Source organism: Ornithorhynchus anatinus, chromosome 14, assembly GCF_004115215.2.
Source record: "Ornithorhynchus anatinus isolate Pmale09 chromosome 14, mOrnAna1.pri.v4, whole genome shotgun sequence".
Lineage (NCBI taxonomy): Eukaryota > Metazoa > Chordata > Mammalia > Monotremata > Ornithorhynchidae > Ornithorhynchus > Ornithorhynchus anatinus.
The window spans coordinates 39,055,632-39,199,810 of NC_041741.1; the positions used below are offsets into that span (position 1 = coordinate 39,055,632).

General features: G+C 44.2%; 2 protein-coding genes, 3 long non-coding RNA genes and 3 other non-coding genes across 9 annotated transcripts in view; 6 read left to right on the forward strand and 2 right to left on the reverse strand.

Moving 5' to 3' along the window:
• Positions 1–5,853: 5,853 nt before the first annotated feature.
• PAH (phenylalanine hydroxylase) lies at positions 5,854–49,722 on the reverse strand. 2 transcript variants are annotated; one of them, XM_029079226.2, is made up of 13 exons: positions 49,614–49,722; positions 46,020–46,127; positions 36,013–36,196; positions 26,405–26,493; positions 21,406–21,473; positions 17,865–18,061; positions 16,079–16,214; positions 15,003–15,072; positions 13,397–13,453; positions 12,130–12,225; positions 10,238–10,371; positions 8,329–8,444; positions 5,854–7,545 (listed from the first exon to the last, which is right to left on the reverse strand). In XM_029079226.2, exons 1-13 carry the CDS (start codon positions 49,653–49,655, stop codon positions 7,502–7,504), a joined length of 1,341 nt encoding a protein of 446 aa, XP_028935059.1. In that variant the 5' UTR covers positions 49,656–49,722; the 3' UTR covers positions 5,854–7,501. The 2 variants fall into 2 exon arrangements, with proteins under 2 accessions (XP_028935059.1, XP_028935060.1); XM_029079227.2 differs by lacking the exon at positions 49,614–49,722 and adding an exon at positions 49,298–49,500.
• LOC114816624 lies at positions 14,734–15,168 on the forward strand. Its single transcript, XR_003764427.1, has 2 exons — positions 14,734–14,879; positions 14,976–15,168. It is a non-coding gene; the product is annotated as an uncharacterized LOC114816624 (long non-coding RNA).
• On the reverse strand, positions 37,007–37,123 carry MIR1393 (microRNA mir-1393). Its single transcript, NR_034857.1, is given in 1 exon segment — positions 37,007–37,123. It is a non-coding gene; the product is annotated as a microRNA mir-1393 (primary transcript).
• On the forward strand, positions 44,047–44,184 carry LOC114816856. The gene has a single exon (XR_003764661.1). It is a non-coding gene; the product is annotated as a small nucleolar RNA SNORA7 (small nucleolar RNA).
• An 11,877-nt stretch (positions 49,723–61,599) lies between the features above and the next one.
• LOC114816712 lies at positions 61,600–62,254 on the forward strand. Its single transcript, XR_003764521.2, has 2 exons — positions 61,600–61,718; positions 62,107–62,254. It is a non-coding gene; the product is annotated as an uncharacterized LOC114816712 (long non-coding RNA).
• Positions 62,255–68,786: 6,532 nt separating this feature from the next.
• On the forward strand, positions 68,787–70,335 carry ASCL1 (achaete-scute family bHLH transcription factor 1). Its single transcript, XM_029079300.1, has 2 exons — positions 68,787–69,568; positions 69,849–70,335. The coding sequence occupies exon 1, from the start codon at positions 68,787–68,789 to the stop codon at positions 69,522–69,524; it is 738 nt and encodes a 245-aa protein (XP_028935133.1). The 3' UTR covers positions 69,525–69,568; positions 69,849–70,335.
• Positions 70,336–113,221: 42,886 nt separating this feature from the next.
• LOC114816802 lies at positions 113,222–113,355 on the forward strand. The gene has a single exon (XR_003764610.1). It is a non-coding gene; the product is annotated as a small nucleolar RNA SNORA7 (small nucleolar RNA).
• Positions 113,356–132,644: 19,289 nt separating this feature from the next.
• The window catches only part of LOC114816425, a 20,432-nt gene continuing 8,897 nt past the window's right edge, over positions 132,645–144,179 (forward strand). Inside the window, exons 1-3 of the long non-coding RNA XR_003764199.1 lie at positions 132,645–132,784; positions 133,534–133,582; positions 138,880–139,062. This is a non-coding gene — a long non-coding RNA (uncharacterized LOC114816425). The remainder of the gene's footprint in view (positions 132,785–133,533; positions 133,583–138,879; positions 139,063–144,179) is intronic.

Below are 144,179 nucleotides of genomic sequence, written 5' to 3' on the forward strand. Positions count from 1 at the left end.
CACAGAGAAGTTAAGTGACTTGCCCAAAGTCACACAGCTGACCAGGGCGGGGTCGGAATTGGAACCCATGACCTCTGCCTCCCAAACCCGTGCGCTTTCCACTGAGTCACGCTGCTGCTCTAGTTCAAACCTGACTAAACCTCCAGGCTTCCTCCTCCTCCTCTCCTTCCCCATGTCCCGATCTTGGTCAGGACTATGGAGGAGGAAGGAAGGTGGAGGGGAAGGCTGGAGGTTTTTGTCAGGCTGGGACACTGCTGGGCCTGGACTGGTCTCTGGGAAGAGGAAACGTTTCGGTTTTTTTTTCTTTTATTTTTCAGGAGCTGAAGTCTGATCTTTAAGAAGCCACCGAGAATGCTTGTGCATATGGGGATTGCATGTCCTGCATTAACGATTGCATCCATGCGCAGAACATGGGCGCTTAGGCTATGTGTGGGGCCCAGCCAGGTCGTAAAATGATCGTGTTTTGGAAACGGGAGTCTTCCGTCGACTGACACTTGGCCCTCCTGAAACGGGAGAATTAGCCGGTAATTACATCTAAAGCCCAGCCCAGCGTGTGCGGAAACAAATGCCAAATTCGCCTTTCGTGAGAAATGTTCATTTTTTGAGACCCGGACTTTCGTTGGTCTACCCGTCATCCTCTAAATGTGCTTAATCTGAGTTGGCAGGGAAAACAAAACTTTGATATGGATTAAGGAAAAGAGATGTTAGCTGTATGTTCAAATTAAGTAGCGGGAGGAGCCCACATGATCACATCTCCCGGAATTTTAAAAGGTTTTCTCCAGTTCAGGTTACCGTAGTTTCCGTTCTCTAGAGATGCTGTCTTAAAAGATTCGATATTTCACGAATAACGAGGGAGAAACAAATTTGTCCCTTCCCGATCTTTTAAAATGAGGCGTGATTGCATTCAGTTCAACTCGTCCCTTCTCCATCAACCACCACACCAAAGTAGAAAAGAAAAATGAAATGATGTTTGATGGTGGCTTCGGGGAATTTTGGTTCCGCTGGATATTTCTCTTAATGTGTGTTTTGTGCTCATCTGATTAGTTTAACTCAATCGAATCTACGTTTACTCACGTTTCCCCTTTTTATAGAGGTCGATTGTGTGGGTTCAGGGGAATGGGCGGGAATAGATAGGGAAAGGCTGGAAAACCGTTCTCTGATGCCACTTTGCTAAGTCTTTAATCTCCAGGTTGTGCGTGTGTGCTTGCGTGCCTGTATTTTATGTCAATAACTTTAGGTCTTGGGGAATCGGTTTGCGTCTTGACCCGCGATCGAGATTTGTTTTTTTGTTGTCGGTCTGAGTCTTAAAAAAAAAAAAATCAGTTCTTTCCGAAAAACAACAGATAGCATTTTAACTGTCTCTCCAGATTCCACTATAGACATAGCGGGCAGCTTGAGACCATTTTACTGGCGTAAATTGCCTCCCCAAATAAAGGAAGAAATAATTGTGGTATTTGTTTAGCGCTTACTATGTGCCAAGCACGGTACTAAGGACTGGGGTAAATACAAGACAGTAAAGTCAGGTACAGTTCAAGGGGAGGAAATCAAAATAGAAAATCGATGATAGTTGCTCTACATATAAACAATCTTTCCCAGAATCGTTTCCGATCATAATAATAATAATAATGGTATTTGTTAATCGCTTACTATGGGCCAAACCCTGTTCTGGGGTTGATACAAGGTCATCACGTTGTCCCACGTGGGGCTCACAGTCTTAATCCTCATTTTACAGATGAGGTAACTGAGACACAGAGAAGTGAGTTGGCTTGCCCAAGGTCACAGAGCAGACAAGTAGCGGAGTCAGGATTAGAACCCAAGTCTTCTGACTCCCAAGCCCTGGCTCTTTCCACTAAGCCACGAATCGGCCAACAAGTAGGTCTTTAATTCTTACATAGGTACCTGTACTTATCATATGACTAGAGAGCGCGCATATCCTAGACAATCGAATCACCCAGCTGAAGGAGGAATCCCGAATAGCCGATCGCATTGGTCCTTAATGACGAGACGATAAGCATTTCCAATAGTCTTTCTCAAATCCTTCCTTTCTCCAACTTTTTTCTTCTTTCCTTTTCCGACATTTCCTCCTCCCCCGTTTCCTTCTCAGGAAGAACTATCGAGGCGACAATTTCCCTCCCCGACCAGACCCCCTTCTTCGGCCTCCCCGAGATACTGGGTGGGGGAACCCGTTATTGGGCAGGGATGGTCTCTATCTGTTGCCGAATTGTCCATTCCAAGCGCTTAGTACAGTGCTCTGCACATAGTAAGCGCTCAATAAATACGATTGAATGAATCTGGGAGGCAACTGACGCTGACCCTGGTGCTGAAGCCTGCCTGCCGCCCTTGGCCACCGCTGAAGTCAACCACTCGGGGAATCGATCAGTTAGGGGAATGGATTGAGCGCTTACGGTGCGCAGAGCACTGTACTAGACGCTAGTGGAAGTACGATACAGCGGAGTTGGTAGCGGCCAAATTACAGGAGCCCGTTCGGGCAGGGATGGTCTCTATTTGTGGCTGAATTGTACTTTCCAAGAGCTTAGGACAGCTCTCTGCCCACAGGAAGCGCTCAATAAATACGACTGAATGAGGGATACCGACATTAAACTAGGTTAAGGAACGGGGAAATAGTAAGACTATAAGAATATATACTTAAGGAAGCCACATCAACCATCAGCCTCCTCTCTCGGGCCTCTAAACCCCTACAAGGAGGGGGTCGCTCGTTAAGGGGGCTCCTTTCGGCTGCTGATCTCCCCCACTGTGCTGTGAAGGTGTTCGGAGTTGGACCTTGCTCTTTTCGCCTTATGCGGGCCCAAGACCAAGGATCAAGCAAGAGAGGACCCAAGGTCATTCATTCATTCATTCAATAGTATTTATTGAGCGCTTACTATGTGCAGAGCACTGTACTAAGCGCTTGGAATGTACAAGTCGGCAACAGATAGAGTCGGTCCCTGCCGTTTGACGGGCTCACAGTCTAATCGGGGGACAGGGTCACCACCCCTGGCCTGGCTTGCAGCAGAAACGATCGCCCGGGTAATCTGGTTGCTGTCGAGAGGCAGCCTGAGGTAGTGGAAAGGTCATGGGTTCTCATCCCGGTTCTGCCTCTTGTCTGCTGTGTGACCTTGGGCAAGTCACTTTACTTCTCTGGCCCTCGGTCACCTCATCTGTGAAATGGGGATTGCGACTCTGAGTCCCTCACGGGACAGGGCCTCTGTCCAACCCGAGCAGCTTGGCTCAGTGGAAAGAGCACGGGCTTGGGAGTCAGAGGTCATGGGTTCTAATTCCGGTTCCGCCGCTTGTCAGCTGTGTGACTTTTTGGGCAAGTCACTTCACTTCTCCGGGACTCAGTTACCTCATCTGTAAAATGGGGATGAAGACTGTGAGCCCCACGTGGGACAACCTGATCACCTAGTATCCCCTCCAGCGCTTAGAACAGTACTTTGCACATAGTAAGCGCTTAACAAATACCAACATTATTATTATTGTATCTACTCCAGCGCTTAGTACAGTGTCAGGCATATAGTAAGCGCTTAAAAATACCGCCATTATTACCATTATGTCTGTCCGGCGGCTGTTCGGAAAGGTATTTGTGAGGGGTCCCAGTCCCTGAAGGTCTCGGTGAGAAACCTTCTCCAGGACTCTGCGGGGGGAAAACCTGTTGGGATAGGAACCAAAGCAAGGGTATTACTTATTCATTCAATAGTATTTATTGAACGCTTACTGTGTGCAGAGCACTGTACTAAGCGCTTGGAATGTACAATTTTCTTTCCCCTCACCGTTACCTGTTCAGCTGAGCCCACTGCGAATACATCACGGCACCTCCTTTCCCCCTCGCGCCCCTGGAGCAGAAAAGATGATTTATCCCCCAGTTAGAGGTGGTTTTAGCTTCGGGAGGTTTGAACGTGCGTCTGGAGGGGCGAAGTAGGGAAGGGGGAAGGCGGAGAGGGGCTGGGGAGGTGGGATGGAGAGCGGGGAGAGGGGGGAGATTGCCCCCAAAAGAAGCAGAGAGGCTCAGTGGCAAGAGCCCGGGCTTGGGAGTCAGATGACGTGGGTTCTAATCCCGGCTCCGCCACTTGACTGCTGCGTGACCTCGGGCAAGCCGCTTCACCTCTCTGTGCCTCAGTTTCCTCACCCATAAAATGGGGATTCAGACTGTGAGCCCCACGTGGGGCAACCTGATTACCTTGTATTTACCCCAGCCCTTAGAACAGTGCTCGGTACATAGTACAGTGCTCTGGACACAGTAAGCGCTCAACAAATACGCTTGAATGAATTAATAAGTCCTTAACAAATACCATCATTATTATTATTATTATTATTAGGATTAAAATTAAAATTATTGAGAGCTACATGGAAAACTGTCGAGTTATTTTTTGCAGAGAAATCTGGTCGAAACCCAACGGTCTCTACATCTCGGCCCCGCGTTATCTAGGGAGCGGGGGCTTTTTCTAGGAAGAGGAAGGCCTCGGTGGGCGGCCTTCACTTCCACTTTTCTTTACGAAGCCAGAACAACCGGAGCAAGAAACGACGCGAAACAGAAAGATCTGGAGGAAGGAAAGGTAAACGTACCTGGGTTTTTTCTAGAAAAAAAAAAAAGATCCATAACTTCCACTCGAACCTCCAAGATTCAAGTCATAATCTCGGTTAAGGCACCACCCGCCTCTTCGGGGCCCAAATAAAACCCGAGGAATTTGCTTTCTTCCTAGATGAATATGTGTCCATCCTTCCCGGGAAAATTTGTTGGGGGAAAGGGGGGGGGGGGGGGAGTCTTTGCTTTCCGGAGGTTTGGTGATCGGTGAGGATCAGAGAGAAGAGGTGGAGGCGTCCCTTATCCCGTTCCTTCTCCGGAGTCACCAGTACAACCCGCCAAAGATTGGCCCAACCCTTTTCCCAAGGGTTCTGAAAAGTCATCAATCCAACAATGCCATGGGTTGAGCTCATTTCAGTATTGACGGAGCTCCTTCTGGGTGCCCAGGACGGTACTAAACGGTTGGGAGAGAACCACGGAGTAGGGAGACACTATCCCAGTCCTTAAGGAGTTCACAAAAATGGCAAGACCAATTAAGTAAATTAATTACTTAATTTACTTAATTAATGTAGAACAGCCTTCATGTGTTTCAAATCATATGAAGCCACCGCTTCTCAGTATTATAATAAATGCATGATATTAAATAACTGTAGCCATGCCCTGGATTAAAATAAGAAACACTTCTAATAATGTTGGTATTTGTTAAGCGCTTACTATGTGCCGAGCACTGTTCTAAGCACTGGGGTAGACATAGGGGAACCAGGTTGTCCCACGTGAGGCTCACAGTCTTAATCCCCATTTTACAGATGAGGGAACTGAGGCACAGAGAAGTTAAGTGACTTGCCCACAGTCACACAGCCGACAAGTGGCAGAGCTGGGATTCGAACTCATGAGCCCTGACTCCAAAGCCCGTGCTCTTTCCACTGAGCCACGCTGCTTCTCTAGCATGTTACTGTCTGTGTCCTTACACTCTATTTGAAAGAGATGGGCAGAGCAGCAGTTTCCATAACTTTTCATTACTCTTGTCGCTCTTTAATTCATTTTTTCACCAGAGTTGAAAGCATTACACTGGAAAAAAAATGTGAGGGTGAGGGAAGATCCTCCTTTACATCGCCTCCTTTTCCCACTTTTTATAAACTGATTTAGCCTTTCTCAAGTCACAGTTGTCAAATAACATTACTACCTCCACTGCTTTTCAGGGAGGAAAGTCATTACTGGATGTCAACACATTAAAAAAAGAGATAGAATTGGTAAACATCATTTCTAGCATCTTCTTTCCTAAAATTATTAGCTTTAAAAGGAACATGATAATTATTGCAAGTCAAAGAAAATTGAAGTTCTACTGAATTTTATTTTGTAAAATACTGCATATTGACCAAATGCACCTCATATGCCTCTCTGTGTATTTCAATTTAATTTTCCTTTAAAACAAAGCCAGGCAAATGTCTTAACTTGAAAAAAAAAATGGAAAATTTCCATTTGTCATTGAGTAGTGAGATCAAATATTGCTGAAATGCATGCATGTGTAATAATTCTCCTAACCACACATGTCTTTTGTTTGTAAAGAATGAAATAAATCATAGGCAACGCATCCCATATTCAGAATAACATACTCATAAGTCACTCATTTGATAAACAAGAAAAATGGATGACAGTGTCTTGGGAAAATGCAGAGAACTATTAGAACAGGCAGAGATATGATACCTAAACACAGAGAGCGGCCTGCCAAACAGAACAACAGAAGCATTCAGCCCACACAGTTCAGTTTTAGATGCACCTATTTTCTTCTTTGGAAAAAGACTAGCAACCAGAGGTAACTAACCTTCAAATTCAATTCTTTGAATATATTTTGAAGCTAAATCAAGAGATCATTTTTGCATTAAATGTTTCATTTTTACAATACTTAAAAAAGAGATCTTAAAGCTTAAATAATGAGACTTGTCTTATTTGTAACTATATCTTGGTGGGTTCAGCAATACTGAATCAGAGAGGAAAAAGATTAATTTTGTTCTTAATAAATGCCAAGGCAATGAGCCTCAAAATATGGATGCCAAATTGAATAACAACCTTCAAAGCTCTAACACCAGGCTATTTAATCCTTTCAAATCAAATGCTCCCAACCAACAATCTAAGATGAATATTACTACATTTGTTACGGGCTGGGCTTAGCCGTGGTTTTTCACCTAGAAGATATAGATTGGCAGGACTAAATTTCTTTGTCAAAAACAAATATTAAACTGATGCAAGAATATCATATTTTAAATCATATTGTATGAACTGGTAAGGGGTACATTTCTTTGCCAGAAACAAATGCTAGATGATTTTTTAATGGAATTTATTAGTGCTTACTATGTGCCAGGCACTGTATTAAGTGCTGGACAGATACAGGCTAATCAGTTTGGACAGTCAGTCCAGTCCATTGTCATTTAGACAATCAGTCAACCAGCTAATCAGTCCAAGTCCCACAAAGGGCTGAATACTAAAGGATATCCTAGTGGGCAGAAAGGCTTATAGAATCTCCAGAAGTGTCTGTCATCAAGTAATAGCTAAGGCACTGACAAAGGAATCTATTACCTTGAAACTACTGTGCCCACCTATTTCTAGTTGGAAATTTTGTTAAAATTTGATAAGATTTACAGTAAAGACCAAAAATTCAATTGAATCTAACATATAATGTTCATCATTCCTTCATGAGTTCATATTCCATCAATAGCAAAATAGTATATTGTTTGAATAATACAGGTCCTAAATTCAAATTAGAATTAAAGCCACCTTGTCAAATAAGTCAAAGCTAAAGTGAGAAAATAGAATTATATCTAATCAAAGTATATCCCCAAGCTCAGAAGGACAGTAATTTGTAGGGTTAATGCTAGACAGTTTACATGTAGGGATTAGATGAGAAAAATAAAGAGAATGCAATATTTTCCTGCAATCAATTTGGTATGTTACTTCTGGCAGATGAGGTTGCTGAATCGATCTTCATTTTATTTTCTGAAGGGCACCGCAGAGTATTCCAACTTCACCTACAAGATAAAGACAACAAAAACAGCATTGAACCTTTATCCTATGCTATTTTCCAGTGGAGTAAGGAGCCACATGGGGGAGGCAGCTTCCACAGATAGCCTGGAGTCCCAGCAAGGGCTTGGGATGTCCTGGGATGAATGAGCCTTTCTGCAAGAGTGACAATGTCTCAACGGCCCAATTGTCCAGAAGCTGCAGATTCCCTCCAGCCTGTGGCAGTGTGGAATGGGGGAGAGACATGACGCTTTCTCTCTGCCCAGGCTCAAGCCTGGTTTACTTTTCTCTATGCGGAACTGGGCTAGGTACATTCCGACCCCAGTCTTGGGACTGGGGGTTGAGTTTCATAGGCTTTCTTCTTCTCAGGGAGACAGGAAAAGGGATATTGGTTTTATTTGTGTGTGGTTTTTTTCCCAGAGAAGTGGTGAGAGATTACAAATTGCATCCACTGTATCCTACAGGGGAAAACCAAACCTGGGCGTCACTGAATGGGTTCTCAAAGGTTGACATTTCTTGATTACTGAGGAAATTCTCCAAACATGACTGTTTAGGGTAAGGCAGGGCAGGGCACTGTTCTTCAGGTGAAGTTGTTTTCAGTTAACTATTATGCAGATGCATTGTTTTCAGTTCAAGTCTCCAAAATAGTTTGTGGTTGGTATCCAGCAGAGGTGAGAAAGTGCATGCCCAGCCTCTTGGAGGAACCAATTAATCAAAGGTATTTATTCCCCATTTACTGTGTGCAAAGCACTGTATTAAGTGCTTACTGGCATAACACTGCAATCACTTACCACTGATGGAGTCGGCCAAAATTTTAAGCTGATCTGTATTGTCCAAGACCTCAATCCTCTGTGTGTACGGATCATAGCGCACGGAGAAAGGTCGAGGAATTGTTGAAGCAAAGTTTCTGAAGAAGGAAAAACAACTTTTGGTGAAGGAAAAATGTGTGGGGGAGAACTTAGATGTTAAAAAAAAATACTTTAAATAGAGACCTCTCTAAAACCCCGGAACACATCTGTATAATATTGTCCTGGATATTAGGACTCAAACCATACAGGGAAAGTCATTTTTGAAATGAAAAATTTCAAAGTTTACAGATAAGAGACAATCATCCATCTGATTCTGTGGAACTATTAAACTCCATCTTCATATGAATCCAGGGTAACCATGGGGGACTATAAGGGAAAATCTCTGGAACTGTACTAAAATGACAGAATCAGAAGTGTGAGTTGGCTACTAGGAAGTAATTCCTAACTAAGGAAGCTTTTAAACATGGGAGATAGAAATGTGGTTGGGATCAATTCCCTTCTGTTCTTGTATTTGCCCAGGTATCTGCTGAAGAAAGAATGCCACAAAATGATGTCTGTGACATAAAAAGGCAGGGAGCTCTTTGAGGAAGTTTCAGCTTAAAAAGAAGACACACCCATTGAAGTTTGTTCTTTACAAAATCACCAGGAGCTGACTTGTTACCAGCTCTAAATATCCTTAAAAGGAGCAGGACTATGGAATAACTGAGAGAGATCATATAGCTGTAGGAAGACCACAGAGAGAGCAAAATAGTGACTCCCAAAACAGAAACAGAAAAAGAGTGAAAAAAAAGTTAAAAAATATCTTTGAAGGGACTTGGGTTGGTCCATGGAATGGCTTTCCCTGAGATCATATGTGATCTGCATTGTTTGAGGCAGTTTAAGCTCCAAAAGGGGCTTGACAATATATTTGTTATTGGGAATTAGCCTGATTCAGGGAGACGTTACTTACTGCACAAAGGCATTCAGAAACAGATCATTTCAGACATGACCAGCAATGGATCTCCATCTCAAATGCTAATGTTTTAGCTGTGACTTCTGCTAAAGTTTGTAAATCCCCAAATGTTTGGGAAATAATGCATATTTACAAAGTGCCCTTCATCCAAAAAGGGTTCATTTCCTCTCCACTGGACATTGCTGAATGACTTGCCCATGGTTCCAAAGAGAGCTTGTGTCAGAAGTGAGGCCAAAACCCAATCCTCTTTTCATTTGACCTTTGTGCTTCCCAAGTTTAAAGTGCTAAAACTCAGGAGAGTTTGGTTCAAATAAAAATTGGAAGAATGAAGCTGTACGCTTAATGTGATCTGAGACAGGTAACCATTGACACAAGCATTGTTTGTGTCAAGCATACATAAAGAGAAATTTTGGAGAGGTCATGACCCTATTCTCTTTGATGATTAGACTCCCTGTTCCCGATTGGCCTAACATTAAAGCTGAAGGCCCTGCTCTCTTAGGAAGTTTATTCTGTTTAACCTCAACCATCCTCCAATCCAGCCTCACATTCTTGGGGTCACCCAAGCTTTCCAACTCTTTTTTAGTATTACTGCGTTCATATCTTACACGTTACTTTTATTGCATGTTTGTAGTAGTGTGATGCACTGTATTAAACCCTGGGGAAGTACAACTGAAGCGTAAGACACATTCTTTGCTCAGAGGGAACATACACTCTGTCTCATCTACGCCATGGGCTGTAAGTTCCTTGAGGGCACTGACTGTGTTTGTTCTTTAACATGCATCCATCTCAACCCCCTGAAATCATTTTCCTTTGTTCCTTGGGGAAATCAATAAATACCCATTGATGAAGATGACCCAAACTCAACTAGGGAGACAAACAAAACTGGTGAACAAGCTTAAAAATGTCAAATGACCAGTACTCTGGGGAGAGCAAACTTACCTCACTTTTTCCTTTGCATCTTTAAAGCTTTCAGCAACAAAATAAATGGGCTGGAATTCAGTGATGCCATATTTCTGGACTGATGTTTTTTCCAGGTCCAGTGGCAGAAGCTGAGGCTTTTCCGATAAACAATACTGACAGCCGCACAATCCGGTGTTTTCACAATTAAAGATGGGATTAGTAGGTAGAAAAAACAACTAAAAACAACTAGATGGCTTGTTTCTTTCCAGACCCATTCAGTCCCTTGCATCCTCCCCTTTTCTGGCAAGGGGAGGTGGGGAGGGAATCTTCCTTGGGTTCCATGAAGGAAATATTTTTTGTTTTGGGTTTTTGGTTTTTTTTTAACTTTCAGGCGTGTCATGTAACTTGAAGCAGCAGCCTGGGAAGTTGACCCAAGGGAGTGCAATAGTAACTGCTCACTGACATGGAGGGCAACTTCTGGGCCTGCCCTGCCCTCACCCTATCCCTTAAAATATAGTGTGGTCTAGTGGATAGAGCACAGGCCCGGGAGTCAGAAGGACCTGGGTTCTAATTCCACCTACACCACTTGTCAGCTGTGTGATTTTGGGCAAGTCGCTTTACATTTCTCCGCCTCAATTACCTCATCTATGAAAAGGGGATTAAGACTGTGAGCCCCATGTGGGACAGAGACTGCATTCAACCTGATTAACTTGCATCTATCCCAGCACTTAGTACGTGCCTGGCACATAGTAAGCACCTAACAAACATCAGAATTATTATTATCTCCTTCCAAGACTACACTCTGCAACTATACCAGCCAGGGCAGCAGTTCCGTGTTATTCTTATATAAAACACTTATATTCACCCCTGCGTTGGTGTGAGGTTTGGTTTCGGGGTGGCGAGTTGGTTTTGATATGGATCCAAATCAGTTGACCGATGGTGCTCACTGTGTGCAGAGCGTTGTACTAAGCACTTGGGAGAGTACAATAGGGAGAGTACAATAGGACCAAATCTGCAGATGGTCCAGACTGTCCAAGGGGCCCACTTTAATATAAGCATTGTGAGTGTAGGTGTGAAATCTAGAATGGGCACAGAGAAAAATGGCTGCACTAGCCATTGCTGTGGCTACAGGTATGCCATGGACCCTGAATCATGAGGAGCCTGAAATTCCGCTCCTCTAGCCACAGTGCCCTACTATCTCTTATTTTTATTTTGTGTGTGGTGTATTTATATTCATCTCTTATGCTGTTTTCATGTTTTATTGTTTCATTGCCCATGATGTGACTGCCTCCAGTCCTCTCCTTATGACTGGAGAGCCCCTCAAGGGACAAGGGGATTATGAGCCCCTCAAGGGACAAGGTCCATGTCTTATTCCCATTTGGATACTCTTTCCCAGCCCTTAGCATAAAGTACACACTTAATAAATACTATTACTACTACTATTATTTCCCTTACTTCCCTTTCTCCCCTGGCTCCAGCTTCTACAGGAAAACAGAGGTCACTATTGGGCGATATCAGACTGGGTAGCTCTCACAGGGTCTCCCACATTCCAGTTGTTCTAACACAACACTCTCCCCCAGTGGGTAGGGCCAGGCCACTTGCCCCTATCCCCCTGCTTCCTTTAGTAAAACCAAGATTTTTGGTAGCTGTGGGTGGGGAGGGGAAGACACAAAATGGCCACCAGCATTTTCAAAAACGAAAAGGGGCTTATTTTGGAAATTAGGACATAGATGTGTGCTTTTATCTGCCAAACCATTCCCAAATGGCACGAATTTCATAGTCATTATTAAAAGGAACTCAAACTACAGATCTAATGATGATCTAGGAGTCAAATTGTTTCACAGTATAATATCGTGTAAGAGAAGGGTCGCAATAACTGCCAAATCTACATTACACATGCAAAGATTTGATGAGGGATCTTGGGAACCTACCTGTAATTCACCAAATGAAGACAGAAGCCCGGCTCCGTAAGCTTTTATGGAGCCACCTTGTTTACAAAGCCCAAACTCCACAGTAAACCAGTAAATCTAAAATGAAAAGTGATTTTAAAGCACATTACCTAGCATAGCAAAACAAACTGTTTCAAGTTCCCCCTCCGCCCCCCAAGATGGAGAGGTGGGAGTTGGGACAGTTCCCAAAATCCACGAAGAATTTCTAGCCAATCAGAGCACAATCTGTTGGAAAAAAGCATCTTGAGTGTAAGGTCCTTCAGAGTACGGATAGACAGCAATGGCTCAGGAGTTAACTCAGGCTCGTCTTGATATAAGATGCATCTCTCGAGCAATCGAGCCCACTCTGTGGTTGGGTTCAGCACCACAGGTGTCATGGAACTAGCTTTACCCTCACAGATTTTTGGAAAGGAAGTGGCTGGCCCACCTTGACCTTTTGAGCTGGAAAAGGGCCAAAGGGAAAGCAAGATGGTGACTCCAACTCCTTTTCTTCTGCTGGCCGGACATGGCTCCTGCTGGTCTGGTCTGGTTTCCACTATCTTTGCTGGAAAGGAGGGCAAGCTGGAGCTGCTCTTGTTCCCCCTCTCCTAGTGGTGCCCGGGCAAGGGGCAATGACCAAAGTGGGCCAGCCAATCTGGGCAGAAAAAAAGAATGCACACACCCTTTCTGGTGGCTGGGTGTCATAAATAAGCACTGGCACAGGAGCAGTGAGGTGCGATTCAGGCAGGGAAGCTCTATTGCAGGGGGAAGAGTGGATTCTGTGCCAGCTCTGAGCACCCCCTTCCCCACAGGTACTAGAATCAATGATTCACTGCTCCCCACCCCAACACATACACACCTTTGTGTGTGTATGGGTCAAGTGTAGAGAGGTGGCAGTGACTTGAGAGAAAGAGGGATGGGAGAGTGGGAATTTGCAACTCTGCCTCCCATTCACCCCCTTCGCAAATAAAATGATCCAGGAATCATTTTCTTTCTCTCTCTTTCTCTCTTTTCTTCCCTACCTTTACCTTCATCGCCCTCCTTTTCCCTCTCACACTTTTTTTGAAATTGTCTGACTGGTTATTTGCATCCCACTGCTGAAAGTTTCCATTTTGTTTGGTTCTTCAATACAAATGTGCTGTAGACTTCTGGTGTAGAATCTGGAGCCCGGAACAATGACCTAGACTGGATCCACCTTGGGAACCTCCTACCAACAATCTGAGGTCATTACCCTAACAGATCTGAGGTTTGTGAAGTTTCAACACATTACCGTAGCGAGCTTCTCAATATATTCATCAGGGGCTCCCAAAGATGCAAGTCCAATTTCCTGCGTCGATTAAAACAACAAACAGGTTTACCAACACATGTGAGATTGTTTTCCAAGAAAGGAGCCCTGGAGGTTACAAAGAAAGCACCCTAAAGAGCTATGTAGGAAAATCCCAAACTGACGCTGTGGAGATTTAAAGTCTCTCTCATATGCTGCTTCTGAAGCTCTCCAATACAACCTTCAGGGCAGCCTGAACAGCAAGCGATGAAATTATTATTTTGTTAAATCTTAGTATTTGCAGAGCTATGAACTCAAAGGAATCCATTTGGGATGTCACCACACAATAGACCGGAAGGTCCTTAAAGGCCGGCACTTAAAAGGCACAGAATCTAATGCTATACTCGGGACCAAGGCCCATTCATCCATCTTGATGAGCGACTCCTTCAACATTAGTGCTAGGCTCTGCTCCCAGTGAATAAAGCTGAATGACAATGAAGAAAATAATTTCTGATTTCACATGACAGTTGCAATTTACATCTTTATTTTGGGTGAACTAATTCCCAACAATCTAAGTCACATCAATCCAACAGCCATCCTTAGCATCTTCTTTTAATGATATTTGTTAACCACTTATGTGCCAGGTACTCTACTAAGCACCAGGGTAGGTACAGGATAATTATGTTGGACACAGTCCCCCTCCCCCATGGAGCTCACAGTATTAATCCCTATTTTACAGACGAGGTAACTGAGGCACAGAGGAGTTAAATGACTTGCCCAAGGTCACACAGCAGGCAAGTGGAAGAGTTGGGATTCTTTCTCTGACTCCCAGGTCCATGTTATTTCCACTAGGCCATGCTGCTCCGCACACTTATAATTTATACCAACTCAGCACTTACGTATATGCTATATTCATTTGCCCATTCAATTATTTTCTCTTACTTTGCTCTGATAATTCTTCCTGGCAGATTTTCCCTACACCCTCTTTGTTCCTTTGTTTTTCCTCCTGTCCTGATTTCATGTAAATAATTTGGTATTTGTCAATCTTCCCCTATTCAATCGCAAGCTTCTTGTGGACAAGGAATGTGTGTTTTGCTTCTGTTGTACTTTCCCAAGTGCTTAGTACAATGTTTTGCAATCAGTAGGCACTAGATAAATACCACTCATTGAATGATTGAACCACTCTAAGAATGTAACTCAGTGTGATGCGCACCTGCTGCTCAATAGTCAGTCAATCCTATTTATTGAGTGCTTACTGTGTGTAGAGCACTATACTAAATGCTGAGGAGAGTACAACATAACAGTTTAACAGATATATTCCCTCCCCACAAAGAGCTTACAGTCTAGAGGGCCATGACTACAGGCAATTTCACACTTGTGTTTTCCCAGGAGATCCCAGGTTGCCCTCCATCTCCCTGCTTGGGCTGCTTGAAAGGATGAAAATCAATTCTTATGGCACCTGGTTTAACCCAGTGTCCATGAGCCAATGGTAAGTGAAATTCTACCTGAATGTAAACGTTGATTTTTCCCAAGCCCAAGGCTAACTACATGGGAAAAAATGATCCTAACACTATACATTCACTAGGTCTGGTAAAGGAATTCGCCTCCTTACCTGGGAAAACTGGGCAAAGCTCCGATCGGAAAACAGCGGCACGTGTCCAAGAAGCTCATGACAGATGTCCCTGAGAAAAACATGTAGCAGAGGAGTTTAGGATAAAGCGTGTGCATGAATCCTCTGCACACAGTAAGCACTCAATAAATAAGATTGAATGAATGAATGAGGAGGTATCCTGATTTCTTCCCTCAGAGGCTATTCCATACGGGCCACATAAAGTGAAGCTTTGGGTGGCTCATCCCCCTGCTACTAAAGAAAATGGAATTTGGGAGGGGAAAATATTATTATTATTATTACTACTGTATTTGTTTAGCACCTAATGTGTCAAGCATTATATTAAGTGCTGGGGTAGATACAAGCAAATCGGTTTGTACACAATTCCTGTCCCTCAAGGAGCTCGCAATCTTAATCCCCATTTTAGAGATGAGGTAACTGAGGCACAGAGAAGTGAAGTGACTTGCCCAAGGTCACATGGCAGAAAAGTGGCGGAGATGGGATTAGAACCCTACGTCCTTCTGACTCCCAGGCCCATGCTCGAATAGGTCATAGCAGGCTGCCTGGGGACGGGTAGATCGGCAAGGTGAATGTGCACGATGGATGGAGCTAAGGCCAGAGAAGTTTAGAGCTCCCATTGTGAAGCAACTATGGAGTCAGTGGAGCTATGACCATCCCTGTGGCCACCAAAATCCTCTCCTCAGCACTTCTGGTGCTTGGCCCAGATTCCACGCCCCCAGGCCCGTGAACGAGTGAGAATCACCAGTCACCAATATCAATGAGAAAGCCCCTTCTCTCTCACAAATTACTTTATACTTCCTGTGGCTTCTGCAAAACTGTCTCTACCTGGGGCTCATCCTGTCCCATGCGTTTTCACCCTTTAATTCCTAAAACCAAACTCTGAAAGTCTCTGAATCAGTCCAGCCCTACCTCCAACTCTATAGGCCAAAATAACCAGTTGCAAAACTGCTGGTTAAATAAGAAAAACTGATTTCAATGTATTGGTTCAATTATCTGGCTCCACCATGGAATGTCAGTTTGGGGGCAATAAGGCAAGTAATCTCCCATCAGATACTCACGGTTCAGGTGTGTACATCGGTTTGGATGCATGTCTGATGTACTGGGTACAGTGGAACACTCGAAATGCCAGCCCTCCCAAAAAATCCCGGGAAGAAAGAAGGCCGGCCACGGGTCGAATGCGAAACCCAGTACAGCCTGGAGTGGCAGGAAGGGGAAGAAATGAAAGTCAGAGCAGGAACCAGAAAGTTGTTAAAACTCTAGTGGTCCATTATAAGATCTCACAGACGCCTTCATTAGCTAAGTTAACTAGACATCTTAATCCTTAAAGTCCAGGAGACATAACACTGAGCTAGATAACCACTGGGGTTTCAGCCTACAACAGCTGGTTCCTGCCTCAGGAATGGTACTTCAGTGGTACTGATTTACCTCATGGAATAGCTCAGAAGTACAGAATTCCATCATTGTCCTCATTGCACGTGCTTATGCATTGTCTAGCAATCAATCATATATATTGAGTACTTACTGTGTGCAGAGCACTTTAATAGGCATTTGGGAGAGTATAATATAGCAATATAACAGAGTTGGTAGACACATTTCCTGCCCACAGTGAACTTAGTCTATCTGCTGCTATCAGTCAAACAATCATATTTATTGAGCACTTACTGTGTGCAGAGCACTGTACTAAGTGCTTGGGAGAGTACAATATAACAGAGTTGGTAGACAGGTACCCTGCCCATAATGAGTTTACAGTTTAGAGAATATGCAAGGAGCTTGAATCAGTGGGTTCTTTGTGGGATCATTAATCTGGAAGCCATTTCACCCTATTTCCCTCTTCTCTCTCTAAGTAATAACTGTGGCATTTATTAAGTACTCACTATATACCAAGCACTGGGGCAGATACAATAAATCAGATCAGACACAGGCCCCGTCCCACTCAGGGTTCAGAGTCTAAAGGAGAGGGAGAATAGGTATTCATTCATTAGTATTTATTGAGCGCTTACTATGTGCAGAGCACTGTACTAAGCACTTGGAATGTACAATTCGGCAACAGATAGAGACAATCCCTGCCCACTGACGGGTTTACAGTCTAATTTAATCTCGATTTTACATATAAGAAAAGTAAGGGACAGAGAAGTTAAGTGACTGGCCCAAGATCACATGGCAGGCAAGTGGTAGACCTGGGATTAGAACCCAAGTCTCCTGACTACCAGTACTACATTCTTTCCACTAAGCCATGGTATCATTCTCTTTTCACTCTCACTCCAGACTATGACAACTTTTTCCACCACTCTCCTTTGTTTCTGTCACCTCAAAGATAGTTAGAGGCTAACCCTAAAGAAAGAGAACAACATGTTAAATGTTTTTAAAAGTAGGGGTCAATCTACCTTCTTTATTTGATAAAAATGCTATATTCCATGAGTGTCTTTTTGCGATCCTGCCAATTTTTTTCTTATCTGTTAAGTTTGTTCAGAAAAGTGTCCATTTTAGAATGCAAGCCCCAGAAGTCGTGGGGCCCTTTTTTCCATTAATCTCTGGATCCAAGGTTTAATTTAATGTCTGGCACAGTGCTTTTCAATGGTGATGGATTTACCTCGAAACCACCAATTGGTCGTTACTTGAGCCAAGTGAAAAACCCCTCTGAATGGCAGCTGGAATATGTGTGCCTATTATAAAGGTTCAGATTAGCTACCTCGGCACTGCCTCCATCTTAGACTGTGAGCCCCATGTGGGACAGAAGCACTCCAATCTGATTATCTCATTCTACCCCAGAGTTTAGTACAATGCCTGGCACATAGGCACATAGTAAACAATTAACAAGTACCAAAAAAAAAAAATGCCACTTACTTTGGAGGAACTGCGAAACATCTTCCAGTTGTGGAATGTTGCCTTCTTGAAAACCACAGTACTTTTCCAGAAGAGGGAAAATGTGGTTGTGTTCATAACAGGCATGCGTTGTATATAATGATTTTAGGGTCCTGAACACTGTTCCCCATGTTTTCTTCTCCTCCTCTGTATATTCGATCCTCGGGATGGGTTGCCCACTGAAACACAGCAGATATACTTTGTAAGCAATAAACATAAGCAAACACATGATCATACTATCAATTTATGGTATCTATTGAACACTTATTATGTGTAGATCACTGCAATGAGTACTTGAGAATGTACAATATAACAGAGTTGGTAGATATGTTCCATGCCCACGAAAAGCTTACATTCTAGAGGGGGAGACATGCCTTAAAATAAATTACAAACATAAACATAAAGTGCTGTGGGGCTAAGGGTGGGATGAATATCAAGTGATTAAGGTACAGATCCAAGTGATGCAGAAGAGAGAGGGAGTAGGGGGGATGAGGACTTAGATAGGGAAGCCTCTTGGAGGAGATTTGATTCTAGTAAGGCTTTGAAAGTGGGGAGAGTTATGATCTGTCTTACCTGGAGGGGGAATTCCAGGTCAGAGGGAGAATGTGGGCAAGCGGTAAGTGATGAGATCGAGGTATAGTGAGTAAGTTGGAAAAGGAGCAAAAAGTGAAGTTTGGGTTGTATTAGCAAATCAGCGAGCCACCCTTTCCTTTCCACCCAAACGGCTATCTTACTGTTTTACAGGCTCTTGTAATATCCCGGCTAGATTACTGTGTCAGCCTTCTCTCTGATCTCCCTTCCTCCTCTCTCTCCCCGCTCCAGTCTATTCTTCACTCCACTGCCCGGCTCATCTTCCTGCAGAAATGCTCTGGGCATGTCACTCCCCTTCTTAAAAACCTCCAGTGGTTGCCTATCAACCTCCACACAAAAAAACTTCTCACTCTAGGCTTCAAGGCTCTCCATCACTTTGCCCCCTCCTATCTCTCCTCCCTTCTCTCTTTCCACTGCCCACCCCGCAGGCTCCGCTCCTCTACCGCCCACCTCCTCACCGTCCCCCGTTCTCGCCTATCCCGCCGTCGACCCTTGGGCCACGTCCTCCCGCGGTCCTGGAACGCCCTCCCTCCTCACCTCCGCCAAACTAATTCTCTTCCCCTCTTCAAAACCCTACTTAAAGCTCACCTCCTCCAACAGGCCTTCCCAGGTGGAGCTCCCCTTTTCCCCTCTGCTCCCTCTGCTCCCTCTCTACCCCCCCCCACCTCTCCTCAGCTAAGCCCTCTTTTCTTCCCTTTCCCTCTGCTCCTCTCCCTCTCCCTTCCCATCCCCTCAGCACTGTACTCGTCTGCTCAACTGTATATATTTTCATTACCCTATTTATTTTGTTAATGAGATGTACATCACCTTGATTCTGTTTATTTGCTATTGTTTTAATGAGATGTTCATCCCCTCGATTCTATTTATTGCTATTGTTCTTGTCTGTCCGTCTCCCCCGATTAGACTGTAAGCCCATCAAAGGGCAGGGACTGTCTCTATCTGTTACCGATTTGTACATTCCAAGCACTTAGTACAGTGCTGTGCACATAGTAAGCACTCAATAAATACTATTGAATGAGTAGGAGTAAAGTAGGAGTAGGAGAGCAATCGAGTGCTTTAAAATTGATGGTAAGAGGTTTCTGCTTGATGTGGTGATAGATGGGCAACTGTTGGAGTTGTTGGAAGAGTCGGGAGACATGCATGAACTGAACTTTTTTTAGATAAGTGATCTGGACATCAGAGTGAAGTAAGGACTGGAGTGGAGAGAGAAGAACACAGGGAGATCAGCCAGGAGGCTGATGCAATAGTCAGGGCTTGGATCAGCTTAGTGGCAGTTTGGATAGGGAGGAAAGGGTGGATATTAGCGATGTTGTGAAGGTAGAACTGACAGGAATTGGAAATTAAATATGTGGGCTGAATGAGAAAGAGAGATATTGCAGAATAATGCCAAGGTCATGGTTTTGTGAGACAGGGAGGATAGTGCTAGTCTCTGATGAGAAGACAAGGGGAGGTCAGGATTTGAGTAGGAAGATGAGTTCTCTTTTGGACATGCAAAATTTGAGTTGGCAGAACATCCAAGAAGAGATGTCCTGAAAGCTGGAGGAAATGGGAGGCTGCAGAGAAAGAAAGAGGTCAAGGCTGAACAAGTAGATTTGTGAATCATCTGTGTAGAAATGGTAGTTGAAGCCATGAGAGTGAGTTAATTCTCCAAAGGAGTGAGTATTGATTGCGAATAGTAGGAGACCCAAAACTGAGCCTTGAGGGACTCTCACAGTTAGAGGATGGGAGGCAGAGGAGAAGCCTGAGAAGGATATTGAGGAGGAACAGCCAGAGAGATAGGAGGAGACCCATGAGAGTACAGTGCCAGTGAATCCAGGAGAAGGGGGTTGTCTGCAATGACAAAGGCAGCTCAGAGGTAGAGGAGTCTTAGGATGCATAGAGGCCGTTGGATTTGGCAAGAAAGAGGAAAGGCAGTTTCCCGGGGTAAAGGGGGTGGAAGCCAAACTGGAGGGGGGCCAAGAAGAGAACTGGAGGAGAGGAAGTTGAGGCACCAGGTGTAGTCAGCTCTCTAAAGGAGTTTGGAGACGAATGTAGAAAGAAGATGGGGTGAAAACTGGAGGGAGCGATAAGGTTAAGGGAAGGGGTTTTTTTTAGGATGGGGATACATAAGCATGGTTGAATGCAGTAGGAAATAACAGTAATAATAATCATGGTATTTGTTAAGTGCTTGCTATGTACTAGGCACTGTACTAAGTGCTGGGGTAGATACTAAAATAAGTGTACCCGCTCTTTGAAATTTATGGCATGGCTTCCTATGGTTCGACTTGCTGCAGCTTGCTGAACTTCCGCATTTGTTCCTTGGAACAAATAGGCTTTTAATCTCCCTACCTCCCTGGTAACTTTTCCTGAACACCTGGCTCTATCTATTAAAAACACCCATCTTCAGAATTATTGTAAACTTAAAGATTCTAGTAATTTAGTCTCTGCTGTTCAAATTGGATTGAGAATAGAAAATATATACATATTTACTTTTCACATTTTCTTCATCTGAAATAATAACAATAACAACAATAATAATAATAAATATCCCTAAAATTGTTCAGTGCAGCTGGGTCATATGGGATAAAAGTAGAGCATTGCATGCTAGATTACACTGGGACCATAAGTGATTCATTATTTTAATAATGTGTCCAGCTCTTTCTTTAATGTAAATTATTCTTTCTCCCCCCTCTCCAGCGTTTAATGTGAAGAATACCAGAGGCTTCATTATTCAGTGCTTAGGTCTTTGTAGTAGCATGTGATAGTGCCGAGCAATTAGACAACAAAGCTCAGGATTCTTCATTTGAATGAGTGCCTGGGACTATTCTGTTGGTTTCACCATCAATTTTTGATAAATGCTATTAGCAGGAGAGTTAAAACAGGAAGAATTTCCCCTCTGAGTAAAAGAAAGATGCATTTAGATTTCTTTCCTATCAGAATAGGCTTTACTCACTGTCTGTAGTTGTAGGCAATATCAGCAAACTGCTTCCGTCTAGCCCGGTATACAGGATCTTTAAAACCCTGGAAACAAATCATTACATTGATTCTTTTCTTATTACAATATAATGAAAGTTTTGTTACAGTCAAGGGTAGTTTCTCTGGGGATGAAGGAAAGCTTTCGATAAAAGCAGAAGTCATTCTGGATTTCCAATCAGTGACTGCACAAGTGCCTAGATCATACAGCTTCTGGTTGTTTGTTGAAATCATATAAAGATGAAGGCCAGAGGTGAACTGATATTTCAGACTTTTTATTTTACAGTCTTTCTTGGAGACATTTAAGAGGTTAAAGATAACTGTGGTTTTTGTTGGTGCTTACTATGTGCCAAGCATTGTGCATAGGGTATATGCGATACGATCAGACTCCCTATTCCACAGCTGCTTATTTCCCCTAAGAAAAACAGTCTTTTGAACTGTGGGCAGAATTCATTATTGGAAAAAGAAAGACTAGGATAGTTCACACAGCTCCTAGAAGGAAAATGGCAGAGCGCCACATGGATGACAGCCTTGTACCCTGAAGGTCTCAAAGCATGAAGTGCAGATTCCCATCTCACTGTAATCGTGGCCGGCAGATTGAATGGATGGCTAATTGCTCATTAGTTAACAGTGTGGAATGGAGTATTAGTGTTGCTTTCAGTCAGCGAAGCTCAAAAAGGTGTATGCTCACTTAGCCAAGACATCCTAAGAGTTCTTTACTGGCAACCAGGTGAGCAGCATTTTCCAGCCCTTCAAGTTCAACCCTGGCTCCCAGAGGACCATGGACAGGCATGGCAGACGCTAAGTGAACTGAAAGCGCAAGAGAAACTGAAACCATGTAGATTGGAAGAAAGTGTTAAACCTGAAGGAAACCTGTGTGGGAGCTCAGTTATAGTCCCTGCCTTCAGGACTGTCCACCAACTCTCGTGTTCTATATGCTCCCACCCGCATAATACAGCACTCTGCACACAGCAAGCACTCAATAAATACCATCGATACACTGACTGATAGATGATCACCTTCTGATCCCTAGTGGGAGTCTCTCTTTAGGAGGAGCTGTGGTAAAATCAACAAAGCCGAAGAGGTCATTTTCAGGATTCCAAAAGCTGAAAGGGGTAAAGCTGCCTAGTATCAAAGGAGCAGGCTGAGTCTCTAGGAGGAAATGACTTGCTGAGAGAGTCAAACTTAAATGACCATTCATGATGAGAAGGATGAGAAGCAATATTCTTGGAAGGGTCAAAGCTTTCAAGGGGTACCGATCTTCTGGAAGACCTTCATTCAAAGCCACAGGTCATTTCACTGCACTGCTATGGGTAGTTAAAACATAACAGGTGTGTCGGTTGGCCGGGTGAAAGGTTTTCATTCTGTGCTATTTCCCCCAAATTGGGCTGCATAAGCCCCAATCACCTCAAAAAAATTGCATATTGAACCTTGTGCTTAAATCCACCTGTTGGTCATCTTTGTTTCTTGACACATACTTTGAGGAAGCGTAAGTGGGGATCACATGATGGTAAATTGATTGCATACTGATTTTATGTTTCTAAGTAAAAGAATTATGGTATTTATTAAGCAAGCACTGAACTAAGTACTAGGGAAGATTGGAGATAATCGGTTCGGACACAGTCCCCGTATCAAACAGAGATCACAGTCACAGAGGGAGGGAGGACAGGCATTTTATCTCCTTTTTAGAGATGATGCAGAAATTGAATTAATTCAGTATATTGATTATTGTGCAAATTGAGGCTTTCCAATCAGATCAATGGATCAGATATAATTTATTCATTTCAGGAGTTGATTTGGATTATCTTTGCATGTGTTTAAATTCCATGTTATTTCAGTTGATGTAAAAAATGAGGGGTGGCATTGAATCTGCTCACTATAGTACTATTGGCTTTTGATTTCCCGACAACCACACTGGATATCTTGAACCGCTGAATACAACATGTAATACATTTTGGATCAAATAGTAGTTGGTGAATGACTAATCACCCTGTCTCAGTTAAACTAATAGCAGCAATTTTAGTGGCACTGCATGTAATTTATTTATAATCACCCCATCTCAATTAAACTAATAGCAGCAATTTTTGTTGCCCTGCATATATCTGAGTATGTTTTGACATGAAAATAAGTTGTTGTTGAAAGAGGGAGGAGGGGGGTATTTCTGTGTGATGCGGAGTTATAAAAACACCTGAAGGCTGCATGCAATAATTATTGCAAACAAACTCACGGTTTCTATTATTTGGGAAGCTTAACAAAACAATACAGGTTTTTATCAAAGGAAAGAAAAGAAACCTGGCTGTTTTGCCAGGTTGAGGTACTGAATTTTTCTCATTATCTCCACATTTGTATTGGAGGCCTGCATTCTTATTCCACAAATTTTACTGAAACGTTTAAACAAGTGCTTTGAGTGCTCAGATGGTCTTCTAAACTCTGTGTGGGGCTGAAACCCATTAGGCCTTTCCCAAAAATCCCAGTCAGGTGTGTGAAGCAGTAAGAAAGCACTCAAGTGTAGTTTACAAGTCTCCCCACAGTAACTGTGCAGTCTAGGCTCAGGCTATTTTCAAATTACCACACATCTGGTTGTCAATTCTAATTTTAATATCCATTCTTGCCATCACACCTGATTCCTTATACCAAAACTAGACTGCAGGTAAAGGAGGGGCACAGCACCATGGGAAGTGGGCGGGGGGACAAGGAAGCTGAGGATCACCAAAATCTTTGGCAGGATCGCAACTGTTCCTGAGCCAGTTTGGAGCATGCTGTTTTAGAGGCAGTAGTAGAGTTATGCAGGGAGAAGATGAGCAGGAGAAACTGGCATGACACAATAGCAGCCTCCTATATATGCTGAAATTCCATTTTGGAGCCTGGGTCACCATGGAATAGAATTTAGTGAGGCAAACATTCAGTGACTTCACCGTCCCCCTGCCACGGCCCACCTTTCCCATCAAGGGACCAGGTTCTTCCCTGCCAGAAAACTGGGGATGATGAGAACACCTGGGTCTGTTCTAGGGAAGCTCTGGAGAACAAAATTGAACTCAGGGTATCTGGGGAGAGAAGCAAAAGGGAAGAGAGGAGGAGGAAAGGAGGAAAGGTAGGGTTCTGGGTGAACAGTTACTGACTTCTCTTCACAGAACAGACAAATGTTTGAAAGAAGACTAAGACCTTGTCTGTAATACCCTTTGTATATACTGGCACTTTTTATCTGGCTAAATTGAAATCATACTGGATTATCTATCCTAAACCTCAAATTAGGGTAAAGTTCTGGATTACTTATTCTTTGCTCCTATTACAACCACATTTTATTTCTAAGTGGGAGTACTTATCTTTAGCAAACTAGTGTTTGAGAATGGCATAAAGGTTTACTGTAAAAGCTAGGCTATAAATTGAATGTTATTGAAATTCAACAATTTCATTTCTTGACACTATGGGCTACTAGTATTAGAGTAAAATAATTCTGCCTGTTTGGGTCTTCCTTCTTTTCATGTTACTTCTTTTTAACATTTCAACTCACGAACAAATACTGAAACATTTGACTCTCAATTTTGAGGCCAATCTCTTTTCTCCTCATCCCTAAAAATGACTGGCTCTGAAACTCTGATATGAAATATAAGTGAAATCAGTTTAAAGTGCCAAACTGCAAGTGGGAGGAAGGAGGTCAAATTCAATGCACCAGAAAAATCAGAACAGAGGGTCCTTCTGGAAAGAACACTCCTGCTTGTCTCTGGTCTCTATTTACATTTTTCACGATATATCTGTTTCGCTCCATGATGTTGTTCGAGGGGGTTATGCTGATGTGGAGAAACAAGCTGCTAAGTTTGCTCTGTCCTTGGACGAATTTCCCAGGGCTTGGCTATGCCCCCAGGAACACCAAGAACCTGGCTCATCCTTTGGGGTTCAAATGTACCTGATTAATTTTATTTTTATAAGAAAACTCACTGCTCTGATCCAAGTACACTAGCTAGATTTTAAAAAGAAACACCATCTAATTTTATGACTAACCACATCTGTGGTTCTGCTAAGATAAGAGTAATAAGAGATCAAATTCAGGGTATAACTCCCTGCCTTCAATTCACATTCTCCCTCTCCCACTGCCTTGTGCAACCAGAGAGATGTTTCACAGAGAGAAATAGGGGTGGGAGGAGGAACAGCTGAACCAAGAGAATTGACCATGGTGAAAACGGGACTTTGAATTTGCTAAGCCTACCTTCCAAGAATGATGTTTTGGTAAATAGATGACAATGGAAATGGTTGGCTGTCAATCTGGGCTTCTAAAAGATACCAGCCTGCGTCACTGATATTTAACTCAGGGTCTAGTTGAGGCTTCAATTGAACCAGTTCTCATAAGCTCTTCCTATATAGGTCCACACTCATCACTCCAACCGAAACTATTCTCATCCAAATATGCAATCCAGTGCAATGGCCTAGTACATTTTCTCATGGTATTTCCTGCAAGGAAACATACCCTGGGAACAGATAACAGCTCTGCAGAGGATAAAAATGAGACCTCCTTGGGGAAAAGCCAGAACACACCCTGTGGTCTGATGAACCACTAGGGTTCCTCCAGGGAGACTCCCACTGATAAATGACTACTGCTCCAGCACACTAACAGCACCCTGGGGAACTTGAAAGCAGCTCATCTGTTTAAAAGATGATCTTTAACTCTCTGTCTTCCACAATTCTGTATCTGACTACAGGCTTCTAAGGAACAGAGTCACAGAGGGACAAAGCTTCCAGTCACCAGAAAATCTCTCCTACTTTCTTTCTTGAGTTGACCGACCAACCTGGTTGGCACTTGGGCAGAGAGCTCTGCAATATGCTCCAATTCTGAGTGGGAACCGTAGCAAATCAGCAAACCTGATTCTACTTGCCATTTGGTGAACTCCCTACGAGCAGGGAAGGGTGGATTTTATCAAGGATGGGGTTCCCGTTGACCATTTATAAGCAAAATATGCAACCCATTGTTAAAGCATCACACTTACTGGGTGGTCTGCATCCAGTTCAGCCCCATAGCTGAGAATCTGATTGGCAAATTTATCTAACTCTTGAATCGTTCTTGGGAACCATGGCACTAGAAAATAGAAAAGGAAACAACAGTTTTTATTTCTTCCAGCCACCTCTTAAAAATATTTGGCAGAGAGGAGTTGAGAGTAGGTCCCAGTTTAGAAAGACTGTCTACTCCGGCTACTTGAACAAGCAGAGATTAGGGGCAGCTGGCCAGGAATTAACACTTTAAGGGATCCCCTTAGCAACAACCCCCCTCAGTCTCTGGAGGCCCCCACCAGATCCATCCCAGCAGCTCTCCCCACTTTCATGCCTCCCCCAACATTCACCTCAGCCACTTTTCTGGGCTACCTGGCCCTCACTGTGAGAGGGGGAATGGCTTCAGGGGCAGGTCCACATGCCCTGTCCAACTTTTCCAGGGGAATCAATCAATCGGTTATTGAATGCTTTCTATGCACAGAGCACTAAGCACTTGGGAGAGTACAACACAACAGAATTAGCAGTCGTTCCCTGCCCCTCACAGATTAGAAGGTAGGGGTTTTTTTTCCAATAACTGTGCTACTATGGGATCCCAGCTGGTTGAAGTTTCCTCGAGGACCAGCAGCCGACTATCAACTCTGGGGTAGCGGGAGAGGCCAGGACAGAAATTCCACCCATCAGGGAGGTGAGAAGGCAGGAGTGGGTGAAGCAACAGTCTGGGGGATTCTAATGGCCTAGTTAAAGGGCAGCAATTCAGTTATTTGCCCTGCCCAACCTGTACAACTCGATTAGACTGCGAGCCCGTCAGTGGGCAGGGATTGTCTCTATCTGTTGCTGAATTATACATTCCAAGCACTTAGTACAGTGCTGTGCACATAGTAAGCACTCAATAAATACGATTGAATGAATGAATAATGATGATGGTATTTGTTAAGTGCTTACTATGTGCCAAGCACTGTTAGCAGGATCAATAAGTAGGACTGATTGCTTGACTAACTGATTGGTACCCATCCAGACTTCCACCACTGGGAAACACTTTGAGTAGATCAGAGATCACCAAGTACCACCTGGCACCTTGGCTCTGACATGCAGCAGAACCCTGATATGCAGCCTGAGACACTCCAGTGAATCGAGTCAGGTCCCTATTACATGAGGGTTCCATTTTTGCAGGATCTCTTGTTGAGGAAAATTTGTGTGGTGATACTCACCCCCTGTCCCGCGCACACCTGTTTTTTCCGACATGGCGCGACATTGCATCTAGACAGGTGAGTATGGTCAGAAGAACGGTCCCTAATTCCGCCCAGTGTTTTATCCCAAATGCATAGTGAAAACAAAGTCGGGCAGAAATGACCGTGCTCACTAACCTACTCAGTTTCTCTGCCCCTCGGTCTTACTGGTGAGAATGTGGTGGGAACAAGTCCCAGAGAGCTTGGCAGGGAATATGTCTACGTACTCGGTTATACTGTTCCAAGTGCTCCGTACAGTGCTTTGCAGTGCTTTGCACACAGTAAGCACTCAGTAAATACCACTGATTAATTGATTGAGAGATTCCCAGAAAGACCTTAACGTACTCTGCATAAAGTCAGCAGTAGGGACTTTTCCAGAGCCCACGCATTCATTGACCAGTAACCAGAGAGATCTGGGGATCCCCAAGGAAACGTCAAAAAATCACAAAATGGACACTGATCATCATCAGGACTTTTCCCAAACACTTTATGAAACGGTCCTGAACACAGAGATTCAAGGCAAGGAACTTGTGTAATAAATGCACCGGATGCTCTTTCACCTAAGAACGTAAATGATAAGGAGGGAAGAATAGAGTGGAAATTGATTTTTTTCTTTTAATGGAGGAACTTTCATTCTTCATCGACTTAGGTAAGTTGGACCCCAAACTAGGTTGCTATGCCGCAAAATGTCACTAGATGGCACAGAAACAGCACACCCACAATTACCGATTTTTAGAAGGCTTCGGTATCTTGGAAGAAAGGCTCCCATACTCAGTCCGGGCTCCCACAACGAAACCAAGGAGCAATTGTTGAAGAGGATCAAGAAGGGAGCAACTAAAATCATTAAAGGTCTGAGAAACCGATCCTGTGAGGAAAAGCTAAAAGGATGGGGTATTTAATTCTACGGTGCTCTCCCGATCATTTAGTTCAATGTTCCTTACACAGTGAGTGTTCTATAAATACCATTGACTGATTGCTTGATTGAATTGGGAAAAGAAAAGTTTGACGGGGCTGAGAACTGCCTTTGAAAATAAGAAGGATCCCTGTGAAGGAGAGGTATTGGTGTACAGTTTTGCTCTGATGTCCTGGAAGTCATCATCATCATCATCAATGAGGAGCAGCGTGGCTCAGTGGAAAGAGCACGGGCTTTGGAGTCAGGGCTCATGAGTTCGAATCCCAGCTCTGCCACTTGTCGGCTGTGTGACTGTGGGCAAGTCACTTAACTTCTCTGTGCCTCAGTTCCCTCATCTGTAAAATGGGGATGAAGACTGTGAGCCCCACCTGATTCCCCTGTGTCTACCCCAGCGCTTAGAACAGTGCTCGGCACATAGTAAGCGCTTAACAAATACCAACATTATTATTATTATTATCAATGGTATTTATTGAGGGCTTACTGGGTGCCGAGCACTGTACTAAGCACTTGAACCGGCATAAACCACAGACTTTCCTGAAAAGGTTAGGGGACAATGGATTATGTCAACAAGGGCCGTTGTGGAATCTATTTGGGGGGAATTTCTCAGGATGAGTGTGAAATTACCTCAGAAGACAACAGTCACGGGTGGGGGATAGGGAAGCTAAAGGAACTTTCTCCCTTTCTAACCCTAAGCTTGGATGAAATATCTTAATGGGGGAGAAGATATGAAATAAGATGTGAAAGTGCTTTCCTGATGACTGTGAATTACCTTTTATCCCAGAGCTCCTCCTGCACTTATGAAATCATGAAGATCAGATATTTCCTGACCACCTTTCTGACTCAACACATTTTCTACTTCTTTAAAAGCCTGCAGGCTCCAGGATCACCAATTCCTCGTATCTTATCCGTTTACCTTTAATTACTCCAGCGCTTAAAACTGATGGAGCTCTTAATAAAGACCATAACTAAGTGGGTGAGATTACACCAGAAAACCTAGGGGAGGATCACATAAAAGGATTGGCAGAATTGGATCAAGTTTAAGGAAAATATTTCCTTGACAAATAGAAGTCTGGGGGAGCATTTGGATTGAAAACACTTTAAAACACTCAATCACCTTGCCCCCTCCCATTTTACTTCACTGATTTCCTTCTACAACCCAGCAGGTTCACTTCACTCCTCTAATGCCAAACTACTCACAGTACCTCGCTTTCGTCTCTCTCACCGCTGACCCCTTGCCCATGTCCTGCTTCTGGCCTGGAACTTCCTCCCCCTTCATTTCCGACAGAAGATCACTCTTCTCACCTTCAAAGCCTTATTAAAATCACATCTCCTCCAAGGGGCCTTCCCCAACTAAGCCCTTGATTTTTCTACTCCCTGTCCCTTCTACATCACTTTCGCACTTGGATTTGTACCCTTCATTTAGGCCACACTCAGTCCCATAGCACTTACGTATACATCCGTAATGTATTTCAATATCTACCTCCCCCTCTAGACTGTAAACTCCTTTGTGGGCAGGGAACATGTCTACCAACTCTTATATTGTACTCTCCCAAACACGTAATACAGTGTTCCGCCCAAAACTCTCAATAAATGATTGACTGAATGGTGGACGAATTAGCAAAGAGTCTTGAGAATATAGTGCTTGTTTGCTACAACACGCATTCATTTCCACAGAAAAATGTAACGATTGTCATAGGAAAATGCCATGAAGGAATCAATCAAAATGCTTACCTTCTATCTCCCAAAGCCCAGAAATAAGTGTACCTTATCTGACCTTCTTATGTATTTACTACACAAGTTCATACCTAACATCTTCAGAAAATACTGATCTGGCACTAACGTTAATATAGAACTCTGCCAGTGGTGGTCTGTGTGATCTCGGGCAGGTTATTTAACTTCTCTGTACCTCAGTTGCCTTATCTGTAAAATGGGAATCAATAGTAGCATTAGTATACGCGAAGGAATGTATGAGAATAAAGGACGCCGCAATTGACACGAAAGCACTCAGAAAAATAAAGCACTGCTCAAACACTAATATGATTATTACTTATTAATTTTGTTATTACACCAGATACTGGCAGGAAAATATTCTTAAAAAAATTCTCAAACTCCCCATCTTCCCACTACTGTAAATGTGTTCTCTCACACAGATCTCAATAACCCCTGCATCTATGAAAAAAGTCAAATGGCATTACCCATTTAAAATACTCTGTTTGTCAAGGAGGGTCTCTGGCCTTGGCTCTGCAGACAGGCTGACTGCTTGCACTGCAGTTAATGAATTACCACGGTAGATGGGTTCAACACAGACTGAGGGAACAGAGTGGGCAGATCATTAATAAATATTGATTTGTTTCTAACTGAAACAGCAGCATTTATGAGTTTGCCCTGGACACCCAAGTTGTGGTCAAATTAACATGGGGTCAAGTGCTGAATGGGAGGCTGATCAGCTATTTATATGTGGGCGACCCAACGGAAGCACTGAGGAGCTGGTGCCCAGATTCTGCTTTCTGACCACTGGGATGGGGTCATGTATGGGTCTATTAAATTTAGAGGCGCTCAAGGCTCAGGTTGAGCCCATTCTAAACAGCCCCAAATGCTTTGGCCGGCCCCGGGGTTTAGTGAACAATGCCCCCATGTAACCTCAGCTTCCAGCCTGCCTCAGAAAAGCAATAAATCCTCCTTCCCTTTTGCCTGAAATAGAATAATATTTAATTCTCCCTCTTGTGGGCTCCTGGAGGTCTACCCAGAGGCAACGAGTTTCCAGATACATTAATGAAGGGATGCTCTGTGTCATTCTGATCAACTATTTTAACTCCACAAGTGAGAGTTCAGAACAATGAATGACTTCATAGGCCTGGCCTCACTGAAGGACACAATAAATGACCTCCAGACCAGAGACTTCATTTTCTTAGGAACTCCTAAATTGCTATTTCATTTTACTCCACAGACATGAGTGGAGCTGTGCGATGTGTTCCTGAGTTACACTGGGTCATATCCCTAGCTGGCGTGACGGAGACCGAGGCAGTGATGGAAAAAGTGAGAAAATGGGTGAGAGAGGCAATAGTGAGTCGAGTGATATTCGTTAAACACTCAATGTGCGCAATACATCATACTGAACAGTTGGGAAAGTTCAATAGATAGAAGAGAGGTTCTTCCTATTCACTAGGAACCTACACTCTAATGAGAAGTTTACACCTTTCATTCATTCATTCATTCATTCATTCAATCATAGCGTGGTGCAGTGATAGAGCATGGACCTGGGAGTCAGAAGGTTGTGGGTTCTAATCACAGCTCCACCACTTGTCTGCCGTGTGACCTTGGGCAAGACACTTCACTTCTCTGTTCCTCAGTTACCCCATCTGTAAAATGGGTATTCAAAGTGTGAGCCCTGTGTGGGATCGGGACTGTGTCTAACCCGATTTGCTTGTATTCACCCAGTCCTTAGTACAGTGCCTGGCACATAGTAAGCGCTTAAATACCATGATTATTATCATTATGATTATTACTGTAAGCAAAGCACTTTAAGTGCTTGAGAGGGTACAATACAACAAACTACGACCTATGTAGTCGCCGTGATTTGGGGTTTCCATTATGCTAAGAATAATTATGGTATTTCTTAAGTGCTTACTATGTGCCAGGCACTGTACTAAGTGCTGGAGAAAAGCCTACAGCACCCAGTAGTCGCAGACAGTCTCCCATCCAAGTACTAATCAGGCCTGACCGTGCTTAGCTTTTGAGATCAGATGAGAGTGGGCACGTTCAGGATGGTATGGCAGGAAACATGGTATGGCAAGCGCTTAGTACAGTGCTCTGCACATAGTAAGCGCTCAATAAATACTATTGAATGAAAGGAGACAAGCACACAGCCTGCTATATTTGCAAAACACTTTAAAGTTATGGCTTAGTTGTTTCTTAGAATAACCTAGGGAGCTGAAGTCAGCAGTTCCTCTTAAACCTCCCTAGCCTCAACCTCCCCATCAAACTTGGGGTATTTCCTGGGCACTCAGAGCATGAGAGGAAATGCCAATGTCGTTATGGCACCATTCTTGCCTGTATCAAGTAATAGTGACTATGGACATTCCTCGAGTAGGGTGATTTTGCGCTGGGGTTAGGCAGTAGAGCTCCAATCTTAGAAGCTCGGCCTCCTCAGTTATCTTCTTCACCCCCAGCTACTCCTTTGCCCTATCATTTCTTGAAATTCCAGCCTGCCCAGCAATGAAATGATTAATTGCTCCCAGACCTTCAGGGCAATAATGCTGAAACTGAAAAAAAAAAGGAAAAGTGGACAGTGAAGTGGGTGAAAGAGGAGAGAGGGGAGATGGGAGCTGATTTAGCTTTGGTTTTCTACAACAAATTGTTTCTCTGCAACATTAGTTTTGAGTTTGGCCAGCCTGAAAGGAACAAACAGAACCGTATGTTTCCTGAGAGAGAGAGAGAGAGAGAGAGAGAGAGAGAGAGAGTCTTTTTGATCCACACAGGACGTACAGTCTCATTATGCCTGGGCCAGCCTGACACCCTGCTGTGACACCTTTAATCACTGGAGCTTAGTGAAACCCACTCCAGCCATTTTCTCTCCGTAATTCAAAACAGAAAACCCTCTTCAAAAATTTGATGATCATAAATCTCTTTCCAGCCATATTCCTTTGTCTCCTTTTTTCTTGATCACCGCAATCTGTCTCCATGCAGGAATGTTTTCACCCTCTAAATGTAATGTCATGGAGAGGACTCAAAGGGGAAGGTAAAGGGATTAACCGATTTATTGATGGAAGATATTAATGCTCTTTCATGTTGTTTTGAGGAAGGATTTTAGAACATCAGGAAGGGGAAGAATAGACCCAAAGCATTCAAAGCCCCTCTCATCCAAAATCCTATTAAACTCACATTGGTTTCTCAAGGAGGAATTAGGCATTTATAAGGTTGGGATTTCTGTTTAACATGGCATTGTAATTAACATTCACTTAAGCTGTGTGCGGTGGGGAACTTTAGCAATTAAAAGCCTAAAACTTCCATTTTCATCCCCTACTTAGGCCCTTGAGCCATTTAATGAACAGGAATGAAGACTAGTTGAGCTTAATTTCCTTTAGGGGTTCAAATGATCCAGATCAACATGCTGGCCTGCTCCTGTCATCCATCCTTACTCCTTGATTTGAATGGAAATTTGGCCTGAGGTAGAATTCAAGAAAAGCAGCTCTTCAAAGCTAAATTGCAACAGTGGGCCTGAACTGTCAGCTGACTCCTCTCTTTCAAGACCTCCCAGCTTTGGAAAGTCATGGAGAGCTTCCCCAAAGAGAATAAAGGGTTTTAACTGTTCCCTATCTAGCTAGCAGTGGCCTACACCATAGCCCAAGGGCATCAACGTTCCTTGAGGCGGTGAAAAGAAATCTGTTTTCAATATCTGTTCAATTCCAAGCAGATGGTATGTTGCCTGTAAAATAATGTGGAGTAATTGGATGTTCTATCTCTGTTTAGGATCGGAAACCTTCCTGCTCACTTAATTTACATAACAGTTATAGAAGTGCCCAGAGAGACATACACAGTGGCTCTCTACTTGACTCCTTCCTCCGCAGCTAAAAGCTGGGCATGCGATTTAACGGCATGTTCAGTCTCTTTGGATTGCTTCAAATTCAGAATTTTCCATAATTTTTTGGACTGGGGGATTTAACATCAGTCAATGATATTTATTGAGCGCTCACTGTTTACAAAGCACTTTACTAAGCCCTTGGGAGAGTGCAATACAATAGGGTTAATAGACATGTTCCCTGCCCACAAGGAGCTCACAGTCTAGAAAGGGAGACAGACATTATTATACATAAGTTACAGATATTTATATAAGTGCCGTGGGTGAGCGTAGCATGAATATCGAGAGTCAAGTGTAGATCAATACCATGAAATCTGACTAGGTCAACATCAAAGCTTAAGGAAACAAAATAACTTAAAATATCCTTTTAAATGGAAGAGCAAACACATTTTGTACTTACTGGTTCACTTTCTCCTTGGTATTCTGATCAAGGAGAGGATTCTTCCCCACACCATTCCCTTTCTCTTCTCAAAATAGCTCCTCCTGGCAAATGTTCCTCCCTACTCTGCCTCTTTCCCCATATCAGCTGAGATATGGTCAACTACCTTGCTATCCTGTGGTGTTTGATTCTTGGGGTGAGGTGACAGAGGATACTGTCAATACAGTTAGGGAGGAAATCAATCAAGCAATCAATCGTATTTATTGAGCACATAGTGCATGCAGAGCATGTACTAAACACTTGGGAGAGTAATACGTAACAGAGTTGGTAGAAATGTTCCTTGCCCATAGCAAGTTTACAGTCTAGAGGAAGAGAGGTGAATGAAGAAATAAGAATAATTTTGCTTCAAGTTGTAATTTGTGGTTTTTGAACTGACAATTTATCTTCTGAATGCATCGTGTTGACTTTACTCATTTGTTTTTCTCAAGTATCCCACATAACCGCTTCCTGAATTACTGTGGAACACTCAATAGACGGACTGCTTGTTGCCTGATGCTCCTTCGAGGCAACCACCTTCTTGTTTTCCTGCTCAGTGAGCCTTCGGATGCCACCCAGATTCAATCTGCCTGAACCATAACCTGAGCTGACATAATCACATTTCCCTTTCGAGTTACTCAATGGCCTGAGGCTTAGGCTAAAACAGGTGCACAAGGAAAGGAAAGGATGCTAGCAATCAGGGAATCAGCCAAGGATTTGAAAGAAGAGAGTGAGATGAGCTGGAGATTGCCCTAACCATGAATTTTCTGAACCTTGAAACCCTTCTGCCTGAGTAAGAGCCCTCCTGCAGCTTCCCCAAAACTTTAGGAATTTGGTCCAAGCTGTCATTCATCCAAGATTCAGTCTCTTTGAACTGACTGTTGCTCAATAAGGGGTCAGGGTAGAGAAGGAAAAAATAGTGAAATTTAGTTTTCATTTAGGCATTTTAAATTATATAAGGTTGGGAGTAGGCTCCAGCAGCAGGCAAAATTTAAGTTGCAATGACAGTGTCTTCCCATTAGAAAATATTTTAGTAGATTTTGAGAGCTAGGTGAATAATCTACCAGAAAGTACCACCATCACCCTGCTTTGTGAATATTTGCGATAAACATAATGCATCTAAAACCTAACCCCCAAAATAGCTTTTCTCTGAAAATGTGTCTACAAGGAAACTAACAGGCTGAATTTCCTTTAGTTCCACAAAAAGAATCCAGTTTCTCCTCAGGATAATGTTTAGCCTCTAACCGACAATCATTCAAGGACTAGTAATTGGATTACATTTCCCAAATAGAGTATATGGTCTTTTTAGCCACCTGACAATAACAACCGTGAGATAAGATAAATGTGAAAATAACAGGGCTCTGAAAAGAAACAACTTTGCCACAGGAAATAGCAGGAGATTCAAGATGATCAGGCAGTTGGTATTTCATAGCCATTGCTGTTTAAGGCAAAACTTGGGAGTTTCTCTTTCTTACCAGTGTCCTTCTTCTTGTCGCGAGAAAGTTCATGAACAGTGGCACCGATTTCATGTCTCAGTCTCTTTATGATTTCATCCAGGGCTGGTATGTTCCTGTTATCCAGATTTATGAAGAACTCATATTCGTCTTTATTTAGAAGAGATGGCCTGGATTCGATGTGGGTTAGATTTATATCTTTCTCCTACAAGAAAGGATTGAGAGCATAATCTGTGCTTCTGTAGACTGTGGATAAAGGGGACAATTACAGTCAGAAGTATGAAAATCAAGAACTGGTCAGTCATTCTACTCCGGCTGTTAGGGTTACGTACCCCTCTCTTCCCCAGTTCACCTGAGCCACAGGAGGAAAAATAAACAAACCCCAGGACCCGCTACTGACCAGATACTCCCAATCTTTCCCTTTGCCTGTGCACCCTCCAAAGACAGCAGTGGCACCAGGCAGAGCTCTAATGGCACATTGCCTGGTCACCTTCTGAGTCTAAGATGAATTCTGCACAGCCTCAAGCCCTCCAGCTTTAGCCTGCTGCCAAATGAGGTAACTGAGGCACAGAGAAGTTAAGTGACTTGCACAAGGCCACCCAGCAGACAAGTGGCAGAGTCGGGTTTAGAGCCCATGATCTTCTGACTCCCAAGACGTTTTACTAGGAATGGCTGTGGTGATGGTGGGCTGCTAGAACAGGGGTTGGCAATCTATGGTTCAACAAGCCTCCTCGGCTCTTCTCGGAGAAGGGAATGTGGGTCTCTGAGCTCTGGCCCCTTTGAGGGGAAGAGGGGCCCTCCCTTATCTTCCCCATGGTCCAACCCCTGGAAGTAGCTAGTGGGTGACCACAGCAGATACCAAGACTGGAAGACACTTTCTTAGTTTCACTCTTTCCCAGCTCAGTTGGGCTAAGAGGCAGAGAACTGCATGGACGTGTTGTGGCTCGAGGGTGGCGGTGATGTCTGCCTTCAGCGGCGGCCCAGGGATCCGGGGAGCAGAGAGACGGACTGGCACGGGTCGAGCAGCAGCACGGCAGGGAGGAGCAGTGGCTGCAGGGAAGGTGACGCGATGGCAGAGCCGTCACCATTCTCTGCTGCTACTGCTCCCCCCTCCATCCACACCATCACAACCACAGCCCCCGGGGAAATGATAGCATGGGAGAAGGCAGTGGGGAAGGGGAGGATGTGTTGGGTCAGTTCAGGTTCTGCTCCTCTCACTCCGGTTACCTCTTCTACTGTTGCTCGCCGTTGGGCTACCGCTCCTTGTGCTGGGCGGCCGTTGCTGCTGCCAACGGCCCTGACGCCGTGCTGCCCCCTCTGCAGCAGCAGGGAGCCTATCGGAGACCCCCACACCAGCAGGCCCACGTGAACCAGTGCAGTCCATGCTCCTGGTTGCCATCAGATGACTGCTAGGGGCCAGGGTGCCTCCGTCCCTACTGAAGAAGCAGCTTGGCTTAGTGGATAGCCTGGGAGTCAGAAGGAACTGAGTTCTGATCCCGGCTCCACCACCTGCCTGTTGTGTGACTTTGGTCAAGTCACTTAACTTCTCAGTTACCTCGTCTGTAAAATGGGAATTGAGACTGTGAGCCCCATGTGGGCCGGGGACTGTGTCCAATCTGATTAACTTGTATCTACCTCAGCGTTTAGAACAGTGCTTGGCATATAGGAAGCACTAAACAAGTAACATAATTATTATTATTATGAAGACAGTATGCTGCTGAGAAACTCACTCTATGTATGTGTGTGCAGGTATGCGTATCTCCTGACTCCAGGCCTTTCTCTCTTCTTCCCATATTCGCTCTCCCTCTTTTCCCTCACCTGCTCTCTCTGTCTCTGTCTTTCTGACTTACCTTCTACCTTTAGAAGCCATCCATGGAGGCCAGCCCTCTCCTAAGCCTCCCGTCTATTTGAGCTCCTGAAAATACAGCAGCCCTAAAGGATGGTGCGGGAGGAAGAGAAGACTAGGATGGGGTTCCCTTTCTCCCTCCACTCAACTGGTGAGAAACCCTCCTGGAAGCCACCATCACCCTTCCCCTGCAGCAGATTGAGAGCCGCCCTCTGGGTTGCTGCCCACGTTCCCGGTGAAGTTGGGGCTGGTTCTGGAGGCCCAACCTGAGCTCACTCCTTTTCCCGCAGCAATGAATACATAAAACATGCAAAGGATCGTGGAGTTGAATCTAACCCACCACGGGCACCTATACCAGGACAACAACTTCGAGGGTTTGAGGAATGGTGTGGAGAGAGGATGGAAAGAAGGGTGCACAGAACCAGTTAAATACGGGGACCAACTAGCAGAGGGTGCTGGTTCGCAACCCCCCCCCCCCCCCAGGCTGGTTTCACGTGACCTCAGCCATCTATCCATCAGGGGTATTTACTGAGTACTTACTATGTGCAGAGTAGTCAATCGTATTTATTGAGCGCTCACTGTGTGCAGAGCACTGTAATAATAATGATGGTGTTTGTTAAGTGCTTACTATGTGCAAAGCACAGTTCTAAATGCTGGTGGGGGGAATACAAGGTGATCAGGTTGTCCCACGTGGGGCTCACAGTCTTAATCCCCATTTTGCAGATCAGGTATCTGAGGCACAGAGAAGTGAAGTGGCTTGCCCAAAGTCACACAGCTGACAAGTAGCAGAGCCAGGCTTAGAACCCGTGACCTCTGACTCCCAAGCCCGTGCTCTTTCCACTGAGTCACGTTGCTTCACTAAGCGCTTGGGAGTATACAATATAACAGACATATTCCCTGCCCACAACAATCTTGCAGTCTAGAACACTGTACTAAGCGCTTGAGAGAGAACAATACAACGGAATTAGAGGAAACGTTCCCTGCCCATAACAGGTTTACAGTCTCGACGGCCATTGCAGACGGCGACCAACTACCCAGCGCTTTATCACCTTTGAGGCGGGAGAGGCCACGCAATCCTGAAGAAAACACTGCGGGTTTTTTTGTGAACCTCTCCAGACTCTGGAGATCGATAGACTAGATGAATTAAATAGTTACTACACTTTCAGCTACTTGTCAGCTGTGCGACTTTGGGCAAGTCACTTGACTGCTTGGTGCCTCAGTTACCTCAACTGTAAAATGGGGATTAAGACTGTGAGCCTCACGTGGGACAACCTGACTACCTTGTATCTACCCTAGCGCTTAGAACAGTGCTCCACACATAGTAAATGCTTAACAAATACCAACGTTATTGAGAAGCAGCATGGCTAAGTGGAAACAGCACGGGCTTAGGAGTCAGAGGTCACGGGTTCTGATCCCAGCCCCACCACCTGTCAGCTGTGTGACTTTGGGCAAGTCACTTAAATTCTCTGTGCCTCATCTGTAAAATGGGGATTAAGACCGTAAGCCTCATGTGGGACAACCTGATTACCCTGTATCTACCCCAGTGCTTAGAACAGTGCTCGGCACAAAGTAAGCGCTTAACAAATACCAGAATTATCATTATTATCTCATCTGCCAAATGGGGATGAAAACTGGGATCCCCACGTGGGAAAATCTGATTACCCTGTATCTACCCCAGCGCTTAGAAGAGTGTGGGCACATAGCGCTAAACAAACACCAACATTATTATTAGTAGTCTTGGCACTTCTCTCAATTACCACATCGCTTGGGCCAAAATCAGTTCTTCGCAGAGGAGTTAAGTGGGTATTCTGCTATTGGGAGCAAAGCAATAGAACGAACACATTCCCGAAAAATCTGCAGAAAAGCCCAGAGGCGGGAATCATTTCAAGTCATCTTGGACAACTACCCCACCTCGTGTCTCGACTTGGTATTTTCTACCATTAACTTTCTCTCTCTCACCCCAAACTTCCCGTGAAACGGACTCAGATGCCCATCACGGGACCCCTTCATATAACCTATTGTACACCTGCTGGAAAAACAGGGTCCTTCATCTTGTAGAAGATCTGTTACGGGGAGGCTATTCAGATCTGAGGGTAAATGAGCTGATGTAACGATCGCCCCCAAAATACAAATTGTCAATTCTGTGGTATTTTCAGTGACAATGTATGGCTCTGAAAGCTGGACAGTGAACAAAACTGGAAAGAACATAGATTCTTTTGAAATGTAGTGTCGGAGAAGGCTTTTGAGAATCGCATGGACTGCCCGGAAGACAAACAAATGGATTTTTGAGCAAATTAAACCGAAGTGGTCTTTGGAAAGCCAAATTACTCTACTTATATAAGCATATTTTGGACACATAATCGGGGGACTGATTCTCTGGAGAAGGCACTAATACTAGGAAAAGTCCAGGGAAAACGTGGAAGAGGCAGACCTGCAGCTAGACAGCGACCATAACAATAACAGAAGAACCATTAGAAAGGTTGCGGATTATGGCAGACGACAGGACGTTCTGGAGAGAGTATATCCACGGAGTCGCTATGAATCGGAAACGACAACGGAACATAATAATAATAATAATAGATCCTTGAGAAGGGTACAGTACCCTTTGAAGCTGAGATTGAACCCGCCAGGGAGTTCTATTATTATTATTATCGTACTTGTTAAGCGCTTACTAGGTACCAAACACTGTTCTAAGCACTGGGGTAGATGAAAGTTATTCAGGTTGAACACAGTCCCTTTCCCACATGGGCTCACAGTCTAGGTAGGAAGGATTAGGATTTAATCCCCATTTTAAAGATAAAGTACCTAAGGTACAGAGAAGTTAAATAATTGTCCCAATGTCACACAGCAGGCATGTGGCAGAGCTGGTTTTAGAACCTAAGTCTTTTGATTGCAAGGCCCGTGCTCTTTCCACTAGACCACACCGCTTCTCCATGAGCTGCATAAGCGTAAAGTTTCCTCTCTCCAAGCTTGAGTCAAAGCTCATTATTCACCCAATCACATCTCCCCACCCTACAAATCCTCCAACTTTCGCTTAAGCACTTAGACACCACCTAAACACTTGGGTACAGTCACCCATAGCAATCATATACATCTCTTCATACTCTTTAACTTCCTCCTACCTATAATTTATTTTCATTTCTGTCTCCCTGCTAGACTGTATTCTCTTTGAGGGCAGGGATAACATTTACTAATTCTATGGTACTCTCCCAAGTGCATACAACAGTGTTGTGCACAGAATAGACAGAAGAGAAGAGACCAGAAGCAGTGCGGTCTGGTGGAAAGAGCACAGCCCTGGGAGTCAGAAGACCTGGGTTTTAATCCCACTCAGTCTCCTGTCTGCTGGGTGACCTTGAGCAAGTCACGTAACTTCTCTAAGCCTCAGTTATTACAGCTGTTAAATGGAAATTAAGACTGTGGGACCCATGTGGGACAGGGACTACGTCCAACCTGATTATCTTGTGTCTACCCCAGCACATAGTACAGTTCCTGGCACATTGTTAGAGTTTAACAAAAACTATTAACAAAGTAGGTGCTCAGTAAATACCACTGACTGACTGCAGACTGTTTCCTTGAGGATGTTTCCCATTGCTCCTGATTCAGTGAGTGACTCAAGCACTGGGCAGTGAATCTGGTAATGCTGTCGGCCTGTCTCGTCACTGTCCGTGGTCCCCGAGCCCCTAATAGGGAAGCTAGACCCATAAATAACTACATTTATAAATGTCAATCAGCGAAAAAAATGTTGTTTTCAGCCAATTCTGTCAGGTATCAATCAATGCTATTGAGTGCTTACTTTGTGAAGATTGCTATACTGAGAGCTTGGGAGACCGCAAATTAGTTGGCAGACACAAACCCTGCCCCCAAAGAGCTTACAGTCTATAAAATTAGAAAGCTGGGGCTGTTGTTCACAAGCATCCCTAGTTCTCCACTGTAAAATATGTGTGTTCAATTTCACCACCTCGGTGATGAAATTACTCATTCTTAGGCTGGCAGTTTTAAATATAACTAAGGACATATTATTATATTAATAATATCAATAATATTAATAATATTATTATTGATATTGTTTTTGTAATATCAAGAAGGAAATTTTAAAAAAATATAAAACCCCATTAGTCTGTACTGACAAAAGGGGAAAAAGGAAAAATGAGGAAGAAACTGCTTACTATTCCATTTCCCCATCTTTTCTCATTGGTACTCCATCTTATAATTAAGATTTATATTAAGAATTAATATAAAGGAATAGGATCTAATGTTCTGCTCAAATACAGATGAGGTTGATGGATTTATATTTCACTTTTCTTGATCCTGTCTGGAATACAGACCAAGTAGTCATCATCGTCTTAATAATAGAGAGCATGGCAATGTTTATATTCCCATATTTTATACCCTGCAGGATATAGACTTTTCCACACACATCTACATATTGCACCTCAAACATCTACAGGTAGCATCCTATACAGGTCTTCAGGATTTATTGCTGTAATAGTTTGCTTCATTCTGACCATTATCTTGTAAGATCCTAAAGGACAGAAACTTAGTCTTCTGTAGACTGAGCTCCTTGTGGGCGGGGAGCACATCTTCAAACTTTGAGTACCGTGCTCTGCACACAATAAAAGCTCAATAAATACCACTGATAGACTGATTGATCGTGGTGCTCTGTCCACAGTATATATTCAATAAAACCACTGATGTAGACGTGATGTTACACAACTCCAAAACTTGGAAGCTCAGTCTAACGTTAATAGGGTGCTGAGATAGAACGTACCAATTCAATCAGGCTACTTCTGTCCATGACATCATAATCTAGTGGAAAGAGCCCAGGACTGGGTGTTAGGTGATCTGGGTTCTAATTCCAGCTCTACCACTTACCTGTTCTGAGACTTCGGACAAATCGCTTAGCTTCTCTATCAGTTTCCTCATCTGTGAAGTGGGGATTAGTGCTTAGCATATAGTAATCCACTAGACTGTAAGATCCTTGAGGGCAGGGATCAAATCTACTAACTCTACTGACCTCTCCCAAGCACTTAATAAAGTGCCCTCAACAACACAATCGCTTAATAAATATTACTGATTGTAAGCACTTAATGAATACCCCAATCATTATTATGACTATTATCTTCTCGCCTATATGAAGCTCATAATGATGGTATTTGTTAAGCGCTTACTATGTGCCAGGCACTATACTGAACCACTATAGAGAAAATGTCAGTATGGAAATGTCTTTCCACTGCAGCTGGATAACTGGTATGACTTCTCTGCCTGCTGAGAAAAATGGAAAATGGAGCTGATGGCCAGAAAGATAGCACTTCCTTTGAAGTTTTATTTGTTAAATAAAGTTTGTTTTCTAAACCTTAAACGAAACCAAAAAGGCAACATCATCTTGCTTGGCTCCGAAAGAGCCAACAGTGTGATCAAGAGGATTGGTCTCAAAATGACCACTTACGTAGGCTGAAGTTCTGCTTTTGTTTGAAAAGAGAGTATTACTCAAAGAAAAAATTAGCCAATCAGGACATTCTGCAGGGGGAGGCAATATTGCAACAGTGCCTGCTTTTTAAAGATAGGCCTCACGTGGGTGTTTGGGTAACTGACTGACTGGGCAGAGAGAGAGAGAGAGAGAGAGAGAGAGGGAGGGAAGCTTGTTAGGAGATCCTATCACTAACTCCACCACCTCTGCCCCAGCCTCCGCCCATCGGACACCACCCTCTCTTCCTCCTGTAAGGAGCTGTGTTTTTGTTTTGCAGGGAGACCGGCTTATCTCATCTGGAATCGTCTAACTAGTGGAATGGCTTCTAACTACCTAGTGGATAGAGTACGGGCCTGGGAATCATCAGGACCTGGGTTCTAATCCTGGCTCTGCCACTTGTCTCCTGTGTGACCCTGGGCAAGTTACTTAACTTCTCTGGTCCTCATTTACCTCATCTGTAACATGGGGATTAAGACTGTGAGCCCCATGTGGGGCAGGGACTCTGTCCAATCGGATTTGCTTGTATTCATCTCAGTGCTTAGTACAGTGTCTGGCACATTGTAAGTGCTCAACAAATATCACTATTATTATTACCTATGTTTCCCCAACTTCTTATCAGGGTCGATCACATTTTCCGCTGTTGCGTATCCAAGGCAGAAGGCCTGTGAGTCTTCCCCCCTCTCCCCGAATGAAGCAGGCTAGCAGCCCTTAGCTTTAGAATATTGGTTGGTACTTTTCAAAACCCCTCTCAGGGTCACACCTGGAGAGTTCCCAGTACTCTACCAGTCTCGACTACTGGAGGGATAGTCAAGCAGAGACATATCCATTCCGTTCCTAGGCTGGGCAGTGGCTAGCGAGTGGAAGGCAATCTGCTACAAGTCAAAACTTTCCTGAGCTGGGCAGCAGCGGTGTGGGAGAGAGTCAAGGGCAGAGACTCAAGTTTACTGCATGGAAGTAGGCAATGGTAAACCACTTCTGTATTTTTACCAAGAAATCTCTATGGCTATACTACCACAATGACTGCAGATGGAGGTGGGACCTTCTGGGAGAGATGCGTCCATGGCATCAGAGATGACTCAACAGCATAAGACAAGACTTTTCAAAAGCAAAAATCCAGGGATGAGGGTAATAATGTTGATATGTTGGTATTTGCTAAGCGCCTACTATGTGCAGGGTAGGTGACGTTGATGTAATAACTTTCAAAGTTACACTTGCCAATCATTCATTTATCTTTATAAGGTTGGGGTTACTATTAATAAAATGTTTAATATTTAAGTAATCCAAATAGGACTTTTTTTTGAAAAAAAGTCATATAATAATATTGGTATTTGTTGAGCGCTTACTATGTGCAGAGCACTGTTCTAAGCGCTGGGGGAGACACAGGGTAATCAAGTTGTCCCATGTGAGGCTCACAGTCTTCATCCCCATTTACAGATGAGGTAACTGAAGCACAGAGAAGTTAAGTGACTTGCCCACAGTCACACAGCTGACGAGTGGTAGAGCCGATATTCGAACCCATGACCTCTGACTCCCAAGCTCGGGTTCTTTCCACTGAGCCACGCTGCTTCTCTTAATAATTTTGGTATTTGTTAAGCGCTTACTATGTGCCAAGCGCTGTTCTAAGCACTGGGTAGATACAAGGTAATCAGGTTGTCCCATGTGGGGCTCACAGACATGACCTGACTTCTTCCCCCTGAGGACTTAGGGTCTAAGACAGGTCACATAACACATAGATGGTGTACCACACAAACATTTCTGATGTGGTAAAATGCAGCGCCTTTTCAAGTTACCGTAAGCCTGAGCATCATGTTGGAAAATGAAGGAAAACTCTGTGTGGGTGTGGGTGTGCGCGCACGCGCACACCAATATAGCTGTTTTCTTCCCAGAGACCCCTGGAAAAGTCTATGCCATCCAAAACTCAGACACTTCCATCATCTGCAGCTCTGGGAGTTTACACCCCAGATGCATGCACCCCTAGAAGCTTCTCCCAGGAGTCAGGCCTCATGGGGACTTTTCCAACCTGTCTAGGGGAAGAAGACCAACTTGCTCCAAAGAGAGAGCAATGAGGCTTGAAGGTGTTCTTATTTGCAACACATGGGACTCTCTTAATAGAAACAAGGACCCAGAACAAAGCCACGCATGGGGCTTTTGTTAAGTAATATCACGATATTGTACTTTCCCAGGGTTTAGTACAGTGCTCTGTACACTGGAAGATAATATTTTTAACAAATATTTTTAACTATGTGCTAAGCACTGTTCTAAGCACTGGGGTAGATACTAAGGTAATCAGACTGGACACAGTCCCTGTCCCACATGAGGCTCACAGTTTTAATCCCCATTTTACAGATGACAGAACTGAGGCACAGAGAAGTTAAGTGACTTGCTCAAGGTCACACAGCGGACAAGTGGCGGAGCCAGGATTAGAGCCCACATCCTCCGACTCCCAAGCCCGTGCTCTTGCCACTAGGCCACGTGGCTTCTCAAACTTACCTCACTCCCTATCGGCGAATCCAACTCCGGTCTCCCATCTGACAGGTGAGGATACTCACCACTATACTAACGAGGAGCACATCCTGAGAGATTCAATTGGAGGAGGGTTTTTTCTTGGCTTTGCAAGGAGCAAATATATTGTAAAAATACAAGACTACCTTTGAAACAGGTGAAATGCTAGTCAGAGTTTTCCACTATTTTAGTGGCAGAAATGAATGCTCTTACCTCAAACAAGCACAAGACTTTAGCTAATGCTCCTACTTCTTCTTTGAGAGAGAAAATCAGGGAGATGGCACCGTTTTGGTTTGAGTTATCTTCAATGTAACTGGTTTCCTAGAGGGCAAAAGAAACTCAGTTGATCATTTTCGTCTAAATCAGTTTTCCGCCTTGTTGGATGCTGAGTGCTTAAATGTATTTCTTTACTTTACCCTTGAATCTTTTCCCCTGGGCTAATACAACACCAAAGCTATGCCTTGCCTTCCCATCCCCCGGGGGGTCAGGTTCTGGCCCACGAATGTGGGTTTGACCTGGGTTGGTGAGGATATTCTTTGATTGTCCTTAATCCAAAGGACCCTCCAGGAAGCCAGAGATTGGGGATCAGAACTCAACCCTGGAGCTCTACCTGTGTTAGAAGCACAGGAGCCGGAACCAAACAGGGCAGCTAAATGCAATTAGATTAAGTGGCAGCATAATGGTAACACATCATCTGTTTATTTGGATTTCAATGATGCTTTCATCTGGAAAAACAACATGCCTGCAACACCTCCACAAACCCCAGGCATGCCGGGATACCATGTGAAATGGGTATATGATGGATCTCTCAGTGGTGGACAGATCTTTGTTCTGTCTGCTGGGAATGCTTTTCTCTTATTCCCTACATCTTTTCAGCCATGTTGTCCTAACAGTTACCTCAACACACATGCATTTAACTGTTAATTTATTATTCAATTACTCCCTCACTGGTGTCTCATGTTAAATTATGGTATATTACTGATTTTGTCTAATCTTTCCCATATTAGACTGACATCCCCTTGAGGACAGGGATCTTGTCTTCTATGTCTCATACAGGTCTCTGTATGCAGATGGTGCTCACTAAATACTAAAGTTAGTGACACTGGGCCTGATATTTCTGCTCATTCTCATGCATTCTCCCTCCCAGATTGGCCTCAGACACGGAGGCATCTTAGCTGAAAATTGGAAGATGACTATGCCAGATAGCCCAACCCGACTTCCACCTGAATCTCGGGGTCTCTCACTGGGGCCTGTTTTCCCCCTGCCTGCTCTGGCAGGAGTGGGACAAGAGGAAACCAGGGCTGTAGCACACTCAAGTCAACCTTTAGGTCATAGGGAAAGTTATGAATGTTGGACCAGGGTCAGCCCTGCCTGAACCTTGGTGGAGCCTGGAAACTACTTCTTCGGCAGTGATGTTCTTGTTGTTGTCATCCTTGTTTTGTTCCTTTTTTGGACTTGCTTCATTATCACAGGCTCTCCTTGTGTATCCTTTGTCAGTTCTTCATTCTCCCATGCTCACTACCCTGTGCTATGGTGAGTCCCTTAGGGACCAGAGATCACGTCTGAAATATTATCCTTGCCCCTTTCCTTAATCTCACCTACAGTGCTTTGCACAAAGTAAACACTTTAAAGATGGTGCACCTTTTGATCAGACGCAAGGGGGTGAAAGCAAAAAAAGCTACAGGTCCTGCAGATCAGCAAACATGACAGTACACAACAGCTTTTACACGTGCACCGTGTGATTGGAACTGTTAGTCTCACACTGACCTTTTCAGCCACTCTTGCCCCCTGGATAAGATTTACCAACAGCTGAGTCATTTTCAGATTTGACGGACAAACCGTCACACCTCATAAATGCCTATACACACCTCATGAAAAGCACATGACCATATGCTCTAAGACACAGAGGGTCTTAATCAACCAGTGAGGCTATATCAATTGATCGATGGTATTTATTGAACACTTACTATGGAAAGAGCACTGTACTTTGTTTCTGGGATGGTATAATTCAACAGGATTGGTAGACACATTCCCTGACCACAACAAGTCCATATGAGAAAACAGACTGTTTACATAGACTGTTTACATAGACTGTTTACATAGGCAAATATAAAAGGATACCTTACCGCAATTATCTGAGTAATTTAGGACAAAACGCCTTGATAGTGGAAGAAACATATTTCATTTTTGACCCTAGGTACGAAGTACCCAGTTTCAGGTTTATAGTGACTAAATTCAAATTTAACCTTCCATTTCACTTTGTTGATATTAGCACAGATTGAGCATTCAGGGAAAAAGAAAATGGACTCACTTCTTCATTTCTGATTCCCGGGTACTATCTCAAGGACAAAACTTTACTTTCAAAAAATAAATCTACCATTTCTGGGGATGACAAATGCCCACCCCTTTAAAAGTGACCACACTGCAATGTCGGATCTCTTCCAAACCCTTACACTAAAGAACATTAAGCCCTTCGTCTATTTACGCATCCTCTGATATCTGCTGACTCCCTCATAGCTTTGAACACAGGAGCAAATTTTCTTCAAGGGGGGTGAAGGGTATGATCCTCTTTGTTGCTAGCAAGAAGATCGATCACTTCAATGAATAACAATCACATTTACTGAATCCTGGTCCGCCATTTTATAGGGATGTTTTTTGACCTCTGAGGTGGCTATACTTCAAAGCAGTTAATGATATTTCAATTCAAAGTTAACCAGAAGGTCAACGGTTGATTTCATTACATAACCTAATGCTGAAACAGACATGTATACACCTCACTTGCCACCTAATTAAACTCAGCGTTCTTCCCAGGAAGATTTTATAGATCGATAGTGGCTTTAGTGAAACGGTTGTAGGGGCTTCTCTGGACTCGGGGGTTGCGTTAGAAGGTTAGCTGGAAACCGCAATTCCAGAACAATGTAGGCCTGCAAGTGGCAACCACATCCATGTGGTAAAGAATAAGTTTTACAAGCACACAGGTGGAACAGGGGTCTCTTCGGCACATTTATATAGACGGATAGGCTATTACTTGTCAGTTGTGCCACCTTCTGACCCATGTAAGTGCTTAGCCTGCTGTAGCTTGGGAGTGTCCCATAGCAAACGACGGGGCTCACTCCCGATGGAGGACTTCCATTGACTGACACCACTCTATCCCACCCGTGCGACTCCCGTTTAAGCTGGACTGTCATCACCTGACTTCTCATCCCATCTTGAAACCAAGGAAGCCCAGCGGTTTCATTCGTTCGATTCATTCGATCGTATTTACCGAGCGCCTTCCGCGACCCTAGGTCTCACTTTCTATAAACCCGGCCAGCGCCGCGTCACCGAAAGGAAGCGAAGACTCTCGGAGGAATGGCGAAAACCATTCCTCAGGTTTGCGGGCCAGAGATCGAGCCCATCCGACCGAGTGAAAAAGCGATCGGGGCAGCGGAGCCAAGTGTGGACCGGAGCAGGGAGAGACAGGAGGCGGGGAAGTCGGCAAGGAGGCCCACCTGGTAATCGAGGCGACATAGGGAAGGTGCTCGGATTACCATTAGGAAAATGGGATTCCATGGCATCAAAGGACCTATCCGAACAACCCGAAGGAACTTTATTGTCGTCATCCTTGTTTTGTTCCTGTTTCGGCCTTGCTTCGTTATCACAGGCTCTCCTTGTGTATCGTCTGTCAGATCTTCGTTCTCCCATGCTCACTACCCTGTGCTACGGTGAGTCCCTGAGGGACCAGAGATCGCCTCTGAAATATTATCCCTGCCCATTCCCCCACCCCAGCCCAGTCGTGGGGGGGGGCAGGTCCCCGACCCCGCTCACCTGCAGGGCATCTCCGTTCGGCCTGGGCCCGTTGTTGTCCATGGCAGCGGGGGCTGGGCTGCTGCGGGCCCACTGCGGCCAGTGGGCGGGAGCGGCCTCGGCCTGCGCTATTTCAGGAGGGGATCAAAGATCTGCCCCGGCGCCGCCCCTCACCTCGCCCCGCCCCCACCCCCCACCCCCCACCTCGTTCATTCATTCATTCTTTCTTTCATTCATTCATCCTTTCATTCGTATTTATTGAGCGCTTACTCTATGCAGAGCACTGGACTAACCGCTTGGAATGGACAATTCGGCAACAGATAAGAGAGACCACGACGGGCTCACACGCTAAACTCATTCCCATTTATTAGGCGCTTATTATATGCACAGCACTGGACTAAGCGCTTGGAATGGACAATTAGGCAACAGATAAGAGAGACCATCCCTGCCCCGCGACGGGCTCACAGTCTAAACGCATTCCTATTTATTGAGCGCTTATTATATGCACAGCACTGGACTAACCGCTTGGAATGGACAATTCGGCAACAGATAAGAGACCTTCCCTGCCCAGCGACGGGCTCACAGTCTAAACTCATTCCTATTTTTTATTGAGCGCTTACTACATGCACAGTACTGGACTAAGCGCTTGGAATGGACAATTCGGCAACCGATAGAGACCATCCCTGCCCAATGACGGGCTCCCAGTCTAAACTCATTCACATTTACTGAGCCCTTCCTGTGGGCCGAGCACTAGACTAAGCGCTCGGAAAGTACAACCCGGCAACAGAGACCATCCCTACCCAACCACGGGCTCACAGCCCAGTGCTTAGAACGGCGCTTGGCACATAGTAAGCGCTTAACAAATACCAACGCTATTATTATTATTAATGACGGCATTTGTTAAGGGCTTACTATGTGCCAAGCGCCGTTCTAAGCGCTGGAGAGGATACAAGGTGTTCAGGTTGTCCCACGAGGGGCTCACAGTTTTAATCCCCATTTTGCAGAATGAGGACACTGAGGCACAGAGAAGTGAAGCGACTGGCCTAAAGTCACACAGCTGACAAGAGGCAGAGGCGGGATTCGAACCCGTCACCTCTGACTCCCAAGTCCGGGCTCTTGCCACTGAGCCACGCTGCTTCTCTAGAAGGGGGAGAGAGACCGCAGAACAGAACAAGGAGACAGACATCACTACCAGCAAAATAGATAAATCGAATTGTAGATACAGACACATGGTTAATAAAATAAATAGACTAATAAATACTATAGACAAATATACACAAGTGCTGTGGGGAGGGGAAGGGGGTAGAGCGGAGGGAGGGAGGAGGGGCGATGGGGAGGGGAGGAGGAGTAGAGGAAGAGGGGCAGAGAGAAAGGGAGGGCTCAGTCTGGGCAGGCCTCCTGGAGGAGGTGAGCTCTCAGTAGGGTTTGAAGGTGGTGAGAGAGTTAGTTTGGTGGAGGTGAGGAGGGAGGGCATTCCAGGCCAGAGTAAGAGAGCTTACAGTATGGCTTAGTGGAATGATAGTAAGGGCTTAACAAATAAGCGTAGCTCAGGGGAAAGAGCCCGGGCTAGGGAGTCAGAGGTCATGAGTTCAAATCCCAGCTCTGCCACCTGTCAGCTGTGTGACTATGGGCAAGCCCCTTAACTTATCTGGGCCTCAGTTCCCTCTTCTGTAAAATGGGGATTAAGACTGTGAGCCCCACGTAGGACAACCTGATTACCCTCTATCTACCCCAGCGTTTAGGACAGTGCTCTGCACATAGTAAGCACTTAACACATACCAACATTATTATTATTAATAATCTTTTTTAAAAAAAATAAGGATTCATGTCCCTCTACTTTCACTGTGCCTTTACTCAACTCTCCCCATCTTCAAAGACTTCCTAAATCCCATCATCCCCAAAGAGCCTTCTTTAATTAGTTCCCCATAACCCAGTTTTTTTTTAATGGTATTTGTTAAACGTTTACTATATGTCTGGTACTGTTCTAAATGCTGGGGTAGATACAAGAGAATCCGGTTGGACACAGTCCTTGTCCCACATAAGGCTCACAGTCTTAATCCTCATTTTACAGATGAGGTCACTGAGGGGCAGAGAAGTGAAATGTCTTGCCCAAGATTCCACAGGAGACAAATGGTGGTTCCAAGATGAGAACCCAGGTCCTCTGATTCCCAAACCCATGCTCTTTCCACAGCATGGCTCGGTGGAAAGAGCACGGGCTTTGGAGTCAGAGGTCATGGGTTCGAATCCCAGCTCTGCCACTTGTCAGCTGTGTGACTGTGGGCAAGTCACTTAACTTCTCTGTGCCTCATTTACCTCATCTGTAAAATGGGGATTAAGACTGTGAGCCCCACGTGGGACAACCTGATTCCCTTGTGCCTACCCTAGCGCTGAGAACAGTGCTCTGCACATAGTAAGTGCTTAACAAATACCAACATTATTATTCCACTAGATTGTATTATTCAAACAGCCACGCTTAACACTCACCTATTATACCCATCATCAGTTAATTATTCAGCTTCTGTATTTCATTTTGACACACATGCTACTTCTTGTATCCTTGTCACCTCGTCTCCTCCTACCTCACCTCGCCGCTCTTCTATTACAATCTAGCCCACACACTCTGCTTCTCTAATGCCACCAACCTCTATCTCCTCTATCTCACCACTGACCTCTCCCTCACATCCTGCCTCTGGCCTGGAACACCTTTCCTCTTCATATCTGACAGAAAATTACCCTCCCCACTTTAAAAGCCTTATTGGAAGACACGTCCTCCAAGAAGTCTTCCCTGACTTGCCTCATTTCCTCTTCTTTCACTCCTTCCTTTCGCCCTGATTTGCTCCCTTTATTAACCAACCCCCCTCAGCCCCAGTGCATTTATGCACATATCTGTAATTTATATTAATGTCTGTCTCCCCCTCTAGACCATCAACTCGTTGTGTGCAGAGAATATGCATGCCCACTCCATCATTTTGTATTCTCCCAAGTGTTTGCTTAGTACAGTTCTTTGCACACAGTAAGTGTTCATTAAATATGATTAGCTCACTGATTCCTCTTGATCCCTTTATTTCAGCCTGACTCCTCTGTCATACTATCAGTCTTTTGAAGACAGTTACTGTGTTTTTATTTCTGATATACTCTCCCGATTACTTAGTAGAGTCCTCTACTCGGAGCAGTTGCTCAACAAATACCACTGATTGTTTGATCGAATCTCTAGGCGATGAGGGTGTCAACTGTGTGGGCAGATGGTTCCGAAGGGGCGGGGGTAGGTTCCACAAACTGGGTTGAATGAATATTTAGGGGAATCCATCGGCCTTCCGAATGTTCTCTCTCCAGAAATGGTAACAGGATGCTTAGAGGAATTGTGTAATGGTTGTCCATTTGGACATCCTCTATATGTTTATGAATGTTGCATCTAGCATCCCTAACTTTTCCTTTGAGTGGCCTATCATGGATCTATTGTCCTGATATCTATTTAACCTATTAGCCTCCCCGAATTTTCACTCCAACACCCCTAAAGTTGTTGATATAGAGGACAAGGCCTGACACTTCGCATTGGTTTTATAAAGTGGGAGCACCTTGAATCTGCCCTGCGTGCAAATATGTCTATTCTGATTTCCATCCTTCAGCTGTAGAGTCAGTAAGGTTGCAGAGCCAAATATCCACCTCCAGGGATATTTAAAGAATAGATATAGACCTCTAAATTAAATGAAGGCGATAAAATGGACAAACACCTAATCAACGTAAATAGGTTCAGTTAGATGCTGTAATTTCAAGAATGGTTTGAAGGAGAGGACTGTACTGATAGGTTGAGGAATAGTTGCTATTAATTAGGGAAAAGTTCCTGCACTAAGATTTTTAAAAGGGGAGGGAAGTTCCAAGTAGTTTGGGCAGGGGTATTTATTCTCTTTCATTCTCTTGGGTTTCAGTCAACAAAGATGGTAAAACAGGCTCACAAAGAAGTGTGGGTTTGCAAAGTTATGACTCTCTCGACAATAAAAGGCTTCTACAGAATCGATCCAAAGCAGAATGGAAAAGTTAAGCAATCACTTTGTAAAGCTGCCTCTAAAACAATCAGATGCCAGGGAATTTGCTCAAGATGAGGATTGCACTTGAGAAAGTTGGGTCGCCCGCTGCTAGTATCATTGAAACGAGATGAGTTACTTTTGCTATCTAGTGTGTGTTCCATTTAGGCAATGTGAGTCCCAGGATTAGAATCCAGATCTCTATCCACATGGCTTCATTTGTCCTCTTAGCTGACTGACTCCTTCTGGCTATAAAATGGGTAAGGGAGGGAAGATGTTGCAAGTGTTCTGTTTGTGTACTGGGCAGTCCAAAGTCAACATGGGTCCGCTTGCTCCTGATTTTACTTTGAAGTTGCAAATTACCCAACCGGTGTATATTGGAATAAATGTTTAACATGGTGAACATACAAGCATCGTCATGATCATGGAAAAATAATAAGGAACATTTAATGTTAATTTGCTTTTGCAAAGAGGGTATATTGCCTCCCCTCTCCTGGACGATGCCCAGGATGATTTCTAAATCACATCTTACGTGATCAGTGGATGTAGAAATTTTCCAAGTATGTCTTCCATGCCCCTGGATTTTTTAAAATTGCAATGGAATCTGGGGAAAGTACCACACGGATCCAGAGGAATGGACTAGGTGACTTCTCAGGACTCCTTTAAAATACTGTTATGCTATGAAATGGCAGAGGTTTATTAACTGTGCCTTAATAGCAGATAAATGGAAGCCTGATGAAAAACGAAGTTTTCCTAAAAATAAAGTTTTGTTATTCCCAGTCCAGAGACAGATCTTACTTTCCATCCACCCATTGGTCCATACCACACCCTGTTTTTTCTCAGAGTTTGCTGTCCTGGAAAATCTCTTCCAACTCTCAGATCATTTAGGTCCAAGAAACAGGAGAGTAGGTAGGTATGTAACTGTGCTTCAAGAGGGTCATTGGAAATACTGTGTTGTTTCTCCTTCTTCATAAAACCCAAGCTCAGTTTCAATCTGGAGATCCTTGTAGAGAAACCAACAGAAAGGCTAGATCTCGAGAGGCACAATGAATGACTCCGGAGATTGTAAATCGGAAAACCCCAGCCAGACTTTTTCCACTTTTTTGTTATTCCCCTTTATGTCTCTTCATGACAACCCTTAGATATGAGGCTGGTTTGTTTCTTTGTGGTAGATCTTACCAACTCAATACAGTCTACCTGGTTACATGTAGTGAGGTCTTCCTGTGGTGCTTTTCTCAAGTCTACTGTAGTGTCAGTTATGATACAAACCTATGGACCTACCTACCATAGTTCAGATCCGATCGGACCCAATAACAGAGTGAGGCTATTTTTAACTTTTAACTAATTTTTAACTAGAGAAGCAGCGTAGCTCAGTGGAAAGAGCACGGGCCTAGGAGTTATAGGTCATGGGTTCTAGTCCCGGCTCCGCCACCTGTCAGCTGGGTGACTTTGTGTAAGTCACTTCACTTCTCGGTGCCTCAGTTACCTCATCTGTAAAATGGGGGTGAAGACTATGAGCCTCATGTGGGACAACGTGATTACCTTACCCCAGCGCTTAGAACAGTGGTCGGCACATAGTAAGCGCTTAACAAATACCAACATTATTATTATATTATTTTTTTCATTGATTTGTGTAGGTTTAGCGCCATCGTCTGGTGAAAATGGGAATTACTGGTTTTTAAATCAGAATTGGTCTATCGAGGATAGAAGCGCACAGTCAATCCAAATGGATGAATAAACATTAATAATAATAATGTTGGTATTTGTTAAGCGCTTTCTATGTGCAGAGCACTGTTCTAAGCGCTGGGGTAGACACAGGGTAATCAGGTTGTGTCACGTGGGGCTCACAGTCTTAATCCCCATTTTACAGATGAGGTAACTGAGGCACAGAGAAGTGAAGTGACTTCCCCACAATCACACAGCTGACAAGTGCCAGAGCTGGGATTCGAACTCATGATCTCTGACTCCAAAGCCCGGGCTCTTTCCACTGAGCCCCGCTGTTTGAATGGGTTTGGGAATTCAGTGCTTGTTTCCCCCACCTTGGGAAGTTATTTTCCCTTCACTTTTCACACCTTCCTTGTCTCCAGCTTGCAGCTTCTTTTTAAGGCTCTTACACTTTTCTAGTTTTTTACACTACCACATTTCCTCAGTGATTTCTTCCTATAGTCTCCCCTTGTTGAACAGACTTAGTCTATCTTATTAGTCAAGGCCTCGTTTAATTTCATTATTTGACATTTTACTACCACCATGATCTTTCTGTTTCTTTGTCTGAAATATACTCCTACCTTAATAATTCTTTGCACCACTGCCAAATTCACCTGGATCCGCCAGAAAGAATGACCTCCTGAATCATTGTTTAGATAGAGATTCTATTAAATCCATCTTGGCCCTTCAGACATGAAAGGCCCCTGCCCAACTCTCCTTGGCTGTTGTAATAAAAATAACAATAGGGATAATGAGTATCGTAACTTTAGTGTTTGTTAAGTGCTTATTATGAGCCAAGCACTGTGCTGAGGACTGGGATTAATACAAGACAATTAAGCCCGACACAGTTCCATATGAGACTCGTGGTCTAAGGGGTGGGCAGAGAACAGCTATTTCATCCCCATTTTACAGATGAAGAAAATGAGGCACAAGGAAGTTACATGACTGTAATTTTTCAATGTTTACACTGGGTAAAGGATAGAGAGATAGACCTTTCTCCCTGAAAAACCCCAGAGAAAGAGATCCCACAAACCCCCTTGACTATTCATTCCAGGATTTTGTGTCTTTCTATTTTGCTTTCTGTCCACTTTATTGGAAAGTTGTAAGGTGGATTGGTCTTGAAATAGTTAAATTGGGGGGTTGTTCTATCATTCAGTTCTCTCTCACTTCCCTCCCCTGTTCCCTCATGTTTGCTTCAAAGAATTGTTTCTAGAATACATGTGAACTCAGGGGAAAACGAATTGAAGAAGATCAAACCAAAATTCCTACCTCTGCCTACCTCATAAGGATGTTGTGAGGAGCTCCTGGTAGCAAGGATCACGTCTACCAGCTCTTGGGAACTGTATTGTACTTTCCCAAATGCTTAGTGTGGTGCTCTGCACACCATTAAATCCTCAATAAATACCCCTGATCGATTAACTGATAAATGTAGGAAAGTGCTTTTTAAAAATAAAACTCTTCCTTTTTGAGGGTAAGACCTTGAGAGGACTGCACTTGGAGAGTTGCCATTATTTTACAAGTCTCGGCTGCAGGAGGGAGCGTCAAGCAGTTGCGTGGTAGAGAAGCAGCATGGTGCGGATAGAGTACAGGCCTGGGAGTCAGGAGGTCATGGGTTCTAATCCCAGCTCCACCACTTGTCTGCTTTGTGACCTTGGGCAAGTCACTTCACTTCTCTGTGCCTGTTACCTCATCTGTAAAATGGGAACTGAGACTGTAAGCCGTCCGTGGGACAGGGACTGGGTCCAACCCGATTTGTTTGTCTCCACCCCAGCACTTAGGACAGTGACTGGCACATAGGAAGTGCCTAACAGATAGCATAATTATTATATCCATTCAATTCCTAGCCTGGGCAGTGGTTAGCGAGTGGAAGGCAATTTGCTACAAGTCAAAACTCACCTGTGCTGGGCAGCGGAGGCACGGGAGAGAGTCGAGGGTGGAGACTCAAGTTTACTGGGAGGAAGAAGGCAGTGAGGGTATACCACTTCCCATATATTTTTACCAAGAAAACTCTATGGATACACTACCAGAACGATTGCGGATGGAGGTGGGGTATTCTGGGAGAAGCGTCCATGGAGTCGCTACGGGTTGGAGACGACTCGACAGCAAGATCCTGAGATGAGGGCAAAACAGGAAGAAGTCTTATCAAAAATTTTCCTCCCATTACAGTGTTCACACTCTCTCTTTTTCGGCAGCACTTTAAGGGGGAGGAGAACAGGCCAGACATCACTCGCAATGCTTTTTGGGAGACCTGGAAAGCAAATTCTTCCCCTTATGTATATTTGAAACTAACCCAGTTCTAATAAAGTTGCTAAAGTCACAGGGATCCCAGCAGAAATCAAATTTAACATTTCCTCTGAAAAAGGAGGACTCAAAAGGAAGCCAGCACAAGCCTAGTGCATTTTAGAAAAAGGAACTGTGATAAGATGCAAACTTTACTGAAGAATGCCAAAAGGATTAAATAAAAATCCTTCCAGAAGCATGGAGGGTATTAAAAGTATTAGATGCTGAAGTAAGCCATGTGCCCCCAAATGAAACCAGAAATTAATCAGGCAATTAAAGAAAAGCCCTCTTTGGTGAACTAACTGGCAGAGAGAAAAAAATGAGGGGCCTTCTCCAGATGTCGGGGGAAGGGGACGAAGGGGGAGGCAAGTACAGCACTGCCCTCAGGGAAGCAGCGTGGCTCAGTGGAAAGAGCTTTGGAGTCCGAGGTCAGGGGTTCAAATCCCAGCTCTGCCACTTGTCAGCTGTGTGACTGTGGGCAAGTCACTTAACTTCTCTGTGCCTCAGTTACCTCATCTGTAAAATGGGGATTAAGACTGTGAGCCCCACGTGGGACAACCTGATTCCCCTGTGTCTACCCCAGCGCTTAGAACAGCGCTCTGCACATAGTAAGCGCTTAACAAATACCAATATTAGTATTATTATTATTATTATCTCCAGTAATGAGGGCTAGCCATGTGCAGTAGATAGAAGGCATCAGAATCAATAGTCAATCACGGGTACTTACTAAGGATAATAATAATAATAATGTTGGTATTTGTTAAGCGCCTACTATGTGCCGAGCACTGTTCTAAGCGCTGGGGTAGATACAGGGTAATCACATTGTCCCACATGAGGCTCACAGTTAATCCCCCTTTTACAGATGAGGTAACTGAGGCACAGAGAAGTGAAGTGACTTGCCCACAGTCACACAGCTGACAAGTGGCAGAGCCGGGCCTCGAACTCATGACCTCTGACTCCCAAGCCCGGGCTCTTTCCACTGAGCAACACCACTGTACTAGATGCTTGGGAGGGTACAACACGAGCAAGACGTAGATTCCCTTTCCCAAAGGAGATTACATTTAAATGGAGAGAGAGATGGACGAAAATGACTTACAGATAACGGAAGCAGGATGAAGAACACGAATCTAACAGAAAGAAGTACAAATATTTCAGGATGAAATTGCTGAGTAAATGACTGAATATATAAAGAAATACAAGTATGTACAAAAGTGTCAGGGAAGTAAATACATTAAGTACTAAGGGTGACTGTTGGTGTGACACAATTAGGGCGCCGTGAATAAAGACAAATAGAAATGGATTCCTGCCTTAGAACAGAGACTTCGAGAAGTTCATATATCGAGAGGGAAAATGGAAAGTGACATCAAACACAGAAGGTAACAACTGTAAGACTGCCACAAAGGAAGTTTTAACGTGTAGCCAGGGTGGGACGGATTTTAGGTCACACATTGATCTTATCAGCTCCAAGCAATCGATCGATGGTATTTGCTGAATGCCAGCGTGGCTCAGTGGAAAAAGCCCGGGTTTAGGAGTCAGAGGTCGTTGGTTCTAATCCGGGCTCTGCCACCTGTCAGCTGTGTGACTTTGGGCAAGTCACTTCACTTCTCTGGGCCTCGGTTACCTCATCTGTAAAATGAGGATGAAGACTGTGAGCCTCAAGTGGGACAAAATGAACACCCTGTATCTACCCCAGCGCTTAGAACAGTGCTCTGCACATAGTGAGCGCTAAACACATACCGACATTATTATTGAGCATTTGGGAGAGAGTTGGTAGAGACGATCCCCGTCCGCACGGTGGTAAGGACGACATTCAGGCATTCGGTCGTATTTCCCGAGCGCTTACTATGTGCAGAGGACTGTCCTAGGCGCTTGGAAAAGGGAAAGAGGGAGATTACGTTAATTTGCCAGAAACGGCCACTCATAATTTATAATGAGGCGTGGCATGGAAAGAGCGTCCACTAATCAAATTTTAGACGTGACAGAATCACTTCTGACCATAAACAGAGCGCTCCTCAGGATGCGGGATTTGCAATATGGAGATTACGTTATACGGTGTTTTACTCTTTTTCACCCGATTCGAAAATGGCCTGGAACCCGAAGCACCCAGAAAGTATTTCTTCTCTTCTGACTCCGGTCGAAAAAGGGAGAGGGAAAGAGGGAGAGAGGGAGAGGGAACATGTTAGCACAGGTGTACGTTCAGCTCCCCGAGCCGGTCCTCGCATTACCAAAGAGGGCCTCTAGGTGGCGCTCCACACACATCGAAATCTTACCAACTTTTCATCAGTTGAATTTGCCCCAAATCTCCAAAAGCAAGCAAGTGCACTCGAAGGAAGCGGGGAGGGGGGCCGAGCGGATCGCCCGGTTAACGCAATTAATCCGAGCAAACTTGGCGTTTCCAACAGGGAATTCCAGTCGCCCTGCACCTGGATCAGCACCTGCCCTTTTCCTCTCTCCCTGTAAATAGTCAATACAAAGCCAGATCGGCGCCTTAGCAGCCTCTTAAAGGCGCCCCTCTCCAGGAATTTGGTCACAACCGCATTCAGCAATTCTGTCCTTACCGTTCACCCTTGGGTGTTTGAAAGAGCGGAGGTCCTCCCTTTGTGTCTTAACGTTAAAGGTTTGTGCGAGGCCTGAGAAACTAAATTCCCTGTGGGCAGAGAACGTGTCTACCAACTCTGTTCTACTGTACTCTCCTAGGCGCTTAGTTCGGTCCTCGGTACACAGAAAACGCTTCGGAGATTGTTTTGTTAAATCGATTGATTGTTAGATCGGACCACGAGATCAGACGTCCCTCGCGACAGCTGAGCGTGGCCCATCTTTCTCTTGGAGGGCTTCGGATCGCTGCCTTTTTTCTCTACCTCCCGATGCCATCTTGTGGGTGACCCCTCGTCAGAGTTAAAGGCGGGCGTGCCCATCGATGGATGGGAGACTCGATTCCACGAAACGAATAGAACCCAGTGCTTCGAATCCTAAAATCCCAGCGCCGTGCCCTACGAGTTAAACAAAATAAATAAATAAAAATCCCTCGTCTGGAATACCTTGGCGGGAAGAGGTGGACTGTCCCTTCTAGACTGTGAGCCCGGCATGGGCAGGGATGGTCTCTCTTTAGGGCTGAAGCGTACGTCCCGAGCGCTCAGTAGAGTGCTCTGCACACAGTAGCAGCTCACTGAATACGATTGAATGAACGAATGCGGTTCCTTTTACCCTTTCCAGCTGCCTAGTCCGTAGCGAGGCACGCTGCCCTTCTGCGGTGGAGGAAGAAGGAGGGGGATGGAGGGGAAGGGGGAGAGCCTTTGGGCCGAGATGAAAGAGTTAATGTGAGCTCCTGATTTGCACGCGCTCACCTCCCAAGGTACAGAGGTTAAGTGTCATGCGTGCCGAGTTTCCTCCAACCTGTTGGATGAGCAAATATCTCCCTATTCTTCGCTGGCGGCCGGGGGCAAACAGTGGGGGGGGGGGGGGGGGGGGGAGGAGAAGGGGGAGGAATTTATTGGAGGAAAATGTTTCCGGGCGGTGCCGCAAGGAGTCGGGCTGCGTCGGACTTTAGGGAGACGATGATGGACACAGGACACGTGGCCGCACAATGAGGACACACGACTGACCTCAGCCACTTCGGCAAACTGCCCCTGTCCTCTCCGAGGCAGCTGAACCGTTCCAGGAGACTCCGCCGGCTCCGACAGACCCCCGCAAACACTCCCGCAGATGCCAGCCAGGGGTAAAGACCCCTGGCGGCAGCATTTTGGAGGGGGGGGGGGTGGAATAGGACCGGTCGCCCAAGGCCCACCCCTCCGGGGCTGCAAAGGGAGATGGACCAGACGCCTCCAAGTTGGAGGAAGAAAAGCAAGCCAGCCAGGGCTGGTTGCCTGCACGCTCAGCCGGAGCCCACTTCTTCAGGGGGGTGGGGAATCTGCTCGAGGGGCATTCGACTCGGGCACCGAGAACCCACTGGGTCCCGGAGGGGTGGAAAAGGGGGGGGACCAGGGCTATGACGTCATAATATCGTTTGAAATATCGTTTGAAATAGTGAAAGCGCTTGGGAGAGGGATGCTACGCACAGTTTCTCTCCTTGCCCTGGCCCCAGTCGAAGTCGAATAGCAGGAAAAAGCAATCGGGCCGACAAGTAGGAAAAAGAGTTGTATTCCCTCATCCTAAATGGGAACTGTAGCTTTAGGTTAGGATGTGGCTCATTTGCATGACCTGTAACTGATACGCTTAAAACCTCCAGTCTTTTTTTATGCCCTTAATGGAGTGTGGCAGGACGTAGTTCTGCCACCTTAAGTCCTAGGATACCTTAAGGTCTAAAAAATGATCTTTTCAACAGATACATCATTAACAGTCCACCTATGTAGCTTCCCCTGGGAAAGCCGGGGGTGGGTGGGGGGATTTTTCGGTTGAATCGCTTTGAAGCAAGGAGACCGAAAGTTGGGTGGGGAAAGAGACGGCGGGTGGAGGTGGGTGGGTTCTTTCTCGTGGCTTGCCCTCAACTTTTGGAAATTCTCTTCTTTCAGTTATGCCCGAGATTTAACATTCCAAAGCTCAAGTCTCTAGGAGAAATCCCAAACTGAAAAGGGTCGGCTCAAATGGAAGCGACCGACTTACGTGCAACTCCGAGGGAAAGGAACTAGAAACAGAAATAAATACGTGAGTTGATGGAAATTTGGTAGGCGCATACTTGCTGTAGGTAACAAAGCATGACAACTAGTAAAGTTTGAGATCCTCAGCACAAACCTCCAGCTTTATTCACGAAAACACTTTCAAAATAAGTTAACCTCTGTTTTTTCTAATTGCCCCCTTCCCCCCTTCTCTCCTTTCGAGCCTGTTTTATGTGTCTCCGCGTTGTGCCAACTATTTCATCTTTATTCCTTCTCTTTCTCTATTTTCATTCATCCTTTTTTTTGTGTGTGTGGCTTCTCAGTCTGATCCGTAGCTCGTTACCACCCACTGCACGCTCTCTCCTGTAGCGGAGGTGTTTCTATACAAACTTCAGCGTCCAGTTGTCATATTAATTATTACACTGAGTAATGACTGAAATAGTCAAAATAAGGGGAGACTCAAGAGAGCTTTTTCTTACCGCTCAAAGATTCAGCAAAGAAGCCCTGCAACAAAGCGCTAATTGGTCCCCAGAAATCCTCTGACAAGGCATGGAAGATAGGTTTCATAAAGCCCAGCAATTGTGAAGGGGGAAAAGATCCTTGAATAGACCCCACGCTTCTTTTCTAAACTCTCTTGCTGAGCAAAAAATGGACTGCTTCTTGAATACTGGCCTGATCTTGAATGCTATACCCAGCAGAGAAAAAAATGCACCATTTATTGTAAGTTTTTTTTTCCAGCTATTCATGTGTTCTATGTGGAGAATCAGCTGGTTTTGTTTACCATGAAAGACCTTTACTTTATTTTCACTCTTAGGGAGTAGGAAAAAAAAACAAAAAAAAACATGTGCCTAGACCCAGACGAGCTCGCCTACTGTAACAAAATAGAGTGTAACAAATCCTACAAAAGTTTAGAATGTATTGATTCTTTCAAGATCTATATAGATTAACGACTTTCGTTATGCTTACCCAGGGAAGGTATTTAATCATAATGTAAATGAGTCTTTTTTTAAAAAAAAAAAAAAGCTTAGCGAAGTAAGGACAACTTCAAAAGAACTCGTGAGGGTGGCTGCAAATTACCACTCCCCTCCCCCCCGCTCCCTCCCCGAAAAAGCCACAATAAAATAATGATAGTTCAAGGTTTTTTGTCTTGCTTAAAAAAATTGAAAAGGAAGAGATTTATCATTATGTTAGAATTAAGAACTCTCCAATGCAGGTGCACTGCTGCCTAATCACAAAAACAACACTACTCAAAGCAAATGGTATGTGTTTAATGGTATTTATTGTGCTCTAACTTAACATGTATGTCACATGTCTATGCATTTAATACCTTCTGTACCAGCCAATACTTAAAAGATAATTTACCTTTGAGACCTAACGTTCACTAACTGGGTTTTACCTTTCCCAGAAAGATTAGACTCGTCCTTCCTCCTAATAGAAGTTGATACGGTAACTGCCCTAAGATTGAAGAATTTAGGATGCCCCCGGTTTCTGGCTTAAACGCTTAATACAGTGCTCTGCACACAGTAAGCGCTCAATAAGTACAACTGATGGATTGTTTCCAGCTTCTACTCACATGGGCTCTCCTCACCTGTTAATGGCACATTTTCTACTCAGTTCTATATCAACGTACAGTTTAATCCGGAAGCCCAGAAAAGCAGCGTGATTTAGTGGAAAGAGCACGGGCTTGGGAGTCAGAGGTCGTGGGTTCTAATCTCGATTCCGCCCCTCATCAGCTGTGTGTCTTTGGGCAAGTCACAACTTCTCTGTGTCTCAGTTACCTCCTGAGTAAAATGGGGATTAAGACTGTGAGCCCCACGCGGGACAAGCTGATTACCCCAGCGCTTAGAACAGTGCTCGGCACATAGTAAGCGCTTAGCAAATATCATTATTATTATGTTTGCGGGGTTTTGGAATCTTTTACCATGCTGGAGAAATACAATCCAAAGTCTCAGATATCCTAGTGTTCGGGGGTTGTAAAATGCTTTCAGTATTCCTTCAGCACCCTAAGTAAAAACCGGATAGAGCTTTTCTTCTTTTAAAGTGATGGGCATTTCTTAACTTAGTATCGTCCTTCATTCATTCCATCGTATTTATTGAGCGCTTACTGGGTGCAAAGCACTGTACTAATCGCTTGGGAGAGTACACTATAACAACAAACGGACCCATTCCTGCCCACAGCGAGTTCTTGCCCAATCTCAATTCTCCCCTATTTGGAAGAACGTGTAAATTACGGTACACAGGTTTGTGAAGGAGGTGGGGGGTGGGGGTGGGAGAATAGAATGATTCATGAACTACACTGTAGTAGAGAGTTCTAGTTTTTCGAACAGTTTTGCCTCCTGAAACCTCGCAAAGTTGATGCAACTCTCTTCAAAGCAGGGGGTTAATCAAAGGGACGCTGGATACTGATGCATCACCTAGGCCTATGCCATTTTCTTGTGGTCTCTTGTCCATTTCCCCCATAAATGAAATTTCTTAATGCCCTAATATACCTCGAAGTGTGGACTTTGATATGATGCCATGAGAAGGAAAGAGAATCAGCTCTTTATCAGTCTTTTCCTTCCTCCCTATACAATATGTAGAGATAATACTCACCGGGCATACTGTTGCATCTTCTAGCCCTCTCTTGGAAGTTCTGCACCTGTATGTCTATGAGTTTCGAGTAGCCTAAAGAATGTTTCATTCTTAAACTTTTGGTTCAATTTTATTTATTGAAACATTTAAAAAAATGCAGGAGCAAGTTAAACCTCTGTAAGCCCGCGTTTAAAAAAGCTTTAAACTACTGTCTCCCTACTTTTAGACTCCTACAAACGAGGACTTGGAAATGAAAATCCACTCCACTGAAATTATTTTTCTGTCCCTTTTATTAATTTACTTTTTGACTGCATATTTGACCGTCCTTCTCTCGTGAATCCCATACCGGGATCGACCATTCAGGATTACGTATTTCCACTAGGCCCTGTCCAGGTTGGACAGAAGCTCTTTAAAAGGCCTTTGATCGGAACTAATTAGAGCCGATGACATTTGAGCAGGGGAAAGCAAACCTTAACCTAAAAGCAAACACCTCGACCGGAGTCAGAAGAGAAGAAATACTTTCTGGGTGCTTCGGGTTCCAGGCCATTTTCGAATCGGGTGAAAAAGAGTAAAACACCGTATAACGTAATCTCCATACTGCAAATCCCGCATCCTGAAGAGCGCTCTATTTATGGTCAGAATTGATTCTGTCACGTCTAAAATTTGATTAGTGGACGCTCTTTCTATGCCACGCCTAATTATAAGTTATGAGTGGCCGTTCTGGTAAATTTTCATTGGCTACCAGAACTATACGTTATGAAATGAAACTACCACGTTAATCATGATAGCATTTAACACGTTCACAATAGGATTGACAAACTCGTAAGAGAAAACGTTTTCTGCAAACCTCCCCTCAACTCTCAGGCAGTTTAGATGTGTTGGGAATTTCCCCTTCCACCTATGGCCTTGCTTTACAGCATATTCTGATCGTCCCCGCTCCGAACGGGAATATCACGGAATTGGCCAGGAAGCTAACTGCCAAATAGCAAGCTGGTGCCGAAACACACGTATGGGAAAAAGCGATCACGACAAAATAGACGGTATACCCCAGAGCCCAGTGAAAGCTCAAGAAAATCCTTCAATTTGTACGACGTAGAGATGTGATGGCGACAGTGTATAGAGTGAAGTGGCTCGACACTAGAGAATGCTAGAGAACCAGCAAGACACTTGGATTTCTAAAGGGACGAGCGAGTGTTTGATGGGAGGGGAGAAGAGGGAAAGTAGGATTCGGAGAAGTACAGATTTTTTTTTCTTCCTTTCTGTAAGGGGTATCGCTGAACACGGCAGAAGAACGAAAACTAGTATTAGCAATTTCTGTTGTCACCTGGGACAAGTGTTTGTTCCGAAATCCCTAGAAGATTCCAGGGAGAGGGATCTATGAGGCGACTGGCAGGTGTCATCTGCTTAAATTTGACAGAGGCTGCTCACAACTTTTTATCCAATTGTTGAAGGGTGGGCGGGGAGTAGGGAGTTAACGGGGGCGGGGGCGGGAGGGCAGGGATGGCAATAAAGAGAGTGGGGAAAGAAAAGCACCTATTCGCCCCAACCTGGGATCTGGTTTATTGCGGGCCCACCCCCAGGCTCTTCGAGAGCAATACGCGCAAACAACGCTATTTTAGACCTTTCGGGGATGGGAAATCCCCGCCCGCCCCCCCCCCCCCCCTCTATCTGTCGTATAGTAATACCGAATTTGATTCACAGCTCGCTGTGGGCTGGCAACGTGTCTACCATCTCTGTTGCATTGTACTCTCCCAAGCGCTTAGTCCACTCTGCACACGGTAAGCGCTCAATAGGTAAGACTGATCGATCGATTGACTGGAGAGTCAACCGGGAGGGAAGAGATTTCCGCGGTCTCTTTCCTTCTAGGAAGGTAATATTTCCTCCCCATCCCTCCTTTAAAATATGAACCGGGGGGGGGGGGCGACGACAAATAGAGAGATGAGGAGATGATCCAGATAACTGAGACACCCGATGCCGTCTCCAGTGTAGACACCGCCCTAGGGCGGTTGGACCGTTGTACCATCCCCTCCCTATCTACTCACTCCCATTGCTCAGTCTCAAACAGCATCTTGGAAGAAGTTGGGGGGTTTTGGGGTGGGGGGAGGTCAGTTTGGGGCGATAAAGACGAGGGTCCAGCGGACCTTGCATTCCTGCTTCGGGTTTCTGCGCCTCGTCCCCCAAACTGGGTCCCGCAGCAGGATTCCGCGGACACCCTGCACAGAGAAGGGGCTCAATAAATACCGTGAGTTGGCTGGGAGGGGGCAGGACCAAGCTTCGGGGGGGCCGAAGGGCGAACCCGGGAAGGCCCCTGAGCCCCGCTCGCCCTCTCCCGGGAAAGACGAGGCTGAAGGCCCGGGCTGTGCGGGCTTGGATCGGCTGCTCCCCACCAGGCTCCGCACCCTCCCCCTGCGCCCGGACAGGAGTCTCCCTAAGGGCGAGAAAAGCGAAGCCCCTCCTCTGCCCCGGACGGCCCACCCGTCCCCCTTCCTTCTGCCTCCGAGGCTAGTCCACCGCCCCTCACCCCGAGCCCAGACCATATCCCCCCGCCCCTTCTCGCCCCCTCCCACGAAGTGGCACGGGGCCGCCGGGACCCCCCACCCGCACCACCGCTCTTCTCCGCTGCAACCCGGAGAGCCTTCCTCACGACAACCCCCCGGTCCCACCCCAAAGCCGCAGTCTGGGGGCCAAGCCGGGGCCCCGGCCAGAGGCAGGGGGTCCGTGCGGACGACTGCTTCACTGCGCCTTTCCTGGGGCAGGGGCAGGGATTGGGGCGGGTGGGCAGGGATTGGGGCGGGTGGGCAGGAGCGGGGCAGGGGCAGGGATCGGGGCTGGGGCAGGAGCAGGGGCTGGGGCAGGAGCAGGGCAGGGGTTGGGGCTGGAGCAGGAGCCGGGGCAGGCCTTGGGGCAGGAGCAGGGCAGGGATTGGAGCTGGGGCATAGGCAGGGGTAGTGGCCGGGGCCCGGGCTGGGGCAGGGGCTGGGGCTGGAGCAGGGGCAGGGGATGGGGCTGGGGCTCCCCCCCAAACCCTCCTACGACGAGCCCCCCTTCCCGCCCCCCGCCCCGCAGGGTCCCGGCCCGCCCCGCCCCGCCCCGCCCGGCCCGGCCGGCGGGCGGGCGGGCGGGCTCCCCGCTTGTTTATTCAGCGGTCCGCGCGGCACGCGCCCGGCGCACGCACTGCAACAACAAACCCGGTGAATGGAGACTTTGCAAGGAGCGGGAGCGACGGGCTGCGGGGGGGGGGGGTGGGGGGGGTGGGGCGGGCGGCAGGAGGAGGAGGAGGAGGAGAAAGGAGGGAGGAGGAGGAGGAGGAGGAGGGGTGCGGGGCGGGGGGGCGGCCGGACCCGGTGGCGGCTGCGGGAGCGGGGGCCGAGGCGGGGCCAGGGCGAGCGCGTGGGGCTGTGTGTCCCATTGAAAAGGCGGCCGCACTCCGGACCGCAGGCACTCAACTTCAAGCCAGGAAACGTGCGAGGCGTAAAGAGGGACCCGGCCGGAGGCGGAGACGGACGGGCGGACAGGAGGAAGGGAGGGCGAAAACAGGACGGACGGGGACAGACGAAGAGGCCGCGAGGTCAAAACAAAAAAAAAAAAAAGAAAAGAAAAAATATCCCCCCCAAACCAACCCGCGAGGAGCCGCGGGCTCAGGGAAGCGAGGGGCGAGCGAGTGCGCTCATCGTCCCCCTTTTTTTTTTCCTTGCCAGAAAGCGCTAGCGGCGGCCTCACACGCGAGCGCCACGCGAGGCTCCCGAAGCCAACCCGCTGAGGGAGGAGGAGGGGGAGGAGGAGGAGGAGTGCTGGTGGGAGGAGGAGGAAGAGGAAAACCATTCGCACCTTATTTCTCCCTCCCAGAGAAACCTCCTTTGCTTTCTATTTTTCCCCCCTCTCCGAGCCCCTCTTTCGGTCTCTCTCTTTCCAGCAGCGTCCCCCCTCTCTCTGTGTCTTCCTCTCCCCTCTGTCTCTCCCCATCCCCCCCGCACCCCCGCCCCCCACCTCCACCTCTCCTGGGCGCTCCCCAGTCGGCGCTGCCAATGGAGAGCTCTGCCAAGATGGAAAGCGGTCCCGCAAGCCAGCCGCCGCCGCCGCCGCCGCCGTTTTTGCAGCCGGCCGCCTGCTTCTTCGCCGCGGCGGCGGCGGCGGCGGCGGCCGCTCAGAGCGTGCAACAGCAGCAGCAGCAGCTGCAACAGCAGCAGCAGCTGCAACAGCAACAGCAGCTGCAACAGCAACAGCAGCAGCAGCAGCAGCAGCAGCAGCCGCCGAGCCCGGCGGGCGGCCAGCCCTCGGGGGGCGGTCACAAGTCAGCGCCCAAGCAGGTCAAACGGCAGCGCTCGTCTTCGCCGGAGCTGATGCGCTGCAAGCGGCGGCTCAACTTCAGCGGCTTCGGCTACAGCCTCCCCCAGCAGCAGCCGGCCGCCGTGGCCCGGCGCAACGAGCGGGAGCGGAACCGCGTCAAGCTGGTCAACCTGGGCTTCGCCACCCTGCGGGAGCACGTCCCCAACGGGGCGGCCAACAAGAAGATGAGCAAAGTGGAGACCCTGCGCTCGGCCGTCGAGTACATCCGCGCCCTGCAGCAGCTGCTGGACGAGCACGACGCCGTCAGCGCCGCCTTCCAGGCCGGGGTGCTCTCCCCCACCATCTCCCCCAACTACTCCAACGACATGAACTCCATGGCCGGCTCCCCCGTCTCCTCCTACTCGTCGGACGAGGGCTCGTACGACCCCCTCAGCCCCGAGGAGCAGGAGCTCTTGGACTTCACCAACTGGTTCTGAGCGCCTGCCGGAGCGGGCCCGCGGGGGCCGAGCGTCCGCCCGGGGTGAGTGAGTGCGGCGGCCGGACGCCCCGGGCCGGGGGGATGGCGAGGGGCGGGGAGGGGGACCGACCGGGTACCAGCGCGAAGGGGAGGGGGCGGCGGAGCGGGGGGCCCCGGCCTCCAACTTGCCTGACTCCTTGCCAGCCGGCAGCCCGGCCTGCGTCTCCGCCGGTGACTCTTCCCCACCCCTTCGCCCGCCCCGCCCCGCCCCTCCCCTCGCCTTCGAGGGGGTCGGCCGGCCCGGGCCTCGGCACTCATCTCTCCCCTCCTTCTTGTCTTCCAGGACCGGCTGGAGAGCGAACGGCAAGAAGGGCTTTATTCCTTTTCGCCCGCCGCGTTGGGAAGGAGGACGGGGAGGAGAAAAGCGGACCGCCAACAACCCAACCAAACGAAAAGGAGAGACGACAACCCCACCGGCGACCACCCGACCGAGCACGGGGAGTTAGCGCGGGCCTCCGGGACCGGCCCGAACCGCCCCCCTCCGACCCGCCGCCGCCCGGCTTTGCACTCCAGGCCGGGTCCGCCTGCGGAATACGGGCCTGACGAAGCCTGCGTGTCCCACCGTGTCCCACCGTGTCCTCCCGCTCAGAACGAGGGCGGCACACGCTGCCCCCCATCCATGCCTGCATGCGCACACAAGCGCACACGCAACGCGCACACACAACGCGAAACAGCGAGGGGCTTCCTCCCTTCCCTCCTCCCTTTCCTCCTCCTCCCCCCCTCCCCCGCCAGTCCTTGCGTCCTTTTACAGATCGGGTCGGGTCCCCCCACCCTTTTCCCCCCCCCCCCGCCCCGTTTCCCCCCACTGCTCTGTGGACACGTTTAGTTTCCTCATCCCGGTTTGCCTGCGATGAAACTCCGCTGTGCTCAAAAGAGTCCTTTGAAATCCTGCCCCGCCCCGGTTCCCCTCGCCCCGCCCCTCCTCCAGCCCCCACGCCTCCCCGGAGAAATCTTTTCTACTGGTTCGTCGTAGAATGCTTCCAATCTTTTGTGAATTTTTTTTATTATAAGAAAATCTATTTGTATCTATCCTAACCGGTTTGGGGATATATTAAGATATTTTTGTATATAAGAGAGAGAAATTTATAGAAGTTTTGTACAGATGGTTTAAAATGTGTATATCTTGATACTTTTAATATGTGATGCTTATTACCTCTGCCTACTTAGACGTGTAGCCAACGTTACCTTACAACTGCCATTTTTTCTGCGTGGTTTGGTAAAGGACTCTCCTTACAGGTGGGATGGGAAGGCCTCCAGATGTACTTTAGCACCAACGTGTCTTACTTTTTAGAAACTTCGTTAATGTATTAATAATGTTATTAAACCCTGTTCGAGGTGAACAAAGTTTATGCAGCTATTGTCCAAACGCAAAATGGCAGCCCATTGTTTCAATAGGCTGCCTTTTGGAAAACTTAGACCACTGCCTTTTTCTTACTGTTTTATTACAAACTTACAAAGACCCTGTATAACCACGTTTTATACAAACTAGTTTCGTAATAAAACTTTTTTTAAAAAAAAAAATGAAAATGACGAGCCGCCTCCCACAGTTATTGGCCGGGGTGGCCACATCCCTCCGGGTTGTCCCGGCCAAATGGAAGGGACAGGGAGAGGGGAGGCTTCGGGGATGACAAAGAAGTGCCAGTGGGGCGGTCAGATCCCTGCGTTGCCTCTGTGATGAATGTACAGGCCAAGATAGATAGGTAGCAATTGTGTTCTCCCCCTTCTGGGCTGCAAATGTGTATACGTACAGCGAGAGAATAGAGGGTGATTAATGGCGTCATTGTCCTTGGGCGAAATCGCTGCACATCGAAGAATTTCTCCAAAGAATAAGTCCGAAAAAGAGGGCGCTCCATCCCACACTTTTCACCGCTCTCCCCGTGACCCTAACTTCTCCCCGAGCCTACAGGAAGGCGCTCTATGAAATATGGGGGAGGGGGAGGGAAGGCGGGGGAAACCCCCAAGCATCGCAATATTCAACTTTTCCTGTTGTGGGTGTAGTTTGTTCCCCCTTTTCTTCACCGCTCCTTTGCCCTGTTAAGTAATAGACGTGCGTTCAATGAATTCCTTGCACAGGGGATGAAATTTTAAGAGAAAAATAAAGAGAAGAAGAAATGTATGGCAGATTAGAGACATTGATCTATCTAAGCCTGTTATTCTATCCAAATAGCGTGATCTGCGTGTAAAAGTACCCAATTACCAAGATTCAAAAAGAAATTGGTGGGTTTTTGGCTAGCCTGCTTGTTGTCAGTTAGCAAGGACGTGACCAGAATCCTACTCCTGTTTTCGCCTGGCTACTTGCTCGCCTCCTGCATTACTTGCAAATTCAGTTTGCGTGCATCAAGCCAAGCGGAAAGCAAAGCGCAAAATGCATCTTACAAAACCCAACAAAGAGCGGAGAGCTAGCATGTCTTACAGAGTTAAAAACCCAGCCTATGTTTGTACATCTATACCATTTATTTGCCCAGAATTTTGAAAAAAAAAAGCGCTAGGATGCACGGAACGCTCCAGAGTTTTCTCTCAGCTTGGTGAATGGTTTCTATAAGGTGAAAAGCTTCAGGGTCCCAGTCCCTTTGAAAATTATTAACATGACTTTTTTTATAAAAAAAAAAAGCAAAAAGCAAACCCCTCATGGTCGTAAATAATCGCACTTTGAGGGACCAGAGAACTGATTTAGCGCACACTTCTGCAAATAATATCCTCGTAATGTGTTCAGCATTTGTGCTTCAGCTTTTTAATTTAGCCCCTTAGCAAGTTTATAGATAAGGTATGCAAAGAAAGTGTAGCGAGTAATTTATGGCTATGAATACAACATCAGGATAATGTTTCATTCTCTACAAAGGCGAAATTTCTCTTCCTTGTGTAGACAGGTGTTCTTTTGCTCACTTCTGAATGGTAAATATCCAGACTCATTAAACTAAAGGCAAAGTTACGCCGTTGTTTGCTACAATGTGGAAGGCAGACTCAGAAATTCACAAAAACACACAATTTTACTGAAGATAGGAAAGGGCAAAGCAGGATTGGGGTAAATCTCATTACATCTGCTCTAATCGCTTAGCAACACAAAGCCCTTTCTTGTGTTAGTAGGGAGAACCATTCACGGCACCCTGACAAGCAGTATTCAGCTAGCATTAGTAAACTCCATAAATCAGGGGCTTCTGTTGGTCTCGGTATAAGTTTTCAAGCTGCACTGGGTTATCAGAGAAATACAAAAATGTACATGCAGGTGAAAACGCTTTTCCTCTGGGTGTAGGTGTAGGTGTGTGTGTGTGTGGTGGGGGACTGGACGGACGGGAGAGACCGTGAGCTATAAAAGGAGCGAATTATCAATATGAAATCTCGGTGGCGTTTTTACTCAGCAGGCCTGCTAGCAGGGGTGTAGAGAGTAAATACGTGCTTCAAGTCTAGCGGGGGGGAGTAGGGAGGGAGAAGGAAAACGCCAAAGAGCCTCCTAGTTGAATCGTAGGACTGAATAACTGGGACCAGTGCTGAAGTTCATTCAGTCGTATTCATTCAGCGCTTACTGTGTGCAGAGCACTGTACTAAGCGCTCAGCACACTGTACTGAAGTAGGCTGGCTCGGTTGAACACCAGTGACATTCCATCTCTTTCCGCCCTCTATCTTTTTATTTTTTCCTTGCGGGGGGGGAGTTGGAAGGTTATTTCAATCTCTATGAAGGATCGAGAAGGACTCTGCCAGGGAAGGGGTGCAGGAGTGGCGGGCATCCAAGAAGGCAAGAGTTGACTTGGGCTTCATGTAGAAAGGGAGGGGGGGCGAAGATCCAGAGGGATTCGGTGGGCGTGCTCATCTGCACAGAAGAATTCTGAGCCCTCCAGTAGGGAATAAAACTTGGACCTCTCCTTTTCTCCTCGTTTACAGGGTGGGAGCTGACCTCTAACTTTCGGACGGGAGAAGTCAAAAGGGCAGAATTCTAGCCTGGATTCCTGTTTTCACCTTGAGGTTTTGCGGTTGGTGGAATAGGCTCCTGGGACCAAGGCGAGGTCACCGCGTAGGTACAGCCCAGTCTTTGCCCCAGACCTCTCTGCTGGTTTAACCACTTGGGACCATAACTGCTGATGCGCTGGGGCCGAGTCCTGCCGAGCCCGAGGCCGGGGGGAACCTGTTGGAAAGGGAATTCGCATGACACCTCAGACCCTTGGAAATCCGAGGAACTCCTAAGGAGGTGGTGGATGGTGCAGTGAAGGCAGAGGAGAGATAGTCACTTAATTGATCAGAGGCGTCGGAAAGGACTGGGTTTCGAATGTATTTTCTTTTAAACCCCCCCTCCCGCTGCATTAAGCTGTCCTAGAGGTGGAAAATATCGTGGCTAGGCGAAAGAGCAAATGCTCAAGCGCTTAGTATCGCGCCCTGCACACAGTAAGCACTCAATAAACACGATGGAATGAATGAAAGTGCACATTTCTTTTGCTGTTTCCATCAGTTTTTCGAGCTAACTTTTCCTCCCCCTAAAAAATAAACACCCCTAGTCTCGGCCAACTCAACCTGTTCGGAGACCTCCCCCGAGGAGAAGCGGAGCAGGTTATTGACTTCTTAAATTTTTTTATGAGCGTCCGGAGGACTTGGCTTGGCTGCAGATGGAATGAATGCATGTGCACATCTCTCGTGCTGTTTCTATCACTTTTCCGAGCTAATAATAATGTTGGCATTTGTTAATAATAATAATGTTGGTATTTGTTAAGCGCTTACTATGTGCCGAGCACTGTTCTAAGCGCTGGGGGAGACACGGGGAAATCAGGTTGTCCCACATGGGGCTCACAGTCTTAATCCCCCTTTTACAGATGAGGTAACTGAGGCCCAGAGAAGTTAAGGGACTTGCCCACAGTCACACAGCTGACAAGTGGCAGATTCGAACTCATGACCTCTAACTCCAAAGCCCATGCTCTTTTCACTGAGCCACGCTGCTTCTCTAACCGCTGCCTATGGGCCGAGCACTGTTCTAAGCGCTGGGGTAGATACAGGGCATTCAGATTGCCCCACGAGAGGCTCACCGTCTTCATCCCCACTTTACAGACGAGGTCACTGAGGCGCCGAGAAGTTGTGACACAGCTGACAAGTGGCAGAGTCGAGATTCGAACCCATGACCTCTGTCTCCCAAACCCGGGCTCTTTCCACCGAGCCACGCTGCTTCTCTAACTTTCCCTCCCCCTAAAAACCGAGCACCGCTAGACTCGGCCAACTCAACCTGTTCAGAGCCCTCCCCCCAGGAGAAGCGGAGCAGGTTGTGGACTTTTTTAATCTTCATTTTTTTTTTTTTTACGAGCGTCCGGAGGACTTGGCTGCAGATGGAAGTTATAGTCCTTTTTTTTAAAAAAAAAAAAATATGCAAGATCGGATTGGTTGGTTAATGGCAGGGAGCAAGTCGCCTCGCGGAGCGCCGAGCGCAGAGCGCGTGTCAAGCTTAATGATTTATTCAAGCTATATACCATCCCGGCCGGGCCCGGGGGCTGATTGGCTGGAGGCATGCGTCCACTGTCAGCTGCGCGCGCCGCGGCCCCGCCGTGCACAAGCCGGGCCAGGACCACAGCGGCTACCTGATTGGTGGAAACGCAGACGGGAGGGTGGGGATGTGTGTGTGTGTGTGTGTGTGTGTGTGTGAGCGCGCGCCTGCCTGCGGGCGCGCATGCGCGGGGGCTATCGTTAGGGAAGAGATGGGCAGGACTCAGAAAGGGTGGAAGGGAGGCGGGGGGATTGGAGGGAGAGGGGAAAGCAGGAGCCCCTCGGGATGCACAATTTTTTTTTTTTTTAATTCAACCACAGTCGCAACACCGGATAGTTTGCAAAGCCCGCAGGGACTGTCTCTATCTGTTACCGATTTGTACGGGGCTCTAGCACATAGTAAGCGCTCAATAAATACTATTGAATGAATGTTCAAACTCAGGACCGATTACTTATGAGTCCGGGCGTTGGTGTCAACCTGGGGAGAAGAAGGAGGAGAAAGTGGGGAAGGGAGGTGGGGGGCGATGGAGGGCGAGGGGAAAGCAGGAGCCCCTCGGGATACACAATTTTTTTTTTTTAATTCAACCACAGTCGCAACACCGGATAGTTTGCAAAGCCCGCAGGGACTGTCTCTATCTGTTACCGATTTGTCCATTCCAAGCGCTCAGTACAGTGCTCTAGCACATAGTAAGCGCTCAATAAATACTATTGAATGAATGATCAAACTCAGGACCGATTACTTTTGAGTCCGGGCGTTGGTGTCAACCTGGGGAGAAGAAAGAAGGGAGGAGAAAGTGGGGAAAGGAGGTGGGGGGGATGGAGGGAGAGGGGAAATCAGGAACCCTCGGGATGCAAATTTTTTTTTTTTATTCAACCACAGTCGCAACACCGGATAGTTTGCAAAGCCCGCTCTGATCAAAGTCATGACCGATTACTTATGAGTCCGGGCGTTGGTGTCAACCTGGGGGGAAGAAAGAAGGGAGGGAAAAGTGGGGGAGGGAGGTGGGGGGCGATGGGGGAACCCTCAGGATGCAATTTTTTTTTTCATTCAACGACAGTCGCAACACCGGATAGTTTGCAAAGCCCGCTCTGATCAAAGTCATGACCGGTTACTTATGAGTCCGGGCGTTGGTGTCAACCTGGGGAGAAGAAAGAAGGGAGGAAAGTGGGGAAAGGAGTGGGGGGGGGGGAGGAGTGGAGGAACCCTCCGGATGCAAATTAAAAAAAAAATTCAACGACAGTCTCAACACCGAATAGTTTGCAAAGCCCGCTCTGATCAAACTCATGACCGATTACTTATGAGTCCGGGCGTTGGTGTCAACCTGGGGAGAAGTCCAGCCGCACTCCTCGATCGAGGCTTCCTGCGAGAAAAAAAAAGTCAGGGGACAATAAAAGCCCACCACCTGCCAAATGCAAAACTCTTAGAAACACCTACTTTATCCTTCACTGCACGCAGTTCTGGGATGAAACGGTCAGTACTGAGAACTACCCTGTTGGGAACAATGCGTTTCAATATTAACGTGGTTTCTAACACAAATCACTCCCGCCCCTTATACCCTTTTCCCTCTCCCCAAACGTCTCTCGTCTCTTTCTAGGTATAACCCCAATACGTACATTTCCATTACCCAGATCGAGAAACATCTTCTCTGAAAGAGTTCATGTCTTCACTCTTTCTCCCGCAAAGTCCTATGAAAATAATATCCTCCGAATATTCATCACTGTTACTTCACAAGTTTTACTACAGCCCTTACGCTACCTAAGGGAAACTGGACGTCAGCTTACAAAACTGTTACGTTTACAAGTTTGTTATTCTTTCCCCCCAAAGCCAGCGATTGCTGTTTTTCCAAACGGCAAGTTGAGGCAGAGGGGAACGCCATCGTTTCAAGCCCCAAAGATGAATTTCTTCATGTACATCTGAGCGCACAGTTATCTCTTTTAACAGGAAAAACAGTTCGCCTCCATTGTCCGGTTGCCAGCGCCGCCTTTTGAGAGAGGGAACCCGGCTAGTCTTCTGATCCAACTCAAAGGTTAGTTAAAAGACCAAAACAGCTGAAAGTCTTCATGAATAATGCTGTTCCCCCCTTAGCTCAATATAGTGCAAGCACACATTTCAATGCCCTAGCACTTTGTTATGCTGCTCGCCTAAGTCAGAATTTCACAGAAAAGGCAGAGAAGAAAAGCTTCCACAATTAGGGGTCGCCTGTCAGAAAACATTAACGCCTTCCTCTCCCAGCCTGTCAAGCGGACTGAAAATAAAAACTGCCATGGCGAATTGCCCCTCCACCCCATGAAGCACTGGGGAGAAAAAGCAGGGATGGGGGTTGGGGTAGGGGGGTCACAATCAAAGTTGGATGTGTCCAGCTTCGGGGGCAGCCTAACTCAGGCTTTACAGAGTTGCCTTGCTCTCTCTTGCCTTCCTTCCATCCCTCATCCGTTTTACTGTAACCGTCTCAAATTAGAGACCCCAGCGGAGTGTGAGGATCCCCGCGTCTATTCCTGAAAGCACAATGGCCAGGCCAAGCCACTTAAGCAATACTCTTAGAGGCAGCCAAGGTCCTTGATTTGGCTTAGGAGACATTTCTCTAGGATCTTCTCACCCAGTGATGAATGGAGACTCTCGATTCCACCCACTCTCCTTGTCGGTTACGGCCACATAGATACGGAGCGATTCATTCCACTCTTGTGGTACTCACTAAAATACTCTCTATCGTACTGTACTTCCCCAAGCTCTTAGTACAGTGTTCTTCATCCAGTAAGCGCTCAATAAATATCCTTACTCGACTGATTAGAATCAGTGGTCTCTGGGGAAAATCATGCTTATCAGAGGACAATGAAAATTTTCTTCATAAAGAAAATTCAACACAATTATGATATCAGAAAGCAAACTCATACTTTGCACTAAAGTAACGTTGTTCTTTTTAAAGACCGTTAAAGGATGCCTTTATCATAGATGAAGGAAAATCTTCACTGAGGGATGCACTAACCTAGACAGCTAAGGGTGTCATTTCAAACACTAGAGACAATCCTTTACTAAGGTACCTTGGAGCTCCGTAGAAGATAATGCGCTTCCAAAAAGTGAGCAACTTAATCCGCTGGAAGTATCGGTTTAATTATTCGACCATCACTCACATGGTAAATCAAGTAGGGAACAAGTCATTATCCTCCCATTTTACAGATGAGAAAACTGAAGTGTTAAGTAATTGTAACTTGCCCCACAAGACGTGTCAAGAGCAAGGAAGCCGGCCAGTCGGTTCCCAGTCTTGATTTCTAACTGATTTAAATCTCTCAACATTCTCAGATCTTTCCCCTGACTTGGACAGAATAGCTTTAAAAGTGAGGCACAAAGCTCTAGGATTTTCCCGTGATCATCATCACCTATTATGACTATTTCAAACATGGTTTTAAAAAATTAAAAACCCTAATAATGAACTATTTTATAGCCAGTACGAGAAAGATATGAACCATTTCAATAGCATTTAAGTGGACTTTAAAAATCAATGGAAACAATTCTTTCTTTGGATGCAAGAATATAAAATTATGGAAAAGTATTCAGAAAAAACACAAACTGCCTTTTGGGCAATACTCTGGCAAAATCAAAGTAAAATAAAATCCAGGCCATGATTATTAATATCTCTAGGGTTCATCTAACCATGACATCACTATCAGAGGTGCTTTTCCTACTGTGGTGTATCACTTGCGCCTAATTCCCTTGAAATCTCCCCCAGTGGCAGGACAAACTATAAATTGCTATCTTGGTTTACAGAGCAGTTAAAAGGATAGCATGGGGAAGAGTGAAGTCTCTCCCTTCCTTAATTTTGCTCAGCAATAATTTCATCCTACAGAGGGCCATGACAGAGATGTCAAATAACTAAGACTACTCCAAGTATTGAACATCCCTCACCAGTTCACCATTTTCAGCTCCTGCTTTTAAAATGCATATTAGAGGGTGCCTAGCTGTATCCCACCTAGAGCTCCTTCCTATTACTCCAGAAGACTCATGACCACAAATTGCAGTTCAGCAATACGTAAATCTCCAAGGGGAAAGTAACTCCACTGCAACGCCCATTACAATGGGTTCTGCACATTCTCCATCTTGTGAGAGGAATTTACATTGAGCAGAATCTTAATCAAGTGTTCTTTTTCAGAGTTGGGATTAGAAACTTCCCCCTCAACTGGCAAGAGCCAAAAGAAAATGTGTATCTTTTCCAACTTTGTTATGATTAATGTGCTATTTGGGAGCCAAGTAAGACTTTGAGAAATTAGAAAAGTAGTTAGGAAAAAGGTACTGATCAAAAAATGTAGGCCTGAATAGGGAACCACATGCATTTCACGTGGCTAAAGCCAACATTTTTTTTTTTAAAGTAGTCTGTAATCAGTTGTGTCTCTAGCTCTTAGTGCTTTCCACATCTCTTCCTTTCCCTTCCTTTCCCTGTTTTGGCCTCACACCGCCTCTTCCTGATTGGAGAAGTGAGCCTTTTCAATGTGCCCTGGGTGCACAAAGAGATCTATATTACTGCAGAGGAAGAGGAAAAAAAACACCCATATTGGTAAAGTGTGAAATGCAGTTCTGATTGAAAAGGGAAGCCATTTCAACGGGATTATACCGTGACAGTGTAGATTAAACACTGCCATATGGCCTAGATAGGCTTTTGCTTTTACTTTCAGGTAACAATACATTGCTAATTAAGTGGTGATGAAATTTCTGAATGAAAAGTAATGCCACCTGTATGTGAAATAAAAAGAGTCAAGAAAGACAAGACTATTTGAAAGCATTAGCCACATTGGCTCTCAACTCTCTTTTTATTCCAGAGCTTGGGTTTTGAATGGAAGGTGGTATTTGTTTAATTTATCAACTAAACAATAATTAGGGGCCACTCTTTTTGAAAGGTGATGTACTGAGGACACTGCTAATCCTCTGTTTATTCATGGAATAGGTAGAGATAGAGGAAGCAGAAAAAGACATTGCTTATTTCCTTAAACTGCCCTGCCAGTGTATTCTCCCTGGTTCGTTTGTGAAGACTGACGTTGGGTGAAGATAATGACACAATGATATAATAATACATTGGACTGACAGAGTGTCCACCCCTGCTTAAAGTGCTAAGTAAATCGAGGTTCAGGGACTTTCAAGCTTTATTCAGGAATGAGACCAATTAGAGGAAGGAAAACTCACCAAAGAACATTTCAAGGACTAGTCTGATGAGATAAAAGCCATTATTAGCATCACAAACATAACTCCTCTGCCTCTGAATCCCACTGGTTGTAGGTGTGGAGATATCTCAGATCTATACACTAGGTGAGCTCCTTGTAAGGACCCCAAGAGAAAAGGACAATCAATCAATGGGATTAATTGAGTATTTACCGCTATACTAAGCGTTTAAGATCAGGAGCATCCCAAAAGCTTGCAGTTGATCCAGGGGCTGGGCAATAGGAGCCTAGGCAAACCGTCAAGAGAAGCCACACCTTCCTCTTTCCCTCCATTAGAATGCAAGCTCCTTGAAGTTAGGTCCCCGTAAGCCCTCCTTATAATCTAACTCAGTGTTTTGCCCACAGAACGTTCTCAGTGAATAACCAAGGCTGATGACTGATTGACTGCTTGGAAGCTGGAGGTGAATTTGGACGCCGCATGAACTCTTGCAGGATATCAAGGTGCCATTGGTCCACCGCAGCAGGAGTGATTCAATGAAACCGTAGCCTGGTGGCCTGAAAGAGTTGATGCAACTTCCCAGCATGCCAAACCCTGGAAGACTCGGGCTCATTAAGTATTAATAGATGATGACAGTGGATGAATAGAATCCAGAGTGGCTGACTGCTAGGCGGCAACTCCAAATACAGAAGCCAGCAGCCTGAGGTTCATGAGTTCCAAGTTCTTTGTGACTCAGAGACAGTTGCATTGTGTCCCTTCCCCCAAGCCCTCTACATCCCCTCCTAGCTGGGCCAGACCCCTGGAAAACTGGGGATTTTATGGGACAACTTAATCCCATTGCTTTTCAATCCCAAAGTAATGATCTGAAATTCCCGCAAAATAGCCTCCTGTACTTATAGTTAAAAGCCAGAAGAGGAGTAAAATTTAGATGATTTAGATGATTTTCTCATTCACCTCTCTGATCAAGCCAAAAGGAATATTTTCTTCTTAAAATTGTGACTGAATTATTTAATATTCCTCCAAATTTGAAGCCTAAAGTTTTCTAGCTTTTATGAATATATTTACATCCAACCATAATCACATAGTCCAGTCAGGAAGGACAATTTTGAGTTCCTATTTTTCACCAATTTTCCAAGGTTCTACGTCAAAAAACACAAGATATGACATTACTGGGTCAATCCAATGGGCAGCAACATGGCCTAGTGGAAAGACCACAGGTCTGGGAATCAGGGTACCTGGTTTCTAAACCTGGTTCCACCACTTCTCTGCTGTGTGAACTTGGGCAAGTCGCTTAACTTTTCTGTGCCTCGGTTCCCTCATCTTCAAAATGGGGATTCAATACCTGGTCTTCTTCCGACTTAAACTGTGAACCTCATGTGGGACCTGATTATATTGTATCTACCCCAGCACTTAGTATAGGACCTAGGCACATAGTAAGTGCTTAACAAATACTACAATTATTATTATTACATTATTATCGTCTATCCGGCCCAAGTTCGAAGACAAATCCATCTCCGGGGTCATAAAGAGGAAGGCTTAGCTCTTTGTGAAAGGCTTTGGATCGAGGCCGCATTACACGGAAAATTGTACCTAAAGTTTTAGGTGGTAATTATCATTAATTTTATCACTGTTTAAATCACAATCATGCTGTTACATATTTAGTTATTGGCATCACCTGGAAAGGATTTAAAATGTTAGATTGGTGAGTACAGTGGCTTGACAGCCTTCTTAATTACGTTCGACTTTAAATAGCCCTGCACTATTTTATTCCGGGTTGCTTCTGCATATCTTGCTTAGTTAAATGAAGACTAGCTATGGATAGCCATACATTTTATATAAATGATGCATTACATAGAGAGAACTTGATATATGTAGAAATCACAGGCAAAAAAAGACACATCAGCAGATCTATATCTTCAGAGTCTTGGTTATTTTTAACTGCTTCATTTCGGTTCTTTTCGGGTTCTCTTGGCCAATGAGAAGAAAATTGGATTCCTACATTATAGGAAACTCTTTTCCTTTAAAGCAAAACTAGGATGTCACCGGTTTAAGAGAAGAATGAAAAGTGATGTTCAGTCCCATTCTAGCTGAATCGTAGGAAGGCTCTGATTTCCATTCTTTCTCATCCAATTCATAATTTTATTTTTTCTGAAGATAAAAAAAAAAATCTGCTCAACATTTTTCTTCTGCAAATTCAATGTGTGTGTGGGTTTTGGGTGGGCTGTGGAAATTGATTTACGAGTCAACCACTTTTCTCTATTCTTGCCATCTCTCGCTTGAGTGGTTTGTAGGCCTTGGCCCTTTCTTTCACTCAAGGAGAATAAGGTTGTCTATGGAAGAGGTCAGCATTTCAAATTGGTGGAGTTCAACTGCACAAATGACATAGAACTGACAAGAAAAGACAGGGGGTTTGGGGGTCAGAGACTGCGTAGGTCCCCGGTAGGGTTTTTGCTTTGTGATGGGACCTGGCATCAGAATGAATGAAATAACAGGCTTAAGGACTATTGAGGGAGGACTGAATGCAAATCAAAGATAAGTAGAAGTTTTCTTCCCTAAAAGGGGAATGATTTTTTTCTTACCTCCCCCCTTCCATATCTACACAGGCAAGGTCTGCATGTTAAACATGATTTAGCTGGCATTATTCTGGGAGTCTTTTCATCAGGTTTCTGCAGTGATTGCCTATCTTGGCCTATGATTAATGATCTGCTGTGCAATTTGGAGGCCATAATGACTCAACAATCCACACACAAACTATATAGTCACATTCCTTTTGCAGATTTGCCAAGCTGTTACCAAGGGGCCCACAACGGAACAGGATTGTTAGAGAGATAGCTAAGCATTTCTGCAAATGCCATTCTGGCCTTATCTTGCTGAGAAGTGCGATGGGCAGCAGGCTCGTTTTCAAAATTCAAAGCCTAAATTTTAGTGCTGATGCTTCTTCTTCTTCTTTTTTTTAAACAATCTAGACTGAAATTATCATTTAAAAAGGCTGGGAAAAATAGATCTCAGTCCATGCCCCCTCAGTGATTACACAGACAAAATACTGTAGGTCTGAATTTTGAATCTGATTAATTAAGGCTTAATGCTATTAATGCAGTATGAAAGAGAAAAGTGAATATTTAGAAACTCTTGGCACAAGCAACTGCTAAAACCCTTATGTCTGTTGCTTCTAAATCTGCTTATTTTAAGCTTCATTAAAAGCTGTGACCTTTGGGCATTTGGTTTTCACCCCACCTCAGCCCCACAGCACTTATGCAACATATCTACAAATTATATATTATAAATCATTTATTTATTTTAGTGCCTGTCTCCCCCACTAGACTGTAAACTCATTCTGAACAGCGAGAGTGTTTACCAACTCTGTTGTGGGATTCTCCCAAGGGCTTAGTACAGTGATCGGCACATAGTAAGCACTCAATAAATACCACTGATTGATTGATTGATCATTAAGAAAGTATAGCTCTTTTCTCTCTTCTATTAGTGGTTCAACCTTAACATAGCCTTGTGCTAAGTAATTTAGCATAAAGGGTTGCATATCTCACAAATCAAAATATCACAATACAATGTGGTTCTATTTTATTTTAGGATTAATCAGGTCTATACCGGAATAAAGAGAAAGATAGACTTAGCATTGAATTTCACAGTTCTGAAAACCCTTCTTCAACTACGCAAATAGGAGTACGTTTTGTACTCTTTAAAGTAACAGATAAATTCTTCAGCAGAAATTAAAATAAAAGAATCTAGTTGGCCAGCCTTCAGGGGCCTCTTCTTTTTTAATACCCAAATATTCTTTTTCCTTTTTGTGTCGAAGTGCTGGGAAAAAGAGGTCATGCTGTATGCATTTTTGTAATTTATAGGGTACAACACAATGCAAAGAAAACTTTTCTAACCCCGATGATTTTGGTAAAAAGCCATTTGATTCCGAATATCTTAGACGGCCATGATGAGAAAAGTGATTTTTTTTTTGCCCTTATGCTTGCTGGTGAAGGGAAATTGAATCCATTTCATAAGCCTCTACTAATTATTTAGATGAGGTCTCAAAATGAGAGGAATCAATTTTACTAAGGTCCCCTTATATTCCCCCCATTCTAATTCAGTGGTTGGAATATGTGTTATTACTCCAAATGTAAACAGTCCTGATATCATCCATAAAATTCCACCTAATCACTGAAAATACTGATGACTTGTTTTTATGGAGCTAAAACATGTCTAGTCAGCCCGTTGCCTATGTGGTGGTGCTATACTTCGGTGCCAACCCAGACAAAATATTGGGTTGAATGAACCACAGGTCAATATGGCATTTCACATGTCTTATTTTTAAGCCCTTTCTTGGTTCCTCCTCATCCTGTTCCCTGTGGATTCATTTCCAAAGTCTCCACCCAGGAACTCTTTAGCCCGTGTTGACTGTCATTGCTTCCACCCCCCTTGGCAGCACCCTGTCATAGAGTAAGCAGTGACATGTCACCACTACAAAAGCATTCTTTGTGCATACATGTGAGCTGGGGCATTCTGTAGTCATTTGAGTGACACCATATTTGGGGTCAAAAAAAAGAAATCCTCAGGGATGCTCTTTGCTTTGTAAAAAGCATCTTCCTAGAGGTTTTGCTGAGTTTAAAACTTTCAGCTTTGGTGTTCACAGTTTCCAAATTCACATTCCAATTTGTTCATTAAAGTTATTTTTCCTGTGAAGTTCCAAAAATATGATTGTGATGTGATTTACACAGAATAAGGAGAAACTGAAGACTATGCAGAGAGGAGCCATAAGAATTACAAATAGGTCCTTTCAGGAAAGAATCAGCCCAGAGAAAAGAAGGCTAAAGGAGGCTTAATAACTCTCTTCAAGTATAAAAAGGGATATAAGAGGCGGGGCCAGTATAAATGACTTTACAGTAAAGGAAATATTTCAGCTACAGTGGCAGGGGATTAAACACTAGAAAGAACTAGGCATTTCCCTTACTAGAGGCAGGGGGCTGGATGAGATTGAAACTGTGCCTGGTCTGATTATGCTGTGATCTACCCCAGCACTTACCACAGTGGTTGGCATATAGTAAATTCTTAATGCATTCCGTTACTAACTGATATCCTTTGCAGCCTTTAGTTTATGATCCACTGGCAGTGTATGCTTGAAAAGAGATTTAAAGGCTTTGGTGGAAAGAATCAAAAAGGATAGCTGTTCTCCTGCCCTCCTCCTCGACTTTTATCTCCCCCGACAATTAAGAGCAGATTTTCAACTCCCTCTTCTTGCACCCACCAAAATCAAAGTTGTTAAAACAAAGCCTCAAAGGTGTTGAAACCAAGATTCTATAATATCTACCCTGAATCCTCGGGGCTTCTCTGTCAAATAGGTAGAGACCAAGGACTCCAATCCTGGTTTAAGGAAAGAAACAAGGCCTCCAATAGAGAATGGATAAGGGACCACGGAGACCACTGAGGGGGTCCTGGAGACTGGATTCATTCATCCATTCAATCGTATTTCTGAGCCCTACCGTGTGCAAAACACTGTACTAAGCATTTGGGAGAGTACACTATAACAGTAAACAGACACATTCCCCAGTGAGCTTCCAGTCTAGAGGACATAGGAGTCTGAAGTGGTAGGGAGGAGCCGTCAATACTTTACGACGAAGTATTCGTCGTAGTCATTTCTTCTCCCCACCCCTGGGTGAGTAGGGTCTGATCTCTGCTTCCCTCTCCTCTTCCCTCTCCTCCAGGCTCCCTGCCAATGAATAGAAGGAATCTGTAAATGACCCACTCTCAGGCCCCCTTCGGCTTCTTTGGGGTCTAAAGGCTCTTATGGACTTGAGTTAGGACTGCTAGATCCTGCCGAGAGGTTAAGTGATCTACAAAGGTCCCTGTGCCATGATTGGCAGAGTTAGTGTCACAACCATGATTATCTGAGTCCTAAGGATTAGTCTCCAAGAGCTGCTTTAGTTTCACTTCTGCTGCAGGCCCGGAATCAGATTGGCTTATCTGTTCTCAGTCAATCAATCAATCAATGGTATATATTGAGGAGTTACTGTGTACTAAGAGCTTGGAAGAGCACAATATAACAGAGTTGGTAGACACATTCCCTGCCCACTGACTCCCACTCCAGACTGTAATAATAATAATGATGATATTTAAGTGCTTACTACATGCAAAACACTGTTCTAAGCGCTGGGGGGATACAAGGTGATCAGGTTGTCCCACGTGGGGCTCACAGTCTTAATCCCCATTTTACAGATGAGGTAACTGAGGCCCAGAGAAGTGAAGTGACCTGCCCAAGGTCACACAGCTGACAAGTGGTGTAGTCGGGATTAGAACCCATGACCTCTGACTCCCAAGCCCGGGCTCTTTCCACTGTAACCTCGTTGTGGGCAGGGAATGTGTTTATTATAATATTGTAATAATGATAATAATAATTATGACATTTGTTAAGCACTTACTATGTGCCAGGCACTGTACTAAGCGCTGAGGCAAATACAAGCAAATTGGGTTGGACACGGTCCCTGTCCCACAGGGTTCCCAGTCTCAATCTCCATTTTACAGATGGGGGAGCTGAGGCCCAGGGAAGTGAAGTGACTTGCCAAAGGTCACACAGTAGATAAGTGGCAGAGTCAGAATTAGAACTCAGGACCTGACTCCCAGGGCTGTGCTCTACTCTCCCAAGCTCTTAGTACAATGCTTTGCACACAGTAAGCGTTCAATAAATATGATTGAATGAATGAAAGTAAAAGGGTTTTTTATGGTATTTGTTATGTGTTTACTATGTGTCAGGTAGTGTGCTAAGCTCTAGAGTAGATACAAGCTAATCAGGTTGGACACAGTCTGTGACCCACGGGGGCTCATAGTCTTAATCCCCATTTTACAGATGAGGTAAGGCACAGAGAAGTTAAATGATTTGACTAAGGTTACACAGCAGGAAGTCGTGGAGCTGGAATTAGAACCCAGGTTCTTTGACTCCCAAGTCCATGCTCTTTCCACCAGGCCACCCTGTTTCTCTCCTTTTCAACTTGGGTTGGAAAATAGGAGTTCCAGGCTGAATCTAGGTATCATAAAATTAAATTACATGGTTATGTTGATCAAAGCAGGCACCCAAATTAAATAGAGTGAGCCCACAGAGGATTACTTTCTGTTCTCCATTTACACTCACTCCCTCGGTGAACTCATCCGCTCTCACGGCTTTGACTACCATCTCTACGCAGATGACACGCAGATCTACATCTCCGCCCCTGTCCTCTCCCCCTCCCTTCAGGCTCGCGGGGACGTCTCCACCTGGATGTCGGCCCGCCACCTAAAACTCAACATGAGCAAGACTGAGCTCCTCATCTTCCCTCCCGAACCTGGTCCGCTCCCAGACTTCTCTATCACCGTGGATGGCACGACCATCCTTCCCGTCCCGCAGGCCCACAATCTCGGTGTCATCCTTGACTCGTCCCTCTCGTTCACCCCACACATCCTATCCGTTACCAAGACCTGCCGGTTTCACCTCTACAATATCGCCAAGATCCGCCCTTTCCTCTCCACCCAGACGGCTACCTTACTATTACGGGCTCTCGTTATATCCCGGCTAGACTACCGTGTCAGCCTTCTCTCTGACCTCCCTTCCTCCTCTCTCGCCCCGCTCCGGTCTATTCTTCACTCCGCTGCCCGGCTCATCTTCCTGCAGAAACGACCTGGGCCTGTCACTCCCCTTCTTAAACAACTCCAGTGGTTGCCTATCGACCTCCGCTCCAAACAAAAACTCCTCACTCTAGGCTTCGAGGCTCTCCATCACCTTGCCCCTTCCTACCTCTCCTCCCTTCTCTCTTTCTACCGCCCACCCCGCACGCTCCGCTCCTCTGCCGCCCACCTCCTCACCGTCCCTCGGTCTCGCCTATCCCGCCGTCGACCCCTGGGTCACGTCCTCCCGCGGTCCCGGAACGCCCTCCCTCCTCACCTCCGCCAAACTGATTCTCTTTCCCTCTTCAAAATCCTACTTAAAAATCACCTCCTCCAAGAGGCGTTCCCAGACTGAGCTCCTCTTCCCCCTCTACTCCCTCTGCCATCCCCCCTTTACCTCTCCGCAGCTAAAGCCTCATTTTCCCCTTTTCCCTCTGCTCCTCCACCTCTCCCTTCCCATCCCCACAGCACTGTACTCATCCGCTCAACTGTATATATTTTCGTTACCCTATTTATTTTGTTAATGAATTGTACATCGCCTTGATTCTATTTAGTTGCCATTGTTTTTACGAGATGTTCTTCCCCTTGACGCTGTTTAGTGCCATTGTTCCTGTCTGTCCGTCTCCCCCGATTAGACCGTAAGCCCTTCAAACGGCAGGGACTGTCTCTATCTGTTGCCGACTTGTTCATCCCAAGCGCTTAGTACAGTGCTCTGCACATAGTAAGCGCTCAATAAATACTATTGAATGAATGACTTACTTGGCCTGAATAATTGGTTTTGCCAACTCCACAAATTAACCAGAAAGTTTTTGGGTTTTTTAAAATGGTATTTGTTAAGTGCTTACTATGTGCCAGGACTGTTCTAAACACTGTAGTAGATAGAAGGTAATCAGGTTGGACTCAGTCCCTGTCCCACATGGCACTCACAGTCTTCATCCCCATTTTACAGATGAGGTAACTGAGGCACAAAATATTTAAGTGACTTGCCTAAGGTCACACAGCATATACGTGGAGAAGCCAGAACTAGAACCCAGGTCTCTTTGACTCCCAGGCTCATACTCTATCCATGAGTCCATGCTGCTCATTTTCCCTTTCACTTTGTGTTAGATGCAGTTTTAATAATAATGTTGGTATTTGTTAAGTGCTTACTATGTGCAGACCACTCTTCTAAGCACTGGGGTAGATACAGGGTAATCAAAGTCATACCACGTGGCGATCACAGTCTTAACCCCCATTTTCCAGATGACGTAACTGAGGCACAGAGAAGTTAAGTGACTTGCCCACAGTCACACAGCTGACAGGTGGCAGAACCGGGAGTCGAACACATGTCCTCTGACTCCCAAGCTCATGCTCTTTCCACTGAGCCACGTTGCTTCTCTGGCCTTGTCACTGTCATAAAGTGTTTTGAGATTCTGAGAATGGCAAGAGGGATATGGAAAATAAAAATGATAATAATGCTTGTAGTATTTGGTAAGCACTTACTATGTACCAAACACGGTTCTAAACACTGGGATAGATACAAGATAATCAGGTTGGCCAGCATCCTTGACCCACATGTAGCTCACAGTCTACAAGGAAGGGAAAACACACATTTAATCCCCATTTTACAAATGAGAAAAGCGAAGCACAGAGAATTTCAATGAATTGCCCGAGGTCACACAGCAGCCAAGTGACAGAGCTGGAGTAAGAACACAGGTCCTCTGACTCTGAGAGTATTAATTCAGACACAATACATAAAGACACTTTTAATGGCAAAATTATTTTTAAAAAGCCTCACCCAAGAAATATTCATTTTGGCTGTAATGTTGAACTTTGTTGGATAAAACTGCCTCATGGGGAAATGAAGAACTCTCTAATAGGCCTTTTAGTGAAATTGAAACAAATAATGTTGCTAAAAGCTAAGGAAAGGAGAGTTGGGCACAGAAGATCACCCCGTGCCCACCCCGTAGGCTCCGCTCCTCTGCCGCCCACCTCCTCACCGTCCCCCGTTCAGGCCTGTCCCGCCCACGGGCCCTGGTCCACCTCCTCGCGCTGTCCTGGAATGTCCTCCCTCCTCCCCTCCGCCAAACTCACTCTCTTCCCCTCTTCAAAGCCCTACTGAAAGCTCACCTCCTCCAGGAAGCCTGCCCAGATTGAGCTTCCCCTTTCCCCTCTGCTCCCTCTGCTGCCTCTCTGCTTTCCCTCCGTTCTCTGCTCCCTCCCCCTTCTCCCCTTCACCTCCCCTCAGCTCCTGCCCTTCTCCCTTCCCCTCCCCTCAGCACTGTGCTCATTTGTCTATATTTTTATTACCCTATTTATTTTGTTAATGAGATGTCCATCCCCTTGATTCTGTTTATCGTGATGATGTCTTGTTTCTGTCCGTCTGTCTCTCCCCATTAGACTGTAAGCCCGTCATTGGGCAGGGATGGTCTGTATCTGTTGCCGAATTATCCATTCCAAGCACTTAGTACAGTGCTCTGCACATAGTAAGCGCTCAATAAATACTATTGAATGAAAGAATGAAAAGAAGACCAATGAAGAGTCTCTAGATAGGTAAAATAACAGAGATGTATTTCACATCTAAGCATGTCGTGATTCCCCATGACCGAATACACACCTGATTACACACAGATGATCACCTCATATACTCATTACCTTGGGTGGGCCTCACACTCCCCTTGACATTGGCACTGATAGCTGCCTGAAAGACAGGTCAGAGGACCCAGTGTTGGTGTCTGTGTCATTCCGTGCCTTAGATTCTTTGTTAAGCTCGAAGCAACAGAGCACCAGCAGGAGAGTTCTATCAAGCCCAAGTCGACTGAGAAGCAGCGTGGCCTAGTGGATAGAGGACGGGCCTGGGAGTCAGAGTACTTGGGTTCTAATCCCGACTCTACCACTCTTCTGCTGTGACCTCGGGCAAGTCCCTCACCTTCTCTGTGCTTCGGTTCGTCATCTGCAACATGTTAGATTGGTTCTCACCTGTCCCACCATTGATCCCTCGTCCGTGTCCTACCTCTGGCCCGGAATGCCTTCCCTTCTCATGTCCGCCAAACTAGCTCATATTCCCCCTTGAAAGCCCCACTGAAAGCTCACCTCCTCCAGCAGGCCTTCCCAGACTGAACCACCCTTTTCCTCTGCTCCTCCTCCCCTCCCCATCGCCCCGACTCCCTCCCTCTGCTCTACCCCCCCACCCCGCCCCATAGCGCTTGTGTATATTATTCTTATTTATTATTCTATTTATTTTATTAATGATGTGTACAGATCTATAATTCTATTTATTTATATTGATGCTATTGATGCCCGTCTACTTGTTTTGTTTTCTTTCGTGTCTGTCTCTCCTCTTCTAGACTGTGAGCCCTTTGTTGGGTAGGATAGAGAAGCAGCGTGGCTCAGTGGAAAGAGCCTGGGCTTGGGAGTTAGAGGTTGTGGGTTCGAATCTCTACCCTGCTGCTTGTCAGCTGTGTGACTGTGGGCAAGTCACTTCACTTCTCTGTGCCTCAGTTACCTCATCTGTAAAATGGGGATTAAGACTGTGAACCTCATGAGGGACAACCTGACTACCCTGTATCTACCCCAGTGCTTAGAACAGTGCTCTGCACATAGTAAGCGCTTAACAAATACCAACATTATTAGTATTATTAGGATTGTCTCTATTTGTTGCTGAATTGTACTTTCCAAGCTCTTAATACAGTGGTCTGCACACAGTAAGCGCTCAATAAACACAATTGAATGGCTGAATGAATGAATACCCGTTCTCTCGCCCCTTCAGACTGTGAGCCCCATGTGAGATCTGTTTATCTTGTATCTAGCCCAGCATTTAGTACAGAGCTTGACATATAGTAAGTGCTTAACAAACATCCCAATTATCATTATTAACAAAAACTATTATTATTATCATTTGACGATCGAGAAAGTAGGAGTCAATAGTCCTGCTGCCTCAATCAAAAGAACAGTTTAGTTTTAATTACTAGTTACCGTAGCAAACCATACCACATTTCATAGCAGATGCTCGCCGCAACCAATCAACCACAAAGAACTGAGAGCTAGACAAATTCCCAACTTCTATACCGGGCTCTGTCATTCATCTACACTAGATCCTGAATAATTTGCATCACCTATCAGGGTCTCTGCTTTGTCCTCCCTAAAAGGGAAAGATGGCCGAGATGACAGGTTTTCATCTGCCGGGAATGGTTTAGGGCAAGAGGGTGAGGAGATGCAGTGTTGAAGGAGATGAACTCTATAACATCCCTAACTTTCTGCTTGACAACCCTGACACTGATGTTGGATACTGAGTCAGTGTTAGTGTTTTACTGATGTTTCTCTGATTTAAATTATTTGCTAGCTTGCCCATTCTGGAGGAACTAGAAACTGTCGATAAAACTTCTAGGTGATAGATTATAGATATTTTACATCCTGCTCCATTTGCTTGGTTAAAGTACTTGTAACCACCCCATAAATGCTTATTCACCTATGGACAGATTCGTATAGTAATTTTGGTAAGGGCGTATGGATGCAGGCTTGCATTTGTTTAGGAATAGAGCGTCACACAGTAAGCACTCAATAAATACAATTGAATGAATGAATGAATGAAGAGTGCTTGACACATAGTAAGCGCTTAACAAATACCATTAAAAAAAGTACAAACATGAAAGTATTCCCTGCCTACCTGGAGCTTACACTCTATGGGAGGAAACAAATAAGACGTTTTACAAATGGAAAAGCAAAGTACATAATTGATTGTGCAGTTAATAATAAAAATAGTCGCATCTGCTAAACGCTCGTGTTGGGCCAAGCACTAGGATAGATACAAAATAATGAGGTCAGACACAGTCCCTATCCATGATTGAGACTGTGGGCCCCTTGTGGGACAGGGACTGTGTCCAACCTGCTAAACTGGTATCCACCCCTGTGTTTGGCAAAATGTCTGGCACATAGTAAATGCTTAACAGCATGGCCCAGTGGAAAGAACCTGGGCTTCGGAGTCAGAGGTCATGGGTTCGACTCCCGGCTCTGCCACTTGTCAGCTGTGTGACTGTGGGCAAGTCACTTAACTTCTCTGTGCCTCAGTTACCTCATCTGTAAAATGGGGATTAACTGTGAGCCTCACGTGAGACAACCTGATGACCCTGTATCTTCCCCAGCGCTTAGAACAGTGCTCTGCACATAGTAAGCGCTTAACAAATACCAACATTATTATTAACAAATAACATTATTATTATTATTGTTATCATCTGACTCGCTGTCTAAGAAGGAAGGAGAACAGGTATTGAATCCCTCATTATACAGATGAGGAAATTGAGGCTCACAGAAGTTAAATGACATACCTAAGGTCACCCAGCAGGCAAGCGGCAGAGCTAGGATAAGAATCCAAATCTTCTGATTCCCAGGCCTGTACTTTTTTCCATTTTAGGCCATGCTGCTTCTCATTTGAATACACCTATAAACAAAAGTGCTGAGGTTGTGTATGAATACATTCATAAAGTGCTAGAGGTAGATGATAAGCATATATGCCTTAAGGTATTGGGAATTAATTGGGAAAGAAGTGGGATTTAAGCACTTTTCAATTTGCTTACACCTACCTTAGGACTTGTATATATGTGCCTGATCGACTTACTTATTTTGGCCATTTTAGTGGGAAATATGTTTACATTTGTCTCTCTCATCAGAGTGTGTGCTCCTTCTGGGCAGGGAACATGACACTTGGTTATTCAGAATGGAGTGGCAGGACCTTTGGCCAGGAGAATTGGGCTCATTCACTTTATGCTAGTGAAAGGATTCCAAAACTATGTTACTTCCCAGTGAAAGTTGTGGGAGGCTCCCTAAAGGGGCAGAGGGGAAGAGAGAAGCAGCAAAGGATTAGTAACAAAGTAACACTTTCATTGTATATTTTCATTTTACAAAACACCACATTCATTTAATCGTGTTTATTGTGCGCTTACTTTGTGTAGAACACTGTAAAACATTATCACTTCCATTTTCTCATTTGTTCTCCTGAGAAGTTAAGTGACTTGTCTGAAAGCACACAGGCCTTCAATCTCAGAGCCAAGATTCAAACCAGGGTTCCCCCAACTTCAAGCCCTGCAATCCCTCCCCAACCTCTCAAGGAAGGGAAGGAATGAAAAAACAAGGAAGGTACAGGAATAGAAATTGAAGCAACTCTATAGCTGGCAATGAAACAATGAAGAGCTCATTGGATAGGTGGGCGGAGGTAAAGAGCTCATCAACTGTGTGCCTCTGTCCCGAGTTCAACCTTTGAATTAATGACCACAGATGAAACAAGAATGATTTTGGTGAGCAGATAAAAACAGTATTAGAAATGTCGACCTGAACACATAAGCGTGGAAAGTTGGTGGATATAAAACAAACAGAGATATAAGCTCCGGGATGGACAACCATTCTATTGAGGCAGAAACAACCTCAGGGGACTTCACCCATAGGTGATTGGAGGTGGCTTAAAGGGCAGGCAGGCCCTCCTGACTTTGAGTTCACAGAGAGATCTGCTCTCAGAGACGGGCTGTCTCCTCTCTTTGGAACTGACTGAGAAACAACAGGGTTCCTGACATGCTGCTCATTAGCCTGCACTAGTCTGCATAACATCTGACCTATGGAGACCATGTCATTTTCTATTTGTTACTAGCCATCACACGAGTAGCTTCCTTATCCCTGTGCTGGTTCAAGCTACTTAGTGAAGGGCAAATTGTCTCTCAAAGGATTCCCCAAAGCTCACTTTGTTTGGTGCCTATTCTTTGGTCCACATTTAATAGGTTTTATAGACATTTGCCCTCAAACATTGGCAAATGAGGGGAGATGCAGACCCACACTGAATAGGGAGTATAGACAGGCTAAATCAGGGTCAGCCACCTGGATGCTCATTTTGAAATTGAATTCTTCCACCTCTTGGCCTGATAGTTTATGTCCTTTCCCCAAATCCTTGAATCTCCTCCTGACATAAACACCACGAAGGGGTCATTCCATACTGACAAATGCCAGTCTCCCATAACAGTCCATGAGGAGACAAAGAAAGTCAGAATGAGGTCAACCAGTTAGTCAATAGTATTCACTGAGCACTGTGTGCAGACCACTGTACTTACCACTTGGAAGAATACAACATACAATATAACAGACGTATTCCCTGCCCACAGCGAGCTTATGATCTAGAGGGGTAGGGTATTGTGCAGGTGAGTGTTGTAGAGACCAGAGAGACTCGGTGTCTACAACAAGAAGGGTCGTGACTCCGGTGTCATCAGGAATGGAGTTTCAATTTCTGCCAAGGGAAGAGATGCTGCTTTTGGCCCTTGTGGTTCTAGCCCCACCGCTTGACTTTAGATGTCGGTGGCCTGAATGACAGTGTCCATGGCTTGCGGGCCCGGAAGCTCCACATGGCAGTGAAAGAGCCAAAGGAAGTGATTGGATACAGGAAGCATAGAGTCCCAAAAGGAAGTATTTTCCTTTTTCAGTGACAGTGGCATAAATACCAACTGGACTGACCGCAGCATTGGAATGATCTTCCACAAGACCCCGATGGTCTCGCCTAAGACGAAAATCAGCTGAAGTCATCCGAGTGCTTGAAGTTGAGATGATTCACTCGCAGGGCAAATCAGGATCATGAAAATTAGTCTGACTGCTGTGAAAGACACTGAAAGGTTAGGACCTTTGGGACCGCTCCTGGCGCAGACGATTTCAATTGGTCTCACTGCTGGGAGAGCAGAGGTTACTGCCTCAGAGGCATTACAAGAAGGTGACAGGAGCGGTTCTGGAGACCCCCAAATCTCCCGGGGAGCAGAGGCAGCACGAAATATCGGATGTTCCCCTGAAACAAGTGTCAGTCCACTACCAAAGAGCAGGCAGCCCACTCAACGAAAAACTGGCCATCCTTGTTAGCCACGTTGGTGCAGAGATGATGAACTGAAATTGCTGAAGCCACCTTGCTTTCTGAGGTGGTGACTTGAGGTCAGGAAGAGAGCTGTGTGGAGAGGAAGTGTCTGTAGTCAGGCAAGCTTTGAGTGGCATATCATGGGTGCAGCGTGGTTTAGTGGAAAGAGCACAGACTTGGGAGTCAGAGGATGTGGGTTCCAATCCCAGCTCTGCCGCTCGACTGCTGTCTGGCCTTGGACAAGCCACTTCACCTGATTACCTTGTATCTATCCCAGTGCTCAGAACAGTGCTCAGCACAAAATCAGCCCTCAACAAATGCCATAATTATTATTATTATTGAATAAGAAAAGCAGATGATATTCTTAGTGTTAAGTGGTTTTCGGGGTGGGATATTTGTATGTATCTCCCCAGTGAGTTTGCCTTCAATTGATGTTTCATCTTGTATTATGGGAAGCAGCGTGGCTCAGTGGAAATAGCACAGGCTTGGGAGTCAGAGGTCATGTCTTCAAATCCCTGATCTCCCACTTGTCAGCTGTGTGACTGTGGACAAGTCACTTAACTTCTCTGTGCCTCAGTTCCCTCATCTGTAAAATGGGGATTAAGACTGTGAGCCTCATGTGGGACAATCTGAATACCCTGTGTCTACCCCAGTGCTTAGAACAGGGCTCTGCACATAGTAAGCGCTTAACATACCAACATTATTATTATTATCACCAGAATCCTTTAGGTACACTCTTTTTAGTGCTAGTTTTAGGTATCTCTCCCCCGCCCCCACCCCCCCGCCAACCATATCTGTTCAACACCAAGGACGCTGTTTTTGTGTCTATGTTGGTCCTTTAAATCCAACAATACTGTTATTCAAAAAGGCATTACTATATTACCAAAGATGCTTATTCAGGATCAATTAACCAATCAATAGTGTTTATTGAATGACTACTGTATGGGAACCACTGAACTACGTGCTTGGGAGAGTCCAATATCATTAGTAGATACAATACAATCCCTGTCCTCGAGGAGCTTACAATCTTTGGGGGAGATGGACTCTAAAGTATATTACAGATCAGAGGAAGTAATAAAATAAGCTGCAAGTAATGGTTAAGTGTGTACCAGACCAATCACTGCTTAATTACAATCAACAGTTGGGCATGAACAACTAAGAATATTAAGAGATTCATCCAGCTCATTAACAGGCATAACTGTCTAAAAGATATAGAATGAAAACATTAAGAAATAAAAAATCATAATGAGAGCATCTTTGTGTATACAAATAGTTACTGCTGCTTGAATGTGTCTTCATGCATTCTCTACCCCAGTTTTCTTTCTTTACATTAAATGTTACTCCCCTTCTCTCTAATGTTTCAGTTTTCCCTGCTTAAATCACCCTGGATGGTCTTACTTTCCCTACTCGGTCGCAGCTACAAAAATCTGTCTTTTGCCTGTAGAGATGAAAGACACAGTTTACTTACTTATCTTTCAGATTTCATCTCCATTCTGGGAGGCGTTGGTATGAACACGCACACATGCACATTAAATTGGCCCTAAAATACCGAAGTGATCGCTTAAAAAATGGCTTTGAAAAAGTAGCCAGGCCCTTGCACAGATGTGCTTAACTCTCATTCCCATTGAATATTAAGTTATATGGCGCGGGGGGTGTTGAATGTGGAGTGGGGAGGAGCCTTTTTAATTGCAATTGTTTGGGTTGCTGAGCCTAGGTAAATGACAAGAAATCTAAAAACAACCTCAACACACATATTTTAAATAAAGCGAATGCTTGGGGTGATTTTATTTCTCTTTCTGTCTGTTTGAAGCGTATTCTCCTGAGCTGACAAGCACGTGTTTTGGAGACCATTGAAAAGTTTCTGCCATAAATAGAGTAGGCAGCTTGGCTTAAGTGTTGCTAGGGAATACCTGGCAACAAGCAACAATAGTCCTTTTAGAGAGCCCAGGGCAAACAGGGACCGTGGTAATGGGGTGGGCTTAAGGGACGCTCCTTGCCCAAAGCCCCTCCTGTACTGAGCCCTGGGCACTGGGCTATGTTCCGGAAATTCCCCGTACAAAGCCCCATTCAATGGGAGGAGGGCCAATGCGTGTGCTTTTCTGGGAGCTGGGGTGGGGGGAGGTTGGGGGAGGTGGGGATACAAGGGAGGTGGCTTTACTGCCAAAAAAAAACCCCTCAAGTTTTTTTTTTTTTTTTGCAAAGACTAAAAGAGGCACAGAAAGTGCTAAGTTTGTAAAAGAAGTTGAAAAGGTTCAGAAAAGGAGCATAAAAGGAGCCAGGGAACGCCCAGTGAATTTTGAACAGAGAGCAGAAAAGGGACCCTAAAAAGCAATTAGTGATGCTGCTTGTAAATGAAGAGGAGGCTTGGGCGGGGAGGAAAGGGGCTGATGAGGAGAGGAGGTTGGCGGGGGGCGGGGGGAGGGGGTGGACGGACCATAATCATCTAGTAAAGTATTGCAGGAGCCCGGGGGCCGGGGGTGGGGGTGGGTGGCAGTGAGAGATTGAAGTCTTCTGGAATTCCGGTGATGAAAATGGTACAAAAATAGCTAAACTCGGTGACTGGGGAGTGGAGGAGCCTCTCAGACTGAAGGCGCAGCACAGAGTGGACTTGGATTTTCTCCCTTTCTGCCCAGCTGGTGCTGACTTGATCTCTTTTTTTCTAACACCCTCAGTCCTAGGCAATATTCGGTCTGCAAAGCTCTAACCAAGCCTTGATTTCCCCTCCCTCTGCCTCTCCAAGGTAGGTAAAGGAAGAAGGTTGCTACTACTGCTTTCTCTGTAGGGAAACTGAGGTACAGAGTGCCTAAGCAGCTTGCTGAAAGCAACGGGAGGAGTCGTAGACAGGGGTAAAACCTCAGACTGTGAAGAACGTTATGTTCTGGAATCTGATGAGAACACAAATACCCCAGGATGAATCTCCCTTCACACCTTTCCTCCGGCTAGCCCTTAAATTTCATTTGTCTTCCTCTTTAGTGGATTAGCAGAGGACAACCCAGCTGAAACCTCTATCTGGATTTTCTAGTTGGTTTACTAGTGCTTTTCTAGCAGTCCCCAAAACAGTGCATCTGGTTCGGCTTCCCTCGGCTGCATTTGAAATGATTTTTTACTAGAATCTTCTCTCCTAGATATGAAGTCCAATTATGCAGTCTACTGATTTTAAGAGTTGGAAAAAGTAAGGACAGTCAGTCCTGGAACTGAATAGCTAGAATCTGGCTGGCATAAGCGACCAGGTCACTGAATCTGCATTTGGTCTTTGGTTTTGGACATCGCTTAAGGATCATTTGTGGTTTGTTAGTTAATGATAATAATTACGGTATTTGTTAAGTGCTTACTATGTGCCAAACATTATACTAAGTGCTGGAGTAGATACAAGATCACCAGGTCAAACACAGTCCCTGTCCCTCATGGGGCTCATGAGCTTAGTAGGAGGAAAACAGGTATTGAATCCCCATTTTTCAGATGGGGAAACTAAGGCTCAGCGAAGTTGTGACTTGCCCCAGGTCACATAGTGGGCAGGATTAGAGCCAGGATTAGAACCCAAGTCTTCTGATTCCCAGGCCTGTTCTCTTTCCAACTACCAAAAAGATGTTCATTACTCTGAAGATCTGTTTTCTGTACCAACAGTACACTCCGGACTGAGGCTCACTACCATTCTTTTATCAGAGAATTCATCACTATTATGGCAGCAAGGAAATGCTCTGAGGTGGACCAGCAGTATTCTAAGTGGGTTGATGCTTTCATCATTTTGTGGTTGTGGTTTTCCAGTCGTCATTCAGAGATGGACTTTCTGTTTGGTGCCTTCTTGTTCTTAGGAACTTATCTAACTCACTTCTTAACCAAAATTGGATTGGGCAGCAAGAAGAAGACAGTGGATGCATTCTGTAGTATGCAAATCTAAGGCACTGTGGTGATGATCGGGAAGCAGTGTGGCCTAGTGGAAGGATCACAGGCCTGAGAGGCGGAGGAGCTGGGTTCTAATCCTGGCTCCAGCATTTACCTGTGTGATCTTGGGCAAGTCACTTCACTTCTCTCAGCATCAGTTTCAACTGTAAAATGGGGATTCAATACCTGATCTCCCTCCTGTTTAGACTGTGAGCCCCATGTTGTACAGGGACTGTGTCCAACCCGATCGGTTTGTATCGACCCCACTTCTGACCGAAGAAGGTAGCTGGGAAGTACCAGGGAACTGTACTTACCCGGCAAATAGCCGAGTCCAATATATGGACTGGTAGAGTGACATTGAGAAACTTGGAATTGGTGTGGGATGAATAGTGCCAATACTTGAATATTCCAAGAAGAGGGAAAGAAAGGCAAGCATGTCAACCAATTAGCTTCCAACAAGGATACAGAACATTCTCACTCAAACACTCTACTCAAATGCTCTAAAGATAATAATTTTACATTTCCAGCAGAATGTTAACAGTAACAATTATCTGTATTCCTACTGTGTCACAGCATCAACTGATAATCAAGAGAATTATGTTGAAAGTAGATTTAAATAAACATATGCTAAATGGGAGCCAGTAATAGATGTACAAAAATAGTCTAGGCAGTGAAATACTCCCAGAAATAAATAGCTGCTTCATCTTTGTGAACACACCTAACTCAGGACATGAGGCGGCTTCAGTTCAGGGACACAGGGGAAATTTCTGAATTCTCAAAGCCAAGTGTTTAATTGAAAAGTTCTCTTATTGAAAATTATTTTTTTCATTCTATATTGAGAGAGGTGGCTGAGAACTAGGGTACATTTCTCCAGTAGCAGCTTTGTACCCTTTAGCTCACTGCACTTTATAATGGGCTCTCGTTCTAGCTGAGGTTACTGCACAAGATGAGTGATATCAGTGGTAACAGCGAGCAATATTTTTGGTTGGGAAGAGGGGAAATGACACTGACAAAATTTGGTTTTACAGATCGACTCTCCACTCTCATCTTCTCCTCTCCCACCCCCTGCCCTCTTCCCTCCTCCAAGTCAATGTTAGTACAAATCCTGGACACTGTTGCTTATGCCTTAATTTTGCGAACCCTTTGTCCTGAGGAGAGTGCTGAGAATTGCCAAAACGCATATGCACGATGAGAGTGAATAACGTTTAGAGGAAGCAATAGGACCTAGTGGAAAGAGCATAGGTCTTGGAGTCAAAAAGACCTGGGTTCTAATCCTAGATCTGCCACTCGTCTGATGTGTGATCTTGGATAAGTCACCCAACTTCCCTGTACCTCATTTACCTCACCTGTAGACAGGGGATTAAGACTGCAAACCCCAGTGAGAACATGGCAATACCTCAAACACATACACACAGAATATTATTCTTGCCTCCCTCCCTTTACTCACCACCTCCACAGAGACGTCACAGTTCTCAGTGGCAGAAAGATCTGATTTAAGCCTCTAGTTTTTGGAAACCGTGGGATTCTACTTAAAGCCTTCTCTTTGTGCTGAAACTCTCCCTCTCTAGATTGTAAACTCCTTGTGGGCAGGGATCATGTTGACTAATTGCTGTTATAATTGTGATATGCGTTAAGTGCTTAGCCATGCACTGTGTTAAACACTGAGGTAGATACAATACGATGACATCAGACAAAGCCCCTTTCCCATATTGGACTCATAATATAAGAGGGGAGAGGGTTGAACGGGTATTTAATCTTCAGAGAAGCAGCGTGGCTCAGTGGAAAGAGCCCGGGCTTGGAAATCAGAGGTCGTGCATTCTAATTCCTGTTCTGCTGCTTACCAGCTGTGTGGCTTTGGACAAGTCACTTACTTCTCTGTGCCTCTATTACCTCATCTGTAAAATGGGGATTAAAATTGTGAGCTCCACGTGGGACAACTTTATCACCTTTTATCTCCCCAGTGCTTAGAACAGTGCTTTGCACATAGTAAGCACTTAACAAATACCACCATTATTATTATTTTACTGTCGGGGAAAGTGAGGCACAGAAAAGTTTAGCAACTTGCCCAAAATCACACAGCAAGCAAGTGGCAGACATGGGATTAGAACCCATATTCTCTGACTCCCAGGCCTGTGCTCTTTCCACAAAGCCGTGCTGCTTCTCTCAAGTGCTTCGTACAGTGCCCTGCACAGAGTTGGTAGACACATTCCCTACCCTTAAGGAGTTTACAGTCTAGCTAGGCTGGGACCTCCCTAGATCTGATGAGGACACACCCTTGGGTGACAGAAATGCAGTTTATGAAACATTGTAACTGTTCCTGTCTTTGGTCAGTCTCTATACTGCTCTGGGGAGGGGGGGGGGAGGGGAGGGGTTAGTTCATCTATTCTTCTGTTCCTACCACAAAACCCCACCCACAGTGGCCTTCCCTCATATCTTCTTTGCTGTGGGGAGGGGGTGCCCATCTCACCCACCTGACTACTCACCCTGCCTGATACTCCTGTTGGAGGGTGGGAGGGGGGGTGGGGGGTCCTATCTCCATTCTCCATGAGAAGAAATGCCCGAGAAATAGATTACAGTTCTTGTTGGACCTTACAGATGCAATCAGTGACAGAATCTGGATTGAAATCCACTTCTCAAATTCCCTTGTTTCTGTTACCCTCAGAAGGTCCTTGGACTGCTTCAACCACATTTGCACACACTAATGGGATCCCATTTCCTACGGGCACCATCTTAAAATATGAAGGACAGCTCTGCATGTAACAGGATACCTAAACATCCTTGCTTGCATCTGTATTTTTTATTGTTTTGGGACATAATTTAGCTTGAAATAAGAAGAAAAAAGCTACAGTACTTACTTCTGAACCCAGATGGCAAGACTGGATTCTCATTCTCTTTCTTGGATGCTCTTTGAGGAAAAGAAACTCCCTGCAAAAAAGTCTCCCTCTGTAAAGAAGGCAGTGAAGAAATAACTCACAGAGATGGAAAGCTAACCAGGGTGCTGAAGTGATAAAAAAAGGGAAAGAAAAGAAACCGAATCAGAATGCAGGGCTTGGCTGAGGGAAAGTGGACTAGTACTGAAGAGGGCTCTTTATGTCCACCATCCTCAGGGCAGAGGATCTGAAAATAGTCAGTGGCCAGAAATGGCCTGAGATAGAGGAGAAGCAGTATGGCTTAGTGAAAAGATCATGGGCCTGGAAAGTCCAGTTCTGACACTGGACTGCTGTTTTCATTCAACTTCTCTGTGCCTCAGTTTCTTCATCTGCAAAATGGAGATTAAATACCTGTTCTCCCCTTTAGACTGTAAGCCCAATGAGGACAAGGATTGGGTCTGACCTGATTATCTTGTATCTACCTCAATGCTTAATACAAGTGCTTGGCACACAGTAAGTCCTTAACAAATACCATCATATTGTTCAGTTATGAAATACAATTCATTATCTGGGCCTTACCTATGCTATGCTTCTTTTATGAGAAGCATCATAGCCTAGTGGATAGGGCATGGGCCTGGGAGTCAGAAGAACCTGGGTTCTAATCACAGCTCTGCCACTTGTCTGCTAGGTGACCTTGGGCAAGTCACTTCATTTCTCTTAATCTCCTTAGTTACCTCATCTGCCTAATGGGGTTTGAGATGGTGAGCCCCAGTGTGGGACAGGGAATGTGTCCAACATTTGCTTGTAATCCTCCCAAGTGCTTAGTACAGTGCCTGGAACATAGTAAGTACTTAATAATAATAATAATAATGTTGGTATTTGTTAAGCGCTTACTATGTGCCGAGCACTGTTCTAAGCGCTGGGGTAGACATAGGGGAATCAGGTTGTCCCACGTGGGGCTCACAGTCTTCATCCCCATTTTACAGATGAGGGAACTGAGGCACAGAGAAGTTAAGTGACTTGCCCACAGTCACACAGCTGACAAGTGGCAGAGCTGGGATTCGAACTCATGAGCCCTGACTCCAAAGCCCGTGCTCTTTCCACTGAGCCACGCTGCTTCTCCACAAATACCTCAATTATTATTATAATTATTTTATACATGTCTGCCACCTCTCACTCTTGTTAGGAGTCCCTTGGGGGAGAGGAGCTGGGCCTGAATTTCACTAATTTTGTATTGCTCTCAGCACTTAGTATAGTGTTCAGCACAAAGCAAATGCTCAATAAATGGCATTGCTACTTGTAGTACTACCTTGAAAGACAGGTAAAAGGAAAAAAAGAGGGCAGGAAAATTTGTGCCAAAGAACTAGTGAGGAATAACTCACTTTGATCAGATTCTGGAAGCTTCAGATCTTTCATAGGAAGCAGACAGGATTTGGGACAAGTTAGGTATATTTGTACTGTTTGGGAAATGAACATTTGGTTTTCCAGAAAAATGTTTTCACTTCAGTTTGATAAATGAATTAGAAACTTTTTACCAGCTACAGAGATAATTCACTTCATAATGCATTAGCTCATTCAGCTAAGCTCACTAATAACCAGTCCAGGAAACTTAGAGAGGCCAATTTTCCCCTTGCTTAAGAACCTTCCTTTCATTTTGCCTGGGCACTTTGCTGTGATTAAAGTTCTGGTTCCTTACAGACTGACATGTTGCTCTGAACTGTAGTCGACCCTTGGATCAGTCCATGCTCAGGCTGCTGACAGCTGAATTTTAAGGTAATTGGTTTATCAGTATGTAACCGATGTTTCATTTCTGAGGATCTGTGATACAATTCTACAATGTGTTTAGGGAGTGAAATCTCAGAGGTCTGAGCTTATATCCTTCAAAATATATGAGCATCGAGCTTGGTGGGTTGAACTTGTTTAGACGCACACTGACTCTTTAAGAGTTTTAAATGGTACCCAGGGACCCGATTTAGGCAACAAGTCTCTGCCAGAGCACTCAGTTTCTAGGAGGGATCGAATGTCTGAGAATTCTTTTCCATATGACATTCTGAAATGCGTTCTCTTTCCATTTAGCATACGCTTTCTCAAATGAACAGGTTACAACACGCCCTCTGGGTTCCTTTGAATAGGTAATTAATAATAATAATATTTGTGGTATTTGTTAAGCACTCACATGTGCAAACACTGTACTAAGTGCTGGGTTGGAAACAGTCCCTGTCCCATGTGGGGCTCACAGTCTCAATCCCCATTTTGCAGATGAGGTAACTGAGGCACAGAGAAATAAAATGATTTGCCCAAAGTCACACAGCAGACACGAGGTGGAGCCAGGATTAGAACCTATGACCTGACTCCCAGGCCCGTGCTCTATCCACTATGCCATGCTGCTTCTAATTAATTAATTCATTCTGTATATTTTTTTTCAACTAGTTAATTTGACTACTCCAGCTTTAAATACTTTGATGTTCGTCTCCCATGTAAGACTATAAACTCCTTGAGGGAAGGGAACCCATAATGCCTTTTGTTCTGTACTTTGGATGGACTTAATAGAGTGCACCACACATCAGATGGAAGCTCAATTCTACTGCTTCTATTACTATTATTATTCCTACTCCTAGTACCACCCTCTCTAGCACCTCACGTGTTGGCTTCTTGTGGTGAGGGAATCTGTCCGTTATATTGTTACACTGTACTCTTCCAAGTGCTTAGTACAGCGCTTTGCACACAGTAATCGTTTAATAAATACTATTGACTGCAGAACTGGCAGATACTGACAGACTAAGCAAGGGGTGACCAGCCCAAATTCCGCCAACAGGAGATCAGCTGAGGAAAGGCCTTTTTCTCACTTCAACTTCCTCCTTCCAGCCATCCCATGGTAGCCTCAGACCCAGAGAAAAACCTTCTGTTGAACCTTTTGAGATTTTAAAAAAAGGATAGAAATCATAATCCAGTGTGCATTTTATTTCAAAAACAGAAGTAATTCAGAAATCAGAAGCACAGATTTTGCTTTGAAATTAAGGATAAAGATGAGTTAAGTAATTAGGAAAAGGCTTCTATTTATAAATATTAGAGCAAACTAAACAAAGGCGATTATATGACATTATGTTTAAGCATTGTGAACGGAGCTGCATGCATTTCCTTCTTGAGTAAACTATAATTAACACCAAGAAAGAAGATTAGACATTCTGTTTCTCATTTTTTACAGTTTGTACATATCATTAGCTTGTCCCAATCGTAATTTAATGCTTTCTGGAGAAATAAAGAAAACAAATCTATCCCATTAATTTATCTGCAAAGGATTTATTCGAATAAAGGAAGATGAGGTTAAAGTTTCTGATGGAATTGGGAATTTTTACAAGTTATATAATACTGTCATGGGGAAAAAAGCCACTGCTAAAAGAACTAAATCACATGATAGCCTATCAATCTCTTCAAAGATTACATTTTCAGTACCACAGACAGCAGAACACATTTTGATTATTTTCTCTCCTGAAATTCCATCGCAAAAAGTATAATTATCTGTAGCCCAAATGACATATGAATTATCTGACCATAATCATATATATATATATATATGTATAGAACACACACACACGCTATGTTGCACATTCAGATTTGACAATAATTCTTTTTTGAGGCTGGCTTTGGTTAATACTGAAAGTGGTAAATTGTGTAAATTATTTTACTGGTAATAGAGCTGTCCTTCAGATTCAGAGATGGCACTAATTACAGTATAGGGTGACAGAAAAGATCTATACTTGACCAAAAGTCCATTCACCCTGTCTGGACATAAAAACAGGCCCTTGTCATTCTGATGCATTGGGCATTTATAATGCCTGTCACTCTTTTCAGGTCTGACCAGGAGACTGGGAACTTTCTAGATGCAGAATGGGATAGTAATTTTTTTGGTGGGGGAGGGGTGCAGGAGGAGCTAGCAAATTTTTTGTATTTTCTGCAAGGCTGAATTTAACACGTTAAAACACATGCAGGGTATACGTATTCATGAATTTTTACTCCCACCTTTATATTTTAGGTAGGAGTATCAAAAGATGATTTTATAAATGTTGAAGTTACCATGTCTGAAGTGACGTTGAAGTATTTGCTTGACTAGGATTTTCTTGTTCCACTGTGGCTTACTTTCTTTGGCCTCACCAGGAAGGATAGCAACACATTCAATTGCTTAAGTGATTTTGTCCTTTTGTATGAAACCCAAAAGATTGGATGGGAGAAGGCAAAGGAGGCAGTCAACAGAGTACAATTTGCCAAGTTATTCAATTTTCACCTCTACATTTTCAAACCGTTGTATGGGATTATATCCTCCAATTACCATTTGGGCCAAAAGTCAGTTTTTAGTTAAGCCCCATACAAGTCTTTGAAGAATTCAACAGCCATGAAATCAATGAGTCTACATACTCCATTCTCTTATAAAGCTAGTCAGAACGTCCATTCATGACTATTACTGTAATTACCTCCAAGCCCCTTTGTAAGCAATTATTAGGGATTCTTCACTTCGCCCTTATGTGGCACTCAATGTCATTATACCCATTTTACTCACTAGGAAACAGACTCCAAGAGGTTAAGTAACTGGCCCATATTCACAAAGAGAATGAGTGGAAGAGACAAAGATAGAACTTCGATTTCCTGGTCTTGGGCTTCGTGCCAAAAGTTTAGGCTTAAGTCTTGATTTTGTGACATTTTTCTTTTTAATTGTATTTGTGAAGTGCTTACTACATGCCAGACACTGTAATAAGTGCTGGAGTAGATACAAAATAATTAGGTTGGACACGGTCTCTATCCCACATCGGGCTCAAAATCTTAATTCCCATTTTACCGAAGAGATAAGTGAGGCAGAGAGAAGTTAAGTGACTTACCCAGGGTCACACAGTAGAACTCATCTGACTCCCAGATTCATGCTCTTTCCACCAGACCACCTGCTTCATTCCACCCAATCTTCATTCATCATTCAATCGCATTTATTGAAAACTTCCCGTGCGCAAAACGCTGCACTAAGCACTTGGGAGAGTACAATATAACAATAAACAGACACATTCCCTGTCCACACAAAGCTGAATCTTCCCTTTGCTGTGAAACCTCTCTCCTAATTTAAATACAGGGGGATCATTCTCATCTTCCATCTTACTGTTATGTACGGCAGCACTTGTGTACTTGTGAGCTTTGTGTACCTGAGGTATGGGACTCTGGGACGTGGAAGTACTTTGTCTTTGTTTGGGTCCATATATCTGACTTGACGTTGACCAATTAGATTAGCAGTGTCTTCATTTCCAGAGACAGTATAATTGTTTATCTCCTTTTTCTCTTCTTTGATCTGCCATCCTGTCCATTTGTAGTAATTGCCCCATCAGATGCTGTTAAATGTTTCAGAGAAAAAAAAAAAGTGGCAATCCCTAGATCACAGCAGCTAGAGATTTAATTGCATCAGTAATTAAACTCGCTTTAGCAGCATTTTCACCTATTTACAGTACAGGCTGAAACTGATTTACCAAGAAGTGTTTGGGGGTTTGGGCATAAAAGAGGGAAATCCTGTAAAATTGAGAAAATGTTCATTTCTGTCATATCCAGACACAAACTATGACGGTCGATGTTTGAGACCACACCTGCTTTTTGTGTTTTTTTTCTCCCTCTCCCACTACAACACCCAAACCAAGGGCTTGTTTTAAGATGGGTCCATCCTTGGGGGAATGCGAGCCCATCATTTAGACTGTGAGCCCGTTATTGGGCAGGGATTGTCTCTATGTGTTGCTGAATTGTACATTCCATGCGCGTAGTACAGTGCTCTGCGTGGCTCAGTGGAAAGAGCCCTGGCTTGGGAGTCAGAGGTCCTGGGTTCAAATCCCAGCTCTGCCACTTGTCAACTGTGGCTGTGGGCAAGTCACTTAACTTCTCTGTGCCTCAGTCACCTCATCTGTAAAAATGGGGATTAAGACTGTGAGCCTCACGTGGGACAATCTGATTACACTGTATCCACCCCAGCGCTTAGAACAGTGCACATCTGCACATTGTAAACGACTAACAAATACCAACATCATTATTATTATTATTATTATTAAGCGCTCAATAAATACTATTGAATGAATGAATGAATGCCCCTTATTAAGTCTATTGATTCCTATTGATTTGCTGCCCCTTAAATGGGAAATTAAGAGACATTTCCCTGGCTATTTCCTATGACTCAACTGTGTGAAACAAATGAGAATCATAAAAACAAGACTGAAAAAAATGAGCAATGGGGGGGATTACCTTCCATATTAACCAAGTGCATCAGATGCACATCAAATCAACCCCTGCAGAAGGAGAATTTTTTCCCTCTGCTCCCTCTACCCCTCCTTCACCTCTCCGCAGCTAAACCCTCTTCTCTCCCCTTTCCCTCTCCTCCTCCCCCTCTCCCATCCCACCCCCTCAGCACTGTACTCGTCCGCTCAACTGTATATATCTTCATCATCCTATTTATTTTATTTTGTTTAATGAGATGTACATCACCCTGATTCTATTTATTTGCCATTGTTTTTATGAGATGTTCTTCCCCTTGACTCTATTTATTGCCATTGTTCTTGTCTGCCTGTGTCCCCCGATTAGACTGTAAGTCCGTCAAAGGGCAGGGACTGTATCTGTTGCCGATTTGTACATTCCAAGCACTTAGTACAGTGCTCTGCACATAGTAAGCGCTCAATAAATACTATTGAATGAATGAGAATAGCAGTTGTAATAATAATATATTAAGCACTTATTATGAGCAGAACACTTTTGTAAGTTCTGGGAAAGAATACATAATAGGATTTAGGCATGGCTCCTGCCCCTCACAGGCCTCACAATCTAAGAATATGAGTGGCAAGTGAAGACTGGCATCCGACACGTAGTAATAATTGTCGTATTTGTTAACGGCTTACTATGTGCCAGACACTGTCCTAAGCACTGGGGTGGATACAAGCAAATGGGTTGGACACAGTCCCTATCCCATGTGAGGCTCACAGTCTTAATCCCCATTTTAAATCTGAGGTAACTGAGACACAGAGAAGTTAAATGACTTGCTCAAAGTTACACAGCAGACAAGTGGCAGAGCTGGAATTAGAACTCGGGTACTTCTGACTCCCAGGCCTGTGTGCTATTCACTAGGCCATACTGCTTCTATAAAGAAATGATACAGTGTAAGAAGTGAAGCAACAAAAAGAAAAAATACTAAAACAACATGAAAGACTAAGACTACCAAAAATAATACCAGAGAAATACCTGAGGAGCAAATAGAGACTTCTGTTCACAAGGATGGAGGAAACAGACAGAGCCAAGCTCTGCCAGCTAGAGGGGAAGAAGAGGAACCCAACAACCTGACTGAGCTGTAAGCACAGGCCTGGGAGTTAGAAACTCAAGCTGTCATTCTGACTATGCTCTTTAACAATTGTTTGATGCAGGAGAGCTCACCCGCTTCATGTCTCATTTTCCTCCTCTTGAAATGATTCATACTGATCTACCCTACAGGGCAGGGAAGAATGACTTGAACAGGAAAGCACCTTGAAATCACAAGTGCAGCACATCTGAAAACTCCCCAACAAGGAATCAACCATTTACAAAAGAGGAAAAGTAAAATATAAATGAATGCAGCCTGTAATCCTTAAATATCATCAGGGTTTAAAAATCCTCCATTGCTCTCAAAATTTGCAATTAACCCTTCCAGATTCACTATTATCCCTTGACCTCTCTTTCCTGAACAATATGCTTTTCTACTGGTCTGGCATCCCACTGCTGAGAAGACACCAGCCCCCTGGCCTGTGAGAACATTTAGAATTCTCCCCCACAAAACAGATTCCCATTCTAATCCCGGCTTCCACATCTGCCGCGTGGCCTTGGACCAGTCATTTAACTTCTCTGTTCCTCAGTTAAATGAGGATTAAGACTATGAGCTCCATGTGGGACATGAACTGTGTCCAGTCTGATTAACATATCTACCTGTTTAGTAGAGTGTCTGCATATCGTAAGTGCTGAAGAAATACCATAAAAAAACCACCATCATCCCCATCAATCAAGATTTATTGAGGCCTGATGTGTGCAGAGCACTGTGCTAGGTGACTGGGAAAGTTCAGCAGAAGTAAAAGGCACAGCCTCTGGTTTCATTGGAGCTTGAAATCTATTCAAACAAAATGGGCATGAAAAAGAGAGACAGAATGCATATGATTCCTTTTAAGACCCCTCTCTGTTTTACCTTATTCACAGCTTGACTTCTGTTATACCCTGAGCTCACATACACATAGGCATGAATGCAGTTTTACTATCTGTACACTGCTTTCATAAGGAAGACCAACTCTACTACTTACAATCAACTCCATGACTGTGCTACAGGATTAGATAATGGTGCCCAAATATTGCTAAAGAACAGTAGTGATAAAGCAATATCACTCTTTGCTCTTTCTTAGATCTGATGTATATTTTAATATCGTACAGAAGATTAAAATAAAAACCCCAGATCAATTTGTATTTGATTATTCTATACATGATATTTTGCCTTATGTGCCTTTTCCTCTAAAGTGCATTTAGAAACTACAATAAAACCCCCCCGTATTAGAGAATGCATAATGATATGACCAATACGAAAACATGCTAAAGGTGTTATGTAGATGACACCCATAGTGCTATTTTAATAAAATACAGTTTTTTGACCCTTCTCATAATTATGGGCTAATTCTGATGTGATTTCAGCCTAGGAAATAAAACTCTGGTAATAACTAGCGTGCGGAGCTATTCACCAGTGTGCTTCAATCTGAAAATAATTGTCTTTGTCCAATTATGAATCTGCATTTTCATGCGACTCTTCACCAAGTGTTCTGAATGGAGAATGCTTTCTGATTAAGACAGCTATCGTTCTTGGATGTCAGGAAAAAGATGAATAGTACATCTGAACCCATAATTCTGCCTGTTAGATTTAACATTTTCATTCTAACAGACTCAGTTGCCTGTCAGGCCGAAAGCTTTATGGATAAATTTATTGAAGCTGGTAAAAATGCCATTTTACATACAAAAGGATATTGTTAGTTATCCATGTATAGATTCTTTTCTTTACACATTGAAAATGATTTTTGGCCAGAGGAATCTTGGTTAAAGATTATTTTGGCCCCAACCTTCATTTAAATAGCCTCAGAGATTGGGCCGATTTGTTCTTATTTTTAATGGAGTAGAGAGGAAGGGGGAATTATGAGGGCATATAAATTACTCAAATGACAAGCTGTCGGTTACATGCTGAATCTATCTGGGACCCTAATCTACTGAGGACAAATTTAAACTTTAGGACAAACCTAGCATTTCTGTGACCCTATGGAGCCGACAGGTCATCTATTTCCCTAGACCCCTGACATCAAAGTACCCAGAAGGCCGAAGGGGAGCATTCTGGCTGCTGCCACACAGGAGGGGAATTCCACTGTTGGAGGGAGAGTGAATATTGGGGGTTGGGAGGAACTGGCTTTGCCTGAGGGCATCTGGGCACACCTCAGGGCATAGGGTACACAGTGGCACCTCTTGAGTCTGAGAACCACACTGTGTGTGGTGTTCAGGGTTCTCTCTTACCTCTGAGAACCTTACCCCGAGGCACGTGATCTTCACCTCCACACCCTCCTATGTTAATTCCACCCTGATCATGTGCTTGAGTTGGAATGAGAATTTGTTTCACACAATAATGATGGCTTTTGTAGTGGTTACTATGTGTTAAGCACTGTTCTAAGCGCTGAGTGAATATTTGCTTGAGACAAATGAATGTTTGACACAAATGAGATTATGTTTATGCTTGAAGGGGAGGGAGTGGTTGTTCAACTGACTTTTTGGTTGAAACAGGAGGGAGCGAGCGATGATTTGAGAGAGAGAAGGAGGAAGTGTGGTAGAAAGAGAGAATATGTGTGAGAGGTGGTGGGTGTGAATTTGTAGTCCATGAGTGATAACCTCAAAATGTGAGAACGCACGGGAGAATGAGAATTTCAATTTGAAGAATCAAATGTAGGTGGGGAGCCATCTGAAACCCAGGGTCAACTTGGTTTCAAATATATTCGGTATAGGCTTTCTCTGCATAAATCTTAGCCAAATTGAGAGGGTCATGTAAAAGATATTTGCACCTACCTCGATATGTATTTGTTCATGGGATTGTTCATCAGAATCGATTGATTATGAACTAGAAAAGGAAGATCATAGGGTTTCTAAGACTCTACCATCATTTGCAAGAAGCTGGGGTAGAAAACTGCTTATGAGCATTATTATGGCAACTCACCCCTTTCCTATTCTGGCAAGATTCTAGCCTTTCTGAAGAGGTATTGAAAAGCTTTGTATTGAATTGAATTGTATTGAATTGAATTGCAATGTGGTTTTAGGCCACAATGTGGCACAGTGAACATGACACAGGAGTAGGAAAGAAACATGAAACCCTCTGATTTTGTTCACTGCTTTTACAGAAAACTTTGATTCTGTCAGTAAATCAGGGTTCTTGGAAATTTTGTCTACCTAGAAAAATGATTGTAACACATGTTCATATCCTGTCTGGCCTGGTACCCAGCAGGTTCAATATTATTTAATTTTTGCACTATATCCACCTTGCACTATTTGCACCCTTTATTCAACCCTCCTTCACCCCCACAGCTCTTATGTACATATCCATAAATTATTTATCTTAATGTCTGCCTCCCCCTCTATTGTATAAGCTCACTGTGGGCAGGGAATGTGCCTACCAACTCTGTCATATTGTCCTCGCCCAAGACCTTAAGATCATAAGCACTCAATAAATAAGATTGATTGAGCCACCTAAGCGATTGAGTATTCATGCTTCCTCTGGTCCCCTCTCAGGATCGCACCTGGAGAGATTCCAATACTCTACCAGTCTCGGCTACAGGAGGGAGAGTCAGAGGCCTACCCATCCCATTCCTAGCTTGGGCAGTGGCTAGCCAGTGGAAGGTAATCTGCTACAAGTCAAAACTCACCTGTGCTGGGCAGCAGTGGCCCGGGAGAGAGTCGAGGGCAGAGACTCAAGTTTACCGTGCAGAAGAAGGCAATGGTAAGTCACATATTTTTACCAAGAAAACTCCATGAATACACTTCCAGAACAATTGCAGATGGAGGTTGGCTTGTTCTGAGAGAGATGTGTCCATGAAGCTGCTATGGGCTGGAGACGACTCAATACCATAAGACAAGAGAAGACCTCCTCTGGAGCACGAATTTACATTTTTTATACTCCCCGTTACTTCTCCTATCTGAAGAGTCTGTCTCCCTGCTAGATTGCAACTCTCTGAGGGCAGGGATTATGTGTAATAGTTCTATTTCACTATTGTCTCCCAATCACTTTAGACAATGCTTTGCACACTGATGAGTAAATACTAACAATCGATTGATTATACAATGCATAACAAGGAAAGTGGTATTAGACTATACTTCTGATCCCTCTCAGAATCCTTTTCAAATGACCAGGTTATGAACATCGACATAAATTCTTGAGATATCCATCCTAGAGCTACTATGGTCTAATGACTGTACTCCTGAAGAACACTTGCAAGAGGAACTGAAAGAAATCATGTACTGCTTTAGAAAGTCAGCATTTGTTACAGGCTAATGATACGTAGGGATGGCTTTTTAAAGTTTTAGCTAATTCAATTTCTACCACAAAAAAATTAAAAATATTGCACTCATAAATCCCAAATAAAATTTTTCTTAACACTTTCGTAGCCAAATGGAACATGGCCAAATCTATACATTTATGTATCTATCTTTATTTTGCCATAGCACATTTAAGCCACTTCCAAACATTTGTATGATGAATTGTCTATATCTTGGCTCAGTGGAAAGAGCACCGGCTTTGGAGTCAGGGCTCATGAGTTCAAATCCCAGCTCTGCCACTTGTCGGCTGTGTGACTGTGGGCAAGTCACTTAACTTCTCTGTGCCTCAGTTCCCTCATCTGTAAAATCGGGATTAAGACTGTGAGCCCCACGTGGGACAACCTGATTCCCCTATGTCTACCCCAGCGCTTAGAACAGTGCTCGGCACATAGTAAGCGCTTAACAAATACCAACATTATTATGTTCATTGTCATCAATAGAATCAGTGTATATAGTGGAATGTGATATCTGGAAGGCTCTATCATTTTTAAGAATCATTTTTGGTTTGGTTTGTTTTTTTCCCCGGGGGATTTCCTTTCTCGGCACTGTCATTATTTTGAATATTGTGTATTTATCAATGTATGTGTGGTTGCTTTCCCCATTAAGTTGTAAGCACCTCAGAGCAAAGATTATGCCATGTAGGTCTTCTGTATGTTTCCCATCCATCTAGCAAAGTGTTCAGCATCCAAATGGCACTAAATAAGTATCGGTAATGATGGTGGAGATTAATCACACCCTGTTCCACCAGAATATAGGCTGTCATTATACATTTGGGCGAGGGCGTTGGCAAGGAATTAGGGACCAGCTACCTGATAAAGCAAGCCTATTTGGACACAGGATGTCATAATATCAGAAAATATGGCCTGGGAATATGCACATTATGTTGGACCCCAGGAGTATCATGACATGAATTTTCCTTAGTGAGGCATTTTTTACCCCACATTTTAGGGTAACCGAGTGTATGTAATTTTAATATACATTATGATCTGACGTTTCAATAGTGGCAACTTGCAGCTATTAAACTATACCTGTTTATATGGAAAAAGCATATACTCGATAACTCAAAATTTTATGTGTCGACAGACATTATCATGGGGGCTATTCTTGGTCATAATGCTTTAGAGAGCTGATTTACATTTACCACCTTCGAATGGCATTAAAAGACTTAATGGGTTCGAGAACTTCACAGGTAGACTGTTCTCTTTGCTTGACTGAGTTTCCTTTGATTTGCTTTAAATCTTTCTGCCACTAATTGTATCAAGTGACCTCCTTTTTCTAATACTGTAGGACAACATAAAATGTCAATTTTCCTTTATTCCCTTTGTTCTCCTAACCGTAGTTAAGTCTTTAAGCATATGTCCAAGTACATGATTTATTTCTAATGTAACTTTGGATATTTTGTCATATTTTTTACTACAAATGCACAGTCAGTATTTTAAAAATCCCCTTTGGATGCTGTTAAGCTTTAGCAAAACTTTTCATTATGCCCTACCTGCAATACCTGCAATAACCTGTATAGTTATTGCAAATCATCTTTGAAGCTGTAAGGAAATTCCTTACCCTTAACGAGTTCATTTGTCAAACTACACAGAAGTATTTTTGAATCCTGCTTACCTTTGGCCCTGCGATTTCATAACAACAGTGAAAGCAGATATGCTTTAACACTGACAGAGACAGTGAGAGGTAGTCTTTCTCAAAAGTTTTTGAGAGAGTTCTTGTCAAATAGCACTTACTAGTCAAGAGGGTGGTAACATCTCTTTTTATAATTTAATTTTGAGTGAGAGATGGAATATTTGATTTGGGAAACATGTGGTTTGGGAAGCAGCATGGCTCAGTGGAAAGAGCCTGGGCTTCGGAGTCAGAGGTCATGAGTTTGACTCCCGGCTCTGCCACTTGTCAGCTGTGTGACTGTGGGCAAGTCACTTAACTTCTCTGTGCCTCAGTTCCCTCATCTGTAAAATGGGGATTAACTGTGAGCCTCACGTGGGACGACCTGCTTAACATGTATTTCCCCCAGCGCTTAGAACAGTGCTCTGCACATAGTAAGCACTTAACAAATACCAACATTATTATTATCATTATTATTAATGATTCTAAAGAACCAGTTTCATGCTTTATCTACATTCTTTTTGCGATGAGGCAGGTGTACAACAAATTTTCCAATGTCATCTAAAAGCAATAATCCTTACCATAGCCCGAACAGCCATCTGCTCTTGAGGTGAAGAGATAATTCAGACTCTGTTACTTCAGTACTGAGCATCTCTTGAGTAAAGTCTGATAAATAAGACAGGTTACAATGTGCTCTGGGGTGGTGTCCATACATCAATATTTAACCACTGAAAGAAACTCCTGTGGATTCTCCAGAGCTGAAAGCCAGCTTTTATTGAATTAATTTATCTTAAGCAATTTCATTTTATATGAAGATAGTCAACTCTTTCTGAAAGAGAAACAATAGTCTAAAAGTTGAAAGGCATTTACGTAGTGTAAAAATGACAAACTATTTCTGGTTCAACTTGTAACTCCATCCAATTAAACTCCAGTTCTAGTTTTGGTTTCGAGAATTAAAGAAAGATTAAAGAAAGATTTTCCCCATCTCCTCCAAATAGAAACCAATGAGGAAAAATAATCTAACTGTAATTTTTATTAGTTTTACAGATTTTGATAGGTAAATAAAAGAGCAGTGCAGTTATCTGGATAATTCAGGCAAAATCTGCTTTTGAGGAAATTAAGGATTTTCGGGGGGTGATTATTATTATTATTATTATATTTGCTAACTGCTTACTATATGTCAAGCACTGTTATAAGCACTGGAGTAGATACAAGATAAGCAAGTTGGACACACTGTCCCGCATGGGGAGCACAATCTAAGTCAGAGGGAGAGCAGGTACTGAATCCCCATTTTACATGTGAGGAAACTGAGGCACAGAGAAGTTGTGACTTGCCCTAGATCACACAGCAGATCTGGAATTAGAACCCAGGTCTCCTGACTCCCAGGCCCATGCTCTTTGTACTAGGACATGCTGCTCCTCAATTTATGCAAACTGACTGTCTACAATCATCCCTTAATTTTGACTTCCTTTTGCTTGTGAAAACATAGCTCTAGAGTTGAAAAAAAATTAAAACCCCACAAAAAGTCTATACTTTAGATAGCTCTAGTTTAGTGAGAGCACAATAAAACGTTTAGAAAGAAAACACAGAAAGTGGACCTATTTTCATCAGCCCCTAGGTTTATGAGAAGTAATGGTAAAGTGCCATATCTAAAGGAAAACAGAAGGGAATGTCCCATAAAATAATTAAGCCAACTAGTCTTCTGGGAGGGTGTCGGTTGTTTTTTTTAAAAAAGAAACCAATAGGTTAACAAACAGATCAGAGGGGAAGAAATTCTTATAATGAGATCCATCTATAGAATTTCTCCAGCAGTGGTTCTCTGAAATTCAATTTTCGGATCACTACCAGGTACTATATTTTTGTTTATTGCTTTTCAATTACGTCTTGCTCTACATTTCCTTGTGGTAAGGTGTGCTTTTGCTGTCTCCATGCCACTTTTTAAAATACCATTTTACTCTCAAGGGACCTTGTTGGTTGCAGACTTGCCTTTGTTCGTTCAAACTGGCAGGAGACTTAATGTCTCTGGCTCTCCCTACATCCCCAGAGGGCACTACCACCCACATTCATGGTTTCAGAGTGGAGAACAGCTTCCCTGGGTCCCCAGGTTCAGTCCAGGAATCGATCAGAGCCCCTGGTTCCAGGGTCCTCGCCTCATCTCCCATTCCGTGCTGCTGCTGCATCTTTCATATCTTTGATAGACTCTGTTGCTTCTCCCTATTTGTGATTTATTTTAATGTCTGCCTTCCCCCTCTAGATTGTATATTGCTTTAGAGCAGAAAAGAAGCAGCCTAGTGAGGAAGGAGCCCAGGACAGGGAGATAGGATACCTGGGATGTAATCCTGGCTCAGCCACTTGTCTACTGCGTGACCTTGGGTAAGTCACTCAACTTCTCGGTGCCTCAGTTTCCTCATCTGTAAAAGGGGGATTAGATACATGTTCTCCCTCCTTCTTAAACTGTGAAGCCCATGTGGAACACGGACTGTGTCTGATCTCATAACCTATTACCTGTCCCAGTTCTTAGTATAGTGATTACATCTATCTACATCTCTACCCCTGTTCTCTCCCCCTCCCTTCAGGCTCGTATCTCCTCCTGCCTCCAGGATGTCTCCACCTAAAACTCAACATGTCCAAAACTGAGCTCCTCATCTTCCCTCCCAAACCCTGTCCTCTTCCTGACTTCCCTGTCACTGTGGCTGGTACGATCATCCTTCCCGTCTCTCAAGCCCGCAACCTTGGTGTCATCCTTGACTCGGCTCTCTCGTTCACCCCACACATCCAATCCGTCACCAAGGCCTGTCGGTCTCGCCTTTATAATATCGCCAAGATCCGCCCTTTCCTCTCAATCCAAACGGCTATCTTACTGGTGCAGGCTCTCATAATATCCCGACTGGATTATTGTGTCAGCCTTCTCTCTGATGTCCCTTCCTCCTGTCTCTCCCCGCTCCAGTCTGTTCTTCATTCCGCTGCCCGGATCATCTTCCTGCAGAAATGCTCTGGGCATGTCACTCCCCTCCTCAAAAACCTCCAGTGGTTGCCTATCAATCTCCGCACAAAACAAAAATTTCTCACTCTAGGCTTCAAGGGTCTCCATCCCCGTGCCCCCTCCTACCTCTCCTCCCTTCTTTCTACTGCCCACCCCACAGGCTCTGCTCCTCTGCCGCCTACCTCCTCACCGTCCCCCGTTCTCGCCTATCCCGCCGTTGGCCCCTGGGCCACGTCCTCCCACTGTCCTGGAATGCCCTTCCTCCTCACCTCCGCCAAACTAACTCTCTTCCCCTCTTCAAAGCCCTACTGAGAGCTCACCTCCTCCAAGAGACCTTCCCAGACTGAGACTGAGCTTCCCCTTTTCCCTCTGTTCCCTCTGCCCCCCCCACCTCCCCTCAGCTAAACCCCCTTTCCCTCTGCTCCTCCCCCTCTCCCTTCAGCATTGTGCTTATTTGCTCATTTGTATACATTTGTATTACCCTATTTATTTTGTTAATGAAGTGTACATCCCTTTGATTCTATTTATTGCTACTGTTTTTGTCTGTCTGTCTCCCCCGATTAGACTGTAAGCCTGTCAGTGGGCAGGGATTGTCTCTTATGTCTGTTGCCGAATTATACATTCCAAGCACTTAGTACAGTGCTCTGCACATAGTAAGCACTCAATAAATACTATTGAATGAAAAAATACTATTGAATAATTAGCACAAAGTAAATGGTTAACAAATACCACAATTTTATGATTATCATTTCTACCAACTCTGTTGTACTCTGAAAGTGCTCAGTAGAGTGCTCTGTACAGAGTAAGTGGTCCATCCTATTAATTGATTGATCCTTCCATATTTTAGCATGGCGAGTATACAAATAACATTCTACCCCATTTAGGAAGATTTTTAAGGTTGGTCTGAAAGTCAGATTTTGCTCATAGTAGATGGTGACATCAAAATCATTTCTGTGTTGGCAGACTGTGAAGTCATGAATATGGATTAAGATTTCTTCGGGATCAGACAGATGAGAAACTTAGAGTTGCAAGAGAAAAAATTCTCATTCTAGACAAACTATGGACATGGTAATTAGAAATGGAACAACCCTCTTAACTCTGCCATTCCCAGACAGAGGGTGTAATATTTTTCTTCTTGGACAGAAGGCCAGGAGTGATAACAATGAGAGTGGGGGGGAGGGGAAGAACCCTCTCTTTGCTCTGTTTGTTTAGGACTTTTCTTTTCCCCAGATTTCCATTCTGGCAAAAAGCCTCGTTGCAGCTCTCATGTAAAATGTTTCTGAGAAAAAGCTATCCCTAGGTAAATTTGTTTAATTGTGATTTTTATAGAACTAGAATAATGGTACTGGAAAAGGTCTCAATAGATCTTCCAGGCTATTTCTTCATTTCCAGGAAATATTTCCTCTAAACCAGCCTAGGAAGAGGGAGATTGATCCTGTTCGTCATTATCTTCAGGGAGGGAAAGATCACAACCTTCCATGGTCCTCATTCCAGGAAATAATCACTATTAAGCATCTTCACTGTCAAACATCTAAGAGAGGGAAAAATACAATACTCTCATCACCTGAGCCATTTTCAGAGGTGACACTGATAGAAAAGCTTAGTATTACAAAAAGGAAAGCCACCCATCAATCTTACAACCCTGGATATTCCACAGTTAAAATACAGTGTGCTAGAACACAGCGTTTGTGCTGAAATGGAAGGCACACAGCCATTGTGTTCGGAAAGCAAATATCCACAGTTCTGAAACTGCCTTCATCTCTATGGAAAGTGCTTCTCCTCCCCAACCCCTCTGTATTGTATCTAATAAACTCAGGTGAAATTTGTGAGCAACGAGCTTGCCTTCAAAACTAGAAACTGCTTAGCCTGTGCAAGAAATGACATGGCTATCGCTTGATACTAATGCAGTTGAGGGAGCTCAGTCAGACCGTTCTGGACTCACCCAGGGGATAGTGACGATGGAGTTATGAATAAAGACAAAGAGGGGCAGACGGGCAGCGATGTCCAGCATGCCTAGTTTGTGGTTGTCCTGCAACTCTCATCTCCCAGCCTTCTCGTGCTCTTGGCTTATCCCTCCGGCTTCCAGCCTACCAACAGTCGACCCACTGTGATGGTTCTGGACTGAGGGCAAATGTTCCATAAAAACATTTGCTGGGACACAAGAAGGAAATGATTAGTAGTGGAAGCAGCCATCTTCCTCTATCCTCTTGCCCTCATCTCTCTCCCACCCCACCGTCCCTTTATTTGTTGTCGGCCGATTTTCCTCCTCTTAATTTTCAGTAACCACACAGCCACTTTTCTGAGGTATTCGATGTGCGACCGTAATCCTGTCTGTGGGCTGGCTATTCATTGAGCTATGCAAATACCAGAAAACCGTAGCATTTTAGCTCCATTCAAGGCCTGAAGACAACATACTTTGCATTAGCATTTGAAGTGGTAGGGCTGAAAAAGGTGAATGGACTGTTTTTCCCAGATCCTTTGGGAGACTCAAAAATGTACATTTTTCATCCCTTTACACCCATCAGCATTAGCCCTGAGCTATAGAGAAACACATTTATGGGCCTTGGGAAACCATTCAGAGGGATTTTACAGATGCACAGAAGGGCTTTGGCTAAAATAAATCCCAGAAATGGGAAAGCAGAAATGAAGGGCAAAATGGTTTAGTGGAAACAAGGGTCTTAAAAGTTGAGGAGTCATATCCCGGATTAACAAAAGATCTCTGGGCCTCAGTTTTTTTCATCTGTAAAATGGGGGCAGCAACACTGGCCTATCTCACAGAGAAAACTCGTAAACAAATAAAAGATTTTTAAGAAGGTTCCTAGTGCAGTGTTCTGAACCTAACAGGTGACTCACCACCAACACTGCTGGTATCTTTAAGGAGCAAAACAAATGCACGTTTGAAGTAAAGATCCCCCAATCCTCTATTTTTTATAGGCAATAAATTTGCAGGTGTGCTTTGAGATCTGAATCCTCTCCTCTGCCCCGCCCTGGTGTTCAGAGCGGCAGTGGTTGAACAAATCGCGCTCTGCCACTTCAATACAATGGATTGAAGGTAATACAATTTCAATACAGTGTATTCCAATACAATGTATTTGAATATAATACAATATTCAATAGAATACAATTCTTATATGTCCTAAGTGCTCCAAAAGGGTCATACCACAGAGATCCAAAGTTGCAGAGTCTCCTATCTGTACGACCCCTCCCTTCATCTCTGGACCCCCTGGTCAAGTCCTGGGAATAAGGGGATCAGTCAGGTGGGGGAGGGCACGTGACTGGCACGTGATCAGAGCCTGGGGAGCACGTGCTCGGGGTGGGGGAGCACGTGACCGGCACGTGAACAGGGCATGGGGCAGGTGATGGGGTGGGGCACGTGACCAGGGCCTGGGAAGCACGGGATCAAGGGTGGCGGCACGGGATCCAGGTGTGGGGCACGTGACCAGCACGTGATCAGAGCCTGGGGAGCACGTGATCGGGGGGCAAGTGATGGGGGTGGTCACGTGATCGGGGTGGTGGTCACGTGAACAGCGGCGAACAGGGGTGGGGCGCACGTGATCGGCGGTGGTGGTCACGTGACTCTGTGCCGAGCACTGTTCTAAGCACTGGGGGAGATACAGGGTAATCAGGTTGTCCCACATGAGGCCCACGGTCTTAATCCCCCTTTTACAGATGAGGTAACTGAGGCCCAGAGAAGTCCAGTGACTTGCCCAAAGTCACCCAGCTGACAGGTGGTGGAGCTGGGATTAGAACCCATGACCTCTGACTCCTAAGCCCCGGCTTTCCACTGAGCCACGCTGCTTCTCTACATACAGCCCAGAGACTAAGAGTAAAGGAGAAGGGAGAACAGGCATCCCCATTTTACAGATGAAGAAACCGAGGTACAGAGATGATAAGTGACTTGCCCAAGTTTACAAAAGCAACAAGTGGCAGTACCTAAACCAGAACCCAGGTCTCTCAATTCCCAGGCCCAAACTCTTTCAGCTAGGCCACTCTGCTTCCCAGTAATCAATCAACCAAGTGCTAAGTGTGTAAGCACCGTACGAGGTGTTTGGGAGAGTTCACAAGGAGCCTACAGTCTAGAGGGAGAGACAGGCATTAAAATTAATTACAGTATGTACGTAAGGGCTGGGGAGCTGAGGTGGAGTGAATAAAGGGCTCAAATCCAAATGCAAGTGGGACACAGACTCAAGAATGCAATAGAGAGAAGCAAACAAATCAGAACTCCCGTTATGTTTCCAACTCAGATGAAGAATGGAGCATTTTCTGAGAAGAAGAGCTGGCGATTAGACTGTAAGCCCGTCAAAGGGCAGGGACTGTCTCTTTCTGTTACCGATTTGTACATTCCAAGCGCTTAGTACAGTGCTCTGCACATAGTAAGCACTCAGTAAATACTATTGAATGAATGAAAAAAAAATGAATGCTATTGAATGAATGCAGCATTCTACATAACCAGGATTTTATTGTGTGGGGATGATGGACCCTAAATAGTTGGCTGTCCACTGGAGCTTTGACCTAATGTCAATTGGTCAGGTTTCTAACAGAAGACGCTGTGTCATATTCATTAAGGTTAAAACAAGGGGTGATTTTACCATAATCACTTTTACTTTTACCCCAATTCTAAACCTAAATGAGATTATACATGGCATTTCAGCAGTGGTCTCAGACTTCTGCAACTCGGTTACCATTCTCTCCCATCCCCACGTTCGTGACTACTAGATCATGCATGACTGGGCTGGTTAAAAAGTAGACGGTGGAATCCTAAAGTCTGAGCACCCCTACTCTATATTCAAAGATCACATAGAATAGGGCCAAGGTTTTATTTTTCATTAAAGCACTGCATGTGATGAGGTGGCAGGGTCCTTTTGAATTAGAAAAAGGGGTTAATCTCCAATTTGCATTTTAGATTTCTTCCTGCCTACTAAATGCTTCACCCTTCAATACTAAGTGCTAAATATTGACACTTTGTCCTCCCCGTCCAGCCTGCCTCCGACCTCACTAAACTCCTACCCCTCTTCTCATGCTCCAAAACTTTGGGGAGCTATGGAGGAAAAGAAAGGAGAAAAAGAGGGAGAAGAGGATGAAAAGGAGGTTAGAAGAGATGGGAAAGGAGGAAAAAGAGAAGGAAAAAATAAGAAGAAACAAGAGGAAGTGGATGAGGAAGAGCAGGAGGAAGAAGAGGAGAAAGAAGGAGGAAGAGGGAGGAAAAGGAAAGGAAGTGGAGGAGGAGGAGGAGGGGGAAGGGAGGAGGGGGAAGAAGAGGGTTAATACTTGTCTCAAGCAGTCAGACGGAGAGTACTAAAAAGAACTGTATGAATATTAAGAAATGAATAATGATTCTAAAGTAAGGAAACTTCCGACTGTGGAATGACTAAACAAAGCAGACTAAAAGCTTGTTTCCTTTAAAAATACTGTAAAACGTTCCCTCTTTGTTGAACAGAGATCGGAAGTCCTTCTAAAAGTCATGGTCCAAACTAGGATTATATAAGCGATTGTTTGAACCGAAGTCATTTTCTCTCAACAAAATCTCCCAACGGCTTAAGCTCGATAGGTTGGAAATGGTTGACTCTGGGAATCCAACTGTTTCCTGCTAAAGCACTGGAGTTCCTGTAAATGCTGCAGGTATTGGAGGTGTCCAGAGACTTATAGCTGCATTCCCATGTACTTTATCCCTCTTTTTCCCACGACATTGCAGAGCAACATGATTTTTATCCAGTGATATTCAAATATTTTTCTATACAATTTGAATGGTCCATTTGAGGCTCGGCTACCACGATGATTTCAATGGGACTTGGTACGGTCTGTACAGATTAAAAATGGAAATCTTTTTAGGAAGGAAAATGAAGCAGAAAAGTGCCAATTGGTGTCAGCAATTGGGGTAGGGAGAAACATTAAAAAAAAAAATCAGACTACTTAAAGGAACAGATTCTCACCCAGGGAAACTCAAAGGACTTAGAGTCACAACACAATCCAAGTAGCAGTCTTCCTGAGGAGCTGACATCCAGCTTACATGGTTAGAAAACCAATGACATTTGCTCTTTAACCAGGGTCTGATGAGAGACAGTTCAAATCTCTTAGGAAATGAGGGTCAATGTTCTCACCTTATGCTTAGCATAGCGCAGGTGAAGGCACATGGTAGAATAAAATAAGAGGAGTAATGTAAATTACCATCACAGTTTGTCCCCAGTGGCATTAAAATACATGTTATCTGTAGGGCTTTTAAACTTCATAGGTCCATTTTTGTTGCTTAACTACTGCCATTTGGGACATAAATATCACTCTTTCATGAACTAGGCATTCACAAAAATACACAAGAAAAGAGTGGTTACCAAAAACTTTGATATCTAAATGTAAAAATCATAATAGGTGAATTTTTATGAAAAGCAGGATGCCCTAAAGGAAAGAACATGGGACTGGGTGTCAGGATACCTGTGTTCTAGTGCTTGCCCTACCATTTGCTGGCTGTATGACTTTGGGTATGTCACAACTTCCCTAAGTCTCAATTTCCTCCTCTGAAAATGGGGATAGAGTACCCAGCATCAAATATATATATAAACACATATTGTTTCCCTAAAGGAAAGCTGATTTTCAAACTATAGGCATGAGATGAATAAAGGTGGCTTTTCTTTTAAGTATCCATTTCTTTCCCTTTTTAAGTTAGTGGCTGTAACACAGGAGCTGAACTGTGGAAGGGATGCATTTTTCTGTTTCATTACCAAGTACACCAAAAGATAATGACTGATTCTGTCAGTCATTGGTTCCTTTTCTCATGAAGCCACCAAGTTATGGACTGTGCTCAAACCATCTTTGATTTCTTTTTTTTTTTTTTTGGTCTGGATTTCTCCTCTTGATGGCTTGGCAAATTTTTGTTTCTGCTTTGCATTTCAACAAACCACCACCTCCATCAAAAAAACAGTAATACCTCCCATTAAATAATTTAAAAGGAAACTCCAAATAGCTCCCAAAAGACCAAAGTATTATTCAGGACCGATCGAGTTCAACAAAAACAGTCCTCATTTCACCTCTCCCCCTTCTTTAGTGTAAAGCGGCGAAATGCCGACCCTTCAGAGAGATTAAAAGCAAAACACACACAAAGCTACTGTAAGGCTTGTGATGGTATCCCTAGAGAACAAATAGCAGCCTGTGGTTTGCAACAGACCACAAAAAAAAAAAATGATAATAAGAGCTTTCAGTTGGTCGACTGCATTGGCAAAGTATAGCATCACCACAAAAATGTGTCATGGTACATCACAGCTGCATGTTTTTGCATTGTGTCTCCCTCTGGTAGTGAATGCTGGTGCAGACTGCAAGGATAGTTCCACATAATGATACCTCCATCTCGGATTCCGAGCAGCTGTGCCTCCATATGGTTTGTGTCAGATCAGACAACTCAACAACCGCCACTTTTGTTCTAATCTGTAGCCCCGTTCCACCACCTCCAAACATCCCCGATCACTTTGGTTTTTTCTCCGTATATCTTCATCCACAAACTAAATGTTCCCGAGATGCAAATCCGGCAAATCATTTTGACTCTCAGAGCTATTAGTATCTGGCTAATTCATGTATAATCAGAGGTTTTTAAATTATTATACCTTTCTTGGTTAAAACAATCTGCCAGCCTGTAGAGATTTTTAACTGATCCTCATATTTCCCCACCTCTTTCCAGTCTGGCACAGTAGTGATGTAGCTGAGAGTAACTAACACTGACAGAAATGAAGTGTGGCTGTTTGTTCTATTCTCAGTGTTTATTCAATTTCTCTCTGACCCTGTTTCTATAGGCTTGGACTCATTTGCATGTCAACCACTCGCCCCCCTTCCCCTGCCTCCCCCCCCTCCGCTCCCACCCTTCACTCCAGTAAGTCTCGGCCCGTCATTCCAGTCACATCCTCTTTGAAAAGTACAAGCGTCCCTTAAGTTAGGGTTTGAAATGCTATCATTTCAACTGCCACCACATTAATATGATCACTCATCCTATCCTCTCCGGATTAGCCTCCTCGCTGACCTCTCAGCCTCCTGCCTTTTCCCACTCCAGTCCATACTTCACCCTGCTGCCTGGATCATTTTTCCACAGAAACATTCAGGATATGTCACCCAACTCCTCAAAAAACTCCAGTGATTGCCCAACCACCTCCACGTCAGGCAAAAACTCCTCACCTCTGGCTTTAAAGTACTCCATCATCTTGCTACCTCACCTCGCTACTCTTCTACAACTCAGCCTGCACACTTCGCTCCTCCAATGCTAACCTCACTGTGCCTCAATTTCATCTACCTCACTGCCCACCCCTCACCCATATCCTGCTTCTGGTCTGGAACACCCTCCTTCCTCAAATTCAACGGACAATTACTCTACTTACCTTCAAAGTCTTACTGAAGACATATCTCCTCCAGGAGACCTTCCCTGACTAAGCCTTCCCGATCCTCTTCTCCCACTTCCTTCTGTGTTGCACTGATTTGCTCCCTTTGTTCTTCCTCCCTTCCCAGCTCCACAGCACTTATGTACATATCTGTAATTTATTTATTTTTATTAATATCTGTCTCCCCACCTCTAGACTGTAAGCTCGTTGTGGGCAGGGAATGTGTCTGTTTATTGTTGTCGTACTGTGCTCTGCACACAGCAAGTGCTCAATAGATACAAGTGAATGAATGAATGAATAAATCATAAAGTGACATCATTTCTGTAGTTTAGATATGAATTTCCATGGAAATAATTGACCCCCTTGACCACCCTCTGAGTGGGACTGGGGACAATCGTGGGAGGAGAGAAAGAATTGAGCCTACACTTCTTGCCTCAGTTCTAATCCTCAATTTAGAGGTTCAAAATTCTGTAAGCACATTTGGAACACATTTCCTATATGTGTATGCATGTGTCATGTGCATGAGAGAGAAAGGGATAGAAGATTTGCAAAATAACTTTGGGGTTCATCCAAAAGTAAGAGAACACAAATAGAACATACTCACTTCCTCAGGGTCTTAAAGTGATCAAAAGCCTTTTGTGTTTACACATACATACATATACACAGAAACAAAACTCTCCCTGTCCTTCCCTCTCCCCATCTTCACTTGCACCTAACTACAAAACTCTATGTGCAAATACACAAAAGAGAGAAGTGGGAGAAAGAGGCAAATCTACAGCAGTAAGGAGTTTAGCAGCAGCAGCAGCAGATATAATTAATAATAATGATGGTATTTGTTAAACACTTATTATATGTCAAGCACTGTACTGAGCGCTGGGGTGGATACAAGCTAATTGGGATGGGCAAAGCCCCTTCCCCACGTGGGCTCACAGTCTCAACCCTCATTTTACAGGTGGGGTAACTGAGGCACGGAGAAGCGAAGAGACTTGTCCAAGGCCATACAGCCGACAGGTGACAGAGCCGGGATTAGAACCCGTGCCCTTCTGATTCCCAAGAATGGAAACCACAGCGGCTGATGTTACCCATGTCACCACCATGGGTGGGTCCTGCAATCATGGTAGCAGAAGCCAAATGCTGGTCGCTGGACCCAGGACACATTAATGAGATTCCTGAGTCTCCTTATTTACAATGATAGAGCAGAGGGGTAGTCTTTGTAAGACAGCCAGACTGTAGGAGCAGCAAAATGTAAAAGTAGGATTCTAGGTATATTTCTTTGACTAATTTCCAGTCAAAATGCTCAGGCATCTTTTAAAAAAATGTTTTGAACAGTTTTGATTTTCATCCGTCTGATTGATTATTCAAACTTCTTGGAGTGAAAATCAACAGGTCTGTAGATAATTAGGATTTGCTGATGCTGCTTCTCTAATCTCAGCCATGACATTGATGATAACGACGATAACAGCGGAGGAGGTGGTGGTGTGCTTGTATGTGCGTGTGTTGTGCCTAATTAAAAGAAAAGAGTCCAACTAAATGAATAAGTGGAAGATCACTGATTGGAAAGTTCTAAAAAGTAACAAAAAACCCCGGAGTTGGAAATATTGGTAATCCATGGAGCAGCAACATAAATGCTAAATAAATAGATTATATCTTTAAATGAAAATAAAAGGCAGCTGCATTTATAGCATGGAGGAGAAAATAACACAGTACTTGCTGCCAATCTTCTAATTGTATTATCTGGAGGGCAGGGATTGGGTCATTTTGAACTAATGCTGCTTAGTCCAATCAGTTGAGAGTGGTCACAGCAATGTGGAAGATAAAATCCCCCACAAAAAATTGCTGGATTCTGTTTAGAGACACTAACCTTTGAAGGCCAGAGATTATTTTAGCAACTGTACCTATCCTAAGGACAGTGTTTATCCATTATAATTTGTAATTTGTTCCAATTTCAGTTTCTTCATCTTTACTTGTTTTCCCTTGTTTTCAAATTTGATTTGTTCAGCTTTTGAGGCAATCCCAAGTGTTGTCTCTTTCATACTATTGTTATTATTATAATATTTGTTAAGTCTTTACTATGTATCAAGCACTGTTCTAAACACTGAGATAGAAATTAATCAAGTCGGACATAGTCCCTGCCCCATATGGAGCTCACAGTCTAAGTAGGAAGGAGAATAGGTATTGAATCCCCATTTTAGGGTTGGGGAACTGAGGCACAGAGAAGTTGTGCTGTGTTCCAAGGTCACATAGACAAGTGGCAGAGCTGGGATTAGAACTCACGTCCTCTGACTCCCAGGCCCATGTTCCCTTCTGTAAATTTGATGTGGGCAGGAAATGTGTCTGTCAACTGTGTTGCAAGTGTACTCTCCCAAGTGCTTAGCATGGGACTCTGCATAAAATAAGCACTCAATAAATACCACTGATGGAATGATTGATTGATTTCCACTGGACCACACCCCAAGTCCTTCTATGTAGCCAATTCTCAAATTGTCTCCAAGCTTTCTTTTCTGGCAGATGGAGGGAAAACTAATCAATTAACCCATTAAATGCGGTGGCTGGAGGAAACTACAAGGGCCTAGTGGCAGGTGGAGGAACATAGAGATGATGTGGTGACTACCGTCGATACTTCCTCCCCTCTTTTCGCAGGACTTTATATTTTCAGACATGCTCCTATCCATTTTCCATGTTTTGTCAGGTGTCATCCTATCTGTCTGTGAGTTCCCTGATGGTAGGAGTAGCTGTACCTTAAGCACTTAGCATAAAACTACACCCTTAGCATGTTTACTGACCAAAATTGAGGTTAGTTTGTGTGCATTGAGATGATGTGGTAGTTCAATTAGGGTCAGCAACTTGGAGGATATGGATTTTGAACTAAATGCTTTGGAGTGGAGGGACACAGATTGGCGAAGGGGAGGAGTCAGACATTTGGGAAGTAGGAGCAGGAGGACCGTATGCCACCTCTCAGGGAATGAGGAACCACCGGACTCAGCAGTGAAGTTGTTCTCCTGCAAAACCTGACAGAAAGCTTTAAAGCTGCAGTCCTCCACTTCTCTGGTCTCAAAGAAACCCAGTGGCTTCCACAACAGGAAGATTAATGCAGTCAGGCAAAGGAGGATGCTGATTTCATTTGCACTAGAGGGGCCAATATGCCTGGGTGCTTGTCTTCTGATTTGGGGAGGCTCTTCAAAAGGAAATGACCATAAGTAGGATGAGGATCAGACTGGTCCTTGGGGGCAATACATATGAGGCAGTCAGCCATCATCTGTAAAATGGGGATTGAGACTGTGAGCCCCTTGTGGGACAGGGACTGTCCAATCTGATTTGCCTGTATCCACCCCAGCGCTTAGTAGAATGCCGGGCACATAGTGAGTTCTGAACAAATACCAAAATTATCATTATTATTATTATTATTGCTATCAAAGAGATTCCCAGTGTGCTCCTTCTTTCCAACATAAGATCCACTGGGCCATAAGTAGTATTTATGCTCATGGATGGTAACTCTCACACTCTCACTGTTGGCATGCCATCTTTAAAATGGAGAACTATTTTCCTTTGTACCCCAAATTAGCACCCTGCACCCTAACCAGAAATGATCCTGGGTTATCCAATAGCATTTTGCTTTGGAGGAGTGTTTTTCTTCCTGAAGGTGGGCTGGTGCGACCAAGTCTACCCGCCCCAGATACGTGGTCTTGTTGGCCAAGTCAGTACAAACTGTGCAAAATAAAAAAAAATCCCTTGATTGACTGCTTCATGGAATAACTGGGCCCTGAAATTAGCTTTAACTGTGCCCTAAACTGTGGGATGGGAAGAAAGAGGCTGGCAGATGGGGAAAGCTATGTCTGCTCTCCTCTGAGGCACAGCAGGAGGGAAGGAACGGTTTAGAGTGAAAGGAAGAAGCCAAAGTCATACTTTATCGTATCATTCATCCCTAGTTCCTAGAAGACCACTTGAGACTTTACCCTGAAGTTGTTAAGGTTAAAAAATTCCAAGGCTATCCACTTACAGATTCTCCACTATTCAGAATCAGAGACTATTTTGGTTATGTACACTGCTTCCTCCACTTATTTTACTACCTCGATCCTGTCTAATTGAAGGGCCTGACCCTCCATCTGGAATATTCACTCTGATTTTTAAGTTCTCAGGGCAGATAAGGGGGTACTGATTTTCAGAAGGCGCTCTCACTCCCTATGAAGGGCATTTCGTTCTTGCAGAACATTTCAGGCACAAGCTGTATCCAGTAGGACACTGACATCTTATACTCTGCCTCATTTGACATCTTATACCAAGCTCTAAACCTCTGTGGGCAAACTTCAAACAACTCAGGTATAGGAATGTATATCTGAATGGAAAACTGAGGTCAACCTTTGTTTCTTTGTCTTGCTCCCAGCACAGTAGAAAGCGCCAAAGAGGGGACTCTTCCTGGTTCTTTAGATTCTTTTTTTCCCAGTTCCATCAGTTGCCCAGACCCTTGGGCTCTCTTCTTTAGGGTCCAAGTCCTTGTCTGAGTGTGTGTGCCGTGCATGTGGGTTGGGGGGGGGGGGCCAGGGGGGGTGGTCATAGGGGTGGCTCTCAAAGGATAAAAAATAGAATTCCAAGTGGACTGGTAGTAGCATTCCTGCTGAGAAGGCAATGAAGAATGAGTGGGGGAAATTTTGTTAGATCGGTTTAGTGAGTCACAGCTAAGGGAACAGAATGGAAATTCAGAACTCCACCCCATGCTCTGATCTAGCACAGGCAGACAATTCCATCTGCCTAAAGTAAAGGGAAGAATGCTGGGCCAAAAAAAGACCTGATAGAGCATGCTAGATGACAAGCCAGAGGTTTAGATGGTGAAAATAATGGAAAAATGAGTCAGATCAGAGGAAACAAGCAGTCTTAGAGAGTTTTTAGAGTGCTTTCTGTAGATACAATCACTTTTCCATTATATCCCTTTCACAAGGGTGCAATTAATGGCTTCAACAGCTTGTGCCCACACGAACTACTTTCTCTATCTCTCTCCCTCTCCATACCTCATAACGACTGTTAAGTGCTATGGGCCCAGCATTGTGCTAAATGCTGGGATCAGATCTGACACAGTCCCTGTCCTACATGGAGCTTACAGTCTCAGGGCAGGAAGAACAGGTATTTCATCCCCATTTTACAGATGAGTAAAATGGAAACTGAATCACTGGAAACTTGGAAACTGAGTCACTGAGAAGCTAAGTGACTTTCCCAATGTCACACTGCAGGCAAATGGTGGAGCAAGGATTAGAGCCCAAATCTCCTGACTCCAATTCCTGTACTTTTTCCAGGACCCAAAGTGCCTCTCAAAAACTCTTCTTCTTACTCTCCTGGGAAGCAGTGTGACCTAGTGGAAAGAGCTCAAGCCTGGAAATCAGAGGACTTGAGTTCTAATCCCAGTTCTGCGACTTGTCTGCTGTGAAACCTTGGGTGTCACTTAACTTCTCTGTACCTCAGTTTCCTCATCTGTAAAATGGGGATTAAGACTGTGAACTCCATGTGGGACAGAGACAGTGTCCAACCCGATTAGCTTGTAACTACCCCAGCAACTAGTACAGTGTCAGGCACATGGTAAACACTTAGGCACCGCAATTATTATTATCCTGGTTCTCAATGCCACAATACTTGCCATTGGTTTAAAAGAGAAAAATCTATGTTGATCAAAGCAGGTGCCTGCTCCACTTGTTGGGTCCTGACAGAGAGCTGCTCTCGTCTCCTGTTGTGGGGTTGTTCCCAGGTCGCTGGGGAGAGAGGCCTGACTGGGGTGCGGAGATCAGCCAAGGAGAACTTAGAATGGAACAGTTCCAGCTAAGGTAAATTTCAGCTGTTCATTCTTATCTCCTCAATATTTGTATGGATTTGCATTTTAGGGATGATAAGGAGGCAGGTGCCAGAATCTCTGTGGGAGAAGGGAGGCTGATGGAAATAGGCACCCATGGACTAAAAGGATGGGGTAGACGTGAGTGAAAAAGCTTGGAACACAGCCAGGCATATTGTGGACAGAAAGGAAATGGGTAAAAAAAAACCCAATACTATAAAGTATTTTAGTGTCTGCTTCTCCTCATGCCTACAAACTCCATTGTATTGTACTTTCCCTAGTACTTAGTCCAGTGCTCTGCACATAGTAAGCACTCGATAAATACCACTGATTGATTGGTTGAAATGTAGATGGCCATTCTGGGGATGGGGAGGAAAGAGGGTGAAACACAGTCAGGCATCTGCCTAGATGGGCTCGGTGGTGAGACGAGGGGTTCAGGACTCCAAGTCATCCCACGTACACTGGGTTCACAAGGGGGTGGGACACGTGGAAATTAGTGTAAGGAATAGATATTTTCAATGATAATAATCCATATGAAAAATATCTCTGTGATAGTCTGTTTCAGCCACTACTCTGTCACTCTGCAAAAGGTCAGGATGGCATTTTACTTGCAGGAAAAGAAAATTAATCAAAACCCAGTGAAAAAGTTATACCTGAGGGATATGCTGGGATGTGATGTCAATTTTAATGTCATTGCTGCCTCTCTTCAAAGTCTCAATCTGGTATAATATTTGCTTTTTACAGATTCTTCCCTTGTATTCTCCCAAGAGTTTAGTGCAATGCTCTGCATAAGGTAAGTGCTCAATAAGTGCCATTAATTGATCGATTGATTCCTGAAGTTATTTGCAAGAAGCTACACATTTCTCAGAATACCAACTGAAAGTAAAATATCAGCCAGCAAAATCTTCAGACATCTTAGGCCAATGCCTCCCCATACTGATATGGTATTTATTGAGTCCTTATTGCATGCAGAGCAGTGTACTGAAAACTAGGAGAAATATAAGTGAAAATTGAACACATTCCCTGTCCCTCAAAGAACTCACAATTCAAGAATAAAGGAGGGGAGAGGGGAACACCTTCTTGTGATGTTCTAGTCACTTTCAGCCAAAATATTTGGATCCTCCTCCTGCTAAATTTACAAGGTAAATGATCTTCCCAAAACTCATAATCTTGCCAGTTGTGGGATTTTTAAATCCCAGAGGAAGCTAATCATTACTACACTGCATATTCAAATAATAATAATCATGGCATTTGTTAAACACTTAGTAGGTGCCAAGCACTGTTTCAAGCATGGGGGTAGATACAAGGTAGTCAGTTTGGAAACAGTCCCTGTCCTATATGGGGCTCACAGTCTTAATCCCCATTTTACAGATGAGGTAACTGAGGCACAGAGAAGTGAAATGACTTGTCCAAGGTTAAACAGCAGACAAATGGAGGAAACATATATCTTGTAACATATTGGCATGATTCCACCATAATTGAATCCAATTAAATGAGAAAATGCAGTCATTTAGAAGGCAATTTAGCTGGTTGCAGAGTTGCAATTAATAAAATTCTGTTAGTGGGAATGTCTGCAGCCCATGTCCTTTCAGAAAATGGGCATGGAATATTTCAAATTAGGATGAAAATATTTTACAATATAGGTTGATCTTGGGCTAATCAGATCAGATCAAAGGTAGAGAATGGACTAGTTCAAACCTGAAAGGAAGAAAACAACCTCAAAGTCCAGTTTTATTCAAGGAATTGTTTTTCTAAGTTGAGTGGTCTGGTTTGATTATTGACTATTCAGTACACGTAGGACAGAGATACCTACATCCATCTAGCTATCTATAGAAGTACACCTATATGCACATCAAATTAATCTAGATTCCATTTAATCAAGGAAAGTATAGAACAGAGCAAGCAGTTAATTTAATCACTAGATGTTCAATGAAAAGTTGATATAGATCATGCTGTTACTTCTACTGATCGTTTACTAAGGACTTGATTTTAATCTCAGATGTGTACCCAGGATACACACTGAAGACCTCTGAGAGCTCCTTCCTAAATTCCTTCAAAGAACTGTATGGCAGCTGCTGCCAAGTTGTAGGGCAGGATCAGGAAAGATCTTCTGTATTTAACAGTGTTACTATATCTAAGAATAAGCTTATTGTCTTGACTGAAAAATTTCCCAATAAAGTCTTGCAAAAAGAATCAAATTACTAAATATTTTCCAAAGTTACAATGAGCTGAACAAGATTTTCACCTTAACATGAGATTTCCATTTCTATAAAGTGCTCTGACATTTCCCAAAAGGGGCTTTGTAAATCAAGCATTTCCAAACACTTTACACTGCAGATTCTAGTCTGTAAACTCATTGTGGGCGGGGAACATATCTACCAACTCTGTTATATTATTATATTGTGTTCACCCAAGCACTTAGTACAGTGATCTGCATACAGTAAGTGCTCAATAAATATGATTGATTAAAATAAGCTTGCCTCTACCCACAGGAATCACTGAAAGGAATCCTTTCCCTCCCTCCTATCTAGACTGCCTGCCCCAACAGAACAGGGATTGGGTCCGACCTGACTGTCTTGTATCTACTTTGTGCTCAGTACAGTGCTTGCCACATAGTAAGCACTTAATAAATACCATAATCATTATTTTTAATGAAAGGCACTTAATATCCCATCCCCAGACTGATAAACTGAGATATACAAGTTTGAGTAATTTACCTGACCTACAACCTGAGGCCGGGCCAAAGCCAAAAAAAAAAAAAAAGAAATAGAATTCAGGGCTTCTAGTCCCCGGTACCTGCATTTTACTAAATTCACTTTGCTTTACATTTGAATCTTGATAATGAAATTAGTTCTCTCTTCACCCCCCAGCCACCAACTCCATGAATATAAACCCCATTCAAATCTATATTTTACCCTCCCTCTGAAAAGCTGGTTGCAAAGAAGTATTGAAAAATAGGTTTCAGCAAGCACTATTCTTCTGTGGAGTCAACGTGCCTGCTGCAGAATTATTCGAATGAAAAGTTTTTTTGAGGTAAGGCACAATTAAGGTCGACCCCCTTTGCTCGAATTAAGAAAGGAGTGTAATGAAGAATCTGACTCCTTCCTCTAATTTTACAAGTTCAATGGTAATCTAACCATGCCATTCATTTACAGAAACCATTAATTTTACTATGTGGCTGAAAGTAGAAGGCCTCAGCTTTCATTCTCTTACTTTTCCCCCTCTTTTGCTCTTTGTGTGTGCACCTGTTTGCACCACTTTAGCATCCCATTTGAAAAACTTTGGGTAATCCTCTGGCACTAACCCTGGTGTGATAATACTTCTGCATTCAGCAGCATAATTACAAAGGACAACACAGATAAAACACGTCTTTCAGTTCAGTTTTTAAGAGCCGATATGCCAATTTTGCCAAGCTTCAAGGTGAAAGATTTCCAAACCTCTCTGTATTTAAATTCAATGACAATTTTTCCAACAAAATGAGACTGGAATACCTTAAAGCCTGCAAAAATCATTACCTTTAACTCAACTGCCTGAATGATGCCTTATCTATGGAATAGTCCGACTTCTCAACCGGAAAACTTCTTAAGTTGAAAACAGTACAAATGATTATCTACAGGATTTATATACATGTATACTATGAAAAGACAGAGAAGTTAGGGGATTATTTCTAATAGGTGGCAAGCTTAAGCAGTGAATTTTACATCAGTACAGATAAGCCTGTCTGTGTTCGGGTACTTAACTAACCCCCTTTGATCTGAAAATTGGGCTGGACATCTTGCAATAAGAGACTGTCTTACAACCTTCCCTGTTCTTCCTGGTTGGGAGGGGAGAACTTGAATGTGTCGGGGATTGTCAAAGCATCTCAAGAGGATTTTCAAATTGTTGGGGCTCAGGTCAACTTCCAAAGTGCTTTCCATCCAGCAAATGCTTTCCCTCTCTTTTTGAAAGCCAGCAGTAGTTTAAGAGAAATTCAATCCATTTGTTTCTGATTCACTTACATGGCTTCATCCAAACAGTGCTTTGTATGAGCTATTTGATATCTCAGAAGCCTTCTTGGGACTCGTTATAAGCCTTTTATTTTTCAACCAGGAAGTCACGTTTTACTCACCTTAGGCAGAATTTGAACATGCAGAGTCTTAAATCTAGTTCTGAATATTAGACCCATAAAATTAGAGTAGGTTGGAAATATGGCAAAACCATTTTTGTCTCCACTGATTCTTGCTGCCACACAGGCTGGAAACATTGGAATTGGCCAGGAGGCCCCTCAGTAATAAAAAGTTACTGGGTCAGTGCAGTGATTCCCTTATCAAATGAAACACTCATTTTTATCAAAAATGCTTTTTGCAATATCTTATATTTGTCAAGTCTTCAAGAACAATGCAGCAATTAACTGGGATAAGGGAATACTGATAAGCATCTTCCCATTATTTCATAGATAAATGGACTCCCAGCAAGGTAAATCTCTCATCCACACAATCGGTAGACAGACTTATTAGTGAGTAACACTTAGTGTTCCACCTTACTCCTGAGACAAGGAGCCTTCCTTGAGTTGAAAAAAAGGACACCGAATGAATGTTCTCATCCACCCACTCTCCTGTCAGGAAATTTCAGGGTTTCAGTTAACAATGGGCAAAACTGAAGGCTGAGATTTCAGAGTTCCAAATTATCATTTTGGTGGCATGATTTCAGTTGAGGACAAGCACTTCAGATCCTTAGTCTCCACAGCTGTTCAACTGGATAATGAGGAGAGTAGCTTCTCTCAAAGGAATGTTAGAGGAAGGGGCTGCAAACAACTGTAAAATGGGGATTCAATACCTGTTCCCCTTCCTCCTTAGACTATGAGCCAGTCAGCCAATTGTATTTATTGAGTGCTTACTGTGTGCAGGGCACTGTACTAAGCACTTGGGAGAGTACAATATAATGACAAACAGATACATTTCCTGCCCACAACAAGCTCACATTCTAGAAGGAGCCCCATATGGGACACGGACTATGTCCAATCTGATTAATTTTTATCTACCCCAGTGCTTAGCAAAGTCCTTGACACATAGTAAACACCGAACAGATACAATAATAATAATTAAGAAAATAATAACAACAATAAGAAGCTGAGGTCTGTTTGAAAATTTAATTTTAATTTAAGCAGATTGAGTTCTTCTTGACTGCAGCATTTCTGGGCTTGCCGAAACTTGTGTTGCGGAAAACTTGCATTAGAGCCCAAATGCCTTGCCTGATTATAACTCTGGGAGTGTGCGCACACCTGATACATCCAACAGTGCATCACATTTCACCCAGGTAGATGCACACTGTAGGAAGGACGTGCCCTTGTCCCCCAAGAACAAAGTGAAAACATGCATTATGGGAAACCCTAGGGTACTCTGTGCATTGATGCTAAGGAATGTTCCCCTGATATGAGATGGAGGCTTGATGGGGATCATCAGTGCAGGGAAACTTGAGCCGGAAGTGGTAGGAGAGAATTTCAATTATGGAGAGTGCTCTCTGCTGCTCCCCTGCAACATCCCTGTAGGCAGACATTACCTGGCCCTGGATTTTTTAAATGGCATCTGTTATTTGCTTACTATGTGCCAAGGACTGTATTAAGTGCTGAGGCAGATACAAGATCATCAGGTTGGACACAGTCCCTGAACCACATGGAGCTCGTAGTCTTAATCCCTATTTTACAGATGATGTAACTGAGGCCCAGAGAGGTTAAGTGACTTGTCCAAGGTCACACAGCAGATAAGTGGAGGAGCTGGGATTAGAACCCAGGTCCTTTGACTCCCGGGACCATGCTCTTTCCACTAGGCCACACTGCTCCTGGATGTTGATAGATCAGAAACTCCTGGGCTCGCAAAGGATTTTCTCATGCCCAACAGATATATTTCCATTAACTATTAATACAGCACATAACTTCCACATTCTAATGAAACAGCTATATACTGTGTCTCTATATCAAAGTCAGAATACCTAATTAATACCCTGTTCCCTGCCCTTCAAACACTTTTGGAAGGAATGTTTTTGAAAAAATGGTCAAATTGTGCCAGGAACGTTTCCATGAACTTTCAATCTTCAACTGATTTCATTTTCCAGCTCTCACCCTTAATCCACACTATCACCCTCGAGATCAATATGAACTGGCCACATGGACTACTTCATAATTAAATAAATGATGCATAGGGCAGTGATGTCTTTGAGACGAGACTTTGAAACCCGAGCTCTTCTCTGCCCAGTGTGAATATTGAAGACTGACTGGCGCCTTCTGCAAATACAAAGGTTTGTCTAGGTGATGTTTGCCAAGATCACCCTCCCCCCTCATTTGTTGTGTAATGCATTTTATTTACAGAACCTTAAAATAAATCCAGTTTTCCCAGAGACTAAGCCATTTGGGATTCAAGGTAAATGGGAAGGCAGCTGAAATACTGCTTAAATCCTTTAAGCTAAAATGTATCCTAGAGAGACACAAGCAATCCCTTATGGAAATAATTCTGCCCATGTCAGCCTAGAGAAGGACTCACTTCACTTAGTTCTTCTTTCATTTCATATATCCATTCATAAATGTCCCCCGGCAGTAGACAGAAACCAGTACGTCTTCTCTCAAGGTCCTTCAGAAACTTCGTGGAACCACGGCCTTCTGCAACTGAGTTCATTGGTACCAAGGTGGGCCAGAGTAGTTGTGGCCACTATTGTAAGTCAACCCAAGTATTGAGAGAAAAACAAATTAAAACAGGCTATGATCAGTTTTTTGCTTAGAACCAGGCCAACTGGGATCAAGACCAGTCTGGTAGAATTTAGTGGGCAGTAAATCTTGCTATTCTGCCTCCCCTTGAACCGCTACAGCTAGACTCCATTTTTGGCACTTTGCTCACCTTTGAATTCCAGCCCTCACCACCAAGAGAAATGGCTGAAAAGTCAAAGTATATGCTGAGTCCCTGGGAGAGATAGTCTCCAGCCAACTGTAGCCTCTGGTCAGTTGTGCTAAACTGGAAAGCAGCCAGAGGGTGGGGCCTAGGCTCTGCAGTACCATAAAGTCTATCCCAACTGTCACAGCAAATGCTTCATCACTATTTTCTTCCTGTTCGTAAGAATTCCATCGACACTAGAAATCATGATGCCAGTCTTAGGGGCAAACATTTCCACTCCCTCACCCAACAGGACCAGGCCCATTTTCTGTTTCCTTGGTAAACTTTTCATTTCTATGATACTTGAGCTCATTCTACAATGCTTCTAGGACTTTTTCTATTTTCACACTTACTTTTAAGCATTTAAAAGCATAACCACTTTCAGTATTCACTTTTGGCATCAAAAAGAAAGCACGTTTGGGACTGCTCAATTTTTGCAGGATTTTTTTCATTTTTGATCACTATGATTTTTTTTTTTTAGAGAGGGTGTCCAAATTCCAGTGGAGAAGAGGACTTCTAGTCAGAAGACTCAGATTTTACTTCTTGGTTCTGTCAGTAACTATGTTTATAGGATTAACCTTAATGACAGGTTGAAAAAAATCCACCCGATCTGCCTGTGTTGGCAGTATTATTAACAGTATCTGACTTTTTAGCTAATGCTTTTTCCCCCAGTTCAGGCCAGTGGGGCTCAAAAAATGACTGAAGGGGGGATTACAGTTAGCAAATAGGTAGAGTGAGATTACATCCTCATGCAAACCTCCTGATTGGCCAAGGAATCCACTCAAATGAAGGGTACTACCCTTCTCACCCTAACACCAGTTGTCTGGACTAGTGCCTGCAGAAGTGATTCAGGGTGATAGTAGTGGGGAGGACAGGATGGGGAGGACAGAGCAGAAAAGTTGGAAAAACCTGAAATGTCCTGGACCAAGCAAATAGATGAATCGACCCCAGAGCTCCTATCACCCCGCTCAGACACAGAACCAATGGGTCATTGTTTTGTTACAAAGTTTAGCCATCACTACCAGGTTGGCATTTAGCATTAAGTTCAACTTGGACAAATTCAGATTTAAAAAAAAATGAATGTTTTTCTACTGAAAATTTATCCTGGGGAAAAACCACACTTGCCCCACGCAGACATGGTAATGGATTCAATGAGAGAACTCAGGCAAGTGGTTGAATTAGTTTTTACTTTAGTTTTTCTTTCCATAACTGAAAACTATGGACCTAGCTATGGCTCTTGAAAGCATTGTGGGAAATGTATACCTTGACCTAAACTTATCTAGAAAACCAAAATGTGAGTTGTACTGAAATGGCTTTGGACTGAATGAATTTTGAAATTAAATGCCTCACTATCCAGAAAGCTTGTACAAATTGGGGCTTTACTGGAGACTTCCAGTTTTGAAACAAGCGTTTTGGAGATGTGAGCCTTCCCATATAACTTGCTAGGTTCACAACTTTTAAGGTATGCTATACCTACATAAATTCTGCCCCTAAATAAAAGAAGCAAGAGGAAATACCTAGATAAAGAACGAATAAGCAACTCAGTGCAATTTATGATTTTACAAGACTGGCTTCTTTCTGACATTGATAACTTTTCTTGAGGAGGGGGGAAAAGATCCTAATGGCAGAGAGACAGTAATGCCATTCTTTCTGCTGTAAGCCAGCCCACTTCAACAGCAAGTCTCTACAATACCCACAAGTGTAATAAAAAAAGAATACAAAAAAACCACTTGCTTCCCTTTTTTATGAGTATTGACATTCTTGTGCAGTATTAGGAGAGCTAATTTAGCTTCTAGTTCTAAGAATTTTTGAATCTATAGCCAGTAATTATTGGCATTCAGGGGTACAAAAGAGGAAAACAAAGCCTGCAAATTCTAGCACATTCATGTGGGATTGGGAGTTGAATTAGGATCCTCACACCCCATTGAATGATCGGCCCCCCTATTAGAGCCTTATTAAAATGGTAATGATTATATGCCAGCTATAGGCAGGCTGCCGCACCTGTCAAAAACTACCCCGATTATCCTGTTCATTCAACTGTCTGGCTGTTAAATCAGTCTCAGGTTTACTTCTGTGAAGTTTTTTTTTTTTAACAAGAAAAGATACAAGAACAAACAGTTCTTCGGGGGTGACAGCACAGCCTTTCTCTTTTTCTACACCTACTGCCCACGTCGGTTGGATAGCTAGAATGTGATATGAGAAGCAAGATATTATTTCATAGGATTTATCTGGGGTGCAGAGAAAGGAATATCAATGCGGGAGAAAGGGAATTCCCATGTTTTAAAGGCAAGCTCCATTTTTAAGAGAGAAGGGAACACAAAAACATAATTGGTGTGGTAACTGGGAACATGTTATGTGCAGCTACACACAGTACTGGGATTAAGGGAGTTGTCTTTTCCATCACGTTTGCCAAGTGCTTGACTGGGCTAGTAGTCACTCAGTAAGGAAGGCTCTGAGGTTCCCCTGCTTCACTTGACTTTTGAAAATTCAGCAAACTCAATCTATCTTATTAATTGAGCACTTATGTGGCACATCCCTATACTAGGCACTTGGGAGAGTGTAATATAATAGAGTTGGTAGACACATCCCCTGCCCACAAGGAGCTTACAGTCTAGAGGGGGAAAAAGAGACTTTGGGAAAGTTTGAGTATGTCCTAGACTACAAGTCGATGTGAACTTCAGTTTAAGCTAGCCTTGCTTGCCTTGGTGTGTGTCCTCTAAGGAATCTTGATTACGCTGTCCCGGGGAATTGGAACTTCACATAATTGTGATTGATTATTTTACTTTCCTAAAAGACCGAATTCTGTGAGAACATAAAGGTTTTCCTCTGGTAAGAAAAACACTCTTTATAAAATGATTCAGAGCTCGTCAGATACCAGAATAAAAAGAATGTCACTATCAGGATGAAAAACACTCTTTATAAAACGACTCAGAGCTCATCAGATACCAGAATATAAAAGAATGTCACTATCAGGATACTTGGGAACTGAATAGCTTCTATAAGTTTGCAAGTGATCAGAACACTTGAAGCATCAACAAAAGAAGAGGAGCTTTTTGTTGGTGGTGATTGCTAGCATATAACATCTCCCATTCCTAAAATTTCTTGTGGTTCAGGAAGGAGTTTGAAGTTTACATTACCTGCATTTTATGGACCTCATCAATCAGTAAATAGAAGAGCAAACTGTTGATGAATCTATGTCCTGTTACCAGAAGCTGATGAATTGGCAAGTCCCAGTGAATATGTTTTGTTGATAATTTTGGCTAATAGACAATCTCTTACATTATATCCATTTAGTGATAGTGCAATTAAGTATAAAAATTCAATGGCAGCTGGTTTTATCTAAAATTTTGAGACCGTCAAAAAACTAAAAATGTTTTCTAATTAGTATTATTTATATAGGGAACCGATGTCTAGACCAAAAGATAAGCTACAGTACATAGGGACTGATACCATTAATGAAATAGCAAATGTAATACATAAGTAAAATGATTTTAACCCAAAATGGCTAATCAGTGATATTATTTCTCAGAAACTGTTAACCTAAATACTTAGTCAATGACCTAGTCACATAGCTAACCATCGCCTTTTTTCAACCAAATTTTAATTGCCATCTATAATACATATCGGGACAATATATGGTATGTAGATTTGTTTGGAATCATTTCTTCTTTTCTATAAGAAACGTTATACCTACTCACTGGCCTCAATAAACCCAGAGCACAAGAGTGGAGGTATTTAATACAAAATGGTACTCCATAATAGCTGGGACAGAAAGATCATATTGCACTACTGCAGACTGAGCAGTACTAATTTAAGGTATTATTGGGAATTGAGGTTTTTAAGAATTTTTCTCAGCCCTATGAAATATGATGCAGCAGCCATGAAAGTAGTGAAATGACATGTTCCCTCCCTATAACAGGCTTACAATTTAAAGACAAACTTGCAGACTAGAGATGAGCTTGCAGTCTAGAGATGAGTTTGTATTCTAGGGATGAGTTTGTAGCCTAGGAACTGCAATTCTGACAGGCAGAATTCTGGATTTGCCACCACAGAGTGAGGATTCACTGCCATTTTGGGAACCAGTTCTGAGTCTCCTGGCAACCCCCATATAACTGGGATCTCCCTGACCATTAAAAAGACCTTCCTTATCTGAGTAATGACTCTGTGACAAGCCTAAAGGCCCTCATGACCAACTAATACAATTGGTTAATGAAAAAAATAAAATCAGGCTTTAGTTGGGATTGAGAATCTAACTGAATCATTTTGGAATAAATCAAAGTATATGGCCATGGTGATTACTTGCCTGAGCTATTGTTCCAGTTCCTCTTGTCAATAAGACTTAAAATTTGATAACTGGAATGATTTAAAATAAATTTAAAGGCATAAAGGAAGGCATTAAAAAGTTTTAAGTGTCCAAAGAATGGAAAGAAATACTTAAATATAATTAAGGTTTTATGATGTGTCACCACACTGGGATGATGCTGTATACTA

Excerpts from the sequence above, each read along its gene's own strand:
- ASCL1 (XM_029079300.1), top strand. The coding sequence starts at position 68,787 with ATGGAGAGCTCTGCCAAGATGGAAAGCGGTCCCGCAAGCCAGCCGCCG.
- PAH (XM_029079227.2), bottom strand. The coding sequence starts at position 49,408 with ATGACGACAATAAAGTTCCTTCGGGTTGTTCGGATAGGTCCTTTGATG. Across the intron at positions 18,062-21,405 it reads ATTGCCTACAACTACAGACA|TGGGCAACCCATCCCGAGGA; the intron begins GTGAGTAAAGCC and ends GCTGTGTTTCAG. Across the intron at positions 16,215-17,864 it reads TGTTTCGCAGTTCCTCCAAA|GCTGTACTGGGTTTCGCATT; the intron begins GTAAGTGGCATT and ends CTGCCACTCCAG.